At 38.7% G+C, this 144,179-nt stretch overlaps 1 protein-coding gene across 3 annotated transcripts; it reads left to right on the top strand.

Moving 5' to 3' along the window:
* The first annotated feature begins 43,399 nt into the window (after nucleotides 1-43,399).
* On the top strand, nucleotides 43,400-120,921 carry HECTD2 (HECT domain E3 ubiquitin protein ligase 2). Of its 3 annotated transcripts, XM_059899212.1 has the most exons (21): nucleotides 43,400-43,558; nucleotides 57,048-57,177; nucleotides 81,843-81,981; nucleotides 83,041-83,143; nucleotides 83,563-83,652; nucleotides 86,534-86,598; nucleotides 88,606-88,651; nucleotides 90,389-90,498; nucleotides 91,920-92,068; nucleotides 92,651-92,774; nucleotides 95,161-95,257; nucleotides 98,323-98,430; nucleotides 99,257-99,389; nucleotides 100,279-100,367; nucleotides 103,771-103,929; nucleotides 107,170-107,244; nucleotides 107,946-108,033; nucleotides 108,121-108,227; nucleotides 116,539-116,654; nucleotides 117,223-117,366; nucleotides 118,693-120,921. In XM_059899212.1, exons 1-21 carry the CDS (start codon nucleotides 43,421-43,423, stop codon nucleotides 118,811-118,813), a joined length of 2,331 nt encoding a protein of 776 aa, XP_059755195.1. In that variant the 5' UTR covers nucleotides 43,400-43,420; the 3' UTR covers nucleotides 118,814-120,921. The 3 variants fall into 3 exon arrangements, 2 of the variants coding, with proteins under 2 accessions (XP_059755195.1, XP_059755196.1); XM_059899213.1 differs by lacking the exons at nucleotides 107,170-107,244; nucleotides 107,946-108,033; nucleotides 108,121-108,227; ... (1 more) ...; nucleotides 117,223-117,366; nucleotides 118,693-120,921 and having other exon boundaries at nucleotides 103,762-103,844; XR_009497880.1 differs by lacking the exons at nucleotides 95,161-95,257; nucleotides 100,279-100,367; nucleotides 103,771-103,929; ... (4 more) ...; nucleotides 117,223-117,366; nucleotides 118,693-120,921 and having other exon boundaries at nucleotides 99,257-99,334.
* Nucleotides 120,922-144,179: the final 23,258 nt, after the last annotated feature.

Raw genomic sequence — 144,179 nt, 5'->3', positions numbered from 1 at the left:
ATGTCTGTATGCCAGTCTCCATCTCAGGGTCAGCTTCTTAGAAACATAAAACTGCAATAACCGGGCAAACCACATCTTATGCCATTAAATAGATGAAAATACTAGGATGTCTTGAGCTGCCACACAGGGCTGCCTTCTGCACTGTTTAGGCTGGAATTGGGAAATCTGGCTCAATAACATAAGTAGTCCAAACAGGCCCAGTCTTCCTTTGTCCCTAAGGGAGGTCCTAGAAGCTTAGCTTCTGAAACAGACAACAACAACAAAAAAAAAGGTGATCCATTTCATTCAGCAGACATTGGACAGAGTGACTTTAGGGCTTCTTTGAGCATATGTGATAGTTCAAAGTCTATCCCTCAAAGCAAAATTTGAACCATTTTATTTTCTCACATACTACTTTCCATTCACCCTCACTGACACTCAGCTGCTAATTTTCTGGTGAGCTCTCTATGATTATCTTTGCTGGTTTACGTTTCACTCCCTGAAACAATTTAATATCTCCTGTAAACTTAGGAACTTGACTACAGATGTCCTTTAGCCAGTATGTTCTTAGTCATGAGAAATCTAGTTCTGTTCTCATCCCTCTGGATTGCATTATTTAGACCTCTGTTAAGTACCCATATTCCTGTCTTTTCTTTCTTGCCTTTGATTTATATTATTTTGTCCTTTGCAAAATAATCCAACAAGTTCCATGATGATGCATGCTGGGGACTAAGACGATGTGGGGAAACCACAGGGCTACCCTAAGATATATACTGATCCAGACATTCCATGGAAATATACACTGGTCATTAGTGATTGATCCCTGGTCTGGAAGCAAAGAATCTGGGAAGGCTTGTCCATATTTCCTCTTAGTCAGTGCTGCAGTGGGCTCTGAATGCCTTCACTGGCCCTGAATCTGCTCTATTTTCTGGTTATGACCTGACCAGTTTCAGCATCCTGGCTATGACGCTTTAGCCTTCCTTGGTTTGAATTCACTCCCGACGGATTCCAGGTAGACTCAGAAGAAAAGCAGGCCACAAAGGTTCTTGTGAAATGATCACCTTTGGCATAATTATTATCCCAAGTTATCTTAGGAACAGTGAGATCAGTAACTTCCAACATAGACAGCAATGACACTGTGTAAAACATCACCATTGCATTCAAGATGTGATGCGTTGGCATATCCAGTGTTACTTTTCAAACATAAATACTTTAGAGAAAATCTTGGGATTCTGCTACTTATTAGAGACTGTGAGAAATAATGTGTGCATAATCTGTAATATCCCAAGGTACAAAAAAGCACCTATTCTCTCATAGTGACACATGAAGAGCTGGGAAAGGGGGAATTTTATAAGGTATGAATATAAAATCTCTATTCTTCCTGGCTGTGAATCATCTCTCTAAATATAGATTTGCGTGTGTGTGCATGCATACAATTGTGGCATCTTCCCTGTTGACTCAAAAGATTTTATTTCAACTTTTCATTTCTAAGAAGTCACTGTTCTCTCCTATTCCTGTATGCCTGAGTCACTCCCCTCCCCACATTTGCTCCCTGTAAGATAACGAGACAGATTTACACAACCAAAGTACAGGGTATTTTTAGGAACAAGCTGCTAATGTTATCCCTTTTCATGGGAATCAAAACCACCATATCGTATCTCCAGACAAATCTTCTTGTCTAATGACCACCAATAAGGCAGCGTGCAATTCATGCATCTTGAATCATAAGTATTGAAAACTTAACTGGGATTCAATGCTTTGTTCTTGTAAATTTCTAGATATACTATAAATCTACTCAGGTCACTGGTAACAATAGATAGATAGGTAGTTAAATACATAGATAGGTAGATAGATAGAGACAGGTTTAGTTTACATGTCTGGATGTTTTCCTCTTTAGTCACTCTAAATATTTGACTTGGTAATCTACCTGTGCTTAAAATAGACTGTCATCTATTTTTATTTCATTGCTAATATTATTCCACAGGACACTCAATGCTCCATCACTTAGCATATAGCAATATGTATGGTAGTACTACATCAGGAAAAGCAGACTATTTAAAAGAAGTGTTCAGTTAAAGTGCTGAATTTAAACAGGTCTACAGACAAGGAGTTTTCAGATCTATGAGTGACAAGGATATCCTCTTGGTCTATGAGATTACTCACTTCTAACTACTAAGCTTAAATCATGAATACGTGCAAGAACCATGCATTGACATAATTTTATAGATGGTAGCACTGAGACCTCCCTGCTCTAGGCAAATTCAATCCCTACTCTACCCCCATCCTGATAAAATAATGAGAAACCTGAACTCACAGGTTATATAGGTGAACTGTAGGATAAAGAACCTTAGGTCTGGGAATTCTTACTTTCTGTTAAAAGCACAAGCGTCATAATTTCTTCCTTGCTCTTTCCCAGGAAGTAAAATTCCAAAGAAATGCCAATGAACTAGGATTTATTCTATGATTATGCATTATCAATAAAATTAGAATGGGATTGAATAATTCATATTTCATTCCACTTCATGCCATTTAGAAGTTTTCAATGACCATTTCTGATATTTTCCAGTGTCATATATTAAAAGATGAGATTCCTTTTTTGTTTTTTTCTTCCTTTCCTTTCCTTCCTCCCTCCCTTTCTCCCTTCCTTCCTTCTTTTACTGAAACTTATATGATTTCCAATTGCTAATTCTATATAGGCAAAGATAGCTACAAAGAGAAAACTTTGTTTAGACATGAACATTTTTGGTTACACTCGGAGCCGTTTGTTCTGGCATTTTCTGAATACAGCTGAAGAGACAGTGCGTCTATCAGCATCTGGTCTATAGCAGACTGCCAGACTACAATGTTATTTCAAGGGTCTGGAGAGTGAACTAAAGAGTTTTCCCTTTCTAGTTTCATTTACTACCCTAATTATTTAGAAGGAATAAAGGGAGGGAGAATGCAGTTGCCATATGCCAGTCACTTTCATATGCAATAAAATTCTTTTTATTACCTTCGTTTGCTGCTTGGCTGCTTATTTGCTCTTGCTTTGAGGAATGAAAACTGATTTATAAAAGCCAAATATTATTAAGTTATCCCAGGCTCCCAAAGTTATTTTGCCTATTGAAACAATAATTTTCCTAAACATAGACAACAGAACCTTTTCTCTCTCACAATTTTTGAGATTCATCCTGCATATACAATTAACAACAACAATTCCCTAAATGTTGGCTTTAGGCATGGGGACATGTTTTAATTTGTAGGTATGGGTACACGTGTGCATACGTCAAGGAAGGAAGTCAGCTTGTGGAGATGCAAAGGACACAGACCAGTGGTCAACAGATCTGGGTTCTAGACTCGACTCTGCCATTCTCTTCCTGCCTGACTTTGGGCAAGCAAATTCACCTTGTCAAGTTTTAGTTGTCTCATATTTTAAATGCTTTATATCTACAATGATTTTCTACATTTCTCTGTGTATTCCTTCAATTTTTTATTGTAAATCTTCATTGAATGTCATTGGCTCATAAGGACCCATGACTATCTTTGCTGAGGAAACTATACTTCATCAAAATAAAAGTTTTTGGGTTTTTTTGTTTGTTTGTTTCATTTTTTTTTTACTATTTATTGCATTTTCTCTTGAATTCTACATTAATATTATAATGACTCTTCTTTTTTTAACCATTTTGACTGAGGTATATTGACTCATTGGGAGTATCAACATGGAACAGCTTTATTATACAAATAACTGTTATGAGCTGAATTGAATAGATTCTTTACAATATTTCAGTCTGATCTTATAACTTTCAGTCTCTATTAGGTTATTGAAGTTCCCCAGTCAAAATATTGATCTCTCCCCCTCCTCGGAGCACATGCTGGAGTTGTGCTTGCAGTAGCTTGATAGGAAAGAGTCGGTGAGGGTGGGTGAAGGAGGGGAGGTCAGCAAAACATGTGTTATGCTCTCTTGCCCTCTTCGTCATTTCTATGACTTGCTCTCCACTGGTAAAGGGGAAAACACTTTCTCTTATGTGACTGTGCAAGGGAAGTTACAGGACCTTTGATTTCTTGGCTGTAAATGTTATTCTCTTTTGTGAGCAACCACTAGTCAGAGGTGACAAGGCAGCTAACTCTTTATTGCTTTTCACCCTGGCTGAACCAGCTCACTATCTATAGACTTGGTGGGTGTAGGTAGGTGCCTACTGGTAAGAGTTTCAATCCCAAGAATCTCCCCTAGGCACAGGTAAGCCCTTGCAGATTCAAATGCATCCTCCCTTGATCCCCATATGGAACTCAGCAGTGTATGACATTCTTTTGATGTATGTTGACCCAAGCTATGTAGTCTCTAGCCAGCTCCACCTCCCAGCCTCATCTACAGTCTTTAACCCCAACTCTGGGGGGCTTGAACGGACTAAATGGATGTAGAGTCTGAATTCTCAGGAACTCAGAAGGGAGATCTCCCTGGAGAAGTCTCTTGTCCTCTCTCAGTTTGGCTCTTTCCTCACCTGGGGAAGCTCAGCAATCACTATAGCTTTCTGGACTTTCAATCAGAGAGCAAGGCATTAGTCTCCTTTTCATACAGAAGGGGGAAAAAAGCCCTCAAATTTTATAAATAATCCTATCTTTCTATCCTAGCTTTTCTTCTTTGCCTGTGGGAAGGAGAACTTGTCGAGTACTCCTGATCTTTACAAACAGGAGTATTTAGGAATACTTCTGGGTATTCCTAAAAGTAAACCTTCTAATCCCCCTCCTCCACCTTAAAGCCCTCTTCGTTGGAGGAAAGGAATGGGTAAGGCAGGAGTGTCAATTCTACTGAAATGGCATTTCTCAGCAAGCCTTGTGGGGAGATGGCTGGCACACCAGCTGGTGGTGCTCTTACAGCAGAATGAGGAGAGGTCAGTGCTAGACCCAATCACAAGGAAAATGGGAATTGTTTTAAAATCCACGTTTCTTTTCACCTCTCTCTTTAAATTTTGTTTTAGAACTGCCTCTAATAAATGCTCTACATATAGATTGTAATTAATCTGAGAGTCTTTGCCATTTAACAGGAGAATTTAACTTTATTACACTTATTGTCATCATTGGCATGCTCAGTCTCACTTTCATTGTCCTTTTATATATCTATAATAATAATTGTAATTACTGTTATAGTTAATAATATACATAATATATATACTTAACTAAAACAGTAATTACAATTATTATTATATATATTACATATATATTTAAAAGTTGCTAGGAGAGTAGATCTTAAAAGTTTTCATCACAAGAAAAAATTTAACTATGTATGGTGATGGATGTTAACTAGATCATTTTGCAATATATACAAATATTGACTCATGTTACACACCTGAAACTGGTTTTACATCAATTATATCTAAATTTTTAAAAATAACACAAGTATTTAAGCCTATATAAAATTTATAACTAGTAGTTGCAGACATCAGGACAAAAAGCATCAATTAATAGAAATATTTGGAAGAATCTAAGATAATTCTGATTTTTTACTTTTTTGTTGATAAAAATTTGTATAATTGTTGTTTTGCCTAGGGAAATACTGAATTCTTTCTTTATACTTAAAAATTTAAATGCCACCCGTCTTCAACAGGTGAACATTTAAACAAACTGTGGCACATACATACTGTTGAATATTCCTCAGCAACCAAAAGGAATGTACTATTGATACAAGCAAACACTTGGACAAATCTCCAAGAAATTATGCTGAGTAAAGCCACTCCCAAAAGGTCATATACTGTATATGATTCCATCTATACAACATTCTTAATGAAAAAATTTTAGAAATGGAGAATGCACTGGTGGTTGCCAGGAGTTAGGGATTGAAGGACACTGTGTAGAGGTGGGAGGAGGTTGGTGTGGTTATAATAGGTCAACACACAAAGGACCACTGTGGTGATGGAAATGTTCAGCATCTTTACTACGGTGGTGGATACACCAACCTACATATGTGGTAATATTGTACAAAATACACACATACAAATCAAATACATACACATACAAATGAGTACGAGTAAAACTGGAGGAATCTGAATAAGATTGGTGGATTGTTTCAATGTTAATATAGTGGTTGTGACATTATACTATAATTTGTGAACTGTTACCATTAGGGGGAACTGGGTAAAGGGTACATGGGATCTAAATTATTACAGCTGCAGATGAATTTACAATGATCTCAATATAAATTTCAGTTAAAAAAGATTCACCAGGATTTATATAGGTCTTGGTCCCTTTACATAAACATTTTCCTTTTACCACTATGAATCACTTTCATTTTCAAACTAACCTTTCATAAGTTCATATATGTTTGAAATTGTTGCTTCAATTCCACTAGTTCCAGCCTTTTTATCATGTCTGTATTTTCAGGTCTCTCCTCTTTACCCTCCACATCCATTATTCGCTTTTTTTTTTTTTAGGATGTTCTTCTCTTAGTCCTTTTCCTCTGTATCCTGGGAGACTTTTGACATTGATTTGATTTTCTATAGCATTAATTCTTTGCTGTTGATTCTGATTATTTTTTATTTTATGCTTACATTTTTACTTCCTTTGGACAGTTTTTATCCAAGTTATTTTCCACCCATCATTCAATCAGCTCCTTTCCCATTTCAATATTGTATTTTCTTATCTTTGTTCCTTTGCTTCATATAGTCCACATTTTCCACATTTTTAAGAGCACAATATAAATGATTTCTAAAATTAACTAGTTTCTTGAAGTAGGTCTTTATCAAAAGTTAGCTCTTTTTCACCCTCTAGAGTGTAATATTATCATCTTTCATGCTAGAGAGAAATTTTCTTTTGTTTTATGTTAAGTTTACTCAGCCCTAAGAAAGGAAAGTTGTATTGAGTTCCCAGCATTTGTCCATAAACAGAGTGTGTAATTTCTCTTTGTTCTCTTTTATTATTTGTCGAGCTACCATCAGAATTCTTCTCTTCATTCACAAGCTAAAAATCTACCTCCTAGGTAATTTTCTGGATTTTGTGCCTTTTACTTAGTATAAATTTGCAGTCCTTAGGAAATGTCTTTTGATCTTTTTGCCTGATTATCTTTCCATGAGGAGTGGAGTTTATTCCAGAATTCTTTGAAACTCTTAGTATTTCTTTCCCTTTCAGAAACACTTCTTTCAGACTCAGTCCCCTGACACAACCAAATTCACATCCCCAAATAAGTGTCCCAGCCATCTTATATTAACAGAAACTGCAGCTCTGAAGTAAGGAGAAGGGGGAATGTCCATGAGTCTGGCAACCCTGGGAAGCAGCTCTTGTATAATAAGGGGTCTCTGTCTCTCTCTCTCTCTCTGATGAGGTAGGGGGAGTAGCTCCATACTACTGACTCAGAGCTTCATTCTGAACATTAGTTGATAAATTAATGGTACTATTAATTTATCTGAATCACTTTCTATGGTTTTCAAAACAGTGGTGAATAATCCAGAAGCTCCCATTAAGCATTTCAAGCAGATTACAACCAGATTCATATTTTCATAAAATTCATATTTTCTCAAAATTCAAAAGGCTACTCACACAACAGTGTGGGAAGTGAACTTGAAATGGGTGGAGAGTGAAAAAGCAGGAAGTCAAATTAGGAGGATATTGTAAGAGTCCAAGAGGGCCATAGCAAGACTTGGACCAGGGAAGCAGCAGTGAAGATGGTGAGGAAGTGAGAGATTCACAAGAGGTTTATGAGGTAGAATTGACCTGAGTGACTCCCCCTGTGGTAAGCAAGTTAGTTCAAGGTAAACAACTGTAACTGTGCGAAATGGAGAAACTGGAAGCTTCTATGTGACTTCTAGTGAGTACATTGGAAGGCTGAGCTGTTTAATTTACTGGGGGAGGAATGTTAATGTAGTAGACAAATCCGAAATCCCTCCTAAATGTGTTTACATTTTTTTCTTTTGTTTGTTACCAACCCCGAATATCATGTTTATTTGACTTTCAGTCACAGCCAGGTAACTTTTTAAGGAAGTTTCTTTATTCTATGGTAACAAAGAGTGACTTTGTTATATCGTTAACTTGCCTTAAATGGGTAATCAAGACTGGAGAAATCACAGGATCAGGTGATGTTATTGTCTAGGTTGCCACCAAGTGACCAAAATTCTGCATAGCAGACAGGGAGTCCTGAGGATGTCATAACTGAGAGTGATCCTGCTACTTAAAATTATGTGTGTTGGTACCCTCACACTCCAGTACATAAGGTGAATGCCTGCCACATGCAATCCAATTACTAGTTGTGTGATTTTAGGTAAGTAACTTCATCTCAGTAGGCCTCAGTTTCCAAATTCATAAAATGTAAGACGTGTTAGCTTATTTTTAAGACACTGAAAATGCTTAATACTTCAGAGACTTGTCTTTTTTTTTTTTTTTTTTGCAAACAGGCCAAAACAACTATCCAGAATGTGACACATATATTTTTATTTTTTAATTTAGTCACCAAAATCACTTGTTGTAAAGCTAACCTAAGGTCCTCTGAGTGACCTCAAATTTTGAGAGCTTACATTTAGCAGTTCAATCTCATTCCAGGTTCTCCACTGCTTCAAGTAATTGTCCATATTGTTAACTCTAGTGATTTTTCTAAAAGCCAAATCAAATAATAATATTCTATCACTATTCTAAACATTCCAGTTGATCTTTATAAACCTAGCAGTCATCTCCAAGATTTTAATTATTCATTCTTATCTGAAAAAAATGAGTATGCAACTCCTATATATAATATACAATGTTAGTGATATATTTCATTATTTGATTACTATGCATGAACACTGCACTAATACGGTGATATATAAAACTAATATAAAAACAGAAATGTTTAAAGGGTGAGATAAAATCATGTTATTTTATTTACTGATTTCAGAAAAAAACATTTTTCTCTCGCTAAAATAATATTCAGGTCCTTTTAAAAGAGGTTTTAAAATAAGAAACAATAGTCTTTCGTATTAGCCTACATATTTATCACTTCAGGTGCTCTTGTTTTTTTGCATAGATCCAAATTTCTATCTGGTTTTATTTTCCTTCTACCTTAAATACTTCCTTTGAGATTTCTTGTATTTCTGGTCTGCTGTCAGTGAATTTTTTTCAGCTTTTATTGGGTTGGCCAGAAAGTTTGTTTGGATTTTTTCTGCAATATCTTACAGAAAAACCAGAATGAACTTTTTGGCCAACCCAATATATGCCTGAAAAAAATCTTTATGTGCTTTCATTCTCAAAGATATGTTTGCTGGTTATAGAATTCTAAGTTAACTGATTTTTTTTTTCTTTCAGTACTACAGAGATGTAGCTCTACTATCTCTTTTTTACTTGCATTTTTTCCAACAAGAAATCATTCTTATCTGTTTTTCTGTATGTAATTTGTGCTTTTACTCTCTTTTAAAAGAATTTTCTATTTATCACTTATTTTAATCTATTTGATTAGGATGTGCCTTGGTGTACTATTATTCTCCTTTCATCTGCTTGTCATTGAGATTCTTGAATCTGTGGATATATAGTTTTCATCAAATATTGGAACAATTTCAGCCATTATTTCTTAAAAAAATTTTGTCCCCAGTCCTTCCTCTCCCTTTGAAACTCTAATTATGTCTATATTAAGCCACTTGAAGCTGTTCCATGGCTTTCATGCTCTTTAGTGTTTTAGTGGAAGAATTTCCACGCTATGTTTTCCGGTTCACTATTTTTTTTCTCCTGAAGTATCTACTCTAGTGTTTATCCCGTTCAGTGTATTTTCATTTTAGACATTGTCTTTTCCATCTCTAGAAGTTCAATAAGGGCCTTTTTTCTATCACCTACATCTCTCCTAAAACTGCTCATGTTTCCCTTTACATACTTAACATATAGAGTATATTAATTGCAGCTATTTTAACATTCTTCTTCCTTAACCTATCATCTGTATTATTTCTGAATCTGTTACTAATTGATTGATTTTCCTCCTCATTGTGGTTTATTTTTCCTGTTTCTTTGCATGTCTGGAATTTTTTGGTTGGATGCTAGACACAGTGAATTTTGTATTTTGGCATGCTGGATTGTTTGTATTTTTTTCCAATACTCCTAAACTTCATTCTGGAATGCAGTGGCGTGCCTTAGAAATGGTTTAATCCTTTTGTAGCTTGATTTTAAGCTCCATTAGGCAGGACCAGAGCAGCCTTTAGTCTCAGCAACTAATCTCAACCAGGAACAATTTTGACCCTATGAGAAAGGGACATTTGGCAGTGTATGGAAACACTTTCAGTTGTCACAGCTACAGGAGTGGGAGTACTACTGGCATCTAGCAGGTAGAGACTTGGGATCCTGCTAAACATCCTATAATGCACAGGACATCCCCACACAACAAAGAATTACTTAGCTCGAAGTGTCAATAGAGCCAAGATTGAGAAACCATAGTCTAGGGCTATTCTGGCTCCATTACCAAAACAACACCCTTCTGAGTGCTCTCTACCTAGCACTCAGATGTCCTGTGTATTAAGAGATTTCTCTGCTCTGGCCAGAGCATGGGGAAGGTGAACAATTGCAAGCCCTGTGGGATATCCAAGAATTGTTTTCTTCACTCCTTTCTGGTGGCCTCAGGTAATTTCTTACACACTTGTGTGAATCAGTTTTCAGCTGAAGTGCAAAAGGACCCCTCTGCCAATTTCCAGAGCTCCGTCTCTGTGATGCACCTCCTCTCCAGTACTCTGCCCTAGCGGATTCTAGCCACTTGGCTTCTCTGAATTCTCAACTCCATCTCCTGAACACAGGGTGTCTGCCAGGCTCTGGGATTTCCCTCCCTGTGCTTTGGCCTGGAAACTCTCTCTGAGCAGTGAGGGTAAATGCAGGGCTCACTTCATTTGTTTCCCTTCTTGTAGGGATCACTGTTCTGCACTGTTTGTCATCCAACGTGTGAAAACCACTCTTTCATATATTTTGCCTGTTTTTTTGTTTTTACAGTCAAGTGATTTTAAAAACAGGTGGAAACAGAGGTTTTTGATCTTTGAGCAGTGGCTAATGTCCTAAGGCACAATATACAGTTAAATATATAAGGGTTCATCCTTAAACATACTTCAAATAGTCTTGGTAACTCAGAAGATTTTCCCCAACTTTGTGCCGGCTCTAGTTAGACTATCATTGTTTTTATCTCATTGGATGGCTGAAAAAAGACCCATACTAGGAGGAATGTGTTGGCTCTGCTATTTTCTTGTGGTTGGTATTTGCTTTATTATCTTCAATTTGTTTTATCTATAAAAATCTGTTTTTAATTATAGAAAAATTCAGTCATATACAAAGGTGAAGAGGATAGCATAATGAACCTTGGCCTGCCCTTCACTCAGCTTCAACAATTAACAACTTACAGGCAATCTCGTCTCATGTATATTCCCACCCACTTCTCCAGCATCTTCCCTGACCCTGGATTATTCAGAAATAGATCCCAAGTATTGTATCACTTCATCTATAATTATTTTAGTTGTGTATATCTAAAAAAAAACAATTCTATCCCCACCTAAAAACGTAACAATAACTTCTTAATATCATGAATATACAATCCAGCTTCAAACTTTCTTGATTATTTCAAACTTCTTGGTTTTTTTGTGTATTTATTTGAATCAGCATCCAAATACTATTCATATATTGTAAATGGTTAATATGTCTTTTAAGTCTCTTTTAATTTATAGGTTCCCTGCTCCATATTTTTTTTTTCTCCTCTCTCACTCACTGACTCTCTCTCTCTCTGCAACTTACATGTTAAAGAAACATATAAATTTGTCCTGTAAAGTTTCCCACCACCTGGATTTTGCTTAGGGGTTGGGTATCATTTTAACCTATTCCTCAGTTCCCTATATTTCCCATAAATTGGTAATTACATGTAGAGATTTGATCAAATTCAGGTTCAATTGTTTTGCCGAAACTACTTCATGGGTAGTGTATAATTCTATCAGGAGGCACATTTTGTGATGCTAGCAGCCCTGGATAATCGTTGCATAAATGATTGCATTAATTCATTAGGGCTATGGTATTACTCTAATTCTATCATTCTTTCTTCATTTATTAGCTGGAATACATGTGTAAAGGCAATCTTTTCTTCATGGTTATATTCTAATTCTCTCATGCCTTCTCTATTTAGTAAATTGAATATTTCTATAAAGTTAATACTTTTTAACTTCAACTGTTTTTCCCCAAGGGGTAGAAATTGTACAGGAAAAAGGGGATACATGCCTAATGCTTTCCATTTACCAGTTCTCAAAGTAACGATTGCTCCCTATCATCCTCCAAAAGTAACCCCAAGTTTTTTGTATCATTATGATCTCATGCATTTAAACATATTTAATGTGTTTCAATCCATTGCACTTATTCTTGTTAATGCTCAATTTGTCCCATCTTCGGCCAGTGGGAGGCTATTCAAGTTGACTCTTGCAACATTTTGATATGTCTCCAACCATCCTTGATAGCTTCCTTGTTATCTAGTTTGACAAAATATTTCAGGCTTCCGTGATTTTGCTAAATAGAACCAGATCCTCTTCATAGGGGTGGTACCATTTTGCACTACCCCACACCAGCACCACCACCCCCCCCCCCCGCCACTATATGAGTGCTGGTTTCCCCACAGTCTCACCAATAGAGTATTGAGTCAAATTTGGATTTTTACAGATCTGATAGGTGGGAAGTGGTATCTTGAAAAAATGGTAGTTTTAATTTGCATTTTTCACTGTAAGACTGATCTTCTTTTCATATGGTTAGAAGCCATTTGCTGTGAGCTGTCTGTATACCAGTCCATTTTGCAAAAAGCTTCTTAGTAATCTGTGGTTTCTTTGCGAGACTGTCTTAAGCCATGTGTCTATTTTGTAAAGTCAGGTGGAATCCAACTTAGAGTAGCCCAGGGCAGCAGAATTTCAATGTGATTCCAGAGGGGAAACTCTTCTGTCAGCACCTGTCCTCTTGGGGACTGTCCACCAGGTAGAGTCACCATTGTTTCGCATACTTCAGCCTCTTATCTCTTGATTCCTCTGGACCCACCCTCTGTTGTATCTGACCCCACACCCACTATCCATGCAGAAAGCCCTCCTTGTCAGGGCCTACCTTCCGTTTTCCAATCTCAGGGCAGGAAAGGTACCCAAATCGAAGTTCAAAGAGAGAGCTGGGAGGCCCCAGCCCATATGTCAACCTAAGCTGACCAAAGAGTGCTAAATAAAACCAATACCTAGATCACCATTTCACTTCTTATACTGATAGTTCAATGGATCAGAACCCAGAGAGGAGGATGAACTATTGGCTTCCTAGATGTCATCGATAGTAAGTTTAGTTGGGCAACTCTAATCAACCAAATGTGATTCACTTGAAGAAAGACTGAAAGGAAAGTGAATGGTCAGCCTAAAACTACACTTAGCCTTCATCAATCCTGTGGAGAACTTATTTAAAATGCAGGTTCCAGGGCCTCTCCATTGAGATTCTGATTCTGGAAAATCTGTGGTGACACCAGGGAATGTGAATATTTAAGTTCCCCAGTGAATTTAGATGCAGGTATTTTCAGACCAGACTTTGAGAAACAGTGACCTAGATGATTAAAAGGGGACATTTAGAGCACCTAAAGTTGCTGGGGTCATGTAAGCACTGCCCAGGGGATAGTCATTCTGTGTTGGCTACAGCCCTGCTGTGACTGATGTAGCAAACCACCCTTGTTCTGGCTGTGGGCTCATCTACAACCTTCAGGCCACAATTCGACTCCCCTTGTCACTTGCCTGCAGGGAGAGAACCTACGGATCTGCTGACATGAAGACTCTGCTCTGTCGACAGCTGTCTTTCTCATGATAAATCAGCATATCGGCATTCACTTATATTTTTATTTCTGTGGCTTTGGTCACTCCTGAAAGCAGAGCTTCTCCTCTCGTGGTGCGGAGGGAAACGGTTTTTTGGCATGACAGAAACGGAGCCTTACTGTCAGCTGAATCGATCTCCTCACGCACTGACACGTCCAGAAAAATGTTCAGAACAGTAAATTCCTGCTCCTACCATCTGCTCTAATCCCAGCAGCGTCTACACTGCGCAGAGCTCCGCCCCCTCCCGGCCTTTGTTCTCAACTTCCAGGGCCACCCACGCCGTCATCCTTTCCCAGGGCCCTGGGGAGTCCCTCCCTTTACCGAGTGCTTCTGACTCCCTACCACCTCTCGTCTTTCAAATGCCTCTGCTCCTCTCTCTGATCTCTCTTTCCCTCCTGGCTTTGGGTCTACGTTGTCAATCATTCTAATCTGGCTCTTTTCTGTTCTTTTCCCCCCTCGTGGGATGGAGCTGCTGAGTTTCCAGTTCCTGCTGGTGGCGGAATCTGGTGGACAAAAGACCCCTTTCTGTTATCCTTGTTTAGTGCCTGACCCAGAGGAGCTGGCTGCGTGCGGCGCCCAGGGAAAAGAGAAAGCGGGAGGGAAAAACTCATCCGCCCACAGGGTTAAAGCCAGCTGCTCCGCTGTGTTCAAAGCACTCCAGTGAGTGTCACCCTGCGCTGTGTCTTGGCAGCCGGCTGGCTTTCCTGGGCGATATGTCGCTGTGAATCCTCTGAACCACATGCATTAGCACTCACACTGCATCGCCAGTCAAGGAAAAAAGCAGAAGAAAGGCTAAACTAGATTAGAGCAATCTTCCTTCCCAGGCAGTCCTGGGCTCTTAATAGCAGCCATGACTGACAGGTTGCCCTTCAAGCTATTTACCTCAATAGGTTAGGGACAGCCCCCAAACAGCTTCTTTTCTTTAGTAACCTGTGATTTAAGCTTCTCCTTTATTCCCTCTATCAAACTGGTCATCATGTCCTGCCAATTTCTGTTCTAATTGTTCTAATCCTCATTATCTCACATCCTGGCTCTGAGAGGGTCTGATGTCTGTGCTGTCTTCCCTCAGCCCCACTAGAGCGCTTCTTGGTGGCTTTCTCCATCTCACTTGCTGGCTCAGAATCCTACAAGGACCATTAGATCCAGGCGCCCCTTTCCAGATCTCAACACCCTCGCTCCACCGGACCCCTCCCTTAGCGGTACACCCTTCTCTCTGTATTCTGGCCCAGCTTGGTCCAGTGTCCCAAGGCTTCACCCTCATACCTGCCTGCCGTGCCCTCACATGTACTCTTTTCAAAATTCGACCTCTTTTTAAAATGCCAACCTCAAACCTGGCTCTGTTTCAAGTGCGCAGCTGGGATACAGTGAGAAGGCACTAGGCGTGGTGTCACAGGTCCCAACTTTCCAGCTTGCAGACCACTTCCCAGCCGTGTGACCTTCGGCAGGTAACTTAACTTCTCTGAACTGCAGTGCTAGTAGACAATGATCATACTTCACAGGGTTTTCGTACTTTCAACCAGTTTGTTAACAACCTGAATTTGATGAGGGACAAACAGGAAACAGTTTTATTTTCCTCCAGCTCTTGCCTTCCACCATGTTATATCACCTCTCCCTTCCTGGCTCTTGAACAACAGATTTCTGGAAACTTCAGGTTACAAGGACAAGCCTCACTTCCAAATATTAAAAAGTACTGTCCGGGCTTCCCTGGTGGTGCAGTGGTTGGGAGTCTGCCTGCCAATGCAGGGGACACGGGTTCGGGCCCTGGTCTGGGAGGATCCCACATGCCGCGGAGTGACTGGGTCCATGAGCCGCAATTGCTGAGCCTGCGCGTCTGGAGCCTGTGCTCCGAAACGAGAGAGGCCGCGATGGTGAGAGGCCCGCGCACCGCGATGAAGAGTGGCCCCCACTTGCCGCGGCTGGAGAGGGTCCTCGCACAGAGACGAAGACCCAACACAGCCATAAATAAATAAATAAATAAAGACTTTCTATTTCACTGTCTTTATAAAAAAATAATAATAATAAAGTACAGTCCAATACAAATACAAACCTAAAAGCTTCTCCCCACCCCCATTCTTCCCACCAACTCAACTTGACTCGTGACTCAGGAACCCTTTCATTCCTTCTTGCTCTTCCCGCTCCTCTTTTACCTGATTCTGGGTCTTCCAGAGTCAGAGCAGGAGGAGAGAGAAATAGAAACAATGTGGCAAAGTCTTTTCACTTAGCTGGCGCTCTCTTAGACACTGATGCCTCTGCCGTGACAGAAGACTAAAGCCTGGCTCTCGTGTGGGGTGCAGACGTGTGGATTCTTTGGAGACCCCTCAAGGACCTCTGAACTGCACAGGCCCTTACGGCAGGTGATGCATTCCCCGCCGGCTTCTTGATCCTGTGCCCAGCAGCACACACCCCCTTGGCTTTTTATGTGGGTGTCTCTCCTTGGCAAGAAGGCCTTTTCACTTCAGTGGCGTCCCATTGAGATGGGAGGAGCCCACTTTTCTTCTCCAACATCTAATTGACCCTGAAAAACCTTGTGTATCTTCGCCCTACCCGTACTAGGCCCACACGCTGTGGCCTCCACACTCTCTTCTCCCCCTGCCCTTGCGGGCAGCTGCAGCCTAGCACCCACCTTCAGAATCTCCAAGCAAAAAGCAGCTCAGCCAGCATCCAGCTGAGGCAGGAGATCCAGTCTCCTCGTTGCAACACCCCAATCATTCTTGGCTCGCACTTCACCGACCTTAGGGGAAGGTGGAGCACAGAACTTAGCTCTAAGTCAACAAGTCAATACCTCTTCTGCCTCAATGACATTTTCAGCCTTCTCTCTCTTCCAGCCTTCTCTCTCTTCCAGCCTTCTCTTTACAAAGACTATGGATGGGTAACGGCAGCGAGGGATGAAAGACCAGTTTGTCAACGTCTCAGTTAGTCTTGCAGGGATGTGTCTAAAAACTCCAGTTAAAAATGTGGGGTTACGGCTTCCCTGGTGACGCAGTGGTTAAGAATCCGCCTGCCAATGCAGGGGACACGGGTTCGAGCCCTGGTCTGGGAAGATCCCACATGCCACGGAGCAACTAAGCCCGTGTGCCACAACTACTGAGCCTGTGCTCTAGAGCCTGCGAGCCACAACTACTGAGCCCACGTGCCACAACTACTGAAGCCCGTGCGCCTAGAGCCCGTGCTCCTCAACAAGAGAAGCCACCGCAGTGAGAAGCCCCCGCACAGCAACGAAGAGTAGCCCCCACTCACCGCAACTAGAGAAAGCCCACGCACAGCAACAAAGACCCAACACAGCCAAAATAAATAAATAAATAAATAAATCTATAAAAAAAAAAGTGGGGCTAATTAAATAAAGAATGAAATACTGCCATTTGCAGCAACATGGATGGACTTAGAGAATATTATGCTTAGTGAAAGAAGTCAGACAGAGAAAGAAATACTATATGATACCACTTACATGTGGAATCTAAAAATTGACACGAATGTATATGCAAAACAGAAACAAACTCACAGACATAGAAAACAAACTTGTGGTTAACAAAGGGGAGGGTGGGAGGGGGGACAATTTAGGGGGATGGGATTAACAGATACAGACTACTATATATAAAATAGATAAGCATCAAGGATTTACTGTATAGCACAGGGAATTATACCCATTATCTTGTAATAATATACAAGATATATGTATCTTATATAATGGAGTGTAACCTGCAAAAATACTGAACCACTATGCTGTGCACCTGAAACTAAGACAATATTGTAAATCAACTGTACTTCAATTTTTTTTTTTAATGTGGGGCTAATTATCATCCATTGTTCTCAGATTTGTAGGCCTTATCTAAAAGTCCAAGACCTTAGGAAAAGTCCCTTTCAATATTCATCCTATGTAGAACAAAGCAAATAACGTAATATTCTCTATACAGAGGCTGGCATAGTATATACTCAATAAATGGTCATTGTCATTGTGATGTGGCTATCCTCTAAGTATGGTAAAAATAGCATATACACATGAAGTAATCTGATGCTGGTGCTCTGTCAACTTTGTGTAATATTTGTTATCTCTGCACTGCAAAATGAATCTATTATATACTATCTATTCAATTATTCTTTCATAGATATATGCATTGGAGTTTTAATTAGAATGTAAACTTCTTGAAAGCAGTAGTTTTTTTCTCTATTCCCCATAACATCAGAAATGGGGAGGAGCATGTCATAATTGTTTAATATTGTTGATTAACTTACTCTCTCACTTTCCCTTGTTTGATCTTCAATGGTATTCAATTGAGAATTTTATTATATTTTTCTTTGGTGATTTTCTTATTGTTTTGTGGGTACATTTTGCTATACCAAGGAAGCTATAAATTTGCTGAGTGTACATGTCAACGTATTTGCTTCCTTGCCATCCCCTGTTCAATCTAATCTAAGAGCAAAGGTGAATAGAAAGGAATGATAGAGCACAGGTTGCAGGAAAAAGGTGAGGCCCTGTGAGTATTTTGGATTTAATATAGAGTTAGGTCATTAGTGACTTCTGAAGAATAGTTTAAGTCTTAGCGATTCCTACAGAGAAAATCAGACTAGTTGAGGCTGAGGATTGTAAGCCAAGGGCAGCAAGTCTACTTCAAACTTAAAGGAAGGAGAGAAAGAGAAGAGTGCCTGCCAAGAAAAATTGGGCCAAGGGAGGATAAGGGCTTGGAGCAAGTTGGTAGGTCAAAGGCAAGGAACTGATGTGGCCTGTCTCAGAGGCGGCAAGGGGACCAGCATTGAGAGCCTAAGCAGAGATTGGTCTAGAACAGATATTATCAGCTGGGGGTGATTTTGCCCCTCAGGGGACAGTCGACACTGTCTAGAGATATTTTTGATTGTCATGACGGGTGGAACTATTGGCATCTAGTAAGCAGAGTCCAGACAAGCTGCTAAGCATCCTACAATGCACAGGACAGCCCACACACCTTCCCTCCAACGGCAAAGAATTCTCTCACCCCAAATGTCCATAGCGCCAAGGATGAGAAACCTGGGCCTAGAAAGAGGCCAAATGTTAGCATGAAACGGACATCCACTAAAAGCAGCATAGGTAAAACTCAAGGGTTATTGATGGGATTCAAGGGAATTTCCCGGAACCTAAGTTTGGAGGTATAGCTTCATAGGAACTGGAAAGTGATTTGGAAGACGTTCTCTCCCTCTCGCTCTCTTTGGGGTCACAGCTCTCTGCTCACCTGCCTGACCGCCTCCTTCCACTCTCTGCTTCCTCCGCATGCAGTTTGTGGTTCAAGTCTGCATATAGGTGTGAGTTGCAATCTTTGTGCTTTTTAATTTTTCAAAGGGAGATCCAGATTGGCCAGTCCTGGCCTATGAAAGGTCTGCCTTTGAGTCAGACTGTAACCAACTATGGCCAGAGGGCAAGAGCCTATCCACTGTCTGCTCAGCAGGGCTATGCCGGGCAATGCAAGAAGTTATTTCCTCAAAGATGTAAAGAGAAAACAAAACAAAACACATTTGAGGCCGAGGGAAGAGAAATCTAAGGAGTTCAAATCATGTAGCCTGAAATCTTGATAAATAGATGGCCAGGTCACCTGCCATGAGCGGCCCTCTGAGAACAGCTTGGAAAAATGCTTCCCTTTTCTTGGGGGAAGGGGCGGTGTCCGTTATCAATTTATTGCCTCTCAGTTCCAAATACACTCTTCATTACCTGATCTGTGATAATGCAAATGGACCCTGAGTGTCTTTCCTTTGCCAAAAGGACAGTGTTAAGCTTTATCAGCATAGGACACTGGAGGGACTTTGTAGGAGGAAGAGGCTTCCCTTTCTAGTTCTAGTGTTTCCTTGTGCCTTTTTTTTTTTTTTTTTTTGTATTTGTCATAATACAAAGCTGTAGAGGCTGTGGAGTGTAGAGCATTACTGGCACTCCACCTCTAAGTGCCCAGAAATGCTGTCCCTTGGCAAACTTGCAGCCCAGGCCTGGTGACCACCTCATCGTTGCCCTCCTGATGTATGTAACTTGGCATATAATTTATTTATACAGACACACCCACCCAGCCATGTTGTTAGACACAAATAAATGACATCCATGTGATGTGCGTTAGCAATCATCATCTCTATGCTATGGGATTATGGGTAATTCTTATTATTACATCTATGTCAGGCATCGAGGCCAAAGATATGAATTCTCAAATTTTCAAAGATAATCTACTTTCTCCTGTCTCTTGGAAACAAAAATCCCCCAGGTTAAACTGGTATATGTCAGTAGACTAACTGCCCTCATATAAGTGCACAGAAATACTAAAATGAGCTCTTACATTGTTTTGGACTCCACGAAATACACAGAAATAGAGCAGGCACTTCAAGTCTGTTATTTACCTGCTACCAAGGACAATGACAACCCAACTAGGAGGATATTGTACATAGAAAAATACAACTTTTCTTTCTCAAAACTTGGGAGGTAGGAGGAGAAATTAAAAGGAATGCGGAATGCAAGAAAATACGGGTAATTATATGTGTGAATGTGTAGTTACTTATTCTTTGGGGGCATTTCATTTTGCCCTTGCAAATGTATATTCTGGAACCACACAGGATGATTGGTATATACCCTGAATCTCTACCTTAATTGCCATATTGATTTTGGTGTTCCACGAAGGAAAACCCCAGGAGAGAGAGGGGAGTGGTGTATTGGGGATGGGGGTTGCATTCGCAACAGTAATTCTCCTAAAATACTTGTTAAGCCCAAACTCTCTGCCCTCTTTCTGTGGGTTAGAAATGTTTGTCCTTAATGCCAAAGTAAATTTATTCTTTGGCATTTAAAAGAAACACCCAAGTAACTTAATCTCAATGTGTTAAATCAATTTCAGTTTCTGGGAAGTGAAGGAGTGTATGTACATGTGTGTATGTAAACCCTTTTCCAAGTCTCTTGGATTGTACTGACACCATTGTTATTTCTTGAGACTATATCCTTCCTAAGTCACCCACTCGTGTTTTGAAATTTGTCAGGATTTGAAATAATTTAATGCTAAAATTATCCTTGGAGGAAAAGTTCTACACACCAAACGTTCACCCCCAAAAAGGACTCTAAAAATGCAAGTGTTTGGTTGTTCATGCCAGGAATCAAGGCTGGAGAAGAAGTGAATTCATCCCTGCCCAAGTTAGGGAGGGAAAAAATCTGCTATGTCTCTTACAGCACAACTCCATCACCGTCGTGGCTTGGAAGCCTGTTCATCATACTGCTGTGGTGCTCATTTACCTCACAACTGGCACTCTAATTTTTGAGCGCTCCCTTTTCAGCTAAGCAAAAGGAGAAGTGAATCTAAGATGTCCACATCTGCTGAAGAGCTGGGTTACATGGATGGGATGGGCAAAGGCAGAGAGAATAAATAAGCCATATTGTTATCTAAGCAACTTTTGCCACTTTTTAAGGTAGTTTTTGTTATCTAGAAGATGCATGGGTTTCTTTAAGGAAAAATTCATCACAGGAATATCTGTGTATATAAAATAGTAATGGTACCATGACTCCATGGACAATTATCCCTACTCTGATTAGGGTTAGAGAGACTGGTGACTTAAATAGTTTTGTTTCATCTTTAATTGGAATATGGCTAAGTGATTTCAGAGAGGTAATGGTTTTTCTAAGAAACTTCAATTACCCGGGCTACACAGCCTATTCATCTCACAGTACCGCGTCCAATGTACACATAAGTAAATGACCAAAATATGACAACCTAGAAGATTTATTTTGACCACAAGTGTGGACTTCAGCTTCTAGCCTCAATAATTTGTGTTTTCTCTTCCTGGAAAAGTCCCCCTCCAGCACCCACCTCCACCACTTTCTCCCTCACCTTTGCACTTTCCCTTCCCCCCAACCCCCATGCATATTTTCTCTCATTATTCACAAGAGAAACTCTTATGTATTCTTCCTGATTCACTTTACCTGCCCACCTCACCCCAAGGATCAACTTAAATTAAGTGCCCTTCTGTGCTTCTTTAGCATCTTCCACCTATATCACAGCACCTATTAAACTGAATTGCAGCTGCTTTTCTCATCTGCCTCTTCCCACCTGACTGAGGGGGCTTCTGGAGGGCAGGGATTTAGTGCTTTACTCACAGCATTTTATTTGGCACAGAGTAGATTCTCAATCAATGGTGGTTGAGAGATGTTGAGATGCCCTCCCTCACAGGGTTGGCTGAGGATTCAATGAGATGAGGCATTTGAGATTGAGTTTCAAATGGTAAGGCCCTGTCAGGATGTTAGGTAGTTTTGGCAAAACGGAATACATGTAAAAGTTGTTCTACGGTGCTCATGTTTAAGCAGAAGTTTGGAACAGCTTATGCTTATTAAAGTGAATGAAGGGTGTTGGGAAGGGAATGAATCTCTACTGATCACTTTCTCTGTGCCAGGCACTTTTCATGTATTCTTATTAATCCCTCCAGTAATCCTGGAGGTAGATGTTAATATCTCAATTTTACAGATGAGGAAACTGGAGCTCAGAAAGACCAAGGTACTTGCCAATATCACACAGCTAGTAAATGGCAGAGCCGGGATTTGGTCCCAATCTGTCTGCCTTCAGAACCCAAGTTTGCCCCCTACAGGATGCTGCTTTTGCAAAGGAAAGAATCTTGGGTCATAGATTATAGATAATCACACCTCCATCCTTCCCCCATTCCACAGACCTGAGGAGCGGGGGCGGGGGCGGGGGGAAATGGGCACAAGAAGAAGCTGTCTAAGGCATGCATCTCAATGGTGGCAGAGCTGGGGACAGCCCAAGAATCTGCCCAAGTGTTGACTAGATGTCCAGAAGCCAGAAAGGTGCTCCATTTTCTGCACAGCAAAAGATATACCCACAAAGTCAGTCAGCAAATCCACAAAACACTGGAGTCTGATAGTTAAGTAATCGTATTTTTTCAAGCTCTGATTTTTTTCCCCACAAATTGAGGACATAGGAATTTTAAAAGGGATGGTAAAAGAAAGTATTATACATCCAGGAAGGGGAGGATGGGAACTATAGTGTGTATTAGAACAGTGATCTACATTATTAAGAAAACATCACTTATAATTTATTATAAAATTGTATTATATATGTGATATATTATTGTTAGAATCATGATAGGTATAATCATGGTAGAGCAAAATCTTGACTTTAATAAAGATGCCTATTTGATTTAGTTTATCCCAACCTCTCTAATATACAACCTGCAGGAAATTTGTGAAGTGTTTTGTGAGTATATGTGGGTATGCAGCATTATAACAACAGGATGAAGCACATTTGAATCTCACATGAAAGGCAGCTAGCTGTCACCTGAGCACATTATGCATTTTAATAGTTAATAAAGGACCAGCTTGCTTTATTCAGGCTGCTCCTTCAATCATGAAGCAACACACACACACACACAAACATACACACACACACACAGAGGTCTGGAAAACACCTATGCATTTTTCAAGGTGCTTCTTAAGTGTAATTTGTTTGAAAAGCCCGTCCAGACACACTTAAGGGGAATTGGTTACCTTCTCTGCACACTCATAGTCATTGTATGTACTTCTCCTGTAGTTCCTTTTCACACTATGCTATGGTTAAATACCTCTATTGCTAGACCAAGAGCTCAACAAGAGTAGCAACTGTGTCTTAACATCTCAGGATTCTCAGAGCCTACCTCAGTGCTAAGTATACAATAGATGCTCAATAAATGTTGAATAAGACTAAAAGGAAATGTTTATTGCACTTATACCCTCATGATACCACTAGAGGGCAATGTAATCAAGAGTACTAAACACCACTGACGCAGTTCCAAGATGAATAAGGAAAGTAGCTTTTAAAAAGTGTGTATTATTTCTCAGACGTTCTTTGTAATTTTTTGCCATGTCTTTTCATCAATTCTGTATTTAAGTTTGAGGAAGCATTCCACAAATGTAAAAAGAACCCTTGAAACGGGCTAAGTGCCAGAGTGCGGAGTCTAGGGATTAGTTCCCTGACCCAGGGAGAAGAAACTACCAGCTACAAGCGTGACTGGAGATGCTCTTACTTCCTCTCAGATATGAAGCAGCTATTTGATATTAGTGCTGTGTCTTTTCACATTTTAAAATGCTTGATCCTCCACATTAATCCCAGGGTAAAGTTAAGCATCACTGCATGTAAGAGAAAACTGAGGGACAGGGGAATAAGTGAGTGCTGAGAAAATACAAATCGAGTGCAACTTTCAGTCTAAAAAGTTCCCGCCTATTTATTTCTGAGGCATAGCAACTCTACAGCTGGTTTTCCTTCTGTTTACATATCAGGCCATAGATAAGGCAAGAACTCAAGGGGCAAGTTTCTAATGAGACATCTCTTCTGGAAGATGTAAATAAACTTTGGAGGAAACTCCACTCAGTGGTCGTTGTCATGGTACCAGATGAAGCTTCCTCCATGAAACATTTTTGCCCCTTCCAGCTTCAAGTGAGCCCTCCACCCACTTCCCTCCCACAGCTCTTTGTGACTCCCTGATAGCTCCCCTCACATTCTACCTCGTGTTGTTTGTATGTGGGTACAAGTCTTAGCTCCCCTCCTACACCACAATTCCTCCGGGATCAAAGCATGTTTGCTCATCCTCATGATCCAGAGTGTCTATTAATATCTTACATATAGTCGGTGTTCAGTAAATTTCATTTAATTAAATTGAATGGAATTGAGTTCGTGTTCCAATAACTGTGAATCTGAAGCTGCTTTTTTTAGTCTGTTTCCACTTTCCCTTCACACAGCTGATTTAGCAGTAGCACTTATCAGTTTTAAATTTGGAAAGATTTTTGTTTGATTAAAAAACTTCTTAGTATAAATATTTAGAGCCAGTACCACGATTTAGCGAACAGTTACAGACTCATTTAATCTAACTAATTCCCCTCATCTGTATGGTTAGAGGTGGGGTGTGGACAAACAACATGTTTTCTTGAAAACAGATTAATAACTGATTTTTTTTTTTTTTTTTTTACTACTTTCCCCTGCCCACGACGCCTATGATTTGAATCATCTGGCCAATCTAACTTCATTTACAACACAAATAAGTTTATTATTACCTCTCTAATGAGTTCAAAACAAGTAATTGGCAACAGTTGAATAATTGTTGTTATAATACTGACTTGATATAATCCTGGCCCAAGTCATTTATTTGTTTTTTCAAAAAATGTTTATTAAGTGCCCATTGGGTATCAGGTTCTGTTCTTAGGGATAATGGTGAACAAAAGAGAAAGCATCCCTGCCCAAGTGGTACTTGTATTCTAGTGGGGCTAGAAACAGAGAAACGATGGTTATCAAGATCAAGTAAATCTGTACAGCAGTATTTGATAATAAATGTATGACAATGTAGACTTCTAAATATTTGAAATAGCCTGTGGTTTTACACTGTTTCCTGTGTCTAGAGACCTCCTTTGTCCAGGAAACTAGGGCACTAGATGCATTCTGAGGTTCCTTCTACCTTAAATATTCTGGTCGCATTTTTCCTGACTATATCAGTTTTCTATTGCAATGTAAAAAAATAGAACAAATATAGGGGTGTAAGACAACACCCATTTATGAACTCACGGTTCTTTAGGTCAGAAGTCCAGGTGGGCTTGGCTGGGTTCTCTTCTTAGGGTCTCACAAGGCTGAGGTCGGGGTGTCGGCCTTGCGTGGAGGCTCTTCTCTGGAGGCTCTGGGACGATCTCACTTTTAAACTAATTCAAGCTGTTGGCAGAATTCAGTTCCTTGCAGTTGTAGGGCTGAGGTCACTGTTTCCTGGCTGGCAGTCACTGGGGCCCCCTCTCTTAGCTCCTTAAGGCTACACATTCCTTCTCATGGTCTCCTCCATAGTCAAAGCCAGCAATGGCACACGACATCGTACTCACACTTTGAATCTCTCCAACTTCTGCTGCCAGCCAGGGAAAGCACTCCGCTTTTCAAGACGCGTATGATTCGATGAGGTCTACCTGGAGAATCGCCCTATCTTAGGGTCAGCTGTGTCACATAACACAATCACAGGAGGGAGATAGCTTCACATTCACAGGGGCTGGGATTAGGGTGGGACATTTTGGGGGAGCATTTCAGAAATTCTGCCTACCATACTGACCAATGGAACTTCTGCCTCAAGTAATCAGCCTTTCAGAGACCTCAGTTGCCAGACAGAAAGATTTCAGACCTGTGCCACAGATAAGGTTTTTAGAATCATATAAGATTATTTTATTTAATCAAATAGAGGTCTTTTAATAGTGCATGTTGGAATTTTATAGAAAACTTTTTAAGATTGTTTTGGTCCCTTTTCCTTCAGGTCCTTTCCTTAGAAAATATCTTTTTGGGAAAGTAACGGGTTAATCACAGATACAATGAGTACCTTCAAGTAAAAAGAATATTAATATTAATGAGTTGTCATTTATGGAAATCTTTTTATACCTAATCCTCCAAGGTATGAGTTAATAATCAATACAATTTTCTTTTGTCCATTTTGATCTATGATTCATTAAATTTTAGTATTTCACTATCTCATCAACAGTGAGATATATTGTAATAGGGAAGAAACTTTGTATTCTATTACAAGTTAATCACTAAAGGGATGTTGCCTATAAGCTTAAATTATACATAAGGGCCCATCTCTGGGAACCCTGCCTCCCAGGTAATGGACGTTAAGCTAAAATACCTTTGCTTAGCTTACAGGAAACATCCTGACCAGGCCCACCTGTGAAGGCCTGCAGGGAGGAAGAAATTAACACATCCCCTCCTGAGGCTGACCAGAACCTGGAAATGTTTGACTTCATTCCCTCCACTTTTAGTATAAAAGAAGCCTGAATCCTAACTCAGGCAAGATGTTTCTTTGGGACACTGAATCCACCATCTTCTCAGTCTGCTGGCTTTCCGAATAAAGTTGCTACTCCTTGCCCCAGCAACTCGTCTCTCGATTTATTGGCCTGTCATGTGGTGAGCAGTTTGAGCTTGGACTGGTAACAATATCTGAAAGGGCAACATGGCAATAATGGTGCACAGCAATTTTATGCAGCATTTTTTACTTTAATGGAGTTGAAGAGTAAAGGAACTCTTAGCTTTGTTTAAATTTTCTGATCTGTTGACTATTTAAGGTGACAGTTCAATTTTCCCTAAGTAATGATTACTTAAAACTCATTTTCTCCAATTTACCACATGAGACATAACAATTGTAGTCATTGTGGTTGCAGTGAAATCATTTCTTATGCTAGCAGAGCAGAAAATGTATGATTTTAAGTTTCAAAAATCATTTATCCTTGATGGATGCATTATGGACAAATGAGTCAAAGCTTCAAAACACAACTCACTAAATATGATTTAGTTAAACATTTTTTATTAACCTACATATTTTCCTTAGTTTTCAAAAGTAAGCTTATGAGGCAGACACCTCTACTCTCTGAAAATATACCTACCCAAACGTATTAGACTCGGTTCATGGCCACCTACTTTAAAATCACCTGGAGTAGCTTGTTTACAATGAGGATTCCTGGGGCAACCTCACAGTTACCGCAACAGCTAGGACTTATTTCACTGCAAGTAATGACAACAACTGAACAACAAACAAACAAAAAACACCACAAACACACATACATACACACACATACACTGTTTCTCAAAAGAAACAGGAGTTAATGAGCCAAAGAAATTGAGTGGCTCGTCAATGTCATTAACTATTTGGTCCCTTTTTTCCTTCTCTGCCCTCCATGGGGTCAGCTTTATTCTGAAGAGCGGTATCCCTAACTCCCTGGGAACTCGCTTATTCTACCACATCTTGGAAGAGAGATGGTTGTTCCTGTAAATTGTCTATGTAAGAACACATCGTCCCCTAAAAGTTCCCATAAAACACTTCTTCACCTCTTATTGGGTCAGGTGCCCATTCCCAAGCCAAATACTGTGATGGAGAGATGGGATCGTGCTGAAGAACTCGGAGCAACGTGCCGGCCCATACAACCAGACATGGTGACGCGGTCTCCTGAAGCACACTGGGTGGGGATGGGGAATGCGTATATGAGGAATGCGTATTTACCAAAAGATGGGGAAATGGTTATTAGGAAGACTCTACAACACCCACTCTACTTCCAAGACTCTACAGGTACAAAGGTGGTACATTCACATTCTAGAGATTACCATTCTGTTGACTACAACATGAAGGCCTACCCTTCCCCCATTCCCACCTGAGGATTTTGGAATTTGACAGTCTTAATCTCTGGGTGAAGTCTGAAAGTCTGCATTTTAAAAAGCTACCAAGAGAGTCTGCTACACAAAAGTTTGGGGACCATGGCAGTACACTGTAAACTTCTGGGGATAGTTTCATAATCTTGTATCCTAAGCGCCCAGTCCAATATGTTGCCTGCTGTATAGTGAGTGATCAGTAATGTTGGCTAATTGGTGATTGAATTATCAATTTTATCAACCAGATAAAGGTGGTCATGTAACCAAGCAGGACCCTATGAGACCTTCCCAGAATAAGGCCCCATGCATGTCGTCTGGCTGCCTTTTGTCTGTAGAAAAACTTTAGTAAAAGAATATAATCAGAGAAGTGAGAAAATGCAGAAAGAAAGGAAGACAGTAAAGCAAGACAAAATAATAATACTTTAGCCATTAAACAAAGTCAAGGACCTTTAGTTCTTCCTCAAGGACTACAGATACCATTCTGAGCTGTGTCCTTTGAGCTGTTTTGCAGATACTGAAACCCCCCACCAGGTGGAAGAAGTTAACTGTATGCTACCCACAAGCACGTAGACCCCAGACCAGTTAGAACCAGAAGGTTGATGATGCTGATTCCCAATTACCTCACCACCAACCAATCAGAAGAATGCCCACGGGGCTTCTCTAGTGGCGCCGTGGTTAAGAATCTGCCTGCCAATGCAGGGGATGTGGGTTTGAGCCTTGGTCCGGGAAGATCCCACGTGCCACAGAGCAACTAAACCCGTGCACCACAACTACTGAGCCTGCGCTCTAGAGCCTGCGAGCCACAACTACTGATCCCATGTGCCACAACTACTGAAGCCTGCACACCTAGAGCCCGTGCTCCGCAACAACAGAAGCCACCACAATGAGAAGCCCTTGCACCGCAAGGAAGAGTAGAGCCCGCTCGCCGCAACTAGAGAAAGCCCACACGCAGCAACAAAGACACAACACAGCCAATAAATAAATAAATAAATAAAATAAAATAAAAGAATGCCCACGAGCTGATCACACACCCCACAAACCCCTTTCCTCACCCTGTCTTATAAACCTTTCCCTGAAAGCCTTCAGGAAGTTCGGGTCTTGGCACTAGTTGCCCTGGACTCCTTGCTTAGCACCCTGAAATAAAGCTATTCTTTTCTACCTCACCCAAAACTGTCTCCAAGATTTAATGCAGCACCGGGGTACAGAGGCCAAATTTTGGCAACAGTCAGGAAGGCCTTCTAAAATTAAAACTTTCAGTGGCACATTATCTACAGTGGGAGATAGCCGAGGGCATTGACATTCATCCTGGCTTTTCTGGGCTTATAGACTAGTGTCCCATCTGCAGCGATGGACAAAAGAAACTAACGCTATGACAGGGCCATCACGAAGAGTACAAATTTGTCGTTAGAAATGGGTTTCCAAAAGAGGTTTGTAATCAATATAATTATAAAAGCATTTGAGTATCAAGGTAGTCATGGAACTTCTTGATTTTCACCATGAGTTTTTTACCATGTATTAATACTTCTACGTTGACAGCACTTTTTTTTCAAGTAGATGTTTTAGTGCCATATAGCATTCTGTCACAAAGCAAAGCTCCTGCATGGTGAAAAGAAGTCTCAGAGATAAGAAACAATGGTCCATGATCATCAGAATGCATTAGCACAGACCCTTAAGCCAGGAACTCTTTGACATTCCGGAAGGTGTCCTCATGTTGGCAATCCTCACATCACAGGGTACCTTTATCCTGCCACTGATGAAGTGACTCAGGGCTTCAGCTTCCTATGAAGAAAAATGTGATAGAAATACAGTCATCCAGGAAGGTTTAATGCATCTCTTTTGTTTTTGGAGGAAATTTACCATGTGAGTGTATCCCCCAAGTGCTAATGCCTCCACCTAAACAGCGATACTGGGAATCCCAATTTCATATTAGCCTGCCCTTCAGAAATAAACTCTAATACCTAATATATTTAAATAATGTAAGATTTACTCAGATCTTTCCAGAATATCCTCTGTTGCTCTCCTGATCAAAACATGACTGTAACATAGTAACATTTGCAGAGCCTCCAAAAGCAGCATCTTGGTGAAACATTTAACATTCATCCATTCAAAAATGTTTGTTGAGCCTGTGGGCCAGGAGGTTGCAAAAGGCTGGAGATCCTCTGTATCTGTCCTCAAAAACGTCTAGAGGCAAGAGAAATTGTTAGCCAGAGATGCTGAACTTGGATTGCCTTAATAAAGGATGATTATTTCAGTATCTGTAGTAGAAAATGTTCCATTAGGAAGTCAGGCAAGAGGGAGGTGCTGGGTAAGCCTTCAGTAGCCATCCTTTATCATGGCCAAATCTATGAGTTTACAACATCCTAAATGGTATACAATTACAGGACCTCAAAAGGAATAAAATGCACATCTGTTCCTGCCAGAAGTTTTTTTTTTTTTTTTTTTTTTGAGCAACTATGCTGTGCTTTGTGGGAAGTAAAGAGATGAATCTGCACAGTCTACTAGATGATTCCTTAATTTCCGCATCTATAAAATGGGGATGAGTTCCTATTCTATGGCAATATTAAAAGTAGATTCCTAAGGAGAATACATGAACCTATCCTTGGAAAGTGCTTAGCAGATTCTCTATTACCTAGTAAGAGCTCATTAAGTTAGATTTATTAAAATGCACTGTAATTCAAAAGGCACTTTTGTTTTCTCATTTTGCTTCACAACATCCATGTAAGGATCAGGAAACTAACTCAAAGTTAGTTAGTTTAATTAGTTAAAAACTGGAAGAACCAAAACTAAAAGCCAGTTTTCATAACTCCTAATTTAACTCTTTCCAGTACCTTGAGTTGAAATATAGAGGCATCTTTTCTAACTCTGAACAATAAAGTTCATGCTTTTATAAAGGTTACTACAATTTCCAAAAATCTTAGAATTAAGATGAGACATTTTACTTGATTAGGGTTGTGTCTTTATAACTGAAACAACAGGTTAAACCAGTAGAAATTCAACCAATTAACTAGTTTTGGGATCAACTAAGAAAAAAAATTGTGGGTTCGTATGTGTGCAAGCTGAGTGTAAAAGAAATGTGTTTAGCTACAAATGACAGAAAAACCAAATATAGACAATCCAAGCTGGTATATCAGTTCCCCAATTTCATGAATGTTCCAGAATCCTTCTGTCTTCCCACTACACTGTCCTGAGTCCTTTGACATTCATCCTCATGCTTGCAGCCTCATGGTTATAAGACTGTAGCACCATATACACACATCATATCCTCATTTCAGGCAGGACAAAGGTAGCAAAAACTTCCCCTAAACCATTCAGCTTACACCTCATTGGTCAGAATTATGTCACGTGCCCACCTCTAGCTGCAAGGAATTCCAGAAAAGAAACCACTCTTAACTGGGCATATTGCCATGCCAAATTAAATCAGCGTTTTGCTAGCAACACAAAAAGAAAGAATGAATAATGGTGTCTGCCATTCTGACTTGTTTTGCCGTCTTCAGCAACCTTAGGACATACAGAGTTACTGTTAACTTAGACTCATGAAAATTTGAAATAGGTGCATCATGCATGGAATTATAAATTAATTAATTAATTAATTAAAATTATAAATAAATGCATGCTTTTATTGACATTTATTGTTTTATTTATTTTTGTCTCATGTGTAGAAAGCAAATGTAAAATTGGGATTAAGATTTAGATGAGGTATAAATATATGTAGATATATTTATCTCTTTGGATATTGTTATTTCTTTGGAAATGTCTAAAGAGGGCATCCAAAACCAACTTGAAAACATATACAGACATTTCAACTTTACTGCCATTAACACTTTCTTCTCCGTAGCACCAGATTAAGGTCATTTCTACATAGCACTGGGCTAAGACAAGATGTAGTTAATCTCATCCACTTCTGAAAATGCAAATTTCTGTGAAAATAGTAAAGAAAAGAACCCTCTCCCCCCAAAAAAGAAATAAGCTATTTAGTCTTTTAGGCTTAGCCATTTAGAGCTCGTTTAGACCTGCCCTCATCATTTGGGAAATGTTTGCTTGCATATATTCTGAAGCATGAAGTTAAGATACATTAAAGTTTATTAATAAGGGTGCCACTAATTTGGGGCTATTCTTTTCAAGTTCACACTCTAGAGCTGTGCTGTCCAATATGCTGGCCACTAGTCACATCCAGCTACTCAAATACAAGTTAACTAAAATTAACTACAATTTAAAATTCAGTTCCTCAGTCACGATAGTCACATTTCAAGTACTCAGTAGCCACATGTGGCTAGTGGCTACATATAGGACAGTACAGATAGAGAACATTTCCACCGTTGCAGAAAGTTCTATTGGACAGCACTGTGCTAGAAGATCAAGACTTTTTTAAGAGGCAATACCAGAACAAATCATCTAAATCAGTGCAGCTCAATAAAGAAGATGTGATATATATAGAGAGGTATGTATGTATATATATATATATAACAAAATATTACTCAGCCTTAAATAAGAATGAAATAATGTCATTTGCAGCAACAAGGATGGACCTAGAGATTATCATACTAAGTGAAGTAAGTCAGAAAGAGAAAGACAAATATCATATGATATCATTTATATGTGGAATCTAAAAAATATGATACAAATAAACTTATCTATAAAACAGAAATAGACTCATAGACATAGAAAACAAACTTATGGTTACCAAAGGGGAAAGGGGATGGGAGGGATAAATTAGGAATTTGGGATTAACAGATACACACTATCATATATAAAATAGATAAACAGGAAGGACCTCCTGTACATCACAGGGAACTATATTCAATATCTTGTAAAAACCTATTCTTTTCTAACGGAAAAGAATCTGAAAAAGAATATATATATATAAAACTGAATCATTTTGCTGTACACCTGAAACATTGTAAATCAACTTCAATTTAAAAAAAAAAGAAAAAAAAGAAATAAGTGCATCTCATCACTTGAAGGATTTTTGTCATTCCTCTTTGGAAACTGTTTTCAGAGCCCCTTAAAAGCCACATTAAGAAAACATCTTATTTTCCTTTACTCTGAGTTTACTGAGTGCCTTCTCAACAGCACACTCCAGATAGTGTGCTACATGTGGGGATTCAAGGTGCAATTAGACATGGCCTTTCCCCTCTCTGCTATGACCTACTGGGGGAACAAATAACTATAATGTAGTATAATAGGTGCATAAATATGTGTGTACAACACTCTGGGAGCAGAAAGAAAGAAACAATTGATTCTAGTTAGGACATTAAGAAAAGGAGCTCTTTATAAAGAATTCAGGTGAATGTTACACTAGGGGTTTCAGAGTTTTGCTTTGAGACATCATTGAAGTATTGTTAAAGAAAGGTCTGACAAGAAATTATGTATTTTGAAAAGGTCATTCTGGTAGCAATAGGAGCAGGTAAAACACTGAAGGCAAGACCTGTTGGAAAGCTACGGAAATAATTTGGGTTAGAGATGTTAAGGGATTGACTAGGTTAATGGCCATGGGAATCCACAGAGAAAGAACAGATTCAAGAGAGGTCTGATTCAAAATATAAAGTTTGATCATCATCCACTCTATTCCTCAGTCTTGGCCCTCCATAACATTGAGTAATTTTTAAAAATTCATCCTCTAAAGATAGATCTACTGCACCACTGGGGGTATTCTCAAGAATGAGTTGCACAGATACAAAACAGTATTTCAGGATGTTCTGTTTTTATAAAAACAAAGCAAGAAACACTATGTGTGTGTTTAGATAGATAAATAGACAGACAGACAGATGGGAGATTTTGTAAAGATATAGACCAAGGTCTTAGTGATTACCTGAAGTTGGGAAGGATCCAGAGTTTATTTTCTTCATTTTGCTAATCTGTATTTTATAACTTTTTCTGTAATGACAATGTATTGTTCATGTAATAAAGACAAGCTATCTTTTTTAATAGTAGTTTTTAAAAGCCACAGCAATTAAATCTAAGGAAGAGTTCTAACAATGTTTTTCAACAATGTCAACATGGCTAAAGTTCATTTCTCCAAGTTTACTACTTTAGAACAACACTCATTTGAAATGTGAAAAAGATGTTTTCTTTAAAAAAAAAAAGTTCACAGCCCTGAACCAAGATGGCGGAGTAGAAGGACGTGCTCTCACGCCCTCTTGCGAGAACACCAGAATCACAACTAACTGCTGAACAGTCATTGACAGGAAGACACTGGAACTCACCAAAAAAGATACCCCACATCCAAAGACAAAGGAGAAGCCACAATGAGACAGTAGGAGGGGTGCAATCACAATAAAATCAAATCCCAAAACTGCTGGGTGGGTGACTCACAAACTGGGGAACACTTATACCACAGAAGTCTACCCACTGGACTGAAGGTTTTGAGCCCCACGTCAGGCTTCCCAACCTGGGGGTCCAGGAATGGGAGGAGGAATTCCTAGAGAATCAGACTTTGAAGGCTAGTGGGATTTGATTGCAGGACTCTGACAGGACTGGGGGGAAAAGAGACTCCACTCTTGGAGGGCACAGACAAAGTAGTGTGCACATTGGGACCCAGGTGAAGGAGCAGTGACCCCAGGGGAGACTGAAAGAGAGCTACCTGCTAGTGTTGGAGGGTCTCCTGCAGAGGTGGGGGGCAGCGGTAGCTCACTGTGAGGACAAGGACACTGGCAGCAGAAGTTCTGGGAAGTACTCCTTGGTGTGAGCCCTCCCAGAGTCCACCATTAGCCCCACCAAAGAGCCCAGGCAGCCTCCAGTGTTGGGTTGCCTCAGGCCAAACTACCAACAGGGAGGGAACCCAGCACCACCCATCAGCAGTCAAGCGGATTAAAGTTTTACTGAGCTCTGCCCACCAGAGCAACACCCAGCTCTACCCACCACCAGTCCCTCCCATCAGAAAACTTGCACAAGCCCCTTAGATAGCCTCATCCACCAGAGGGCAGACAGCAGAAGCAAGAAGAACTACAATCCTGCAGCCTGTGGAACAAAAACCACATTCACAGAAAGATAGACAAGATGAAAAGGCAGAGGGCTATGTACCAGATGAAGGAACAAGATAAAACCCCAGATAAACAACTAAATGAAGTGGAGATAGGCAACCTTCCAGAAAAAGAATTCAGAATAATGATAGTGAAGATGATCCAGGACCTCGGAAAAACAATGGAGGCAAAGATCAAGAAGATGCAAGAAATGTTTAACAAAGACCTAGAAGAATTAAAGAACTAACAAACAGAGATGAAAAATACAATAACTGAAATGAAAACTACACTAGAAGGAATCAATAGCGAATAGCTGAGGCAGAAGAATGGATAAGTGACCTGGAAGACAGAATGGTGGAATTCATTGCTGCAGAACAGAATAAAGAAAAAAGAAAGAAAAGAAATGAAGACAACCTAAGAGACTTCTGGGACAACATTAAATGCAACAACATTTGCATTACAGGGGTCCCAGAAGGAGAAGAGAGAGAGAAAGGACCCAAGAAAATATTTAAAGAGACTATAGTCGAAAATTTCCCTAACATGGGAAAGGAAATAGCCACCCAAGTCCAGGAAGCACAGCAAGTCCCATACAGGATAAACCCAAGAAGAAACATGCCGAGACACATAGTAATCAAATTGGCAAAATTTAAAGACAAAGAAAAATTATTGAAAGCAGCAAGGGAAAAACGACAAATAACATACAAGGGAACTCCCATAAGGTTAACAGCTGATTTCTCAGCAGAAACTCTACAAGCCAGAAGGGAGTGGCATGATATACTTAAAGTGATGAAAGGGAAGAAACTACAACCAAGATTACTTTACCCAGCAAGGATCTCATTCAGATTCGATGGAGAAATCAAAAGCTTTACAGACAAGCAAAAGCTAAGAGAATTCAGCACCACCAAACCAGCTTTACAACAAATGCTAAAGGAACTTCTCTAAGTGGGAAACACAAGAGAAGAAAAGGACCTACAAAAACAAACCCTAAACAATTAAGAAAATGGTCATAGGAAAATACATATCGATAACTACCTTAAACGTGAATGGATTAAATGCTCCAACCAAAAGACACAGGCTTGCTGAATGGATACAAAAACAAGACCCACATATATGCTGTCTACAAGAGACCCATTTCAGACCTAGGGACACATACAGACTGAAAGTGTGGGGATGGAAAAAGATATTCCATGCAAATGGAAATCAAAAGAAAGCTGGAGTAGCAATACTCATATCAGATAAAATAGACTTTAAAATAAAGAATGTTACAAGAGACAAGGAAGGACACTAGATAATGATCAAGGGATCAATCCAAGAAGAAGATATAACAATTATAAATATATATGCACCCAACATAGGAGCACCTCAATACATAAGGCAACTGCTAACAGCTCTAAAAGAGGAAATCGACAGTAACACAATAATAGTGGGGGACTTTAACATCTCACTTACACCAATGGACAGATCATCCAAAAAGAAAATAAATAAGGAAACAGAAGGTTTAAATGACACAATAGACCAGATAGATTTAATTGATATTTATAGGACATTCCATCCAAAAACAGCAGATTACACTTTCTTCTCAAGTGGGCACGGAACATTCTCCAGGATAGATCACATCTTGGGTCACAAATCAAGCCTCAGTAAATTTAGGAAAATTGAAATCATATCAAGCACCTTTTATGACCACAACGCTATGAGATTAGAAATGAATTACAGGGGAAAAAAACGTAAAAAACACAAACACATGGAGGCTAAACAATACATTACTAAATAACCAAGAGATCACTGAAGAAATCAAAGAGGAAATCAAAAATACCTAGAGACAAATGACAATGAAAACACGATGATCCAAAACCTATGGGATGCAGCAAAAGCAGTTCTAAGAGGGAAGTTTATAGCTATACAAGCCTACCTAAAGAAACAAGAAAAATCTCAAATAAACAATCTAACCTTACAGCTAAAGGAACTCTAGAAAGAAGAACAAACAAAACCCAAAGTTAGCAGAAGGAAAGCAAACATAAAGATCAGAGCAGAAATAAATGAAATAGAAACAAAACAATAGCAAAGATCAATAAAACTAAAAGCTTGTTCTTTGAGAAGATAAACAAAATTGATAAAGTATTAGCCAGACTCATCAAGATAAAAGAGGGAGAGGACTCATATCAATAAAATTAGAAATGAAAAAGGAGAAGTTACAATAGACACTGCAGAAATACAAAGCATCCTAAGAGGCTACTACAAGCAACTCTATGCCAATAAAATGGACAACCTGGAAGAAATGGACAAATTCTTAAAAAAGTATAACCTTCCAAGACTGAACCAGGAAGAAATAGAAAATATGAACAGACCAACCACAAGTAATGAAATTGAAACTGTTTAAAAATCTTCCAACAAACAAAAGCCCGGGACCAGATGGCTTCAGAGGTGAATTTTATCAAACATTTAGAGAAGAGCTAACACCCTCCTTCTCAAATTCTTCCAAAAAATTGCGGATGAAGGAACACTCCCAAAGTCGTTCTATGAGGCCACCATCACCCTGATACCAAAACCAGACAAAGATACTACAAAAAAAAAATTACAGACCAATATCACTGATGAATATAGATGCAAAAATCCTCAACAAAATACTAGCAAACAGAATCTAACAACACATTAAAAGGATCATACACCATGATCAAGTGGGATTTATCCCAGGGATGCAAGGATTCTTCAATATATGCAAATCAATCAATGTGATACACCATATTAACAAACTGAAGAATAAAAACCATATGATCATCTCAATAGATGCAGAAAAGACTTTCAACAAAATTCAACCCCCATTTATGATAAAAACTCTCCAGAAAGTGGGCATAGAAGGAACCTACCTCAACATAATAAAGGCCATATATGACAAACCCACAGAAACACCATTCTCAATGGTGAAAAACTGAAAGCATTTCCTCTAAGATCAGGAACAAGACAAGGATGTCCACTCTCACTACTATTATTCAACATAGTTTTGGAAGTCCTAGCCACGGTAATCAGAGAAGAAAAAGAAATAAAAGGAATACAAATTGGAAAAGAGGAAGTAAAACTGCCACTGTTGGCAGATGACATGATACTATACATAGAGAATCTTAAAGATGCCAGCAGAAAATTACTACAGCTAATCAATGAATTTGGTAAAGTTGCTGGATACAAAATTAACGCACAGAAATCTCTTGCATTCCTATATACTAATGATGAAAAATTTGAAAGAGAAATGAAGGAAACACTCCCATTTACCATTGCAACAGAAAGAATAAAATACCTAAGAATAAACCTACCTAGGGAGACAGAAGACGTGTATGCAGAAAACTATAAGACACTGATGAAAGAAATTAAAGATGATACAAACAGATGGAGAGATATACCATGTTCTTGGATTGGAAGAATCAATATTGTGAAAATGACTATACTACCCAAAGCAATCTACAGATTCAATGCAATCCCTATCAAATTACCAATGGCATTTTTTTTACAGAACTCGAACAAAAAATCTTAAAATTTATATGGAGACACAAAAGACCCTGAATAGCCAAAGCAGTCCTGAGTGGAAAAAGAGGAGCTGGAGGAATCAGGCTCCCTGACTTCAGACTATACTACAAAGCTACAGTAATCAAGACAACATGGTACTGGCACAAAAGCAGAAATATAGATCAATGGAAATTGAAGATAGAAATCCCAGAGATAAACCCACGCACTTATGGTCAACTAATCTATGACAAAGGAGGCAAGGATATACAATGGAGAAAAGACAGTCTCTTCAATAAGTGGTGCTGGGAAAACTGGACAGCTACATGTAAAAGAATGAAATTAGAACACTCCCTAACACCATACACAAAAATAAACTCAAAATGGATTAGAGACCTAAATGTAAGACCAGACACTATAAAACTCTTAGAGGAAAACATAGGAAGAACACTCTTTGACATAAATCACAGCAAGATCTTTTTTGATCCACCTCCTGGAGTAATGGAAATAAAAACAAAAATAAACAAATGGGACCTAATGAAACTTCAAAGCTTTTGCACAGCAAAGGAAACTATAAACAAGATGAAAAGACAACCCTCAGAATGGGAGAAAATATTTGCAAACGAATCAATGGACAAAGGATTAATCGCCAAAATATATAAACAGCTCATACAGCTCAATATTAAAAAAACAAACAACCCAATCTAAAAATGGGCAGAAGACCTAAATAGACATTTCTCCAAAGAAGACATACAGATGGCCAAGAAGCACAGGAAAAGCTGCTCAACATCACTAATTATTAGAGAAATGCAAATCAAAAGTACAATTAGGCATCACTTCACACCAGTTAGAATGGGCATCATCAGAAGATCTACAAACAACAAATGGTGGAGAGAGTGTGGAGAAAAGGGAAACCTCTTGCACTGTTGGTGGGAATGTAAATTGATACAGCCACTATGGAGAACAGTATGGAGGTTCCTTAAAAAACTAAAAATAGAATTACCATACGACCTAGCAATCCCACTACTGGGCATATACCTAGAGAAACCCATAATTCAAAAAGACACATGCACTCCAATGTTCATTGCAGCAGTATTTATAATAAGCAGGTCATGGAAGCAACCTAAATGCCCAACGACAGACAAATGGATAAAGAGGATGTGGTACATATATACAATGGAATATTACTCAGCCATAAAAAGGAATTAAATTGGGTCATTTGTTGAGACGTGGATGGATCAAGAGACTGTCATACAGAGTGAAGTAAGTCAGAAAGAGAAAAACAAGTATCGTATATTAACGCATATATGTGAAACCTAGAAAAATGGTACAGATGAACCGGTTTGCAGGGTAGAAAATGAGACATAGATGTAGAGAACAAACGTATGGACACCAAGGGGGGAAAGCCGTTGGGGGGTGGGTGGGTGGGGGGTGGTGTGATGAATTGGGCGATTGGGATTGACATGTATACACTGATGTGTATAAAATGGATGACTAATAAGAACCTGCTGTATAAAAAAAAAATGTTCACTAATTCATAGCTTTACCTTATATAATTAGGGTGTTATTTATAAACCACTTTTAACCAACCTGTCAGACCTTACTTTGCTACCGTTCACTGTAGTATCACTGTATATAATTACAGTAGAATGTTATCTATAATTTATACCCTTCATTACCTTGTAATTTGGTCTTTGCTTTTCTTTCACGGAAACAACCAGATCTCTAGCTTCCCCACCCTGCCCCCAAACTCCTATACCCTATAGGCATATGAATGAGCTCACATTCTCCTCCTGGACTTAGGAAGGTGAAATGTTTCTCCTGCCTCACTCCCAGGTTTTCCTGGGCTAACGGGTTTGTACTTAAATGCCATCACTGTTGCACATTTTGCTGACACTTGGTAGAGCTGAAAGGCATCTTATGCACACCTCTGTACAGAATGACCAGAGCTCTCTGTATGTCCTGCACCACAACCCTCTCACTCCTACCTGGGCCTTCAGAAGCATGTTGGTGGCAGGTAGGAGTATGTTTCTCAAGCCCACTGGAGCCATCACTCTGCAGCTTTCCAGCAGCCCCTTTCCCACTCTCCAGCCTCCATCCTGGAGCCCATCAGGATGAAGAAGGGATGCGGTGGTGCATTGAGAGCAAGGTATTTAACAGGAAGTAAAAGAGAACATCAACGAATTATCATTTTTTTGTATGTAACTCACAGGTGAATTAATCAGTGGACTTGTGTAGAAGTGGATTATCTATTCTGGTGCAGTAGCAGAAATTAAAATTTCTGACTTGCCTTGTTTTGCCAGTATTAAAGCATTTTGTTCTATTGAATGTGACATGTACAAACTTTTATTTAGTCTCACACATGAAAAGGGAAAGCATAAGGCATGTAATTCACGTGGTTTCTCATCCAATCATTTTAATCACAGATTACTAAATCTAGTTGAAAACAATAGGAAAAAGGATACAGTTGTCCCTCCAACCAAGGGGGATTGTTTCCAGGGCCCCTGTGGATACCAAAATCCAAGGATGCTCAAGTCCCTTATAAAATGTTATAGTCTTTGCATATAACCTACACATATGGTCCCACATACTTTACTCATTTATTTTTTAATAAATTTATTTATTTTTGGCGGCATTGGGTCTTCATTGCTGCATGTGGGCTTTCCTCTAGTTGTGGCGAGCGGGGGCTACTCTTCGTTGCAGTGCATGGGCTTCTCATTGCGGTGGCTTCTCTTGTTGTGGAGCACAGGCTCTAGGTGCGCGGGCTTCAGTAGTTGTGGTGCGTGGGCTTCAGTAGTTTTGGTGCACAGTCTCAGCAGTTGTGGCTCGCAGGCTCTAGAACGCAGGCTCAGTAGTTGTGGCGCCCGGGGTTAGCTGCTCCGCGGCATGTGGGATCTTCCCGGACCAGGGCTCGAACCCGTGACCCCTGCATTGGCAGGCGGATTCTTAACCACTGTGCCACCAGGGAAGCCCCCCACATACTTTAAATCATCTCTAGATTACTTATAATTCCTAATACAATGTAAATGCTATACAAATAGTTGGTGGCAAATTCAAGTTTTGCTTTATGGAACTTCTGGAATTTTTTTTTCTAATATTTTCGATCGGTGGAGGCAGAGCCTGTGGGTGTGGAGGGCTGATTGTGCTATTTTCCCTACTATTTGTTCTATTAACCTAGCTTCACAGTATAGACTCTCTTGAACTGTAAAGTCCTCCGTTTATAAAATAACATTTCAGTTGTTGCTGTATCAAAAGATCAGCACACTGACCTGCTAAAAGTAGGAAATAACTGTATGTTCCTCCCTATAGAATGAGTATTTCAGAGGTCTAAGAAGGAAAGAAAATCCTGAATAAGAATTCAAGAAAAATAGAAAGGAGAATGCTTCAAAGTAATGTGTCCACATCATTTCCCTCCAAGGCTAATTAGCAATGAAATACTTTTTGCCGACTATATGGCACCTCAAACCTTTTCCTAATGAACGTTTAAATAGGTGATGACAGCAACTATAGTAAAACTAGAAAGCCTTTCTACAACTGAACGTCAGAATTTACAATTTAGAAGGTAATCTGGAATACTAATTATTATATTCATTACATGGTTTGCTTCAGATCTGCTTGTTACAAAGTCTGGGCTTGAAAAACATGCAACCTCATTTCACGATGCACTGTAACTAGTACTTAGTTATGCTAATAACTCTGAATTATGTAAAATAATAGATAACCCAAACATCGTCTCAAACATGTTTCAGAGATATTTTTGGTTATTTGGATCTGGGTATCCTTGATCTGAAAATTCACTCAATCTCAAGTAATATAACAAAGCCGCAACCGAAAAATCTGAAGATGTGAATGTCAAGAAATTCCCTATTTTTAATAGGCGATGCAGCGCATTCTTGCTCTCTCCCTTCCCTTAGATCAGCAGGTGTCTCCGCAGCTCCAGCAGACTGAGACAAGCAAAAGGAGGGGCGGAAAGGAAAGGAAATGTCTATGTGGCTTCATCGTGCGGGTGGGGATGGAGGCGGGGCTGGGGGTGGTTTAGTATCATGATTAAAAGCTTTCCTCCTCGGTTTTAAAGTTCGTTCCCATATTAATGATGACATTAAGGACTATGCGGCAGAGCTTGGGTCTGTCCATCTGTAACTTATAAAAGGAAGGGATCGGAGGCAGCAAAGGGATGCAGGGAGAGAGCGAGATGTAGGCGCGTGGGGACGGGAAGGGAGAGGCGGATTTGGCAGTCCAAGTGGGGACGAGAGGAACAGGAATGGAAAGTGTGGCCTGGCCGTCCCACCCAGCGGTGCGGAAGGTGGAGCCCATGACGTCTCACTTCCCTTCCCCCCACCCTAGGCTTTTCCTTTGTAGGTGGGGGATCTCTGGGCATCTAGAAAGGGTCAGTCGACTAAAAAAGGATGCGCAGGCTCGAGACCTCTCTCCTGGGGCAAGCGGGCGGGTGGGCGGCCAGGGGTGGCAGGGACAAGCAGCGGCCCCGAGGCGACGGCTTTGCGGGCGCTGGGGAGGAAAAGGCCACCAGCCTAGATCCCGCGGGTCTACGCGCCCCAAGTCAGGGCCGTCCGTGCAGAGGAGGCTGCCGCGCTCGCCCCGCCCCACAGGCGCCACTCGGGCACGCTCTATCCCTGCGCGACCCTTTGCAGGCCTCGCCTTGTCCCCCCAAGTCCCGAGCCTCTAGTCCGAAACCCCTCCTTGCCATCTCGGGCGACAGTCCGCAAACAACATGGCGGCGCAGCGGCGGCGGCGGCGCCTCCTCTCCTGGCCCCAGGGGTTAGCGAGGGCGGCCGCGGCCAGCGTCCCGGACGCGCGACCCGAGAGCCCAGCAGGAGGCAGGGCGGGGGCGATTGAGGCGAGCAGCTGTCGGGAGCGGCTGGCGGGTGGAGCGAGCGGGGGCGGGGGCGGGGCATCCGGGCGCGCGCGCGCGCGGAGCGGGTCCGCGGCACGGGCGCGGGCGGGGGCGGAGCGGCGGCTGAGGTTGGACGCGGCGGCGCAGAGCCCTCTCGCGGCCGCGGCGGCAGCAGCGCCAGCCCCAGCAGCAGCCCGGCCGCCGCCGCCGCCGCCGCTGCCGCCGCCGCCTAGCGCTCCCGCTGCTCAGCCTGACATGAGTGAGGTGGATCGGGTGCCCTCGCCCGCCGCGCCGCCGGCGGTGGCGGCGACTGCGCCCGAGGAGAAGAAAGGGAAGGAACCGGAGCGCGAGAAGCTGCCGCCCATCGTGTCGGCTGGCGCCGGTGCGACTGCGGTAGGTGCCGGGCGGGGGCCGCGGGGCGCCCCGACGGCAGGTCGGGACGGGGGGAGAGGGGTGCTCGGAGAGCCGCGTATCCTCCGGGGAGCCCCGGACCCGCCCGGGGAGAAGCGCTCAGGCTCCCCTTTCTCGGGCCGAAATCAAAGAGTTGTGCCTCGTGGGCAGCCGTGATCACTGCGCTATCTGCACCTTCCACCCTCGGGAAATGTCGGGGTGGCCGGATACGCTGGCTGTTTTCGGTTATTTTCTGGCTTGGGGGGTTCCCACTTTCTCTGCGGAAATGACCAGCATCTTGGAGTCGGCATCATCTATTGGATAAGGATAAGGTGTCAGGCAGGCGGGAGTGGGTTTTCCGCTGAGCTATCTGCCTGTCTTGGGAGAGCGAATATTTCCCCCTTTTCCTCGGTTTTCTTTCCGTTCCCCCTTCAGATTGAACAGGCTCTGCGGCGAGTTTCCACCTAATTGTGACCTTTCCGTTGCTGTCAGCCTCGATGGTGGTTTTATTTTTCATATGATACAGGCGTGTGACGTAAGGTGGGGAAGCTTTTTTAACCTTTTATTTAAACTCAAGTGATCTAAGCTTCACGGGGATGATTTCCCAGATGGATTTTTTTAAGGATTATTTGGAGAGCGCTCTCAGGCTTCAAACTACATATTGCCAGATGATGTAATGGGACAGCCTCCCTTCCCTGTTTCTACTGGTGGTTTTGACTGTTTACTTTGGAGCACACACACAAAATTAACCTGATTTTTGAGATTTTTATTTGACATCATATTTAAATACTTCTTGAAACTTTAGTACATTTAAAGCGCATGACTTGTCATGCAGCCGTGCGTGACAAAATAGTAAAAGTTTAGAGACCATGGTACATTTTGTTTATTCCTGCTTGCAATTCATTTCTTAAAACCTCCCTCTTAAATGACTAAGAACTTACTAAAATAGCTCACTCTAAAGTGTTATAGGAATAATGTTTTGATTTGGTAGGTTTTTCGAAAATGTCTAAGGACTGTGAACTGGAAATTGTTAGAACAAGCTCTTTACGTTAAATGAGCACAGCAGAGTGTAGACAGTGATAAAATGACACTTTAAAAAATTACTACAGTTGATTGATAAGTTGGAGTTGCAGGTAGAAATTACCTTGGGAAATGCTTTGAAGGAATTTGTCACCCAACTGCTTGTAGACCCAGTTCTTGCTGTTGGTTTCCTGGGCTTTCAGAGCCTATCTGGGAAGTTCTTAACTGGCAAATAGGCAGTGTTTCAACAGTTCATTTCTAAGTCAGTTTAAAACAGTGAATGCATACATGCTTATAGGAACAGTTATGTGAATGGGTTTAGGTCCTCAAGTAAGCACGCTCCCCCAAACTTATTTATTTCTGTGTAATTGAAAAATTGAAGACTTGAAATAAAAACTTTACAGTGTGGATGGATACAAGTCTACAGACTGTTATCTGAAACCTTGGGGCTTTGAAATTCAGAGTTCTTCGGATTTTAGAAAGGTAATTCAGTACATATATCATGTATAACATCCACAGTGGGGTCCTGGCCAGTTCCCCATAATCAAGCATATTAACAGCTCTGCAGTGAAATGTATGCGTTGATCACACCAAATGAGGTAAGGTCTATCAGTAGCTTCCTGTCAGTTCAGCTCAGGTTGGATTGTCAGAGAGTTCAGATCAGGTACATGTTTTATTACCAAATAAGCTCTTTCAGTTTTAAGAGCTTAGAGGATTTTGGAAGTGTAATAAAGGAATATGGACTTGTACTACTAGACAAACAGAAGAATAGAGTTCAAGAAGTTTTTTAAGATCTTGAATAAAACCTTGAAAAGACATAGGTTAAATCAGAAGAGGACACGAATGAATAGAAACACCTGAGATTTCTGAAGGCAGTTTCTGGTGCCTTACAAACAGGGTTGATAGCATTGTTTTTTTGTTTTTTTAAGTGACATTCAAAATTTAAGCCTCTTAGAAATGACAGAGGTTTATCATTAGCACTGATGTTCTGAGTCACATCAGGAGAGAAAAGGACTTAGGTTTTGCAGCAAGAGTTAGGAGAGCAAGGGAAAGATGAGCAACTTATCGATGATGATATGTGGTGTGTGTTTGTCAAAGAGATTTCTAGAGCTGGAATTCTGAGCTATAGCAATGTAAAGCCTTAGTCAAGAAAATCTGTGCTTGGTCCTCCAGAGGGCGAGAAAACCAGGGAGCTGGCACAATGTCCGAATTCATCTGTAGGTGGGGAATGCCTTGGTGTGGGGGGCAGGGAAAGACAGCTTGTGGCCGGCTTGGTTGTTTTCCAGCCTCCATGTGGATCAAATAGAGCTTCTGGAGGCTTGCTTAGGAACCTGATTGCCATCAGTAACTTATCTCTTTGAACCATTTTAGTGATTTTTCCTTTTTGCCCCAGGTTAACAGCTCTGCCTATGTAGATTGAGTTTATGACTCAATTACTGTAGCCCTACGGTACTAGCTTTTTCCAAAAATCATTGTATCACATTTCTGTGAGAGTTTGGAAATAGAGTGACGGTTCCCTGAAATAAGTAGAAGGTCAGGTTATGATGACCCTAATTAAGCTTAAAGAGTTGGGATTGTATCCCAAAAATTTTTTAAAAGGTGCAGGGGTGGGATTGAGGGTGCAGGAGAGAACAGGCCTAACATGATTAATCGATCCTAAGACCGCCTAAGTGTGCAGGAAATCCATTCTAGCCAGCAAGTGCCTAACACGGTGGTCTCAAACCTGGCCATCATTGCCCAGGCCCAAATGCAGGCCAGTTAAATCAATTTCTGGGAGTGGGGCTCAGGCATCTTTTATTTTTTTTAATTCTCAGTTGTAGCTAAGATTGAAAATTGACGCTCTGTGTAGTGAATTAAAAGCTCCTTGGGGGGGCTTCCCTGGTGGCGCAGTGGTTGGGAGTCTGCCTGCCAATGCAGAGGTCACGGGTTCGAGCCCTGGTCTGGGAAGATCCCACATGCTGCGGAGCAACTAGGCCCGTGAGCCACAATTACTGAGCCTGCGCGTCTGGAGCCTGTGCTCCGCAACAAGAGAGGCCGCGATAGTGAGAGGCCTGCGCACTGTGATGAAGAGTGGCCCCCACTTGCCAGAACTCTAGAAAGCCCTCGCACAGAAACGAAGACCCAACACAGCCATAAATAAATAAATAAATAAAAGGTTAAAAAAAAAAAAAGCTCCTTGGAGTCTGTATTTTAAGTACACTGCCCCAAGTCTGCTTAGTTAATAGAGCAGCATTTGAAATGGAGTAGTGAAAGGTATGGATTAAGTGAATGAGGCACAGCAGAAATCAGATGTAGTGGGGAATTGAAAGAAATGGCAGTAAAGGTGCTTCTAGTTAGAGATGCTCACAGGTGCAAGATAGAGCCCTCAGAGGCCTGTCAGCGTTTGGGGTTTGGCCTTGCTGCTGTGGAGAGGTGATATAGGCTTACAGAGCTAAGGGGAATAAGGAATATGAAGGGCTAACGATGTGAATATTTACTGAAGTTGACAGATTAGAGTGGAGAAGAATATTATTAATTAGTTGCTGCTGTAATACAGAAGTTAGAAAAAATTGGTGAATGGGGAAGAAGAAAAGGGTCAAAGGAGGAGCAGATAATAGTGATAAGTGAGGATGAGTTTGTCTACTTCATCATTTAAATCAGGTGAGAAGAGAAAGGGAGCTTCTCCATGGCATAGGGTTCAAGAAAGAGCTAGACTTTACTTAGGTCAGAGAGGTGAAAGGAAACGGAGGACATCATTTTAGGATGGTAAAGGGAAGTTTGCCCACAATGAAGATCAGGAGACTTGTCAAGCAGGGGGAGGGTGAGAGCAAGGCTTAAGGTATGTGGAGAGGATTTGGTAAGAAGTCGATAACAAGAGTGAGAAGTTTGTACATGTTGTGTCAGGAGTGTGTAAATGGGCTTGCTGGAACCTCTGGGCCAAAATGTAACTACCAGATATTGAACATCTATTATGTTGAGCTTTGGGCTAGATGCTACAGAAAACACAAAGTTTAAAAAAAAATAAAAAGATTCCTGCCTCAGGGTAGGCAGGGCTGACACATGAAAACACAGCAAAGCAAAGCAATGTGTAAAAGCCACCATGTGCCATAGAAACAATTTGCGCTATAGGAGATCAGAGAAAGGAAATCAGTGTGTGCAGAACTGCGAAGAAAGGCCTTAAAGTAAAGGTAATTATTTAGGTTGGCTGGCCATTGAAGGATGATAGGATTTGGATGGGCAAAAGCAAGTGGGAAAAGTAATCCAGTGGGGAAAACAATGTGAACGAGGCTTAAAGGGAAGAATTAGGGAGTTAATAAAGTAAGCCCAATGGGAACATGGTGGCAACTTGTGGGAGGTAAGTGAGATTGCATGGGGGCTGGACCAAATCAGCAGGTGGGGAAGTTGGGACTTTTTTTTTCCTGTTCTTAGCAGGAAACCATTGGAGTTTCTTAAATAGAGGAACAACATAATGAAATTAGTGGTAGTAATTAGAGGTAGTTAGACTGGAGGAGGAAGGAGAAAGAGGGCAAGGAAGGAGCTCTGCAGTTCATACTGGAGATGATGGGGCATCCGCTAGAGTTGTGGCCATGCGATAAGGTATAAGGGATGGAAGAATCCACACGAAGTGGAATCTAGTGGAACCTAGATAACAGGGATGAAAGAGAAGGAAGATTAATAAAGAAAAAGGATTCTAAAGTTTGCAGATAAGTTCTCTCAGAGAAAAACATTTACGTAAAAAGGCAATCCAGCCAACAGCATTCCAAATAAACGTGTATGTGTGAACTTCGATAAAACTTGCCCATCTAGGTGTTTGGAACAAACTTATTTTTGGAAAATTTTGTACCCTTTTTAAACGAGATGAGATGGGAAAGAATGAAGGCTATGGTGGTAAAAGTGTCTTAAGCAATTTAATAAACCACAGGTATTACAAAAATGCATCATTTATGCATATGTGTAATACATATAAATAATACAAGTAATTGCCACTATTTACTTCAGTACCTACTCTGTGCCAGGCATTTTCCATGTATCTTTCATCTAGTCAGTTAGTGCAACCAAAGCCAATCATCTAACTGCTGTGACCATGAGGAAGATATTGTTCCCACTTAACAGACAGGAATCTGGGAGTCAGGTTATGTGTAGTATACCTTGCCAGAGGGTAAAATGGCTAGTAAGGGGCAGAGCTCGGTTGCAGTTGAGACTTTTCTTGCTCAAAAAAATGCCATGCTCTTTGCCTTAGTCCATGTACTCTGTATCTGTGGTCAGGGACCATGTGGTTCAAAGAACCCGTACCTATAGCAGTATTTCCTAGTTTAGAAAAAAGGATGTGGTCCACTGACAAATTTGTTCAAAACTTTGTTACTAGAGATAGAACTGTTACGGGAAAGAAATATGTATTCTAGAATATCTGATAATATCAGTTTTAATTATGGTATGAATGTATCATTAAATTCTATGTAAAATAAAGCAATCTCATTAAAGAAGAGTGATCAGAGAGTCATAAGACACAAAAAGGGAGGGCTGTCGCTACATAAATACATAACCAAGGTGTGTCTAATTTTGAGTGGGTTGTAAAGTCGTCTGCCAACTTTTTTTTAATTGCAAAGCCATATTGTAGTTGCCTACTTATCCTCCCATTCAAAATTAACTCAGGATGTTAGGACGTGAATAATTTGACTATATTTACAGTTGAAGAAAAATGGTCATTATAAGTTACAAACCAGGGGCTTCCCTGGTGGCGCAGTGGTTGAGAATCTGCCTGCCAATGCAGGGGACACGGGTTCGAGCCCTGGTCTGGGAAGATCCCACAGGCCGCGGAGCAACTAGGCCCGTGAGCCACAGCTACTGAGCCTGCGCGTCTGGAGCTTGTGCTCCGCAACAAGAGAGGCCGTGACAGTGAGAGGCCCGCGCACCGCGATGAAGAGTGGCCCCCGCTCGCTGCAACTAGAGAAAGCCCTCGCACAGAAACGAAGACCCAACACAGCCAAAAATAAATAAATAAATTAATAAATTAATTAATTAATTAATTTTAAAAAAAAGAATCCGCCTGCCACTGCAGGGGACACGGGTTCGAGCCCTGGTCTGGGAAGATCCCACATGCCGCAGAGCCACTAAGCCTGTGCGCCACAACTACTGAGCCTGCGCTCTAGAGCCCGCAAGCCACAACTACTGAGCCCACATGCCACAGCTACTGAAGCCCGCGTGACTAGAGCCTGTGCTCCTCAACAAGAGAAGCCACCGCAATGAGAAGCCCGCACACAACAACGAAGACCCAACACAGCCAAAAATAAATAAATAAATTTATTTATTTATTTAAAAAAAAACATAAGTTATGAACCAGAGAACCTCTAGAAGTGTCCAGTATGATACTGCCTTGCTATTTGTAGCTCCCTTTCTATGAAATGGGGAAAACAGTAATAGAACTTACCTCACAGGGTAGATAAGAAGACTAAATTAGTTAATACACATAAAGTATTTAAGAAAGAGCCTTGACAAAGTAAGCATTCACGTAAGCCAGCCAGCCCTTTCCCATCCTGTCCTATGGCTTCAGTACTTTCCTTTACAAGCTTTCTTTTTTTCTTTTTTGGCTGCGACTTGCACGCATCTTGCGGGATCTTGGTTCCCTGACTAGGGGTCGGACCCGGGCACAGCAGTGAAAGCCCCGAATCCTAACCACTAGGCCACTAGGGAACTGCTTTACAACCTTCTATATCAAGCCTCAAGCTCTACAGATACTACCTTTATCAACCTGACTCCCTCCTCTTCCTGCACCACCCCCCTCCCCCCCACACACACACGAGCACTCTCTGAATTAAGGGGTGTCACGCACTCTCTGAACTCTTCAGGGCTGGGGTATGGTACATAAGAATTTTTCTGAAAGGGGAAAGTAATGGCTTCAGAAAGGGGTACTGCTCACTGTTCCAGTGTAGCAGCTTATTTTGGCATAGTGTTTGGAAATTAACTTGCTTATATTTACTTGAATTGAGGAAGAGAGAGTAGCGAAAGATCAACAGAAGATGAGTGAAGAAGTAGATGGAGCTGAGAAAGCTCTGGAAAGTTTGGATTTTTCTACTTTTTCTCCTGTGATAAGGATCCCTTCTTGCACTCTAAAAATGTTAGACTGCTAAGCCTTATATGAATAACTAGTTGTTCTTAAGTTGATATTTATAACTTGGTGACAGTTTAGTAAGCAGTCAAAAAACATTTTGCAGGGAATAATTATAATAAATGTCTGTGCCTTTTAAAAATAGAAATTATTAATATTTTACTAATTCAGCTTAATTCAAAAGTCATTGTGAAGTTTGAACCTAGTCATTAAAGAAAGCTGTGTTTCGAATTAACTTCGTTTTTGTTTTTGTTTTTTTAATTTTTATTTATTTATTTATTTATGGCTGTGTTGGGTCTTCGTTTCTGTGCGAGGGCTTTCTCTAGTTGCGGCAAGTGGGGGCCCCTCTTCATCGCGGTGCGCGGGCCTCTCACTATCGCGGCCTCTCTTGTTGCGGAGCACAGGCTCCAGACGCGCAGACTCAGTAATTGTGGCTCATGGGCCTAGTTGCTCCGCGGCCTGTGGGATCTTCCCAGATCAGGGCTCGAACACGTGTCCCCTGCATTGGCAGGCAGATTCTCAACCACTGCGCCACCAGGGAAGCCCTTAACTTGGTTTTGATCCAGACGTTTTTATTAAAGAACAGTAAATTGGTTGAGAATTGTGACTACCTCAAATCACACATTTTAAAAGTAGTATTTTATCCTATAATGGTAATCTGCTGATGCAATTTCTTTTTTTCCCATCTTGTCAACTAAGTGAATAAAATCTCCCAAGCCACTTTGCCTTTCTGATAAGCAAACACTGAAATTTCTGAGCATCAGGACTAACATTTCTTTTGTATTAAGTAGAGTTAGTTTTCAGTTATCTATAAGGTCAATAGCATTGTGATTTTTTTTTGAGTGTTAAAATTTTGTTTCAGAATCCACATCCTTCCTAGTCTCCTTTGAAAGATGTGGTTTATATCACTTAAAGAAAGCAATTTCACTTGGGCTGGTGCTATTTAGTTGGGGAGGGAGATTCTTCACACCTTGAAAGTAGCCAACTTTTCACATCTTAGTAGAAGGATATAGAGCACTGATTTTATAACCTAGTATCCTAATAAGGAACTGTGAAAAAACATACAAAAAAGAAGAACAAAATATCTTTACCCAGGAACAAGGACTAAAATAGTCTCCTTTGTAGACTCTAAATACAGTTAAGGCCTCTCATCTGGTGTGGCCCTAACTGGTAGTTTAGGTCAGTTTATTTTAAAAGTTGGTAAAGCAAAGTATATTCAGTGCTTTTTATTTTAACTTAAAATATATAAATGTACATTTGTTCACCAATCTTTTGACATAGTAACACTTGCTCAGTATCTCAGGAAGCCACTCAAGTCTTTTGTAGTTTTTCTATGCATCATAGGTATTCCCTGGACTCATTGAGACTGAAGGATCCCTGCTGTATATTAAGAGCACTTAATGTATTGCCGAACTATTCATCTTTGGGTTTGAAAAATAAATTTCATTGAGGGGTGACCAAAGTGTACAGATTGCCATTGTCCCTGTATACATATCTGAAATGACCAAAGCAAGAAACTCAGTTTTTATTACTTCAGATATCTTTGATTCTTCATCTATATTTTATACCGTATTTAAATTTGCTACCTGTCCAGCAAATCTTTTCTTCCAGAATGATGCAGGGAAATGATGAATCAGAATAATAATTCTGTCCTAATTACTAAGATTGTATGTTGGATTGGATCCAGTTTAGGAAAGTATGCTTTCATCTATATCAGCTCTGTCCAGTAGAAATAGAATGTGAACCACATACGTAATTTAAAGTTTTCTAATAGCCACATTAAAAAGAATAAAAATAAAGACGTAAAATAAATTTTAATAATGTACTTTATTTAATACAGTATATCAAGAAACTTACCATTTCAACACTTAATCAATATAGACGCTTAATGAGATATTTTCTCTCTTCTTCGTACTAAGTCTTTGAACACTGTGTATTTTACACTTACTAGCACATTTCAAGTGCTCAGTAGCAAATGGTTATATTAGTGCAGATTTAAATGTTGTCTTCTTGTTCTCCCAAGATTTCTTTTTTTTTATTTTTTTTATTTTTTTTTTAGTTTATTTATCTATTTAATTTTGGCTGTGTTGGGTCTTCATTTCTGTGCGAGAGCTTTCTCTAGTTGGGGCAAGCGGGGGCCACTCTTCATCGCGGTGCGCGGGCCTCTCATTGTCGCAGGCTCTCGTTGCGGAGCACAAGCTCCAGACGCGCAGGCTCAGTAGTTGTGGCTCACGGGCCTAGTTGCTCCGCGGCATGTGGGATCTTCCCAGACCAGGGCTTGAACCCGTGTCCCCTGCATTAGCAGGCAGATTCTCAACCACTGCGCCACCAGGGAAGCCCCCAAGATTTCTTAGATTCATTCTTCGTTCTAATTACTGTTTATTCCTACTGCAGCAGTCCTCAACATGTGGTCCTCAACATCCTTTTAGATGTCCATGAGGTCAAAACTACCTTTGTAACGATACTGGGATGTTATTTGTGTTGTCTTGTTCTCTCTCATTCTCTCGAGTGTATGGTGTAGTTTTCTGTGTGACACATGATATTGCAACAGATTGAATGCAGAAACAGATATAAAAATAGATTTGCAAAATGTAAACCATGCCACTCTTCTCACTGATTTTTGTTTGGGAAAATAGTTGTCCATAAATGGGTTTATTGCTATTTTAAAAGGAATTGTACATACATAACAATAATTTTTTAAAATGCAGAGAGGCCCTGAAACTAGAAAGTTTGAGAACCACTATGCTATTGTGTGTAGCATTTCCTTTGTATTATTATAATTAATGCTTTTTATTTGGTATTACTGATGACAGATATTCTACATAAGTGAATTTTCCAACTAGCCAAGCGTTGTTGGACATTTTAGAATACCCATCATTTATTGTATGGAACATTTTCTGAAATAACATTATGTACATCTCTTCTCAAATAGAAGATACTGGACATAATTTAACATATCCTGGTGACTGGATCCCCTATGACAACTTTGCACAGCCAACTAAACCAAAGAGCTCTATGTAGAATCCATCTACCTATGCATTTGTGTGTGTTGTCTCTATAGTAAATAAAACTTCTGCCAGTCTCACTTATCTAATAGCTAGAATGCAACATTAATTTGTACTTGATATGATTTAAAATGCTAGCATTTCCAGCTGTTTGCAAAGCTAGTAGTTTAAAATATGTTGTGAATAATGAATTTTGTAAACATTACAAAATAATGAATTTTGTAAACAGTTAAAAAAATTTTACTTCAGAGACTCTAATATAGTGAGATATTATGACTTGAAAAAGTACTTCATGATGGAACAGAGCCAGCAATTATTCTTTTATCAAAGATTGGTTTAGGGACTTCACTGGCATGCATTGGTTAGGACTCCACGGCTTCCACTGCAGGGGGCAGTTATAGCAAGGAATGATATACTTTTTCAAATGTATAGGTTATTTTAATTTTATTTTTCTAATTAGCTAGTTCTGTGAACTTGAGCATATTCTTTTAATTTACCAAGATTATGCAAATTATGTAATTTACAAAGACTTTTATAGAAAAGTATTGCATATCACTATTTTATTAATCTCTTTCTCCAATTTTCTCTGTCCTCCTTGGGAATCTACATTATAAATCTGTTAGGGATTAGAACTGATAGTTGTTAAATGGCTTTATTGGTTGAATCAGTTACTTGTGGGGTTTTTAAAAAATTATTTGAAGAGTCCACAAGTGAACAAAACAATGTTCTTTGAGATCTCCTTTTGTTAAGTAGGGGTAGAGGAAGGGGGAGAAAAATAAAATAAAATATTGAGTCTTTCCCAGATTGCTAGAATATCAAAGATTTTCCTAAAGTACAGTTAGTTTTTCTGCTTATGTTAATTTCCTCTGGTTAGGTGAGTTGCTCCTAAAGCTATTATATTTCATTCAGCATATATCTATAAAAGTAGAGAAGATAACATCAACCACAAGAGTTGTGAAAACAGGCTGATATATGTAACATACTTCCTATCGCATGATAAATCCTTAATAAGTGATAGCTACTGTAGTGAGAAACTCTGAGCTATAGTGGTTTAAGAATACAGACATTAAGGTTATTCAGACTAGAGTTTGAATTCCCATGTCCCAGCTCTGTGAACTTCGGCATGATACTTCAGTTTCCTCATTTGTAAAATGAAGTGTAAATATGCAACTCATAGGAATGTTGTATTAAAGCACCTAATATAATAGTAGGCATATACCTAGTACTCAATACATGACTTGTTTTAGTGTGTTATTATCATAGGAGTAACCATTTGTGGAACACTCAGCGTGTCATATGTTCTGTACAAGACCTTAGATGACGTTGTCTGTGATTCTGAAACTTCAGATTCATATCCTACATCTGTTAGAAGATGACTTTATTTCAGTTGGGCAATATGTTTAACTTTTTTTAGGCTGGATCATGTAGCCTAATCCTAACACAGAAATATTGATTCAGACTTCACTGAGCCTAAATCTAGCCAAGAAGCAAGCAAAAACAAATAAAGCAAACAAACAAACAAACAAAAAAACCCAAATTCTTTGAGCAGCCAAAGATGTCACACACACAAAATCGCATATGTACTTTCCTTATGGAAGCATTCCTCAAGTTCTCATTTAGTGCCCCTCACATCTCTGTTGCTTTGTTAGCTGAATGACTTTAGGTGAGTCTCAATCCATTTTCCTCATCTATGAAATAAAGGAGTTAAATAACTAATTTCTAAAAGTCTCTTAAGTCCAGAAACTTTTAAATTCTGTGTGTATAGTATCTGAATTTTTTTTCTGGGTTATTTTTCTATACTAATCTCTTAAAAAGAAAAACAGTAAATTTACTCTGAAGTGTAGGATCTATGCACAGGATTCCCTGGACGTCAAGCTCTGTGATGAATAAGGAATTTCTAGTCCAGCATGAAGGACCAGTATGAGACCAATTATAATTTCAGTGGAATAATTTAAGTAAATCACAAGTATACATAAGAGTGATTGAGTTTTGTGGAAATGATGACCACCAGAAAAAGCTTTGCAGAGAAGTTATGATAGAATGGGTTAGGCTGCATTTACAAGGTAGTCCCAAGTTTCAGTGTTTGAAAATTGTAAAGGCGCATTTATTGCTGATGGTATAATCTAATGTTGGTCAGCAGTGTCTCTGCTCCACATAGTGATTCGGGGACCCAAGCCAACGAATGCTCTAGCATCTCAGCTTGTAGCCTCTGGGATTATTACAGTGGAAGAAAAGAGAGAGGAACTGGAGATTGGCCCACCAGCCTTAAATGCATTAGTACTTTCTGGTCCACAAATGGCAGACATCACTTCCGCTTCTGGCCTATTAGAATGAATCAGATGGCTCCATTTAGCTGTAAGAGAGTGGGCGATGTGGGAGAGTGAATATTTGGTGAGTGTAAATGTTTTTGCAACATGGCATCTGAGTTGATTCTAAAAAGCTAAGTGGAAATCAGTCTGGGTAATGAGGAAGGAGGAAATGAAAAACTCTCTACTCTGAAAGCAAAGAAATTACGTACCTTTAGTGTAAAGAAGTGAATGTTAGGGAAGAAGTTAACTACTATATTCAATTAAGCATCTGGAAGCTGGAATATAGTGTAAGTTGGAAAGGGCCGAGAGCTGAGAATAAGCCCTGAGGTAGCTTTATAGCTGAGTATTAATGTGATTTTATTTATAATTATAAAGTGCAGATTAATTATATATTATGAATTTTATAGTTATTTTGTGGAAAGTGTGTTAATGGATAGATTCTATGCTATAGGAAGATTGCTCTGTTATCTGAGCAACTTAAGTGCCTAGCCATATTTTTCTTAAGTCCCCTTACACCCAAAGTCCAATCTCGTGTTTAGAGAAATAAATGAACTCTAAAAAGTTTATCTTTTGACCTGAGCTTTTGAAGTTGCATCAAGACAAGAAAACCTTTAATGAATCAACCTGCGAAGTATCATATGCATGTTAACCACTGAAAAAATATTTGTGGAGGTCACAAAAACAGTGTTACCTAAATACCAAGTTAAAATAGCAGTTAACATGAATGGAACATGTACTGTGGACAAGGAACTCTGCTCATTGTTTTACACGCATTATCTCAGTTAAACCTCACAGTAACCCTGTGAGGAAGGTACTGTTATTATCCCCATTTCCAAACTTTATCAGCCTGTAAGCAGTTAGATGGCATGACTGTTTTCCTTTTATACTTAAAACAATTTGGTCCTGGAAAAGGTAAGGCAATAATATATACAGGTTTTATCCATCTATCTATCGTGCATCTATCATCAGATTAAAATCTCTGTTTTAAATGTTTATTTAAACATTTTTGCAGTAAAATAATTTAAATAGAGTGACTAGGAATTATGCTGCAATGTTAACTTTTCTGTTTTTAGGGTTTGGACAGGGGATCCAAAGGCCAGATTTCTACTTTCAGCAGTTTTATTTCAACTGTTAACCAGAAGAAAGAAGCCGCTGAAAACAGAAGTTCACCTACACATCTTGTTTTCCCTAACATCAAGAATGGTAAAAAATTTTTAATTTTAAAAATTAATGTAGTTACAATTATTTAAAGTATATGTAGTATGTGTATCTTGGCGCAAGTATATTATTGAACTATTAAAAAGTAGATTTTAATTATTCAGTGTTGTTCTACTAGGTCTAGTTAGTTAATACAATAAAAAATAAGCTATAAATATTTACAGAAAGGAGCAAAATCATTATTTTTAAGTAATTGTTACCTAGAGTAAGAGAATGACATACAAAGCTCATGAATAAGAAAGTTTGGTTAGGGAGCCTGACACAATATAAACATACAAAAATTCAGTAGATTTCCTTTATTTGAGCAGTAATCAATCAGAAGAGTTGATGGAAAATATATGAAATATTTAGAAATAAACCAAGGAGAAAGTGAGCAAAACCTATACGAAGAAAAACTATGAAACTTTATCAAAAGACTAAAAGGTGGTTTGAATGGAAAAACTTAAATATCATAGAGATGTCAGATACACCAATTTACTCTCTAACATTTAATGAATTTTTCAACAGTTTTTTGGGGGGAAACTTAAGAAAATGATGCTCTATTTGATTTATAAGAATAAATGAGAGGATGCAAGAAAAAATAATGAGGGAACCCATTCCTTCTTATTACTATATATCATAAAGCTGTACCAATGATAGGACTACCACCAAGATAGCCAAATACATGGAGATGGATCAGTAAAACATATTGTATATAAATGATATTAAATTATTCAAAAGATGGAATTAGGCCAACTAGCCAACTTTTTGAAAATGGTAACTTTAGATTTTTAAAAACTACAAAAGTACCAGAAGAAAACACAGGAAATTGTTTTTATAATAAAATTCTTGGAGTGATAACAATGTGAACAGCCATAAAACAAAAAAAATTGAAAAGTTTGAAGACATAAGAAAATTTAAAACTTCTATAGGAATTTTAGAAGGTCATAAACAAAGTTAACGTAAGATGTCATAGTCAGTGAAAACAAATCCTTGAATCAGAGATCATTAATAAATCAGTAAAATGAACATTTCATTAGGAAAAAAAGACAAAGGGTATGAACAGACCAATCAAAAAAGGAAATATGAATAATTAATACACGTGAAAGGATGCTCAGTCTCACTAGTATTAAAGGAAGTACAGATTAAAACAAGGAGTTAACATTTCCCTACTCAGTGGCAGAGAATGAAGGCATGTGTATCTGTGGGGTTGTCTAGGGAGTGTGAAAATCGGCACTTTTATGAGTAGAGGGCTTGGAAATTGATACAACTTTTCTGGAGAGCAAATTATTTGACATACATTAATTTTTTAAAATGTTCATATACTCGCTGACCCAGTGTTACCTTTCTAGGAATTTATTCTAAGGAAATAACGTATGTTGAAAGACCTATGGAAAGAATGTACATTGTTTATAATAGTGGTATTTGAAACAATCTAAATGAATTGGTTGACTAAATTATGGTAAACCATATTGTAAATACCATGCTTTTATTAAGAGAAATGTGACAAGTATATAAATTTTCTAGGAGAAATACTTATAATACATTGTAAAATGAAAAATGCAAGTTACACAGTAATAGGCAGCATATGACTCCAATTTTTTTAAGTGTGGGGAAACCTTTTATACTTCTTTCAGCAGAATAAAGAAGTATGGAAGGATGCCCACCAGCCTGTTAATGGTTTCCTCAGGAAAGTAGGATTGGTTGGATATTATTAATATGCTCTATTTCTTTATACAACTCTATAGTGTTTTATCACAGGGAACATATACTACTTGCATAATTTTAAGTGCCCCTTGCCCTGTAATGAAACAAAACAAACCTGCAAAGGTTTAAATGTCCCTCACACCTGGACAAAAAAAAAAACAAACCTCAGAATGTTTAAGGACCTTGTTCCTGGTAAATTGCTGTGTCCATAAGCTGCATGTGGCATAAATTATTCTTGCACGTATTTTCTGTTGACACTCCAAAGAATTGCTAGACCTATTCTACACTCTTGCAAGTTAGTATGTATATTGTCTCATTTATCAACCTTTGCCTTTGGTAATTTCTTTCTTCTTTTATTTATTTTTCTTTTTTTTAGATTTTATTTTATTTTTTTATACAGCAGGTTCTTATTAGTTATCTGTTTTATACATATTAGTGTATATATGTCAACCCCGATCTCCCAAGTCATCCCACCACCACCACCACCCCCACCCCTGCCCCACTTTCCCCCCTTGGTGTCCATACGTTTGTTCTCTACATCTGTGTCTCTATTTCTGCCTTGCAAACCAGTTCATCTGTACCGTTTTTCTAGATTCCACATATATGTATTAATGTACGATATTTGTTTTTCTCTTTCGGACTTAATTCACTCTGTATGACAGTCTCTAGGTCCATCCACGTCTCTACAAATGACCCAGTTTCGTTTCTTTTAATGGCTGAGTAATATTCCATTGTATATATGTACCACATCTTCTTTATCCATTCGTCTGTCAATGGTCATTTAGGTTGCTTCCATGACCTGGCTGTTGTAAATAGTGCTGCAGTGAACATTGGAGTGCATGTGTCTTTTTGAATTATGGTTTTCTCTGGGTATATGCCCAGTAGTGGGATTGCTGGGTCATATGGTAATTCTATTTTTCGTTTTTAAGGAACCTCCATACTGTTCTCCATAATGGCTCTATCAATTTACATTCCCACCAACAGTGCAAGAGGGTTCCCTTTTCTCCACACCCTCTCCAGCATTTGTTGTTCATAGATTTTCTGATGATGCCCATTCTAACCTGTGTGAGGTGATACCTCATTGTAGTTTTGATTTGCATTTCTCTAATAATTAGTGATGTTGAGCATCTTTTCATGTACCTCTTGGCCATCTGTATGTCTTCTTTGGAGAAATGTCTATTTAGGTCTTCTGCCCATTTTTTGACTGGGTTGTTGGTTTTTTTAATACTGAGCTGCATGAGCTGTTTGTATATTTTGGAGATTAGTACTTTGTCCATTGATTCATTTGCAAATATTTTCTCCCATTCTAAGGGTTGTCTTTTCATCTTGTTTATAGTTTCCTTTGCTGTGCAAAAGCTTTGAAGTTTCTTTAGATCCCATTTGTTTATTTTTGTTTTTATTTCCATTACTCTAGGAGGTGGGTCAAAAATGATCTTGCTGTGATTTATGTCATGGAATGTTCTGCCTATGTTTTCCTCTAAGAGTTTTATAGTGTCTGGCCTTGCATTTAGGTCTTTAATCCATTTTGAGTTTATTTTTGTGTACGGTGTTAGGGAGCGTCCTAATTTCATTCTTTTACATGTAGCTGTCCAGTTTTCCAGCGCCACTTATTGAAGAGACTGTCTTTTCTCCATTGTATATCCTTGCCTCCTTTGTCATAGATTAGTCGACCATAGGTGTGTAGGTTTATCTGTGGGCTTTCTGTCCTGTTCCATTGATCTACATTTCTGTTTTTGTGCCAGTACCATATTGTCTTGATTACTGTAGCTTTGTAGTATAGTCTGAAGTCAGGGAGTCTGATTCCTCCAGGTCTGTTTTTTCCCTCAAGATTGCTTTGGCTATTCGGGGTCTTTCTTCTTTTATTTACATACACACATACAAGCATATTTCATTACCTCAGTCTTACTCTAAGGAGGCACCAGTGCCCGTATGTCACAGTCCTGCAACCCACAACAAAACAAACTTATAATTGTGATACCATTATACCATAAATAAATAAAATGAGCCTATTTGATGGGGGAGAGGAGTTGAGAGAGATGATTTCTATTTTAGACATTAACTAGATACTAACTGTAACCTTTATTTGTATAATATTTACAATTTAGGGAAGCCTTTCATGTAATTTTCTTTGAGCAATCACATAAAATAGAATAGGTATTAGAATCGTTGCCGTTTAGTTTTCTGTTGCTGCTTAACGAATTATCACAAACCTAATGTCTTAAAAACAACACCATTTATTAGCTCACAGCTCTTTAAGTCAGAGGTCTTGGTGGGTGTGGCTGGGTTTTCTACTTGGGGGTCTCTCAAGGTGGAAGCTGGGCTGGACTCTGGGGAAGAATCCTCCTCCGAGGTCCTCAGGTTGCTGGCGGAACTCACTGTTTGCAGTTGAGACTGAGGTCCCGTCTCCTCGCTGACTGTCAGCCAGGGCTGCTCTCAGCTTCCAGGGACCCTCACAGGTTGCCACGGGCTGCCCCCAGGCCCTTTGGCGGTATCCCAGCCTACTGTTTCAGGGCTGGCAGCAGGATCCCTTGTGTCCAATCCCCTTAGTGCTTCCAATGCCTCTGCCTTTGCCTTCTGCATCCAGTGGGAGAAAGCTCTCTACTTATAAAGGCCTCACGTTACAAGGTTTTGCCTACCTGGATAATCTCCCTATTTTAAGGTCAACCAGTTAGTAGCCTTAATTAGATCTGCACAACCCCTTTTGTCATGTTATACAAGGTGATCAGGATGGAACACCAGGAGGCTGAGAATTGTCCAGCCATCTTAAAATTCTGCTTCTCACACCCATAAGAAAATTGGGGCTCAGACGGGGTAAGTGACTTGGCCACAGTCATGCTGCTAAGTGACAGAAGCACAATTCAATCCCACATTTTCTGACAACAGAACTCTTGTTCTGAGAGACAGAGGAAACTCCTGATTGACTTGTTTCTCTTGCCTGATTAATCATATCACATTAATCACACAACTCTAATTACATCATCTCCATACTCCCTAGCTTCCAAAATTAAATAAAAATTTTTCACCTTGACACGCAAGGATATTCGTAATATGACAGCTTTTCAACTTTATCTCCTGTCTTTCTCCTACATACTTACATTTCAACTATTCTCCGGGATGCCTCACACCTTTTTACCACAGAGTTTTTGCAGTGTTTTCCCACTGCCTGGAACACTTTCTCCCCTCTTCTCTTCCTGTCAGATCCTGTCTGTTCTTCAAAGCTACCTTTTTACTAAACCTTTACTGATTCTCCCTAACCAGATGTAATTCTTCCCTTCTTACAATTTAGGGTTTTTTTTCTCACCTCTTTTAGTCTCTCAACCTTGTGTAGTATCATTTGTGTACTTTAATCTCCTAGACTGTATGTTTCAAGAGGGAATAAATACCTTTGTAACCCCTGCAGAGCCTAGGACAGTCCCCTTGTTCATCAGGGGATCTTAGCAAGTATTTATCGCATAGGGTGAAACAAGAGGGAACTCGGGACTGGAAAGAGCTGTGCGAGTGGACGCACCAGAGCAGTAACAACAGCAGCCACACCAGCGACTTCATATAGTGCCCACTGTGTGTCGGGCACAGTTCCAAGCACTGTACACATATAGACTCCAGTAGTCCCTACAGCAGCCTGAGATCGGAATTATTTTCCTAGTCCAAGGGTAAGGAAACTTAAGCCACAGAGAGTTGTTAAGTGCTTGCCCTGCATGAATTTATGTAGCTAATGAATGGCAGAGACAGAAAAAGGAAAAGAGAGTCAAAGGTAGTTTAAAAGAAGGAGAGTTGGTAAAAAGAAAAGGAAATGAGCCCTGAAGGAGCTAAGAGACCCAGGTTGTGCTATGACTTGGAAATTCAAGGGAAAAGAAAATTTAAAGAAGAGGATTTAGTCAATAATGCCATTGATAAGAGAGGACAAGATGAGTAAGCCCCGAGGCAGAGCCAAGGATTTGTTGGTTAATGTGTTTATTGGTGACTTTGAGAACAGTTTCAGTAGGATGGGATGAGGAGAATTCCAATTGTAAAAACTTAAGGGGTAGATCTAATTAAGGCTACTAATTGGTTGACCTTAAAATAGGGAGATTATCCAGGTAGGCAAAACCTTGTAACGTGAGGCCTTTACAAGCAGAGAGCTTTCTCCCACTGGTTGCAGAAGGCAAAGGCAGAGGCACTGGAAGCACTAAGGGGATTGGACACAAGGGATCCTGCTGCCAGCCCTGAAACAGTAGGCTGGGATACCGCCAAAGGGCCTGGGGGCAGCCCGTGGCAACCTGTGAGGGTCCCTGGAAGCTGAGAGCAGCCCTGGCTGACAGTCAGCGAGGAGACGGGACCTCAGTCTCAACTGCAAACAGTGAGTTCCGCCAGCAACCTGAGGACCTCGGAGGAGGATTCTTCCCCAGAGTCCAGCCCAGCTTCCACCTTGAGAGACCCCCAAGTAGAAAACCCAGCCACACCCACCAAGACCTCTGACTTAAAGAGCTGTGAGCTGATAAATGGTGTTACCACTAATCTGGTAAGAATCTAGGGCCAGTGTAGACAGCCTTTAGAGTAGCTTGAACTGGAAGGAAGAAAGAAAGAACAGTGGAATCTTTTTTTTTTTTTTTTTAAAGCCAAGTCAGATAAAATTTTTTTTAACATCTTTATTGGAGTATAATTGCTTTACAATGGTGTGTTATAAAGCAGAAACTAGAACAGTGGAATCTTGCAGGGTAGCGTGGTCAAGCGAAAAGATCTGACACAGGGAGAGGTTAAAGTTGCAGTAGGAACATAAAATAATAAAATGAACAGAGAGAATAGAGAAGTGGTATAAGAATAGGATCCAGGATGAAGACAGGCATAGGGGTTGAGGTGTTGGCTCCAGCAAGGAAAGAAGGGCACTTCTTGCTCAGACTATGGACTTGAGGGAAGAGAGCAAGTAGGAGAAGGAAATGGAAGTTTTTCTTGCCATGAGTTTAGTCATCTCCTTGGAGAATGTGTTAGTTTCCTAGGGCTTCTGCAACAAAACACCACAAACTTGGTGGCTTAAAACAATAGAAATTTGTTCTCTCCTGGTTCTGGAGGCTATAAGTCTAAAATCCAGGTGTTGGCCGGGTTGGTTCCTTTCGAAGCTTCTGAGGGAGAATCTGTTCCATGCCTCTCTCCTAGCTTCTGCTGGTTGCCAGCAATTCTTGGTGTCCCTTGGCTTGTAGATGCCTCACTGCAATCTCTGCCTCTATCTTTACATGGCCTTCTCTCCTGTATGTCTTTCTGTGCCCAAATTTCTCTCTTCTTGTAAGGACGCCAGTCCCTGGATTAGGGCCCATCCCAATCCAGTATGACCTCATCTTAATTCAGTTACAACTACAAAGACCTTATTTCCAAATAAAGTCACATTAACAGGTCCTGGGGGTTTAGGACTTCAACATATCTTTCTGGCTGACACAGCTCAGCCTACAGCAGAGGGTTAGAAACCTTATGAACACTGAATTGTCTGCTAAGGAGAATGACAGGGAGTCACAAGGAAAGGATGCATCGCCGTAACCTTCTTCGTTTGGGCTGTTTGTTCAAATTCCTTAGCTTTTGATTCCCACTGAGGCTATACTCCATTCCTTCTACACTGCTGCTATCTTGATCTCTGAGCCCAGCTCACCAGCGTGTTGCCCACCCCTGCCTGTCTCCTCCCTGGGTGCACGTATTGACTCAGAACGTGGTCCACCTACTTGGGCTCCCGCCACTTGTCTGCTTCCCTCTCATCTGTTCCATTATCGTGGAATCTGCACTCAGCCCGACCCTAAACTTGGAGTATTTGTATATATGTCACTCTATAGGAATAGGCCTTTTAGCAGACTTCCTTTACCATGTTGGAACTCCTAGTGCTGACTTCTCCTAGCTGTCCTGTCTGGATGCTGCTTGAATTCGGCATGGAGTTCATAATGTCAAGGCTGCTGCAAAAGAAGTCTTTTATTGAGTGGGAAGTTAGACAAAGTCTTCCAAATGTAAGCGTGTTTATAATTCCTTGTTCTTTTGCGAAGCCTCTCTTGCCAATAAGATTGTTTCCTCAAAGATGCCTCATTCTTGGCATTTCTTACAATTTCCCTCCCTCTAGCGGGACCTGTGCTGGGTATTCTCTAACAGCTTGTCTCCCCGTCTGATCTTCAAGTGGTATTAGAGAAGCTGCAAAAGCCCAGCGTGGGTTTACCTAACAGCTGAGGGATGCCTTTCCTCCCTGTAGATCACATGACTAGGTATGCCTCTCGAGTTGGCTGTCCTTTGAAAGATCAGAGAAATGTGGGAGTTTTACCTACTATAACAGCTGCTGGGGATGATACATCTTCAGAAAAACAATGTAAATGGTAAGTAATGGTGCGGGGTGGTAAGCACTACATCCTCTCTTACTCTTTTGTACCTTCCTTTCTACAGTGGTTACGCCCCTGTCAGATTATTTAAAACATCTTTAAACAGCACAGACCATCTCTAAAGGAAAGGAAATAATTCCTCTCCAAACCTTTTAAAATATCTTTGCGCTCTTGGTAATTCAGAAGGAGTTGACGTTAACTCTGACAGTGCTCCGGGGCACTGTTCCTCTCCCAGCTCAGTCTGTTTTATGAGTTTACTCTAGAAGAGCCCTGAGGTGACGTAATGAACCGTGCAGTTTTTACACACTCTGGAGAAATGCGTTCCATGCTCTTTGCTGCTCTGAAAGAGCCAAGAGAACAGAGTGGTCTTCAGCTCAGATGGTGCTGGATCTGTGTGTGGTGGGATGCTGTGATCTATTCGCAGGTGAAGTACCACAGAGTTTTCACAGTTTCTCCAAAAGCAGCTTTAGAGGCAGACAGGGAAACAAACTGTGAGAAGAAACCCAGCACAGGACTTGCCATCTGGGGAGAGAAAAGTACTCACAATAACTGTTGTAGGATTTCCATTTTAGAAAAAGTATCTCCAAGGCCTCAAATGACCCCATTTCCAGGATTCCTGGGAGAATGAATTGATTTTGGACTAAACCTCCAAGATCCTTTTGTAGGTCAGAGTCAGTAATCTTGGACTTAGCTTTTCTTAACCATGCCTATGGGAGCGATATATCTGTCAAGAGCTTAGAGTACCTTGCTGCATTGATTTGTTGATTCATCTGTCTCTTTACTAGTCTATAAACTCCTTAAGCTTCTTTTTGGAGAGGGAAAAGCCTAGTCTAATTTTTTTTTATATTAAAGTTAATTTTTTGAATGGATAGCACACTTCTGTGTTTCAAAAATCAAAACTATAAAATTAGGTGTGTTTCAGATGTCTCACTTTCACACTCTTCCCTGCTGTCTTCTGTATTCTTTCCTGTGTTTCTTTATGTAAATGAAAGCAAATATAAATATTCATGTTGATTTTCCACTTTATCTTAAAATAAAGTAACTACCTACACATTATCCAGGACCTTGTTTTTTTTCTTAATGTACCCTGGATATCTTTCTATGTCAGTACATAAAGAGCTTCCTTACTCTTTTTTTGTAATTATATTCCATTGTATTGGGCTTACTAAGATCCTATGAAAATAAATTAGTTGTTTTTTTTGTCTTTTGCTATTGTAAACAATGCCCCAATGAATGGCTCTGTACATATGTCATTTTGTTCCTATGCAAGTTTATCTGTAGGGTTTCTTAGAAGTGGAATTGTTGAGTCCAACAGTAAGTGCATATGCAATTTCTGTGTATCTCCAGGATCCAGTGTCCATGGTACACAGAGTCTTTACTCAGTAAATAATTTACTGAATGAGGAAATATATGGGAGGTACTTTTTCTGGGTTTCTGGCCAGTTCACCCTGTAACCTATCTCAAGGCTACAATAAATTCTCTAAGATACGTCCAGTATAGGGCATCTATTCTATTAGAGATAACCTTGTATAAAAAGGACTTTCGAATATTTTTATAACTAGACCCATAAAAGAACATTTTATGTATGCTTTCATTGTAGTTTTACAAACACACACACCATTGAACTTAGTAAAAAGTACATCTCCAAACACTAATGAATGTGTCACTTTATTTGGCTCTGATGGCTAAAGTCCTGTGAGTCAGAGTGGGGTTTTTTTCCCCTTCTTTCTTCCTTTCTCTCTCCCACCTTCAATTTTATTTTTTGCCAAATGTTCAGAAAAGTCATCCTATAGACAAGGATGTAAACACCACCTGTTATGAGTAATCCACTCTGGTCTCTCCCTGTTTCCACGGCTTGCCACTACTGAAGTAGTCAGAAGCAGTACAGAGTACTGAACTGCTAGAGGGATCCTTCAAATTGTAGCTCGCTTATTACCTGCCCAGCACTCGCAGGTTGTCAATTATGATACTAAATAAGAACTGCGTCTTTGAGTTTACTACTACTAGTAGCTGTCATTAGGACCTTAGACGTTAAACCTAGCCCTCAAGACCCTTCGTTTACTCACCTATAGACTGAGAAAATGGGGAATTATGAGTTGTAAAATATCTTCTACACCTGAGTTTTTTGATTTAAAGGGTTAATTTGCCAACATACTGATTTTGTTTGATCCTTGTTGAGTTTTGTTTGACATTTCATAGTTTACTAGCACCTACTTCCATGTAAATTTAGGATTCAGTTTTGCTACTTGTTTTTATACATGATAGAAAGTTCAGCTTTATTCTGTAATCTAGTCATACAGCATTCTGCCACATTTTTCATCCGCAGAGAACCACTGAAGCTGGCCCAGGTTCAATGGGAAAAGAATTAGACTCCATCTTTTGATGGGAGGAATATCAAAGAATTTATGGACATATTTTAAAACTACCACGTTATGTGAATTGTAAGATGCAGATCCAGAAAGAGAAGCCAGGTCTTTTGAGGCTTATTTCAGAACTTTTTCCTTTACCCTGTTGTAGGGCAGGAGGTTGTAACTAAAATCAGGTGTTTAAATGACATATTCATGTTAAGTTTCCAGGCTCCTTCCATTTTTCTATTATAGGTCATTATATTACATTGAATAATAGAGAATTTTTACCTTTTTTGGTCAGTTTATAAGTCCTGTCCATTTTGTTCTTAAAAGTTTTAGAGATGGAAGTTAGAAATTCTTGAACCAGTGGTTTTCAAACCTATTTTTGTTACTTTTATTTTCGGAGCAAAACACATTTTGAAAAACAATTTTTCTCAGACCATCAGTATATTAAGCAGAGAAAAGCTGAGCTTCCCTGAGTAGACACATCGACACAGCACCATTCCCCTGAGGTGGCCCTTGAAGTTCTTCTTAGGAGCCTTGGGAACAACAGACTTAGGCCATCTGTTTCATTTTATAATGTCACAGCTGAGGCCCAAGGAGTTTCATTGACTTGTCCACGGTTATGAAAGTTAGTATCCTAGCCAGCAACAGGACCTAGGGCCTTACTTCCAAGGCTGGTGCTTTCTCCATTACTTATTACTTATTTAATTACAAATTATTTGGGATGACACTTAGGGTATAGCATTTTGCAACAGTGTGTCACCAGCAGCAAACCTTTATATCAGTGTTTCCTCTCCAGCAGTAGGGGGTTAAGGAAGAGAGACCCAGGTTCCTCCTATTGAACACCTAACCTACATAGAGACTCTTGTTACCTTTGATGCTGCTCTAGCTACCTGTGATGGCCGACCAGGAACTGTCTTCAGTCTCCTAATCATATGACCAGTTTACAGTGTCAGTCTTCATCCTGGTGGTGCAGCTGTGGAAAGCTACATATTACTCGTCTCCAACCAGAGTCAACCTGCACTAGCTTCTTGAAAACAGTGAGCTGGTAAAATTTGGCTAATAATCTCACACCCATATATATCGTTATATTATGATCTTCACATTTTTAAAAATACACTACCAGCCCCCACCATAACCCTTATTTTTCTTGCATGGCATTAAGTGTTTTACTTAATGTTTCTAAGCAACCAACTAAAATTGGCAACACTACATTAAAAGAAAGGGAGAATGATTACCGTTTATCAGTTTAGCACAGAGTAGTCCCAAGTATTGGCTGAATGAAACCTAAATGACAGGTTCACTGGTAAATATATTTTGACTTTGTTCAGCGTATTACGATATTCTGTATTGCAGAGAAAGCTGCATATGATAGAACAAAGATTTGCCTGTTCTATTTATAATATCGGTTTGAGATTTAATTAATCCTTCATCACCACAGTTATTGATTTTCTCTTTTGAATTAGATTTTAATAACCATCTGCGAGAACAGGCTGAAAGCCTGTCTCTGGAAACAATGCCTTGATATTTGGGGACGTGAGAGCAGCTGTGGGCTGTTATTCTTCCTTTCTTAATAGCTGAATGTCACATCCTGTAGATTGGCTTTCATTCACTAATGTGAGCAAAGGATTCTGCCTTTCTTTCTGACTCAAGTCCTATTAACGTAGTACGTTAGCATTCTGCATTACTCTTCAGTCCAAGTTACCTTCCAAACTAAAAATAAATCCCATCTAGGCCTCTAATTCTAACCTCACCCTATAATCCTCTCGGCTTTGGCATTGCGATTTCTCTTATGTAAGAATCTCCCCACTCTCAGTCTTTGCCAAAATCCAGTTCTCTTACTAAATAAAATTTCACTCTTCCACCTCAGTATGGTATTAATAAAAATGAGTGGGTATAAAAATGTGTATATATGCTCTATGAGTGAATAAGTTAATTTATATATGAATGAGTTTGTTTGTTTCTAATAGTGGGTGTTTATAGCCAGGTTGAGAGAGGTGTGCAGGAAGGGATAGGAAAGGGTAAGCCTGGTGAAGAGGAAGAGAAACTGTAGAGGAGCCTCAAAATATAATAATAAAAGACTGGTGTTGGAGAGAGGTTCTTTTCTGCAACATTCTTTCCCTTTAATAATGATTGCCAAACATAACCCATAACAAATAATTTTCAGAGATACCAAATTTTACTCACTAATAAATTGAACTTCTGTCCAATTTGTGCTTAAAGTACAAATTGCTGGAAATTAGTTATTTCCATATTTAATAAAGGGTTTAAAACTCAGTTACAGAACTAAATTAAAGAAATTTAATCTTCTGTTTTATGTTGTCAGCTTCATTGTTCTCTCCTTAAACCACTGAACAACATTTCTCAGTGTGATCCTCAGACTTGCATGTTAGAAATGCAGATTCTTGGGCCCCACCCCAGACCTACTGAATCACAAACTTTGAGAGGGCCTAGTAGTCTTTTTTTAGTTCAACAAGGTCTTCAGGTGATTCTGACAAACAGTAAAATTTGAAAACCGTTGCTGTTGAGTATAAGAAATTGGCATCTCTGTACTATCTTCTAATGTGAAAGGTTATTTTAAAGATACTCTTGGAACTTCCCTGGTGGCACAGTGGTTAAGAATCCGCCTGCCAATGTAGGGAACATGGGTTTGATCCCTGGTCCGGGAAGATCCCACATGCCATGGAGGAACTAAGCCCATGCGCCACAACTACTGAGCCTGTGCTCTAGAGGCCATGAGCCACAACTACTGAGCCTGCATGGCACAACTACTGAAGCCCGCACACCTAGAACCCATGCTCCGCAACAAGAGAAGCCACCGTAATGAGAGGCCTGCGCACTGCAACAAAAGAGTAGCCCCCACTCGCCGCAACTAGAGAAAGCCCGCGCACAGCAACGAAGACCCAATGCAGCCAAAAATAAAATTAAATTTAAAAAAAAGATACTCTTAACACTAATAAAATTTGAAGTCAGTGATAGATCCAAAGTTAGCTGCTTGATTGGGAGAGTGAATAAGGAAGGAAGGAGGACCTTATAGCTGTGTTACTGCTGTGATGATTGATGATTCTGTTTGCTTAGTAGAAAATATATTCTGATTACATTAGAATGGAATTAATGGAATTACATTTCATTATTGTAGAATTTAGAATCTATAGAATATTAATCTATTCTATTGGTTTGGAAGTATTAATACTTGACAAAATACAGTAACCAAAGTAAAATGCTTAGTGGATAGGCTCAGCAGCAGAATGGAAGAAACAGGAATTAAAGAGCTGTAATATAGAACAATAGAAATTACCCAGTCTGAACAATAAAGAGAAAATAGACTGGAAAGAAAAAGAGAATCGATCGTTTCAGAGACCTGTGGGACTATAACAAAAGACATTACATTCTTTTTTTTTTTTATCATCTTTATTGGAATATAATTGCTTTACAATGGTGTGTTAGTTTCTGCTTTATAACAAAGTGAATCAGTTATACATATACATATATCCCCATATCTCCTCCCTCTTGTGTCTCCCTCCCACCCTCCCTATCCCACCCCTCTAGGTGGTCACAAACCACAGAGCTGATCTCCTTGTGCTATGCAGCTGCTTCCCACTAGCTATCTATTTTACATTCGGTAGTATATATAAAAGACATTACATTCTTGTCATTGGAGTCTTAGAAGGAGAGGAAGAAGACGGTAGGCTGAAAAAGTACTCAAAAAATAATTGAAAGCTTCCCATATTTGGCAGGAGACATGAACCTGTAAGTTCAAGAAGCTGAGCAAATCCCATACAGGCTAAACCCAAAGAAATCCTCATCAAGTCATATCATAATTAGACCTCTGAAAACTAAAGACAACAACAACAAAATGTTTAAAAGCAGCCAGAGAAACAGGATACCTTTACTGCTAGGGGAAAACCTTTCAAATAACAGCAGATTTCTTATCAGTAACCCTGGAGGCCAGAAGGAAGTGGCCGGGAGAACTGCCAGCCCAGAATCCTACACCTGGTGAAAGTGTTTTTAAGGAATGGAGAGGATATCAAGACATTCTCAGATGGAAGAAAACAAACAGAATTTGTTGCCAGTAGATGGTCTAAAAGAGTGCATTAAGAGGTTCCCTAAACAGAAAAGAAACAATAAAAGAAGGAACCTTGAACATCAAGAAAAAGAAATAACATGATAAGCAAAAACTAGGTAATACAATAGACTTTCCTTTTCCTTTTGTATTTTCTAAATTATGGTTGACAATGGAAACAAACATTATATAACACTGGTATGGTTCTAAATGTATGTAAGTAAATACTTAAGATAATTATAAACAGAGAAATGTAAAGAGATGTAAAAGCAGGTACAATTTCTACACTTTACTCCAACTGGTAAAATGATGACACCGTAGACTAAAATAAGTTATGTGTATATAATGTAACATCTAGAGCAACCTTTCGGTAACGCTACAGATAAGTCAAAATGGAATTCTAAAAAATGTTCAAGTAACTCACAGGGAGGCAGGAAAAATAAGAACAACCAAGTAGAAAACAAAAATATTAAATGGTAGAACTTAAGCCCTAACATATCAATAATTATATTAAATGCAAATGGTCTAAATACATCAATTAAAAGACAGAGATTGGCAGAGTAGGTTAAAGACATGCCCCAACTATATGCTGTCTACAAGAAACTCAATTCAAATATAGCAATATAGTCAGGTTGAAAGTGAAAGGATGTAAAAAGGTATACAGTAATGGCTATATTAATATCAGATAAAGTAGACTTAGAACAAAGAAAATTACTGGAGGCAGAGAGGGATATTATGTAATGATAAAAAGGATGATCATCAAGAAGATATAGCAATCATAAATGTGTACATACCAAACAATAGAGTTATAAAATATGTAGAGCAAAAACTGGTAGAAATGAAAGGAGAAACAGAAAAATTCACAATTGGGTGTTGAAGTCTCTAACTGTAACTGTGGATTTGATAGACCTAGACAGAAAAATCAGCAAAGATATAGAATATAGAAGAACTCAACAGCATCATCAACCAACAAAATCTAGTAGACATTTATGTTCCACCCAACAACAGTAGAATACACATGCCTTTCAAGTGCCCACAGAGCATGTACCAACACCAGATCCTGGACCATAAAACAAATCCCAATAATTTTTAAAAATTGAAATAATGCAGGATATGTTCTCTGACCACAGTTGCATCAAATTAGAAATCAATAACAGAAAATAAAAGGAAAATCTCCAAACACCTGGAAACCAAACAACATACTTCTAAATAACCCATGGGTTAAAGAGGAAGTCTCTAGGGAAATTTAAAAAATGAATGGAACTGAATGAAGATTAAAATACAGCATATCAAAATACTTCTAAAGCAATTTGGAAAGGGGAAATGTATAGCAATCAATGCATGCATTAGGTAAAAGAGAAAGTTTCAAAACCAACATCTAAGCTCCCACTTTAAGAACCTAGAAAAAGAAGATCAAAATAAACCCAAAGCAAACAGAAGGGAGGAAATATAAAGATAAGAACAAAAAATCAGTAGCAAAGACAAAAGAGAAAAATCAGTGAAACAAAGAGCTGGGGTTTTTTTTAACAAATGAATAAAATTGACAAACCTCTGTCATAAAATTGACAAAAAGAAGACATAGCTCATCAATATCACAAATGAAATGGGATATCACAACAGACCCTACAGGCAGTAAAATGGGTGGGCGGGGGATGCCACAAACAACTCTGCATAAATTTGACAACCTACATGAAATTGACCAATTCCTCAAAAAAATACAAACTACCACAACTCATCCAGTATGAAGTATATAGTTTGAATAGCCCATAAATATTAAAGAAATTGAATTCATAATTTTAAAACTCTTAAAAAAGAAATCCAGGTCCAGACAGTTTTACTGGAGAATCTACCAAATGTTCAGAAAAGAATTAACACCAATTTTATCCAATCTCTTCCCAAAGTAGATAAGGAGAGAACACTTCCCATTTCATTTTATGAAACTAATGTTACTCCAACACCAAAACCAAACAAACATAGTAAAAAAAAAAAAAAATTATAGACCAATCTTTAACAAAATATTAGCAAATAGAATTCAGCAATATATAAAAACAATTATACACCATGATCAAGTGGAGTTTATTCCAGAAATGCAAACTGTTTCCATATTTGAAAATCAATCAATGTAATTTACTATATTAACAGTCTAATAATACAAATCACGTGATTATATCAAAAGCATTTGACAAAATTCAACACCCATTCATGGTAAAAAAACAAAACAAAACAAAACAAAAAAAAACAAGAAAGTCTCAAAAAATAGGAATAGAGGAGATCTTCCTTAACTTGGTAAAGAGCATCTATAAAAAATGTACAGCTAACATTTTACTTAATGGTGAAAGACTAAATGCTTTCTCCTTTTAAGATTGGGAACAATGCAAAAAAATGTCTGTTCTCACCACCCTTATTCAACATAGCATTGGAAGTTCTAGTCAGCAAAATAAGGCAAGAAAAAGAAGAGACATCCAGATCAGAAAGTAAGAAATAAAACTGTCCCTATTTGCAGATGACATGATTATCTACATTAAAAAAATCCCAAGAAATCAACAACAAAACTCCTAGGACTAATAGATGAGTTTAGTAAGTTGAAGGATACAAAACCAATTGGATACAAAACCAAAAACCAATTGTGTTTATGTTAACAATAAATACATGTACAGTGAAATTTAAAATATATATCATTTATAATCACATTAAAAAATAAAATACTTAAGTATAAATCTAGCAAGCATTACAAGACTTATATGCTAAGAATTACACATTGCTAATGAAAGAAATTTTAAAAGACTTAAGTAAGTGGAGAGACATACTGTGTTCAGGGATGGGAAAACTCGATGTAGTAAAGATGCCAATTCTTCCCAAATTGATATACAAATTTAACATACTTTGTATCAAAATCCCGTAAACCTTTTCTTTTCTTTTTTTTTTTTTTAGCAGCTATAGACAAGATTATTCTCAAATTTATGTGGAAGGGCAGAGGAACTAGAAAAACAAAAACAATTTTGAAAAAGAATAAAGTGGGAGAAATCAGTCTACCTGATTTCAAGGTTTACTATATAGCTACAAGTAATCAAGACTGTGAGGTATTAGTGGAGGGATAAATACAGGGATCAGTGGAATAGAATAGAGAGCCCAGAAATAGACCCATGTAAATATGCCCAGTTACAATTTGACAAAGGAGCAAAAACAATTCAATAGAAGAAAGATAGCCTTTTCAACAATTGGTACTGGAGTAATTGGACATGTATAAATATCGACCCAGATCTCACACCTTATACAAATATTAACTGAAAATGGATAACTGACTTAAATGTAAAACTATAAAACACCTAGGGAAAAAAACCAAAACAATAGGAGACAATCTTCAGGATCTAGGGCTAGAAAAGAGTTCTTAGTCTTGACACCAAAAGCACAATTCATAAAAGGAAAAAATTGTAAAATCTGACTTTTTGGTGATGGCCATTCTGAGTGGTGTGAGGTGATACCTCATTGTGATTTTAATTTGCATTTCTCTAGTAATTAGTGATACTGAGCATCTTTTCATGTGTCTGTTGTCCATCTGTGTGGCTTCTTTGGAGAAATGTCTATTTAGGTCTTCTGCCCATTTTTTGATTGGGTTGTTTGTTTTTTTGATATTAAACTGTGTGAGCTGTTTGTATATTTTGGAAATTAATCCCTTGTCAGTCGCATTGCTTGCAAATATTTTCTCCCATTTCATAGATTGTCTTTTCATATTATGGTTTCCTTTGCTGTGCAAAAGTGTTTAAGCTTTTAGGTCCCATTTGTTTATTTTTGGTTTTATTTCCATTACTCTAGGAGACTGACCCAAAGAAATATTGCTGTGATTTATGTCAGAGAGTGTTCTGCCTATGTTCTCCTCTAGGAGTTTTACAGTATCCAGTCTTATACTTAGGTCTTTAATCCATTTTGAGTTTATTTTTGTATATGGTGTTAGAGAATGTTCCAATTTCATTCTTCTACATTTAGCTTTCCCAGTTTTCCCAGCACCACTTAGTGAAGAGACTGTCTTTTCTCCATTGTATATTCTTACCTCCTTTGTTGTAGATTAATTGACCATAAGTGTGTGGGTTTATTTCTGGGCTCTCTATCCTGTTCCATTGATCTATGTGTCTGTTTTTGTGCCAGTACCATACTGTTATTACTGTAACTTTGTAGTATAGTCTGAAGTCAGGGAACATGATTCCTCCAGCTCTTCTTAAAAAACTAAACATGCAATGACCATTTAACCCAGCAATTGCCCTCCTGGGCATTTATCTCAGAGAAATGAAAGTTCACCCAAGAACCTATACATGAATGTTTATAGCAGCTTTATTCATAGTAACTCCAAACAGATGTCCTTCAATGGGTGAATGGTTAAATAAGCTGTAGTACACCCATGCCATGGATTACTGCTCAGCAATGAAAAGGAATAAACTGTTCATACATGCAACAACCTGGATGAATCTCTGGAGAATTATGCTGAGTAAAAGAAAGCCAATCCCAAAAGGTTACATATATATGATTCTGTTTATATAGCACTTTTGAAATGACAACATTATAGAAATGAAAGAACAGATTAGTGGTTGCCAGGGATTAAGCAAGGTGGAGGCAGGGGGAAGTAGGTGTGGCTGTAAAGGGCACCATGAGGGCAACACGGTGATGAAATGTTCTATATCTGACTGTCTGTGTCAGGGGTACATGGGATATCTCTGTATTATTTCTTACAACTACATGGGATTCTACAGTTATCTCAAAATTTAAAAAGTTTAATTATAAAATTAAGTATGGTAACTCTAGAAGTTTAGGGAAAAACAGTTTTTTGATCCTCAGATGTACAGAATTTGATTAATCACAATTCTGGTTCATGACACTGACCTTGGTCCATGCAGAGCTCTATTGGTTGCTTTATTTTAATAATAGAGATATGAAATAGTATAATATAGTATAATATAACATATTACAGTGTCATAGTTTATTTCCACTGAATGCTTGTAAATACAGTGTTGTCTAAATATACCACAATGTATTCAATTCTCTGAGTAATGGATAATTGGATTATTTTCAGAATTTTTTTTCCTGAAACAATACTTTTGTGAATATTCTTGTATATGTCTTCTGATATACCTATGCAAAATTTCTCTTGGACATTTGTTTAGGAGTGAATTGCTGGAAATGGTTATCTTTATAAGATAATGCCAAACTGCTTTTCAGTTTTTTAAAGTGTTTGTGGAAGTTAATACTCCTACCAGCAATACGTGAAATATCAAATTAATCTACATCCTCTCTAACACTATCATACTTTTTAATTCTTGCCAGTTGAGTGGATATAAGATTGTGTCTCATGTTCTTTATTTGCATTTTCTTAATCACTAATGAGACTGAACGTCTTTTGTTGTGTGTATGGTATATGTGTTTCTTTCTCTAGAATGCCTGTTTGATTCTTCTGCACATTATTCTATTGGATTATTTCTCTTTTTCTCAATGATTTTTAGGAAATATCTCTCTATTCTTAGTGCTCATCCTTTGTTGTATGTGTTTCAGATTTTCCCTCCAACTTGTGACTTATATTTTTAATTCAAGATATCTTTGATGATCAGAAGTTTTTAATTTTAACATAGTCAAAAATGTCTGTTTTTTTATAGTTGCACTTTTTAGTTTCTCTTAAAGAAACTTTTCTCTGTCCCCAAGTCAGAAGGATTTTCCTATTCCTAGTTTTTAAGGTATGAGATAGGAATCCAACTTCATTTTTTCCCCATGTGGTTAACTATATTTTCAAATCCTTTCTTTCTTCCAGTGATCTGCCGTATATTTCATATATTGAACTTTCATGTGTGGATGGATATGATTCTAGGTTCTCTAGTCCACTGGTCAACTTATCTAATCCTGTGTCAATAAAACACTTCCTTAGTTACTATAAGCTCAAAATTTTTGATATCTGGTAGAGCAAGGTCCCCACTTCTTACTCGTGTTTCTTTAGAAATGCTTTAGCTATACTTGTGCACTTGGTCTTCCATATGACTTTTAGAATCAGTTCTATGACTTTTAGAATCAGCAAGTTCCAAAATATTGCTGGGATTTTTATTGAATTGCATTGAATCTGAAGAACAATTAAGAAAAATTGTCTTCTTTATGATGGTCAGCATTTCTAGCCATAAACATAGTATTGCTTTCTATTTGTTTAGATCTTTTTTTCAATCTCTCAACAAAGTTTTAGTATTTTCTCTACAGAGATTTACAACTTATTTATTAGTACTTAATTTTTAATAGTTCTACAAATTTTTAAAAATTGTATTTTCTAGTTGTTTGTTGCTGGTGTTTACAAATGCAGTTGACTTATATATTGATTTTTTTTAATCCATCCACCTTGCTAAACTCCTCTATTATTTCTAATTGTAGATTCTTTTGGATTTGTCTGTGTTTATAATCAAATCATTTGAAAACGACAGTGTTTTATCTTCCTTTCTAATCCTGAGTCTTTAAAATCTCTTTTCTGTCTTTATACACGCTAGGACCTCCAGCACAGTGTTGAATAAATGTGCTGATAGTACCTTTATTCCCATGTTATTCCAGTCCTTATTTAAAAGAGAATGTTTGTAATATTTCTCCATTAATTATGATGTTTGCTGTAGTTAACTCACTTTGTCCCCTTCAAATAGAATATAAATTTTTTAAAAAACAAAATTTCATAATATATGGACAGAGTTGTTTTCAATAAATTATTCATATGAGGAATTGTTAAGTTTATATTCCTTGACCGCAATGGCACAAAACTAGAATTAATAATAGAAATTTAAGCATACTGGCTGAAAAAATTTTTTAAATAGATTCTTTAATTTCTACATTAAAAAAATTAAAACTGAACTTATAGGTTTAGAAAATAGCAACTATGAGAATACTGCATGATGAATTATGAGATAAGGCTAGAGCTGTGTTCAAAATAAAAGTCAAGCCTTTAATATTTTCACTCTGAAATAAAAGAGGGAGAATTAATTAACTTCCAGTGTTGGATTGCGCCAGGGCTCAGTCCCCAGAACTCAGTTCTCAGGCTTCTTCTCTATTTACACTCTCCTTAGGAATCTCATTAATCGAGCATTTTAACTGTGAGCTATAAACCTTCACAACTCCCCTGAACTCAAGATTCATATCTACTCAACATCTGCATTTGGATGTCTCATGAGCATCTTACCTTTAATGGGACCAAAAGAAAACTTTTGACTCCTCCCCCAACCCCACTGCCCCCTGCCAAAAAAAAAACTTTCTCTAGTGTTCTAATGTTCTCCATTTCAGTAAATGGTCTCACCGTTCACCCAGTTGGTCAGGCTAAATTATCAGTCATCTTTGGCTTGTCTTTCTTTTAACAGATTCTGGCATTTCTACCTTTCTGCCAGTATACCTTCCAACAGCATATCCTATTAATTCTATATGCAGAATATGTCACAAATCCAACCATTTCTCATCAGTTCTACTACCACCGCTCTGGCCCCAGCCACCAACCATCTCTCACCAAGCCTACTGCCTTACCAAGTATTGATAGATATTATTAAACTATAGTAATTGAAATTGTTTGGTACAATAATAAACAGGTCAGTGGAATCATATGCATAGCCCAATAATAGACCCCAGTATATAAAAGAACTTAATATATGATAAGAGTATCAAAAAATATTGTGCAATGACATAACTTTTATAAACGATATTCTGAAATGGGCCATTTAGGAAAAAATACTTATATTTTATATTGTATGACCTCTTATATAATAAAATAAATTCTAGAAATGATAGAGAACATTTAGTGAGCATTTACTATTTGCCAGGCAATGTGGTAAGTGTATCCTTCACAAGTACTATAATGAAGAAAACAAATTAAAATAGATACATGGTTATCTGATCTCTAGAGAGGGAAGGCTTGGCTTACTAATCATAAAAAATACTAAAGGAATAGGTTGATAAAATTAACTAATACAAGTATTATTTAAATACTTTTCTGTTTTCAGAAATAAAAGGCAAAAAGATTTTGTGAAGGTAGCAGCAGAAGCAGCACTGTTTTTTAATCTCCCTGAATCCCCAGTGAAACATGCACACCACCTATTTAGCAGAATTAAACATCATGGTCATCATTTACCACAGAATTAGCTCATAAAATGTTCCCATAAGCCCCAAAAGAAAGCAGGACAGATCATCAAAATCAGAAGATCTCCATGGTGTAAGCAGAAGAAAGCATCTGGGCTGTTTGATGGACCCGAGAACAAGAGAGCTTAAGAATAAGCAACAGGTATTCATTGGAAAGCTCAGGAGCCCAGTTTGAGAACAAAAGCTGAAACTGGGAGGGGTTTTGTCAAGAGCAGGTGAATGCAGAGGGCCCATGCTGAGATCTGAAGGGAGCAGGTAACCCCTGTGAATTCTCCAAACTAGGGATCCCTTCCAGGCAGGGGGGCGGGGGGGGGGCACATTCTGAGATTAGAATCAAATTTGAGCAGCACTGGGAATAAAGATTAAGGACAGAGATCACCTGAATAAAAGTGGAGGAGGGAAACAGGGCCTGGAAAGCCCAGAAAGAAGCTACCATGTATTTGAGTTCTACATAAAAACAAAAAAAGGGGGAGCTACACCTCCTTCTGAAAGTTTGGGAAGATTAATTTCAAATAAAATTGGCTACAGAAAAGAAACAAGGTCAAATTCTATAATTTTTAATTACAAAATTGTATTGTAATAAAAAAGAATAAGAAGCAGAATAACAGCCACTTGAACAATGGGAGCACATCAGAAACACATGCCCACAAAAATAGATAAAATACTATGTCAAAATGAGCTAAAGTTCATTAAAATGATATGACACTTGAAAGAATGCCATAAATCAGAATTGCAAAAAATGAAAAATGAGGTGACAATAAAGGAAATAATTAGATTTTTTTTTAATTTTAGAAATAAACTAGAAGGAACACAAAAGCAAACAAACGTAACAGATAATGCCTTAAGAGAACTAGAAGATGAGAAGAAGGAAATATTTAAAATTTTAAAAAGAAATGAAGGAAGAGATAAAAAGAAACTGAGAGAAATTAAAATTCGAATAGGCAGAACAAGAAGGGGCTGGTAGCACTATTCCTTGACTGGTTAGTGGTTTCAGAGGTGTTTGCCTTACAGTAATTCATTAAGCCATACATTTGTTTTGTGAGATTTTTCTGTGTTTGTTTTATTTTACAATTATAAGGTTATAAAATGCAACAAAAAGGCAAACGATGAACTGGCGGATATTTGGAAAAAAAGAAAAATACATAAAATGTTCATGCAAATTGATGATAAAATGCTAAAACTCCAATAAAGAATTGCAGAGGGCTTCCCTGGTGACGCAGTGGTTGAGAATCTGCCTGCCAATGCAGGGGACACGGGTTCAAGCCCTGGTCTGGGAAGATCCCACATGCCACGGAGCAACTGGGCCCGTGAGCCACAATTACTGAGCCTGCGCGTCTGGAGCCTGTGCTCCGCAACAAGAGAGGCCCCGATGGTGAGAGGCCCGCGCACCGCGATGAAGAGTGGTCCCCACTTGCCGCAACTAGAGAAAGCCCTCGCACAGAAACGAAGACTCAACACAGTCATAAATAAATAAATAAAAGAACGTGAATTTCTTTAAAAAAAAAAAAAAAAGAATTGCAGAGAATGTAAATAAATGATTTACATACACAATTGACCCTTGAACAACATGGCTTTGAATTGGGTGGGTCCACTTACGTGCTGATTTTTTCAATAAATTTCAATAAATACATAGTATAGTACTACAGAATCTGTGTTTGGTTGAATCCACAGATGCTGAACCACAGATGTGGAGGGCCAACTGTAAAGTTACGTGGGGGATCGGTGCCCAAACTCCACATCATTCAAGGGGCAAGTGTATTCAAAAGCTAATAAACACTAAAGACATCTAGTCTCACTGAAATAATCCCTGAAAGAAAATTTATGGGAAGGGAGGAGATGAAAGAAAAACTCTGTATTGTATCTATAGATAACTTTTAATGTCAGATACTGCCTAATTTATCTGCTATGGGTGAAGTTGGGTAGGTGGCAACAGACCCTCCAGTAAGTGCCCTTCAGTGTGCTGGGTTTTTCTGTTATATGATCCCAAGGGAATGCAATACAAAATAATCCTTTGTTTTCTGTTCATGTTGAGTTAGCCTGGCACTTTATAATTTGGAAAAATTTTATGATTACTTACATTGAAAGCTTTTTTATCCTTCACAGTGAGAGACCTACCACCAATTTGCCTTGATGTTAGACAGAAACAGCGCATCTCTATAGATGCTTTATCATCTGAAATGAAGACCCCAGTTCTTCCAGAGCCCATCCTTCCCGTTCAGCCCAAAACTATGAAAGAATTTCTGTAAGTTTTGGCTCACTGTTACATGTAGGCACATAGTCATCTGCATGTCAGCACTTTACCTAATTTAATATTTTTGTGTGAGAAATTAATTGAACTTGTGGCTCATTATAAGGTATTAGCCAAGAGTGAAGACACAAAAGACTAGACGTCTCACGTTGAAGGTGAAAACAAACATATAATTAACCAGTAAGGGATAGATAATGTTGCAGCAAAAGACACTAAATAAGAGAAAATGAGTCAAAACAGGCAAGAGAGACTTCCCTGGTGGCGCAGTGGTTAAGAATCTGCCTGCCAATGCAGGGGACACGGGTTCGAGCCCTGGTCTGGGAAGATCACACATGCCGTGGAGCAACTAGGCCCGTGGGCCACAACTACTGAGCCTGCGCGTCTGGAGCCTGTGCCCCGCAACAAGAGAGGCCGCAACAGTGGAAGGCCCGTGCACCGCGATGAAGAGTGGCCCCCGCTTGCCACAACTAGAGAGTAGCCCCCGCTCACCGCAACTAGAGAAGGCCCATGTGCAGCAACAAAGACCCAACACAGCCAAAAATAAATTAATTAATTAATTTAAAAAAACAGGCAAGAGGAGGTAAAGGTGGTAATAAAATAATAGAACGTGTCCTTTTTAAAAAATGAGATTTCATCTACTATGTGACATATAAATCATAAAAACCATGTTAGTAGTAAAAACTACTAAAAAAACCCAAATGGACACTTGAAGGAGTAAGTGGGAATGAGAAAGTAGGGACAGAATGTAAACAAAATCTGTCAAGAAATTTGGCTATGAAGTGAAGGAAAGGAAGAGTGATAATTGTAAGGAGCATGTCAAAAATGAACTTTTTAAAAAGCAAATAAATGGGGAAGTTGAAGCTCGATTAATATCTTAATCCAATTAAGAATTATAAATTCATAAACTACCTTTACATTAACTGGAACGTATTTCTGTATTCAACTTCATTATTTCAAGTTGCATGTTGGGTGACATTTATCTATAAAGAATTAATGCTATTTTATCTGAATAACATTTTTATCTGTTATGGCTAATAGATGTTTTTATTTTAGGGAAGATGTAGAAAAAGCTAAGTCATCAGGAGATTGGAAAACAGTACATGATTTTTATCTCACAATGTTTGATTCTTTCCCAGAATTAAATGCTGCATTTAAGGTAATAATACATAAAGCACATTTTTCACTTTTAGTTTAAATTTTCCAAAAAAAGATACTATAAATTAACCTCTTTTTCTACCCAGTATTGGCTTAAGCAGCTGTTTAAACAAACATAAATAGGTATTAATTCTGAAGTTGTATGTATCACAAATAAATATTACTTAAGTGATATCTTAAAGATTGTTTTTATTTGTACTAATGTTAATGTTTGACTCCATTCTTTCAGTTTTAAAAAAGAAAATTATTAAAATAACCCTTATATATTTATTTTTATTTTTAGCAATTTTACCTGAACAGTCCTTTTTTATCATCATACTAAGAATATTAGAAATTATGAAGGAATAGTTATGGTTCAGATATTACTTAGATTAGTTCTTAAAATGTTATATACACTTGGTTCTTTAATTGAATTTGCAGAAAGATGCCTCTGCCTCGTTTAATACTATCGAAGACTCTGGGATTAATGCTAAATTTGTGAATGCTGTATATGATGCCTTACTTAATACTGTAAGTATTATTTATGAACACATGCAAATAGCATGATTGTTTGACTCTTCTGTATTTTAAAAGCAGCCACACAAATATTGTAAAACTCACCTTGTAACATAATTACATGAGAAACTCTGATATAATTTTTGGTAAATTTAGTTGAAATTCTCAGAGCGTTAGATTATTTTATTCTTATATTTTTCTAATTAAATGAAAATTCAGTAGAAAATACTTTTACGTTCAGTCCTTATTTAGAAAGGCTTGCTAAGATAAAAATCATGCTTTACTGACTCAGCAAAAGGAGGTAACTTATTTGGTTGTATTGGAATTACATTGAATCTGTAGATCAAATTTTAGCATGTATCAGAATCACAGAAAAGGCTTCTCAGTATTCAGTAGGTCTAGGATAGAGCCCCAAAATTTGTGTTTCTAACAAGCTCCAGGATATGTTGATTCTCCAGATCCGGGGGCTCTCTATGGCCATGTGAGTTTGAATTTCATTGTAATTGTAATCGAAAGTCATTGAAAGATTTTAAGCTGGGAACAGAGGGATGACGGACATGATTTATAGTTTAGAAAGATCTCTCTGGATGTTATGTGGAGGATGGTCTATAGTGGGGCAAGAGAAAGGAGTTAGGAAGGCATTGCCGAAACCTAAACGAGGGTCAGTGTTTGGCCTAGGGTTTTGGCAGTGGAACTAGTGAGACATATTCAGACTCTGAGTATATTATGGAACAGAGCTAAACATACTTCTGTAGATTGGATGTGGGACTTGAGGGAAGAAGGAAACCAAGTGGATGGTATTGCCATTTAATTAGATGGATAGGGCTCAGCCATCAGCAGAGAGAAAAAAGGTGTTTCAAGGAGGTAATAATTAATCTTGTCAAATGCTGCTGAGAGATTCAGTAAGATATGGACAGAGAATTGAGCACTGTCTTTGATAAGGTGAATAATTGATGACTGACTTTAATAAGAGCCGTTTCCGTGGAGCTGTGGAAACAAAGCCTACTTGGAATGGGTTGAAGGGACCATGAGAGGAGAGGAAGTAGAGATAGTGAATACAGACAGCTCTTGGAGAGTTTTGCTGTGAAGGGAAGCAGAGAAATGAAGGGTTAGCTGAAAGAGTACATGGGTCCACATGAAAGGTTTTTAACATGAGCAATATATTAGGCAGGGTCCTGGCAGGAAACAGATGACACACTCTAACTGGCAACCTGGAGAGGACTGTTTACAAAAGTGTTAGCAGAACAAGGGAGGCCCTCGGGAGTAGCACAGTAGAGTGAATCTGGAGGTGAGCTGTCAGAGAGAGGGCTGTCTTACAGGAGATGAGGGGCATAGCCAGCCCATGGTGACCTTGCAGAGAGGGTGTTGAGGGAATAAATATCCCAACTTTCCTCTCTTCCCTCTTCTGTCAGTGTTCCCTATGGCTGAATCCAACCAGAAGGCCAAAAAAGGCAAAGGAGTCTGGTTGATGTAGTCCTTAGTAGTCAGCCTCTTAGGGCATAGATCAGGGTGGAGAAGCATGAAAATGTAGAGACACATCCGTGCAGATGGTATTAGGATGTAGTGTTCTACTGATGGGAACGACCTAGTAGTGTGGAAGAAATGGATGATATGGGGGAGATAGAAGGAAACTGAATAACCAGGTCCTTGACAAGGTGAGAGAGGATGGAGCATAGGACTCAAGTGAGGGGGTTGGGCTTGGTCAGTTGTAGTGCAGGTAAATGATTAGAATAATAGTGGCAAGATGAATCTGTCCTCATTTGGGTGCATCTGTTTTCTCTCTAAAGTGTGTGGCAAGATCAGAGCTGAGAGTGATGATGGGAAGGAGGTGGTGGAAGTTTGAGGAATGAGAAAAAGGCTTGAAATAGTTGTCATGGAGAGCAGGGAAGTAGATGAACTAGGGAAATGTTGAAGGACTGTCAGTGGTGTTGAGTGTCCTTTTGAGATTTGTGACATAAACTCAGTGTGTCTAGTCAGCACATTTGTGTGATTTTTCTCCTGCAGCCTTCCATCGCTCTGGCGTGCTGTTTGCCTTCTGGGTGTGAAGGGTCACTGCAAGCAGAGGAGGAGAAAGGAATGATGTATTAAATAAGTATATTAAGAAAGGTGCTAGGCTGAATGAGTGCTGGCAGACATGTCTTAGAAGTGATGATTGTGTTTTTTTAAAAAATAAATCCATGATATATGCTTGTTTTCTTGACGTTTGCCCCTTTCATATAACAACATGACAGAGAAATTTTAATGACTGTTTGGAGCTTCTAGTTAATGAAGGTTTTAGTCATTACTTCTTATAAGCTAAAAGCACCATCTAGATGTGTTTTCATTCATTCTTATGCGACATGTTTGGTAGTAATTAAGTTTTTTTAGTATTTGAATTATTAAACTATAAAAAAATGTTATTTAGTACCTTTTTCAGATCCTATAACAAAAAATCTTTATCGTGTTATTTTTTTATTGAACATAATTTGGTTGTACTTAATAATGAATTGTGGGCTTAACTGCTAATTATAACATGGTATTGGTAGGACTAAATATGTCCAAAACGTATGCAGTCATTTTATATTGTTAAACATGCTATTCTTAGACTTATGTTCATGATTTTATCCTGTCAGTCCGGAGAAAGTGAAATTGTTTTTCTTTTTCTGTTTTCACTGTTATATAAAACTGATGGTAGTCATCAAACAGCCACCATGTATGTTTGTGCAGGTTGTACAGTGCGCCAGGGAGCATTCTCATTATAATCTCTCAGATGTGAAACTGAGACTACCGTTTAGTGGTAGTCCTTGGTCATCAAGTCTGGTTTTAACTATTGAAACAGATCTGTAAATATAATTAACATATAAAAGTCACCTAAATAGCTAATCCTAATTATTTCATGATTTTCTTTTGCCTACAGCCTCAAGACATTCAGAAGACAGTATTAAAGGGAATCATTAACAGCCTGTTACGCGAATGGAAAGGGTAAGTGCAACTAATATTTGGCTAATCAGTGTAGATGGTTAATATACACAGCTCATCCGTCTTTAATATATACGTATGTGTTTTACTCTCAGAAAAGATTTTGGTTGCTACAATAAAAACATAGATCAGAATGAAATTATAAACCATTTATAACAGAGCTTTTTAACTTGAGACTTATGACTTCTCAGGACAGTCCACAGGTGAGCTTCAGAGGATCTGTGAATTCTTTAAAGTTGTATATAAGATCTGTCATGTACAGATATATGTGCTTTACAAAAATAGGATGGGTAGTTAAATGAGTCACCTAGAATGAAATAATATAGGCGTTAAATTTAGCCTTGGGCTTTCTGGTAGCAGAGCAAAATTTTTCTTATTTCTAGTATAAGGAAACGTAAATTTAGCTACTGAAATATTTTTTTCCTGGAACTAAATATTGAATTGTTATGTGAGGAATGATGGACAGTGTAATTGATAATGTTTTGAACTGTGAATATGCAGAACACAAAAATATACTTTTAAAAGTTCATATGATTTAAATTGGTGTTACTTAACATTATAATTTAAATGATAGCTTCTATTAAAGCCAAATAATACCATTAAATTATAATTTAAATGTTTATATTAAGCCCAATTTGAAAATACCAAACTAGAGTTCTTAAATATAATGTTAAATGTAACCTGTATATTTTAATAACATTGTTCCAATTTTCAAAGAAACTTGTGGTTTTTATAGAAAATTGAGAAAAGTCAAGGTAGTATAAAAAAGTAAAAATGTAACATTTTGCGGTTTTTTTCTAGTCATCTTTTTAAAACAATTGAAAACATACTGTATTTTTCATGTGATTTTTAACTTAACAGTATTTTCCTAGTTTATCATTCTAGTAACACTTTTGCATTTTCCTTGAATTTTATGTTTCTGGTTGAATACATAATGCTTCACTGAAAATGAAGAGGAAAATTTGGAATGTAAAATGAACACTTAGGAGAGTGGGGAAGTCCAGTGGTCCAAAACTGCTGGGACCTCAATTCCCTCCAAGCATGCTCACACGGCTTTCTAACCCCTGCTCCTCAAATGTGTGCCGGAGACAGATTAAAAGAATTTGATGCGACTTACTTATCAAAGGATCATATGGTCTTTACCCCCAAAATCTTGTTTTATTTTGGATTTATAGTAACGACAACAAGATCTACAGTTTATTGACTATTTACTATGGGCTAGGCACCTTTCAAACGATTTTGCATGTATTTCTCATTGAATCTTCACTACAATCCTGTGAAATAGGTAATATGATTAGTTTCATTTCATACTTGAGGAAACTAATTTACAGAGAAGTAAATTGCCCAAGTTAACACAGTAAGTGCCTGAGTCAGAATTAGAACCCAGGCTGTCTGGCAAAAGAGCCTGTGATCTTAACTACAATTTCTGTACCCAGAACTGTATACTGTACTAAAATACTAGTACATAGAACAGGAAAATGGAAATTTTCATGGTACAGCTATAAAATGGGAAAAAAAAAAACGGACTCTCCTATCACCAGGAATTTTAATATTTATAAATTGCTTTGAGCTTTTTAAAATGTTTTCAAATATAATTTCTAAAACAAAATAGTAGTCCTATTGAGAAAATAATCTGACAATTATGTAGAATAGTATAGAAAGAAATAGTTTAGATTTTATTTAAACCTAAATAATTTAAACCATTATTCAGTCAAGATAATTCTTCCACAGAGAAATATTACTACTAATTTAAAAATTATATATATACATGTATATATATATCAATTTCAAAATGTAATACATATGTTATATATTTATATTTCAGATGATGTGGCTTTATATCTTGTAAAGATCATCTAGTACACTTTGGGCAATGATTTATGTTTTCAGGTTTAAGTCTAGTTTTTGGCTTTTATCAAGTCAATTCTCACAGAAACATTGATAATTTTTTATTAGATACTATAAGATTAAGCATTCATCTCTAATCAATTACAATTATTTCTGTTTCAGTCCACGAACAAAAGATGATCTTAGAGCATATTTTATACTTTTACAGGTAAGAAAGCAAAAACATAGTTGAAGTGTGTAATTCATATCTCAATCTATGCATGTGTAAGTGAAATGATATCAAATACTAAGTATTATTTTGAGCAACATTTTTGATACTTTTTTAGATTATAATTACTTGTAACCAGAGAATTAAAGCTATAACAAATAAACAGTGGAAGGCTAAATTATCTCCAGGATTAATATTTTAACTTGCCTTCCTGCTGTGGGATTCTGGAACAAACAGAATGGAAGCACTTTTCCTCCTCCAGTCAACTTCCTTTCTTGTAACTAGTTTTTTAAGGGACTCCAAAACTTTCTTTTATTTCCCAATTAGTGGGTTTCTAACTTTTCTGTGTATTTTCAATAAATGTTTAAACTAGAATTCTAATGGAAAAATCAAAGTGGTTGTTTATATTTGCTAAAGCAAAGATGATGAACTTTTTATTCTTGAGAGATACAGATTCATTGGTACAAAAAAAAAATAAGGTCCAAACAAATGAAAAGCAATTTTAGTTTTTATAATTTTTTGAGAAGTACGTTATTCCCATAGCTAGCATACTATGTTTGTATTATTCTTTACAATTTACCAAAGGTATTCATATAAATTATTATCCCATTTAAAGATAAGAAAAAATTATATTAAACAAGATAGGATGTTTAGTTCAATATTATGTCCAATAGAAGGAAATATGGAAGATAGGGGTAGAAGAAGGAAGAGAGAGGAAACAAAAAAAGGAGAAATAGATAAGAGGTAGTTGAGGGATGTAAGGAGAGGAAGGGAAGTAAAGAGGTAAGAGGAGAAAGACAAAACTAGAAAAAAGAGGAAATATACGTGGAGAATAGTAAAAGCTAGAAAGTGACAACGTGAAGCTCAAATTTTTAAGTGAGTGTATTGGTCAGCAGTAAGCTCTGCTCATGACATCTTGTTCTTATGAGCTATCACTTGATGAGTTTATCATCTGGGGTCACTCCCTCATTTTGAACCATCCTGACCATAAGTCAATTTTGAAAAACACATGGTGCTCTTTTATTTTTTTACAATTTTGGTTTATTGTTCAATAATACTCATTTTTCCCATGGAGCTCTGAAATGTACACTGTGATGGAGTTTTAGATTTGGGACATATAACTAGAGGTTTTGCTTGGTTTACAAGCTCTACTCTAACGCTTAAAAGTTCTCCGAAGCTATTATGTGGTTCTCCCCTTGTTCTTTGTGAAATACGCAAATAACTCATTTCACAATGGCAAAAGTTTCATTACCAGCTTTTATTTTTCTAGCATTCTCTCTCCTCTTTTTTTTTTAATCAAGGAAGGACCAGGTTTTTGTTTAATTGGATAGTAGTGATTGCCACCATTTATACCAGGCAGTGAGCTACGTGCTTTACATACAGTTTTTTTTCATACTCAAAACAACCTCCAAGATAGATATTATCATTCCCATTTTTCAGATGAGGAAGTTGAGAATCAAAGTTTAAGGAACATTCCTAAGGGCATATAGTAGTAAGTGGTAGAATTAGCCCTCAGACCCAGATCTGTCTTAATTCCAAAACCACTGGACCATAGTGGAAATCCAAGTCTCTGTTAAATAATTAAACAAATAGATTCTTGTTTTCAAGGATTTCACCTAGTATTTCATAATCTCAAATTTAGTTTTCTGAATTCGCCACTTAGCTCATTAAGCATAGTGTCTTTCCTTTTACATGTTAACAAAATTTTAACGCAATTATCTTTAATATCTTTTTCAGAATCCTCAATTTAATAACACATCTACATATGTCATCTATGCTCACTTGCTACGACAGATAGCTACCTTAGTGGAAGCTGACCATCATTTCCTAGTTCACTGGTTTAAAAAGTAAATTATTCTATGATATTAAGAACTTTTATAATCTTAAAGTTTTAAGTTTGTTAGTAACTTTATAAGAAAATATATTAAATGTTTTCAGGTCTTGAGAAATGATACTTATAATTCACAGTGCTTCAGAAGCCAATTATAAGCATATTCTTTAGTACTACATAGAGGATACATTAAAGATCTGTTTTGTATGTAAGTAACCGTTTTGCTTGTGCCAGCTGTTGTTGAATTTCTGTCCACTGCTTTTGCATTTTATACAGCACATTCCTATCATTGATTTTTCATATATCTCAAAGATGGTGACTGGATTTGCTCATACATTACTATTTTAATTTGTGTCTTTTTATTTCCTATCAATAAATTTTACCGTTATTTACACAATGCATTTTCCTTACCTAAAAAATCATTGTAAAACATACTAGCCATCAATATCAATTTATAAAAGTACAGTACTTTTTTTCCGCAGAACAATACTTACATTAACAATTACTTTTCCCCATGACTAATAAAAGTTAAAGAAGCTAAATATTCCCAAAATGAATTTTAAATATGGTCAATTCTTATTATTAACAATAGTTATGTTCTATAAAGCTACTGGGAACACTGAATTGGTGAACAGTGAAATACAGGGTTAGCTTCCTGCGAGCCTTTGGTCACAACATTTTTATCAACCAATCAGTACATAACCTTGCTTCATCTGTATTGCTATTTAAAGACACCTATTTGATATAAATTTTTGTTTTATTAACACTGAACTCACGGCCAACAGCACCATAACTCATGTCTGAGCAAATTTTGTCTGACATAAGTACCTTCTCCGTAAGGCACATTCACATCCTTCTTTACTTAGGAACACTAGACAGAACTTTAGCACTACAGTTAGGGGCCGTTTTAAAACAGCAGAATCGCTAACAAAAAGCACAAGAATTTGAAAAACATGACCCCCAAGTAGACTGCATAAAGGACACTTGTTTGCAGTATGAGAGCTAAAACAAGAAGGCAGAGCGTGGCCTTGTTCAGCCTCAGCATAAGCAACTCCCATTTTTTGCACTCTTTGCACAGCCATGAAATGACCATGAAAGCGCCACAATTATTGATTTGGGGATTAGAATTAAATTGTAGGGAATGGGTGAATTTGCAAATACAAAGTCTGCGAATGAGGATTGACTGAATACTAAAAGCCTTAATAGTGAAATGTTTAATGCTAACTTTATAGTAATTTTGGTGTTTGTTTCTTATTTAAGAAATGATATTTGAGGTAAGATTTTGCATCTTTTCAAATTTTTGGCAATTTAAGAAATAGAATTTGGAGGAATAGTCTAAAAGTTTATGTATAAAGGATGAACTTTGATCTCTAACAAATATATTGCCAAAGTAGAAAATGTGAATTTTGATTGGAATTATTTCAAAATCTTTACCAGATTATCCCAGAAGAGGTTCAAACAATTGGTAGAGAGATTGCTGCAGTTTATTTCTTTACGCCTGTTTCCTGCAAAGCCTGAAGAATTTCCACCTATATCAAAGTGTTCCTGGTGGATCCCATCAGCATCTAAAGTGTTGGCTTTACTTAGTAGGTTTTATTATTCAATCATCTTTACTTTTCTTTTGTTAAATATAAGGACATTTCCATAAGGATCTCAAAATACTGTAGAGGCATTCTTACATCTTAAACCATTCCTTTGAGGAGAAGAGTTGTAGTGATTTATTTTCTATTTTGCTAATGGATTTCACAATTAATATATAAGCATGAAAAAGCTTTATGCATTTTATTGGGCAATATTCTGTTTTATGGCTATCAACTGCATACGACCTGCTAAGTAGTGATTCCTAAGAATACAAGAACTTCCATTCATTCCTGCCGACCCCTAGAACACCCTGATGGGGAAATAGCATGCGTAGCTGGCCATCTGCATACTCCCTTTATTATACTATTATAATGCCCACCATTCAAGTTTTTTTTTTTAAAGCAAGAAATTATTGGCTGCATTTTGACCACAATTTTAAAACTACCTTTTCGTTTGGCACTGCAATTGCTTAAAATAGGAATTTCTAGATAAAGGCTTTCTGGTGGGCATTAAAATGTTCTTCCTATTATTAGAATGAATCATGCACATGTTAGGAAAGATCATTATGTTAGAATTTATCTTTACAGATACTGCAAACAATTTGGTTCATCCTCCCCTTATTCCTTATACTGATTTCTATAATTCTACATTGGATCATATTGATCTCATGGAAGAATACCACACCTGGCAGAGCTTTGGAAATTCTCACAGGTATGATCAAAAGCTCATCTGATTACTCACCTAAATAAAATACTATTCAAAATAATGACTGGCTTTTAAGTTTGTGTAAATAAATTTAAGTATACACATACCTTTGCGTATAAACTTATAAATGTAGTTTAGATATCCAGCCTTGAAATATCATTATATTTCTTAAAGCATTTTCTTTTTCTATTACATTTTGAATTTACAGTTATGTTAATATGGTTTTGGCTTGATTAGTAGCATCTTTTTAAGAAGGGAAAAGTTCTATCTTAGTATGCAGTTTCTTATATCTTCTTATTCTATGTGCCATCACCTAGCACAGAGGTCAACAAACTTTTTCTGCAAAGTACAGGATTATAAATGTTTCTGGCTCTTTGGGCTATACAGTCTCTGGTCTACCATTATAGCACGAAAAACAGCCTTAGAAAATATGTAATTGAAGGGGTGTGTCTGTGTCCCAAAAGCTTTATTCACAAGCCTAGGTTGTAGGCTGTATGGGCCATAGTGTGCCGGTGCCTGATCTATCACAGTGATCACACATGTGTGCACGTACACACATACATTCACTCTTTTTCTCCCTTTTTCTGTGGATGAAGTGTTTGTCCTTTATACACAGTATTAAAAGAATGGATGTTACAGAGAAATGGCTTTACCAGAAATGATTTATTACAGTAGTATAATAGATTTTGGAAACACTTGGCCGAATTCTTTATTACCCTGCACCTTATATTCACACTTACATTTTGGATTAAACCAGCAAGACTATCCCAGACTTAATTTATTCCCAGACCACAAGATATCCCGCAGAATGCATTATTCTAAAGGAGACTGACTAAGAAATAGGATGTAGATATAAGTAATCTAAAACCCCAGGTTACTTCATAAGTTGGTTCAAGCTCCCAGGGACCCTTTCTACCAGAATTGGCCTAAAACATAGACTAGCTTTCTGGACGTATCTCAGTCCACACCTGAACTAAGAATTCCGTTTCTGGGGACCTTGGTCGGTCTGATGGATGTTTTCTTGACAAAGTTTATTTTACACTTTGATGTAATTGTAATGTTGTAGACAAAACCACAGTACAATTCCGAGAGTTATTGTGCATATTTCAGTGACATCTTTCAATGCAGAGCTCCTCTAAACACTGTGCCATAGTGTTGTTGTACCAAAAATGAGTTAACAGAGGTTTGACTCTATGATCCCTTCAGCCCTTGGGAAGCCAGCCTGGACCTAGAGGGGGACCAGAGCCCCAGGGAAAGTCACATGTCTGGCCATGGGCAGCCTCATCTGTTTATCTCAGTGTGTCATACACATAGTATGGTTTGTCTACGTGCCGTGACTAGGGAAAGGCTGAGACGCACTGTTTTAAAGTACATAGGACCAACATTATCCTACTAAGTTCATTGCACTTCTTTTAATTTCCAAATTTCTAGTTAGCACTTAGTGATTCAAAATTATTGCACATTAATACTGAACAGTTTTCTTACTGCTTTTTAACAGTTTCATTCCAAGGGGAAAGCCATTTCATTTTCAGTTCACACTAGGGCTATTTCCTTTTTCCTCATAATCCCTGTATTGCACCAGTGGTCACAGATGCACTGCTTGACCGTCCTCAGCGCATTCCAGCTGTAACTGATGGGTTCATTACAGCCACTTCTGGTGGGAGTCTAACTCCTGAAGTGTCATTGCTACGACACTAGTTCTCTCTAAGTGCATTTCTCTGTGTGGTTTGTGGCTCTTTTATATAACATAGAATGAGCTCTGACCCAGGAAAGAAGTTATTTTCATAACTTTTGATCCTATGTTGTGTTTTTACAAATACATACCATTTCATATTACTACATCATTAAATATAGTGCTAAAGCAACACACCTTTTTCTAACTTTTATTTTATTACTGTTAAATTTACTACTTTTCCTACCATAGTTATTGCTAGATTTCCTCATTTCTGAAGCTCACGCATCAGAAATATCCATATAGTAATGGATTCTTACATTAATTTCTGCACATGAATTTTCTGTCCTAAATCCGTCCTCAACACTTCTGCCTCCTGGTTCTGCTGTTGCCCATATTTTTCCCAGGTAATGATATACAAGTGACTATCTAAACTGAAATTATTTGTACAAACAATATAAGTGGGTAGCACATATTTCAGAACATTAGGTGTAGCTTCCTCTAGAGAATAAAGGCACTCGCTGCACATCTAATAATGGAGCATACTTCACAGGGCTGTGGGGATTCAAAGAAATGATGCACATAAAATCATTTTGTGAATGGTAAAACACAATACAAAAGTAATGTTTAATATTGTTAGAAGGGGTAGCTTAGATTCCCTTAGTATAATTTTGCTAAAAATACACCATTTTGCTTTTTCTGTTTTCACTTGTTGAGCAGGTTTTCCTTCTGTCAGTACCCATTCGTTATTTCTATAGCTGCAAAAAAAATCATTATTCAGAGAGACTCAGAACAACAGATGATAAGCATCGCAAGGGTAAGCCAGCTATGAAAACATTTATGCTGACTATAATCAATATATAGTAAATAATTTAACAAATAAGTCAAATGTCTTGTGAATTGTTCTAGCATAATCAGGAAATGTTAAAAGTAAAATTCATATCATACTCCCTTAAAAAGTACTTAAACCTGTTCATGATATGGGGAAAAGATACCCCTCATCAACTTCTCATTATATTATAAATATAGCATGGAGATTAAATGCCTCTCACAGATCCAAAGTACTAGGAACTTGTTGGACATCATTTTGTAGATAACATCCTCCAGGGTCACTAGCAGTGAGGACAAGGAAAGGAGTGTCCTTAACAGCAAACCGCTCAAACCACTGACACATTTTCTAGATTTTATGAAAGTCAAATAGAAACAACTGAAAAATTAGAAAATGTGACAAAAAGTATAGTCTTGAAAAACTGAGAAAATGTGTCCAAAGAAGGTGAGAGATGTTTAATGATCCTTAGGGAACCAAAATGCATGGAGGCCCATTGAAACTGGGGTAGCAGTCAGGGTGGCTTTAGACAAATTAATGGAGCAGGATGAAGTTCATCTCTGGGCCTGTCCTGTCCACAGCCTACCATGCATGGTTTCAGCACAGCACAGTAAAGTTAAGTACTTTATCTAATATATATCAGATTGATTGAGCTTTTTTTTTTTTAGGTTAGAGCTCTAGACTATACATTTAAATGCTCATATATTTTGAGTATCTGCTTTTGTGACATGATGACTTGCAACTTTAAAACTTAGAGGGAAGGTTTGGCTGTAGTCTTCTTAAAATAAAGAGACCCAAGACAGACCCATAGAGTAAAAGGAAATGATTTCTGTGTCTTGTCCAAGAATATAAAAAGAATCCTAATGCATAAATTGTAATACTTCAAAATACCATAAAAATAAGAATTGTTTATTCTTCAGTAATTCACCAGAAGGTGAGTATTTTTTCCTGTCACAGAGCAGGACAAAAGATTCGAGTGACTAGTGACATCCCAGAGTCAGTTTACACTGAGTATTGGAATATTACAAGAAATGTTATTGCCTATGTGTACCAAAGGAGTAACATAGCCACATTACCCTGCTGAAAAGTAGATTTCAACAGGTATATTTAGCACCAGAATTATTACTTAATCTTGGGTAGATATTGGCTCAAAGATTAGTCTACATAGCTAGTCATTTTGACGTTTTCGGTTAGTTGCATTTATGCAATTTCATGTGCCTTTTTAGTGCTTTTTTTTTTTTAACCTTGGGCTATGATTTTTTTATATTTATATGGAAAAATTCCAAAGAGCTAGAAGTTTATCTAAGTTCCTCTGAGCAGTCTTCTGCTTCTGCTGTGTCACTCACACTTAAAATATTAAGTAATCTTCTTTTAACTTTTCTTCCAATTAAAAGGAGAGTGGCAGCTGTAGACTGTGTCCCAGGCTATCTTCCACAGGGCATGGGCACAAATGAGTAGCGATTGAAGAGTCAAGTGGCATTATCGGTTATGGGTGTTTCCCAGCACTTTAACTTGTAAACTGCCATACCACTTGGAATTAATGACTGGTAACTAGTTTGACACAAGGACAGCCTTATAAGTAGTTAATGCAAGCAAGAGCTTATATAGTATACTTTAAAGTTGCAAAAGAGATTCCCCAGCCTAAAAATAACTTCCTCATCAGACTATGTCTAAAATTCTACCATTGTTGGTTATTTCTTTCATTTGAAACACTTTCTATTCAGTATGAATTCCTGATGGGAGGAGTAGCCACTAAGCCTTGTCTTCCATTAGCATCCTAATTTAAATTTGTGTGTTGGATATTTCCAGTGTGACAGCTTCCCAGGAGCTAGACTGGGAACAGAAGATAGTACAGAGTTGGAAAACAGGTCCATGACACAGCATACTATCCCGGAAATATAGATCTCTTTGAACACAAAAGAGAGGACACAGAGAAGGAATAAAAACTACTAAAAGCCTTTAGAATTGAATATTGGAGAGATGAGGAAGGGCTCTGAATTAGTGTATTATTATAGTGATCTACAAAATCATGAAAGTAGCCTTATATAGATTTGGGGTATTAAAATTTTACCTAGTAAGCAAATTGCTGCATGTATTTAAAATGTCTGAAATGTTCATCTTTAATCTGTACAATAATTCATTTTCTTTGCTACCAAAGAGGATGAGGTAGTCTGAAAAAGATTTAGATAAATTAAATATACAAGCATGATATTTATATATTCCTTTTTTAAATCATCCATATTTCCATCACTCAAGCATAACTATTGTTAACATTTTAGGAAATTTTCTTTTGATAGTTTTTACCTATATTATCTTTAAAAGGCAGCAGAGTTGAAACAGTATTGTGTATACAATTTTGTTTCCCTGCTTTTTTTTTCAGTTGTATATTCCCTAAACATTTTCCATGTTATTTACATAGTTTTTATGACCATCATTTTTTGATAGCTGTATTATATTCCATTAGAGAGATACATACTTAAGATATTTCTAAAGTTTTGCTCTTATGGATAATGCTGTGATGAAAATCTCACTGTATAAAATATTTTCTGTGTTTAGAATTCCCAGAAGTGGAATTACTGGGACAAAGGATATGAACATTGTTAATGGTTTCTGAAATATGTTGAAAATTACTTTCTAAAAGTAGACTAATTGTGCTTTTAAAGTAAATCCAGCATCTAAAAAAGCTTAAGCTAAGTTTATCATCAGAAGTATATACCTTGTTTCCAATGTTCCCGCTTTGTTTGTATTTACTAAACAGAAAACTTTGCTATTTAAGAGATGAGACATACGGAAACAGTAATGTAACATTATTTTACTAAAGAAGATGAATTATTTTAGGTCCTCCATTTTGGATCCCCTTCGGTTATCATTGTCCCCAAATGAAATAATTGTAGGGCATTTTCATAAATCAAAATTTGTATAATCGAGTTTATGAAATTGTTTATGAGAGATGGCAAAGAGAAGAATATAAGTGATTTTTCCTGAAGTGTTTAAATGTTTTAAATGAGATTATAGTTTAAGTATAAATGAAAATGTTTGCTTTCTTTTTTAATTAGCAAAGTCTGGTGGATAAAGTGTCTCGAAGACAGAGACCTGATATGAATATGTTATTTCTAAATATGAAAGTAAGGCGGACACATCTGGTCAGCGATTCTCTTGATGAGGTATCGATCATTTATTCCAGAATAGTATTATTTGATTAAAGCTTTAAATAAATTTGATAATATGGCTTATTACTAAAATCTTAGTAAGCTATCTTTTGTTTCTGTATGCCAGTAGTGTGCTTGCTTATATTTTGATACCATAGTTAAAAACAGTTCTGTATTCACAATTAAGCCTTATGTTCATTTTTATATGTTTATTAGTGGCTTGTTGTTAAATCTTCAGAAAAGAATTTCATATAGAACACTTAAATGTATGTTTCTGAATATATAACTTAGATTCTAGACCACCTTTGTTAACTGGTTGGGTGTGTAACAAGTCATTTTAACTTCTCCAGACCTCAGATTACTCATCTAGAAGTCTGATCTACAAGGATATCTTGGGTCTATTTAGGGTCAAACATACTTTGATTGTATGTATATGTATTGTAGAGCTTCATGCATGTACAGTTCTTTAGCCAGATCTTCATGTGGCTATTATAAGATAATATTTGATTTAGTTATGTGATTTTTTTAAAGTTTGGCATTGAAGGCAAGTTCAAAGGAAATGAACTACTTTGTACTGTATTCTGCTAAATTAAAATCTTGGAGACAATATGGTGCTGGGAGACAGTAACCTTGGGCAAGCTACCTGACCTCTCTAATTCTGTTCCTTGATCTCTACAACAAACATTACCACACCTGGCTAATACAGTGTTGGGAGATGAATGAATGGATGGATGGAGTTTTGTGACATTGTAAATAAGATAATACATATTCCAAAATTTAAAAAGTTAATTTCCTTTTTACTGCCCTTTGTTCTCCTCTACTTTATAATTTCTTCAAATAGTTAACCCGGAAAAGAGCAGACTTGAAAAAGAAGTTGAAAGTTACGTTTGTAGGGGAAGCTGGTTTGGATATGGGCGGCTTGACTAAGGAATGGTTCCTTCTTCTAATTCGCCAAATTTTTCATCCAGATTATGGTGAGTAGTTAATTTTTATGAAAGTGTTTTCTCCCTAATTGTTAGATTCAAGTAGTCACTCTTATTTTTAATCTGCCCTATGATTTTACAGATTTTTTTGTCAACCATAAATGTTGAATGATTTTTTAAAGACTGTTAGTTACATTTTTTAAATTGACCAAATTTATGAACATAATATTCATTATCTATCTTACTGGGAATCCTACACAAAATGTATTTGCAAGGAAGCATCCACATGTTTTCTGACTAAGCCAAATGCATGAAAATTTGTCACTGAAATAAAAAGAACATTCAAAATTCAAAAACAGAACTATAGTTTGCTCTTCACTAATATTCGAAGTCTCTTTCATTAAAAAATGAGCCATTTTAATAAGTAAGAATCATTAAATAAACCTTTGAAATTTAATTAGATTTTATTTAGAGAAAACACCTATATAATCCTTAGTATCGTTAAATGTTTTTCTTCAAAAGAGAGTTTTAAGTGTTTTTCTTATTCTTTATTTTTCTTAATTTGGTATATATGTATATACAGCATCTCTCTGGTAATGGGAAATAGAGATGACAGAGATAAATTGAAATCTCCAGATAATCCTCAAAATTAATTTTGATCATAACTTATAAAGTATAAAACTATAGTTTTTATAAATCAACTGATTAGTTTCTGTCTTTTTACCCTGTTTCTACCCTTGGTTCAAGATACCAGTGAACAATAAAGTGCTCTTGCAAATTCTTTGGACATGTATTTGATACATTTTAACATGAAAGGTAGTTTGTAACAGAACTATTGCTGAAATGTTTTGGCTTCTAATAGATGAGATGCCATGTACATGTTTACTGCTCTGATTTTTTTAATCAATCATATTGATGAAATTATGCTTCTATTTTCCAGGCATGTTTATGTATCATAAGGATTCATACTGCCATTGGTTTAGCAGCTTTAAATGTGATAACTATTCTGAATTCCGATTGGTTGGAATTGTATCCTTTAAACTTTCCACTAGGAGGTGCTAGTAGACTAGAGATTTTTAAGAATTTTATCTGAATTTTGGAAAACTATTAATAAGCATTTTATTCAGATTAAACAGTCTTGTCAAATTACTAGTAGATTTTTCCGTAATCTTTATTATTTTGTAATATCACAGCTATGTAATATCATCAGATTTAGTTAATTGGAAGGAGTGACTGAATTATTCACACTGTTCTCTGAAAACCTTATCTCAAAATAAATATTATTTCCTATTTCATATATAACCTAAATTGTCAGAAATTTAAGACATTTTTTAAAAGTCATAGTATCTTTCCTATTCATAATGAACTATTTTTCTGTTAGTTCTTTCACTTTGTGCTTATTTCACCCAGTTTTCTAAATTGAAATCATGGAAATTAAGTCTAACACTTAACGTGGCCTCAAATCCTGGGACATCCATAAAAAATTAAAAGTTGAATGGAATGGGAACATTTAAAGCATCCGGCATTATTTTATAGTGTTTTTTAAAATTATATAAATGTCTATGCCATCCTCTGATCCCTATCAGGTGTGTTGGAGAGGGCACTCCTGCATTGGGTGGGAGATTGGACAGGATGCCTTCTGCATTCATTTTTAAATTCTAAAAAATATAATTGTGGAAGAAAGGAGGGAAGAATAAATAAATAAGCAAACACTGGGGATACATAGGTTAAAAGAAGGAAAAAAACTCTACCTTTAAGAAGCTTACCATCTAGACAGACAGATGACCACCAATGCAGGGTAGTCTGTTCTCAGAGTCAAATGACCATTTGGCATTAAGTGCTGAAGAGTTCTGAGAAGGAAACGATTCAGTGTATTCCTCCCAAACTTGAAAATGGAACCAGTATATTTGATTAACACAGGACTGGAGAGAGTAGGACATAGACTGGGAGAAAGGCTGGGAACAAGTCAGCATTGAGCTGGCCCTGTTACAGAGCAATGTGGAGGTCCACTTGATGGGAGCAGAGGGTACTCCGAGAGTTATGGAAGGTGCTGGCAAAAGAAGAATTAAGAGCCATCTGATGGAGGGCTTTGAATGTCTGTCTTTTGCATTTGTTGGAGTAAATCCTGAAGAATGTATATGAAAATCGAGAGGCTGGATGGAAGAAAAGGTGGTGAGGAAAACCACACATTGTGATGGTAAACTTAATCTGAAATTTTGTGTGTGTTGTCGTATCTAAAGGTCCAAAGTGCTAAGCCCACAGTAAGGAACGTTTAACAATTATTAGACTCCTGCTTTTACTCTCTTATCTACAGTAGTCACTTGTTGAATATTTCAACTTCATTGAAGGCCTGAGTCATTGATGCTTCTCACCACACTAGGAGCTATTTGAATTTCCTGATAAATATGTTTGTCATTACTTTACGTTCTTATCATGGCTTAGATTTGGCTGATATTTTGACTTTCTAATATTTGTAATAAAGTATTAGCTCTTATACCACATTTTTAGAGTGGTATATGTAATATTGTGAATTTGCTTTTTGTGTTTTTTTTTTTTTGCAGTAGGCATTAGTTTCTATTCAATCATTACCCAAAAGAGCATATTAAGTGTACTTACATGTTGTATATTACAAGTTAAACAATTAATCTAAAATTAAATTATAGCCACTGTTATCTCATTATTATGTGTATTTATCTCACACACACAAAAAAACTATAGAAAGTAAGATTGATGCCCTAAACAGCATGATAATATATACAAAAAATGTGGGATGACAGTGGATTGTGATCACGTAAGTGGTTGAGAGATCTGTCAAAGGTGAGGAGAACAAAAAATTGAGAAGTAACAGGTATGATGATTTAGAAAATATAGTTGGTTCCATACATAGTTCCAGTTTCTAAATTTCAGGACCAAAGATTTATTGTTCTAGTAGCTCTCACAGTATTGTATTTCTAATATAATTATTTTAAAATATTAAGGCCTTGGAGTTTACAAGAAGTGTTATAGTAAAACCTATAGAAATAATTATAAAATGTTTTGAAGATTGCACGAAGAGCCATAATCTAACAGTTTTTTAGGAGTAGAATTACCAAAGGGACACTGGAACTAAGGGTAGGGGTGACATAATATAGTGCAGGGTTTTCAAAGTCTGCTCTGTTTGCACCACATGACACTTAAGTGGCTCCAGCAGAATTCCCACATCCCCACCCCTGCTTCAACCAGAGCAACTTGATTTAGTGCGAAATGCAGCATGATTCTTCTGCGTATGGAAGTGCCCTGAAGCAGATCCTATGAACCTACTTCCTCATCTGTTAAAAACCTTCCTTCAAGGTTATAATTTTTTTTGTAATTTTTAATGAAAAATGCTTAGAACTTGTCACTATAGTAGATGATCATAAATGGTAACTACAGTAGTATCATGCTTATTACTGTTATTGCTATTATCACAATTACAGGCATATATTAGAACTTCATTTCAGTATCTTTACCCTAGAACACATTGCTCAGTCTCTGTTGATATGGTTACCTGTAAAATCACATATCTATTCCTTAAATTATTATTAGCCTTCATTCTGCCTTAGCAAATTAAAATATTGGCTGTCTTCTAATCTTTTAAATTGTTTTCAATAATTTATCCAGCCCATATATTTAGATTTCCTTTTAAGTCAATAAAATTTGACTTCCTTAAGAACTTGATATTATAATGTTTATTTGACAGTTGAAATATTATGAAATTTGATCTAAAACACCTTTTATAGCAAATGGATAAATTACATTCTGCTATATAACTGATAAACAAAATACAATTGGGCAAAGTTTATAAATATAACATCTGTAGCTTTTTAACTTTAACACTTTGAGTAAACTCCAAGTAATAAGTCTTTCAAGTATTACTGTGGCAGATTAATTGTCCTGTTAGCTTATCAGTAGTGCATGTGTATGTAGACGTCTGTGTGTGTGTATCCATAGGCCTACTCAATACAGCTCTCTCTACATAGCCTGTGTTTAGTTTTAAAATAGCCAAAATGATCACCAAAATCCATGGTGTTGTTCTGCAGTGAGTTCTGAATAAATTGCTGCTGCTTATGAAATCACCTACATCTTTGTTTAAATTTAGAAAGTTTTCTTATATGTTAAGTACTTTATAGAAATGTATGAAATTGCTATCTATTGTGACCTTAGATAAACTTTTCTAGGGAAATCATTAAATACTCTCGCCCGAACCTCTCCTTTTTACATGATTTTTGGTAATTATCAACATATTATGTAGAATAAAGGGAAAATAAATGAAAGGAAAGAGGAAGTATGTGGGATTAATTAGAAAGTCAGTGTTAGATCTGAAAGAAGTATGCAAGAAATAGACTGATGCATAATTCAAAACTCATTTGTTGTCATGGATTTTATGTTAATGCTTAACATTTAGTATGCATAGCTTATGGGACTAGCTGTTTATAACAGCATTACTTTGGATATTCGTTTCCCCCCCTGCTGCTACAAGAAATTATTGAGCCCTCCCATCGTTCCTAATGACCAAAGTATGCCAGTAGGCATCTGCAGTGTTACCACCGATGACCTGTGTCAAATTATGCCTGTAAGTATAAAGTCGTTTAGCATCTTATCCGTTAATTCTAGATCATCTCTCTTCTACTGTAGTCTCTCTCCTCCTAACGCTATTCTTATGTTTAAATATGGTTTCCCTCTACCTTTGTAACCCATCTCCTTTTTTGTCTAATTTTCTCCTTCCTTATAGAGACACATAACCCGCTTTGCAGCACTTCTAAGTTCCTCTAACATAGTAGAACAGGCTTTGAGTCAGGGGCAGAGATTTGAATCCAGCCTCTGCCACGTATTAGCTCTGTGAATTTGGATAAGTTGTTTATGTTTATGAGCTCTAGTTTCCTTATGTGAACAATGGGATAGTAAAACTTCCATACTGGGAAGATTACGTGAGATAATAAAGTACTTAGTACTTGATTGCTCCTGTGGATTCTTATTAACGTGTCACTATGCAATATCGTTAACAACATCTGCAACACCATCCCTGAATGAAATTAATGAATTTCACAGGCCTGTCTCTGATAACATTCCTCAATTCAGAAATTAGATTTCCAATCATCAAGTTTAATCCAGTGTTAAAATTTAGTAGAAGAATGGATAGTATACACATCATCCTGAAAATCCCCTACAGTAATAATGCTTTTTACAGCTGGGTTTTGATAGCCATTGGTCAGCAGAGAATTCTCCATAATATTCTTAGTAAGTACCTGGATGTGGATTAAGGACCTGTTTAAATATCTCTGTGTTTGAATGGTCAAATGAGTTTGGTGTAGGGTTGGAACCTTCCTATCAAAGTTGAGAAACCTCTCCAGAACATGTGACTAATTAGAAAACCATTCTTCATGTGATATCAGACACATTTTTGGAAGTTGGTTTGGATTCTTTCAGATTAAAAGCCTAAATCTATATTTTTATAAGACTCAGTAGTTGGAAAAAATTACAAAAGGTATAGAGCAGACTCTACTTAAGAAACTGAAAGATTTGCCCTTTATAGTCTTGTATTTTGGCCACACACTACCTGTGAGCCCTGGACGATTCAATTAATTTCCTTATTTGTGTAACAATGGGAGTTACTGTTATATCTATACACTGAAATATATACTAGTTAGTATATAATATATATATACTAATGGCTGAGCTACCTTCTCATTTAGATTTCTGTGATTTTTTTAGTCCCATATATGCAGTTTTTGTCAGATCTTTTACCAATAAATTTCCTAATTTTATTATTGGTTTTTACCAATAAATTGTCTAATTTTATAATTAAAGCTATTTGAATTTGACTCATTTAGATCCAGGTTTTTTAAATTAATAATAATGGATATTTTATGAATGACTATACCAATACGTTGTTTTATATTATGGAGCTGAAGGTGATGCTGAGTTAATTTCATATTCTTATATTGCCTCTTTAATAGTGAATCAAGATTGTGCATATTCTATGAGATCAACTGTAGAAAAAACTGAGTCTCTATGCATGCATGAATAAAGATTGAAAGGAAGCAAGAAAACTGCCGTGTTAGGATAGTGGAATGTGGGGAATTTATTTTAAAATTTAAAAATGGATTATTGATTTATTAATGGCATCTATTAAAAATTAACACCTAATTCCCATTTCATATATGGTAAAATATGTCTATAAAAAAGTTTTAAGTGCTTTTTTATTCAGTACTTTGTTTACCATTTGTATTTGTACACTATGTGTTTTAAGAAGAGTAAACAGGAAAGCAAAGGGAAACCTATAGTGATACATTTCTTAATTTAAACACAGTATCTGTGAATAAGGACAAAAAATACAGAAAGTAAGCAAAATATTCAATGATGGAGCCTTCAATAAATATAGTGTTAATAGGCCAGTGCTTTTCGATGACCATGTTAATGAAAACTCCATTGGCTCTATAGAGATGGATCCATGACTCAAAGCATCAGAACTGTCCAGCAGCAGCAACAAATCTTCCCCACACAGCCTTGTGAAAATTACCCTTGAGGATTTTAGTTGAGAATGGAGGAGAGGCTAAGTGTAACCTTGAATCAGGAACTGCAATAGCTCTTTTCTTTTTGCTTAAGTCACTCTCAAATATGCTCTATTAAATAATACCAGGGTATTCAAACAGTGTGTAAAACCAGTAGCCTGTATCTTCACACACTCTTAATTTTACATTTACAAAATTATGAAGATGTTGAACTATATGGGTAATTAATATTTTAGAGATAACATATTACAGTTAAGAGTCTAAGTACAGATAAACAACAACAACAACAAATCAACAGAAATTGGGTTTTGAAAATACAAAGGCTGGGAATAAAAGGCACTACAGTCCTGAATAAAGCAGATCTGAGTATATAACTTTACTACCTAATTGACTTTGTATTTTATCATTAAAAATTTAATCTTTGAAAGATGGTAAATACTTTCCATTAGATTCATCTACTAGTCCTTTGAATTGTTTAAAAAACTGCAAATCTCCCAATTATAATTTTCAGCATCCATAATTTTATTAATAATTGAAACAAATGATGAAAATCATATCGGAACCTATGCCAGCCTAGATTTGTTTTAAAATTTCTTATTTTAATGGAATGGAAATTTTAATATGTAAAGTGTATAAGATCATTCTAACCATGCTGTTCCTTATCTTTTCTACTAATATTTAAAATAAATTAAAAACCTTTTTTTCCTAAAACCTGAAATTGTAAAAAATACTGGCTTAGTTTTTCTATTTTTCAATCTCTGTTCAGGGAAATCATGAGTTACAATGTAGGAAAATATTTCCTCCAGTGTTCTCAAGTTGTTCTTGGGAGAGGAAGGCACCGTAACTGAAATGTAAAAACCACTTAACATGTATGAACTGTGTATTTTTATGTTTAAAAGCTGAATCCTAAAACATTAACAGAGTTTTTTAAGAATATAAACTGAAAGTGAGAAATACTGCAAATTCATAAACAGTGATGTTACAGATAGCAGTGAATTATGATGGAAACTGTACTCTTAGCTCACTGAATAAGAATAGACCCCAGAATTATGCCTCTGTGGGTATAACTGGGTATTTTCCTTTATGTGACCTTTTCCAATAAATTTTTCCAAGCCTTTTACATGGTAGAAATCATTAACCAGCATTTTGTGCCCTGGAAAAAAATATATCAGATATCATTATTTCAAAGTCTGAGTTTATCTACTCTGTCTCACATGTAACTGAACTGTAGTAGATCTGCTTAACTATTTTGGGTAGTACTATTTGATTTAAAAACACAGATAACAGATTTCTCATTATAGGAGTTGGCCCATGGATTAAGTGAACTCCTGTCATATGAAGGCAATGTTGAAGAAGATTTCTATTCAACATTTCAGGTATCCTTAAGGGCAAATAGCTTTCTGTTAACCAGGTATTTCATATGTGAAAAATACCCTTTGTTACCATACACCCATCATTAGAAAAGATGAACAAGGACTGATCAGTACATACCACCCCCTATCTTAAAGGATCTTAACCTGATAAAGTAGAGATAGAGAAGCAGACACATATAGGTGAGCAGTCAAGGAAAGTGCTTAAAGAACGTCAGCAAGGGTGAGCGTACTCTGCCACGCACCTGGCCTATGCCCTTGACTCAGTTACTTTCTCAGAGCTTTTCAGCTTCTAAAAACAAGCCTCTTCTGTCGCTTCAATGCAAGAAGTTAGAAGCAGAAGCTAATCGATCAGACCAAAACTCTCTCATTTCCACTCCCCTGACAATAATCAGGAGGTGGAAGTTATAGTAATCCACATGACTCCAAAGACCTGAGTGCTTCCCTAAATGGCCGTGCAAATTTTGTTAACATCAGTAAAGTATTTAACTGTATTCAAGAGGGTTAAGGCCCTACTCTTTTACCCTGAAATGCTTTCACGAGTCTATTCTTAATACAAATATCACAAAAGCCTAGCCATTCTGTAGTTTGTATATTTAGAAGAGGGGGGAAAATGTTTTCTTTTTAAATTTTACAAACCTGTTCACTGAAGTCTGTTAACATATCAGCCATACCAATAAATATGCTGTGTTGGAATCTCCCATCAGGTGTTTCAAGAAGAATTCGGCATAATTAAGTCCTATAATTTAAAGCCAGGTGGTGATAAAATTCCAGTTACCAATCAAAATAGGAAAGGTAAGTTAAAACACGATTTCTTAATTAAAGCGCATTAGTGTTTGCCATTTACTTTTACTATTTAACAGATATAAAATTGTTTTCCAGAATATGTACAGCTTTATATTGACTTTCTTCTCAACAAATCCATCTATAAGCAGTTTGCTGCATTTTATTATGGATTTCATAGTGTGTGTGCTTCAAATGCCCTAATGGTGAGTTTAAAACTTCATGCTTTCAGTTAGGTTTTGTAATACTATGATATTGACAAATAATTCCTTAAATATTTTAGTAGATAGGCTTTTAAAATTTAAAAAAAAAAGCTTTCTCTTTTTTTTTTTCTTGAGGAAAATAATAAAGATTTTTTTAACATCTTCATTGGAGTATAATTGCTTCACAAAGGTGTGTTAGTTTTTGCTTTATAACAAAGTGAATCAGCTACACATATACATATATCCCCATATCTCCTCCCTCTTGCGTCTCCCTCCCACCCTCCCTATCGCACCCCTCTAGGTGGTCACAAAGCACCAAGCTGATCTCCCTGTGCTGTGCGGCTGCTTCCCACTAGCTAGCTATTTTACGTTTGGTAGTGTGTATATGTCAATGCTACTCTCTCACTTCGTCCCAGCTTACCCTTCCCCCTCCCCGTGTCCTCAAGTCCATTCTCTACGTCTGCGTCTTTATTCCTGCCCTGCCTCTAGGTTCTTCAGAACCTTTTTTTTTTCTTTTTTTAGAATCCATATATATGTGTTAGCATACGGTATTTGTTTTTCTCCTTCTGACTTACTTCACTCTGTATGACAGTCTCTAGGTCCATCCACCTCACTACAAATAACTCAATTTCGTTTCGTTTTATGACTGAGTAATATTCCATTGTATATATGTGCCACATCTTCTTTATCCATTCATCTGTCAATGGACACTTAGGTTGCTTCCATGTCCTGACTATTGTAAATAGAACACTGCAATGAACGTTGTGGTAAATGACTCTTTTTGAATTATGGTTTTCTCAGGGTATATGCTCAGTAGTGGGATTGCTGGGTCATATGGTAGTTCTATTTTTAGTTTTTTAAGGAACCTCCATACTGTTCTCCATAGTGGCTGTATCACTTTACATTCCCACCAATAGTGCAAGAGTGTTCCCTTTTCTCCACACCCTCTCCAGCATTTATTGTTTGTAGATTTTTTGATGATGGCCATTTTGACTGGTGTGAGGTGATACTTCACTGTAGTTTTGATTTGCATTTCTCTAATGATTAGTGATGTTGAGCATCCTTTCATGTGTTTGTTGGCAATCTGTATATCTTCTTGGGAGAAATGTCTATTTAGGTCTCCTGCCCATTTTTGGACTGGGTTGTTTGTTTTTTTGATATTGAGCTGCATGAGCTGCTTGTATATTTTGGAGATTAATCCTTTGTCAGTTGCTTCATTTGCAAATATTTTCTCCCATTCTGAGGGTTGTCTTTTCATCTTGTTTATGGTTTCCTTTGCTGTGCAAAAGCTTTGAAGTTTCATTAGGTCCCATTTGTTTATTTTTGTTTTTATTTCCATTTCTGTAGGAGGTGGCTCAAAAAGGATCTTGCTGTGATTTATGTCATAGAGTGTTCTGTCTGTGTTTTCCTCTAAGAGTTTTATAGTGTCTGGCCTTACATTTAGGTCTTTAATCCCTTTTGAGTTTATTTTTGTGTATGGTGTTAGTGAGTGTTCTAATTTCATCCTTTTACATGTAGCTGTCCAGTTTTCCCAGCACCACTTATTGAAGAGGCTGTCTTTTCTCCATGGTATAGTCTTGCCTCCTTTATCAAAGATAAGGTGACCATATGTGCGTGGGTGTATCTCTGGTCTTTCTATCCTGTTCCATTGATCTATATTTCTGTTTTTGTGCCAGTGCCATACTGCCTTGATTACTGTAGCTTTGTAGTATAGTCTGAAGTCAGGGAGCCTGATTCCTCCAGCTCTGTTTTTCTTTCTCAAGATTACTTTGGCTATTCGGGGTCTTTTGTGTTTCCATACAAACTGTGAAATTTTTTGTTCTAGTTCTGTGAAAAAATGCCATTGGTAGTTTGATAGGGATTCCACTGAATCTGTAGATTGCTTTGGGTAGTATAGTCATTTTCACAATGTTGATTCTTCCAATCCAAGAACAAGGTATATCTCTCCATCTGTTTGTATCATCTTTAATTTCTTTCATCAGTGTCTTATAGTTTTCTGCATACAGGTCTTTTGTCTCCTTAGGTAGATTTATTCCTAGGTATTTTATTCTTTTTGTTGCAATGGTAAATGGGAGAGTTTCCTTAATTTCTCTTGCAGATTTTTCATCATTAGTGTATAGGAATGCAAGAGACTTCTGTGCATTAATTTTGTATCCTGCTACTTTACCAAATTCATTGATTAGCTCTAGTAGTTTTCTGGTAGCATCTTTAGGATTCTCTATGTATAGTATCATGTCATCTGCAAACAGTGACAGTTTTACATCTTCTTTTCCAATTTGTATTCCTTTTATTTCTTTTTCTTCCCTGATTGCTGTGGCTAAAACTTCCAAAACTATGTTGAATAATAGTGGTGAGAGTGGGCAACCTTGTCTTGTTCCTGATCTTAGTGGAAATGGTTTCAGTTTTTCACCATTGAGAACGATGTTGGCTGTGGGTTTGTCATATATGGCCTTTAGTATGTTGAGGTAAGTTCCCTCTATGCTTACTTTCTGGAGGGTTTTTATCATAAAGAGGTGTCGATTTAAATATGACAAAGGATCTGAATACACATTTTTCCAAGTAAAATACACAAATGTTCAAGGGCATATGAAAAGATTCTGGATATCATTAGTCATCAAGGAGATGCAAATCAAAACCACAGTGAGATTCCACTTGACAACAATTAGGATGGCTAAAATCAAAAAGTGAGGCAATAAGTTTTATCGAGGATACACGGAGAAATTTGAACTCTCATATGGGGTGGAATGAAGATAAAATGGCAAAGCTGCTCTGGATAAAGGTCTGGGAGATCCTCAAATATTAAACCTAGAATTATCATATGACCCATCAATCCCACCTAGGTACATGCTCAAGAAAATGAAAACACATGTTTGATCAAAACTTATATATGAATTTTATAGTAATGTGATTCATAGTAAGCAAAAGGGAGAAACATCCAAATGTCCATTAACAGGTGAATAAATAAACAACATGTTTTATCCAATCAGTAGAATATTATTCTGACATAAAACAAAGGAAATATTCACGCATAGTTGTCTCTTGAAGAAATTATGCTGAGTGAATGAAGTCCTTCAAAAGGCCATGTATAATTCTTTTAATATGAAAGAGCAGAATATGGAAATAGAAAGTAGAGGTAGTGGTTTTCTAGGCTGGGGGACTGGAGGAGGAGGACAAGAAGATTAGCAGTGATAGCTAAAGGGCAGAGGAGTTTCTTTTTGAAGTAACAAAAATCGTCACAAATTGTGGTGATAGTTGTGTGTATCTGCAAATATACTGAAACCATTAAAATGTACACTTAATGGATACCTTCTAAAGTAAGTGCATTATATCTCCATAAAGCTGTTCAAATAAATCAATGCATGAAGTATTTTGCAATGCAAAAAAAAAAAAAAAACAGAGGTGTTGAATTTTGTTGAAAGCTTTTTCCGCATCTATTGAGATGATCATATGGTTTTTGTCCTTCAGTTTGTTAATACGGTTTATCACATTGATTGATTTGCACATATTGAAGAATCCTTGTATTCCTGGAATAAACCCCACTTGATCATGGTGTATGATCCTATCAATGTGCTGTTGGATTCTGTTTGCTAGTATTTTGTTGAGGATTTTTGCATCTATGTTCATCAGTGATACTGGCCTGTAGTTTTCTTTTTTTGTGACATCTTTGTCTGGTTTTGGTATCAGGGTGATGGTGGCGTTGTAGTATGAGTTTGGGAGTGTTCCTTCCTCTGCCGTATCTTGGAAGAGTTTGAGAGGGATAGGTGTTAGCTCTTCTCTAAATGTTTGATAGAATTCACCTGTGAAGCCATCTGGTCCTGGGCTTTTGTTTGTTGGAAGATTTTTAATCACAGTTTCAATTTCAGTGCTTGTGATTGGTCTGTTTATATTTTCTATTTCTTCCTGGTTCAGTCTCAGAAGGTTGTGCTTTTCTCAGAATTTGTCCATTTCTTCCAGGTTGTCCATTGTATTGGCATATAGTTGCTTGTAGTAATCTCTCACGATCCTTTTATTTCTGCAGTGTCAGTTGTTACTTCTCCTTTTTCATTTCTAATTCTATTGATTTGAGTCTTCTCCCTTTTTTTCTTGATGAGTCTGGCTAGTGGTTTATCAATTTTGTTTATCTTCTCAAAGAACCAGCTTTTAGTTTTATTGATATTTGCTATCATTTCCTTCATTTCTTTTTCATTTATTTCTGATCTGACCTTTATGATTTCTTTCCTTCTGCTAACTTTGGGGTTTTTTTTTTGTTCTTCTTTCTCTAATTGCTTTAGGTGTAAGGTTAGGCTGTTTATTTGAGATGTTTCTTGTTTCTTGACGTAGGATTGTATTGCTATAAACTTCCCTCTTAGAACTGCTTTTGCTGCATCCCATACGTTTTGGGTCATCGTGTTTTCATTGTCATTTGTTTCTAGGTATTTTTTGATTTCCTCTTTGATTTCTTCAGTGATCTCTTGGTTATTTAGTAGTGTATTGTTTAGCCTCCATGTGTTTCTATTTTTTACAGTTTTTTTCCTGTAATTGACACAGGTAGCATTGTGGTCGGAAAAGATACTTGATACGATTTCAATTTTCTTAAATTTACCAAAGCTTGATTTGTGACCCAAGATATGATCTATCCTGGAGAATGTTCCATGAGCACTTGAGAAGAAAGTGTATTCTGTTGTTTTTGGATGGAATGTCCTATAAATATCAATTAAGTCCATCTTATTTAATGTATCATTTAAAGCTTGTGTTTCCTTATTTATTTTCATTTTGGATGATCTGTCCATTGTGAAAGTGGGGTGTTAAAGTTCCCTACTATTATTGTGTTACTGTCGATTTCCCCTTTTATGGCTGTTAACATTTGCCTTATGTATTGAGGTGCTCCTATGTTGGGTGCATAAATATTTACAAGTGTTATATCTTCTTGGATTCATCCCTTGATCATTAGGTAGTGTCCTTCTTTGTCTCTTGTAATAGTCTTTATTTTAATGTCTATTTTGTCTGATAGGAGAATTGCTACTCCAGCTTTCATTTGATTTCCATTTGCATGGAATATCTTTTTCCATCCCCTCACTTTCAGTCTGTATGTTTCCCTAGGTGTGGAGTAGGTCTCTTGTAGACAGCATATATACGGGTCTTGTTTTTGTATCCATTCAGCCAGTCTGTGTCTTTTGGTTGGAGCATTTAATCCATTTACATTTAAGGTAATTATCGATATGTATGTTCCTATTCCCATTTTCTTAATTGTCTTGGGTTTGTTATTGTAGGTCTTTTCCTTCTCTTGTGTTTCCTGCCTAGAGAAGTTCCTTTAGCATTTGTTGCAAAGCTGGTTTGGTGGTGCTGAATTCTCTTAGCTTTTGCTTGTCTGTAAAGGTTTTAATTTCTCTGTCGAATCTGAATGACATCCTTGCTGGATAGAGTAATCTTGGTTGTAGGATTTTCCCTTTCATCACTTTAAATATATCCTGCCACTCCCTTCTGGCTTGCAGAGTTTCTGCTGAAAGATGAGCTGTTAACCTTATGGGGATTCCCTTGTATGTTATTTGTTGCTTTTCCCTTGCTGCTTTTAATATTTTTTCTTTGTATTTAATTTTTGTTAGTTTGATTAATATGTGTCTTGGCATGTTTCTCCTTGGATTTATCCTATATGGGACTTTTTACACTTCCTGGATTTGATTGACTATTTCCTTTCCCATGTTAGGGAAGTTTTCAGCTATAATCTCTTCAAATAGTTTCTCAGACCCTTTCTTTTTCCCTTCTTCTTCTGGGGCCCCTATAATTCAAATGTTGGTGCGTTTAATGTTGTCCCAGAGGTCTCTGAGACTGTCCTCAATTCTTTTCATTCTTTTTTCTTTATTCTGCTCTGCAGTAGTTATTTCCACTATTTTATCTTCCAGGTCACTTATCCATTCTTCTGCCTCAGTTATTCTCCTGTTGCTTCCTTCTAGAGAATTTGTAATTTCATTTATTGTGTTGTTCATCGTTGTTTGTTTGCTCTTTAGTTCTTCTAGGTCCTTGTTAAACATTTCTTGTATTTTCTCCATTCTGTTTCCAAGATTTTGGATCATCTTTACTGTCATTACTCTGAATTCTTTTTCAGGTAGACTGCCTATTTTTTCTCTTCATTTAAACCCTCTTCTGGTGGGTTTTTACCTTTCTCCTTCATCTGCTGTGTATTTCTCTGTCTTCTCATTTTGCTTAACTTCCTGTGTTTGGCATCTCCTTTTCACAGGCTGCACGTTCATAGTTCCCATTGTTTTTGGTGTCTGCCCCCAGTGGCTGAGGTTGGTTCAGTGGGTTGTGTAGGCTTCCTGGTGGAGGGAACTGGTGCCTGTGTTCTGGTGGGTGAGGCTGGATCTTGTCTTTCTGGTGGGCAGGGCCACGTCCGGTGGTGTGTTTTGGGGTGTCTGTGACTTTATTATGATTTTAGGCAGCCTCTCTGCTAATGGATGGGGCTGTGTTCCTGTCTTGCTAGTTGTTTGGCATAGGGTGTCCAGCACTGTAGCTTGCTGGTCGTTGAGTGGAGCTGGGTCTTAGCATTGAGATGGAGATCTCTGGGAGAGCTTTCGCCATTTGATATTACGTGGAGCTGGGAGGTCTCTGGTGGACCAGTGTCCTGAACTCGGCTCTCCCACCTCAGAGACTCAGGCCTGATAACCCGGCCGGAGCACCAAGACCCTGTCAGCCGCACGGTTAAAAAGAGTTCCACAGATATGGCTTGAAGTCTATAGACAAATCATCGATCATCAACTTGTATTGTCCTCTTCCCTCACAGTCTGGATACAAACCTCCAAGCTCATGTAGATTGATGGCAGAATTCAGTCCCTTGTGGTTGTGGACTAAAGTTCCCATTTCCTTGAAGACTTGGATCGGGTGACTCCCAGCTCTCTCCGATTCTCTCACATGCTCCCCTCCATTTCAAAGCCAGCAGCAACATGTACTTGGAAACTCTCTGGCTTCCTCTTTGGCTACCAGCCTGTGAAGACTCTTTTCTTCTTTTCTTTTCCTTTGTGCTTAGTCTTGTTTCACTTGCTCACAGGGTGCCACGTGGGGAAGACTCGCACCAGGCACTTCACAGCAGGGTCCCTAGTCAGTTTTCTAGTTTTTAAAGGCAGAGCTAGAAATAAAAATAGTTCTCTCATTTCAGCCTTAATTTTCTAAAGGGAAAAAAGACCAGTCAACTCCATTCCCTCCCCACCCCACTCCACCTTACACTATGTCTTATACTATGTCTTTTAAGGCTTTAAAAAATTTCCCCAAGCAGAGTGGATGAAGAGAGCCCAAGGGCTGCAGGTCTTTAATACTGTGGGGCAAAGCACAGAAAATAGTCAACAATAAGCTCCAGGGCAAAAGCCACAACTTCTGACTGTTTAAGGAACAGGTTTATAACTGCTTCCTGCCTCTTCAGGGGTCCCCCCAGCAACTCTTGAGTTGCCTTTTACCTGCAGGATGTAGTTTGTCAACAGAGTCATGGTGGACTCCAGTTGGTTTGACTTTTTCTTAGCCGTGTGAGTATGGGTCAGTTGCTGTTGAGAACACTATGTCGGAAATGTCATAAGATAAAAGCGTAGTTTTCTCTTCACCACTGCTCCCCTGGGCACACTCCATCAAGCCATTTGTACCTCCATGCAGTTTTATGAGGGGGGTTGGGAGCAAGGTCTTCAATGTGAATTATTTTGCACAGGAGAGAGCTTGTTTTAGAGTGATCTTTGTCACATGTTTATTGAAAGTACCTTTGAAAATGGAGCACCTGTTGATTTCTAATTGAGTTTTGTCCGTGACGCCCTGTAGTTATGGGGGTGGAGGGAGGGAAAATAAATAAATAGCATAGCAGGTCTCTGTTTTTAAATTGTAATCTCTTTAGGTGGGAGACAACCTATGTAAGTGTAAAAAACAAGTGAACAACACAAGACAGACTAACCTACTACTGAAACTCTACAGTGTACACAGGAGGCTTTATGGATGTTGGAACCAGGCATGTCAATAGATGCTGGAGTATTGATAGCTGAAAGAGTTTCAGGCTGGGTTTCAGGGAAGAGTTGTAGTTTGGATTTATGCTTAGTCATCTGCTTGTTTTTCTGGCAAACTGCTAATTGCTATTATTTGCAAAAGGGGGAACCTAACAGTTTGACAAGATTTGTAAACTTTCAGAAGCAAAACTACCTTACCTTAGTAGGAAAAATATAAACGGAGATTTTTCTTTAACAAAAATGGTTTGATTTACTCTAAGAACGTCATGATTTTTGTTATTTGATTCAGTGAAAATAGTTACAATTTCACTTTTTTTAATCATCACTTTTTCTTATCATTTTTGATAAATAATTATTGGCAGCTGCTTCGTCCAGAAGAGGTTGAAATTCTGGTCTGTGGAAGTCCTGAACTGGATATGCACGCCCTACAGAGAAGTACGCAGTATGAGGGCTATGCGAAAACCGACTTGACTATACGGTGAGCTTTTTTTACTTCTGAGAGTGAGGGTGCTGAAGAGGGAATGAAAGAGAATGTGGTTCGTTTATTTGCATAACTTACAATCTTTGAATCAAGTTAAGTCAGCTGAAATACTGTACAGCCCACACTGCTTTATTTTATCTCTTGAAAATAATGTGAGAATATTAAATATGAAATCACTTAGCAGTCCCCTTAGGAGAAAGTAATATAAGTAAGTTTCTACAAAAGTATAGAGATTTGACATTTTTTTAAAAAATTACTTTGGTTCTAGAATTGCGGGGATGCCACGCTTTATAAATAGCCTTTTAATAGCACTGTGTTGAAAACTAAGGAAAATTATATAGGAGAAAAATGGCTTTTGTACTCTCTACTGTTGGACTATTTTTATAATGATGTTAGTCAAAAATCTAATTTATGTTAGAAGCCTGTCATTCCTCAATTTCACATTAAGGGTATTATGTACCTTTAAGGGAAGTTGTTTCTCTAGAGCTTACTTTATATTACTTTATTCTGAGCTGCAGGACTTTTGTCAAGACATTTTATATAAATATCCTTTGGTGTTCTCTAGATACTTTTGGGATGTTGTGCTTGGATTTCCTCTTGATCTTCAAAAGAAGTTGCTACATTTTACCACAGGAAGTGACAGAGTACCTGTAGGAGGAATGGCTGATTTGAACTTTAAAATCTCAAAGAATGAAACTTCTACTAACTGGTAAATTTCCAAATTGTAATTTTTTTTAATCTGTAGGTTTTGCTAATAATAATATGTTTGGAATTAGAGGATTCTTTGATTCTGAAGTTGTTTTCATAGAAAAATCTTGGGAGTAAACATGGCTTTGAAATAAGAGAGACTATGGCTTAAGGTTCTATATGAATTTTGAGAACTACCAATACAACTGATAATAATTCCTGTGCATCAGCTTTTTACTTTGCTAAGTCAACTGCTTTGTAGTTGCTTCCAGAATCTAGCTTGCTTTTCATAGTAGATAGTCTAACCTTCATTTTTACTTAAAGGTGTTTTTTATTTAAAGTACTAAGGTGAGTTTTTTGGCTATTATAATTAGTTCTTGTACTGGAATACCTCTAGTGCTAGTCTTTTTTTCTTTATCTAGTGCTCTTTGCATATGAAAGTGATGCCGATGATGACTTTAAATTATTTTCTATAGTGTTGATGGGTTAATGCTAATCTACTTACTTCTTTTCCCAATCTCCTTGTAATTTCTAAAGCTAATTTGAGTAGACACTACTTTGATTATAATCATTTTTTTCTCCTGCCCCATATATTCCCTGAGCTTTGTCAGTTCTTCCTTTGATAAATTAGAACTGAAATCTGTCCTTTCCTTTCTCACTGCCACCACTGATGCTGATGGAGTTCCTAAAGACTGAGGGAAAGGGTCTAAGAAATCTGTAGGAATTTTGAATAAAGATAACTGTGTCATCGGGTAGAGGGTTGGGAGAGCTGAACAAAAAGATTCAGAGGATGAATGTTGCTTGTACCTTGAGGGCAGCAACAGGAGAAGCATGGGTATCAAGTGTCCCAGAAATGTTCTTTTTATTATTTTTTGACAGTCAAGACTAAAAAAGTCGTAACAGTTATATTATCTACTATTCTGCTGGGTGTTTTACGTAGATAGCTCTTTTAATCTTCCCACCCATTCAAATAGTTTGCCTTATGATGGTGATGAGGCAACTGAGATTTGGAGACATGAAGCCGCTTGAACAAGGTCTCACAGCCAGAAAGTGCAGGAGATGGTATTCAAATTCAGATTTGTCTGACTCCAAAAATAATGCCTCTAGAATATAAGTTTTGTGAGAGCAGGGACATTGTCTTGTTGGTAAACCCAGCCCCAGTGTCTAGAATGGTGCCTAATACATAGCAGGTACTCCAAAATATTTGTTCAGTAAAGGAGTGGATGAGTTATCGCATTGTAGTAGAATAGATTTGAATGTGTGTATCCAGGTACCTTGAAAGTTGCTTACCAGTCATTCTGTGTTTGTTTTAGGACTTGCTATCTTTAAAAAAAATTTTTTTCTCTAGGTTGCCTGTGGCCCACACCTGCTTCAATCAACTTTGCCTTCCCCCCTACAAGAGCAAAAAGGACCTGAAACAGAAATTGATTATTGGAATTTCAAATTCAGAAGGTTTTGGACTTGAGTAACCTAGAAGACTTGAAATATATTTTATATGTAGCATTCACTCCCCTCTTATTGTGCCTTTAACCTTTTCATGTTTCTGTCTCAAAACACCTTGACAAAGCTCACCAACTTTAAAATACCGATTTTTTTAAAATCAAATATGAAGTATGTTCAGTAGAGGCATGGTTTTCTAAAAACCCAACACTGCTTGAGTGAGAACAAGACCAGATGGCAGAGACAGGTGTGGGTCCAGTTCCTCTTTTTTATAGCACTTTATCATTCTCCATAAGTAGTTTGTCACAGGTGTTCCACTGGGAAAGCATCGTGCAGTAAAGAATGCACAGATGACAGAGTGGAGACCAGTGGCAGCTTGTGTGCTGCTAGCACACAGTAGCAACATAGATAGCTACATTATCATTAATGTAAGGCATGTAGCCATATTTTCATATAGCGGTTAAACAACAGTATAATTGCAAATGCAATTTACAGGGTTTTTTGATATACTGGCTTTGGTCCTCTAAGATTCTTTTCAACTGTCGCTGAAAAGCATGTAAATAACTACATAATAGCCTGAGAATAATGGGATTTTGATAGTGCCATTTATTGCTAAAGATTTATTTTTACAAAGTAAATTCAGGGTTTTAGATGTGTATACAGCTTTTACAAATCAATAAAGATGATTGTACAAGAGTGTAACTATTTTCAGACTAATTGGATTCAAGGTTATATTCTTTTACATATTGTTAGTCTGCATGCATATGCTCAGTAAGCTAGTTACTTTGAGTACTCTGTAATATTTGTATAATCATTTCTTCTTAAGGGTCAGAATATTATATAGAAAGGAAATAGAACTGACTAGTCACTGATAAATTAAGTCAATTACAAGCACAAAAAAAAGAGAACTGTTTTTATATATACTTTGATTGATGTACAAGACTTATTTCTAATATTTTTTGATCACCAGTTGTACTGAAACACTAATTTTTGGGAAAAAGTAGGGTAAGATATTTGACAAAAGTGAATACAATAATAACATTTGTGTCAAAATGACGTAGCTTGGTGTAAAAATAAAGTTCAACATTTTGGCTGAAATGTTTGTTTTCCACTGGATTCTGAATATAGCAAATTCAAAAATACCCTTTTTGGAGTTTCTTAATAAAGTAGCATGTAAAAAGAAACTGCATTTTTTAAGTCAGACAGTAAATGGTTTTCTTTTTAATTTACAGCAAATGAAGCAGTTTTATTAGCACATTATAGATATTTCCAAATCAAGAATTCTCTATTATACTTTGATAGCTTTCCTTCAGAAAACTCTGAATATATATTTGCAATAATAATGAAGCCAGCACTTTGTACCAGCACATGGTTCACATGCAAATAATACTTTCCCAAAATTTTTTCTGAGTTACACTACTATCTTATTACTCTGCTTCCTACACCCCACCAGCAGAATTCTTTTAGGGTGGAGGAACTAATCAGCTTGTTCTGCATTTCTGAAGTCAACTTGTGAATCTTAGAGGAAAAGGAGTTAGTTAGTTTACTATTCTCTTGAGACAGAAGTGACTCCGCTTTTCCACTTGGACATACTATTTAAAGGATTTTTCTTCATACAATTTTTGGAACACCTAAGAGATTTAAAGCCATGTTGGTTTTGTTTTGTTTGCTCTGTTTTTAATCCATATGCAAATAAAACTGCTTCTCCCTTACACTGCTTGAACTAGAAAGTAAGATGTTTAACATAGGTTACTACTAACTAATAAGCACAAAAGAATCATGTGTAAGAAACCAGATTTAAGTGTTTTAAATAAGATGTAAACAAAGTTTTTATTTGGTAGAGACGGAAAAATTGTGTTGGTTTGGTCTGCATGTTTAATGATGTGCTTGTATATCAATAGCTATGTCATTTTTAAATAAGAAGTACACAAGCAAGCCAAATTTTTAAATGACAGAGTCCATAAATAACTGGAAAATTTTTGTTGTCTGTTGTTGAAATTTATAATCATTTATCACTAAATTGCACATTGCCTTTATTTATTTATGCTCTGGTTTTGGTTTACAGTGTAATTAATACCTCATTTTTTAAAAGAACCACTACTGTTACATTTCGTTAATTTAAACAGCTAGAAAATTCATGTAGTTGCTTTTTTTTATATATAATCTGTTAATGAATTCTTGATTTTTGTATCTGCCCCAGTAAATTAAAGCGTTGCACAGTATTTATCAGTATTTACAAAATGTCCTGTCCTTTCTTAATCTTTCCTTAATTAATCATATTTTTGTCTGTATGATTAGAAGTTTTAACAGTCCCTCTTTTTTGTACAAATGTGTATTGTATTACGTTGTTAATTTCTGGATAAATTTTTTTCAAATATTAAAGTTATATAATCAGCCAGGCTTCAGTTCATTTTTTGAACATGAGGCAATGAATTAAAACCACAAGTTTAAATATAAATGTAAACTACTCTCTTTGTTACACTGTCTCTTAAACTGGTGCTTAGGAAAATTGCTAATACATACACCTTCAAAAGATGTGTTGTTGACACCAAATATAACTAACTTCTAGCATTATTTTTCAGTACAAAACAATGTATAGCCAATGGCTGGATGATCACACAGATATTCCACCAAATGAACGTTACACCACCATCAAGGCCACCTAGAAATGAACTAAGTATGACATTTCATTGGCCATCGACAGACAACTTCAGATCTGAAGTATTCCCCTCCAAAACCATTAATTTGGCCCTTTTCCCCCACATTTTCTATGTTAATGGAAGAAAAGAGGAGATTATGAGAAAGTAGGAGAGAATGTCATGGGTGATGGATGGAAGAAGATAGGTAGCTGGATGGAAGACTAAGGTGAGTTTTCACAGGGGAGGGTACGAGATCAACTCACCCAGACCACACACAGCCTTGAGTCCAGTGAGTGGTTAAGAACTGTGCTTTGGAGCCAGAATACCTGGGTTTGAGTTTACTGTCCAATAGTTGTGTTTCCTTGGGCAGGTTACTTAATCTGCCCATGCCTCAATTATCAAGTGAAAATAATTTATAAAATGGAAATAATAAACCTATCTGTCTCGCTGATAGGGTTCTAGGGAAGAATAAATGAATTAAGATGTGTAAAGCACTTACACAGTGCCTGCCATATAGTAAACCATATAATGTGACGCCAGAGGAACCATGGTGCCAATGGGATTACATCTTACAAGCACTGCTTCTGAAGCCTTCTGGAGGTTTTTGACTCTCAGACATCAGGTGCGACCACAGATTAAAGAACACAAAGTGTTTCTGAGGCATTAAAATTGTGTTAGGAGAATATTCTTATTCTAGAAACAATGCTTTAGGATTTATCCTTATAGATGTCTCAGTCGGCAAGGGCTTTTAATACTGTTTTTCAGATGTGTAACAAGATGTCATTTTAAAATTCAAAAATAAATGAGCAGTTTATTTTATTTTTTTTTAGCATCTTTGAGTATAATTGCTTTACAATGTTGTGTTAGTTTCGAGCAGTTTATTTTTAATGAAACATTTCAAATATAGAGAAAAATGTCAGAGATTAACATAATAAAACACCACGTCCCCACACTCAGATCTAACAAATGTTGTTAACATTCTGCCAGATTGTTTTTAAAAAATTAAAAATTACAGATGGAGTGGAAGCCCCTTTTTGTGCTCCTCTCCAAACCCAATATACTCACTCTTTTCCCCATTAAACTGCAGTTGGTGTGAATCCTTCCCACACTGTCTGCCATTTGTACTATACGTGTGTCTTTCCCTAAACACAGTTGACCCTTGAACAATGCAGGGGTTGGGGTCACGACCATCGCACAGTCAAAAATCCAAAATCTGCATATAACTTACGTGGTTCCTCTGTATCCACAATTTGCCATCCTCAGATTCAACCAACTGCAGGTCCTGTAGTGCTGTAGTATTTACTGTTGAAAAAATCCATGTATAAGTGGACCCTCACAGTTCAAACCCATGTTGTTCAAGGGTCAACTATGTAGTATTGTTATAGTTGCATATACCAAATATCATACTCTCCCTATCTTCACACAACTTTTTACACTCGGTCTTGTCTTTTCTAGATTTATCCCTGATTATACATTAATTCACCCATTTTAATGCAGAATAGAATCCTGTTAAATGAATATACCACAGTTTGTTGATCCGTCCTCCTAAGAACTAACGTTTCCATGTTTTCTCCAGTGTGGCCCAGGCTGTGGTGAGCACCTTGCCTATACCAAGTATGCATGCACAGTCCCCCAAGGTTGCAGCCCAGGCGTGGAGAGGCTGGATCCCAGGCTGCGTATCTTCAGCTCTACCAGGTATCGTCCAGCTGCTCTCCAGAGCAGTGCTTCCAGCATGAATTTCCACATTATAGGAGTTGTAATTCTCCACGTTCTCCCAACACCAGGTTTTAGCAGATTTTTTTTTTTTGGCTAATCTGACCAATGTGTTTTAATTTGTCTTTCCAAAATTGATAATGATGTTGCACCTTTTTGTATGTTTACAGGCCATTCAGATGTCTTCTGTGAATGGCCAGTTCAGTATTTTTTGCCTAACTTCTATTCTTTTCCTCATTGATTTTCAGGCGTTATTTCTTTATTCTGGACGTTGATCCTTTGTTAACGGTTATGAGCTACATTGCTTCAGTTTGAATCCCAGATCTGTCAATGACTATGTGATTTTGGACAAATTACTTAACATCTCTTGACTTCAGTTTACCTGTCTGTAAAATAAAGAAAATAATAATACATAGCTCACAGAATTGTTAAATAAGCCTAAGTACAACAGAAGTATATATGTGTGTGTATATATATGTATATATCTTTTATATAAATATAAGTGATGTGTGCATATATATGAATTAGATATATAGATATATGCTTATACATAAAACATATATATACTTATATAAGATGTATTTAACATATAAATGTATATAAATAAATAAGTGCTTATATCATGCCTAATCTATAATAAGCATTATGCATTTGGTATTATTACTATTACCTTATTATTATAGCTCATGCATTGCAGAGATCTAGTTGTGGCCAGACTTTTATCTTTTATAATACGAATTTTTAATACACTCCGTAAAATATTATTCTATGTATTAACAGTTTGTTTAGATTTAACCACGTATTTATAGTTTCTTTGCACACCATTCCCTCTTCTATTGTTCTTCACAGCCACCTCTGGGATCAATTTTCTTCCTCCTAAATTACATCTATTAGAAACTGTTTTAATGACAGTTTGTTGGTAGTAAATTCTTTTTCCATTTGTCTGAAAATGACTTTATTTCACCTTTATTCATGAAAGATAGATTCATCAAGCGTGCATTTCTATTGTAGTACTTATTGTAGGACTTTTAATATATAATCCACTGTCTTTGAGTTTCATTGTTGATAGGAAGTTAGCTGTGAGTATAATTGTCATTCCTTGGTAGATAATCTCTTTTACTCTGGCTACCTTTAAGATATTTTTTTTCTCCTGAAACTGCAAAACATCAAAGACAATGTGTATACTGTGTATTTTTTTTATCCCTCTTAGGATTTGTTATGGTTCTTGAAACTAGGAATTTCTATCTTTCAATTTTAGAAAATTCTTCAGCCATTTCCTCTTTGAATATTGCTCTTCCCTCTTCTCTCTAATCTCTCCTGTTAAACATATCTTGGACCATCTCACTCAACCATTAAATCCCTCTCGGTGCCTAATCTGTTGTTTAGCCAATGTTTATTTCAGTGGTTGTATTTTTTATTTCTAGGAATTCTTTTGGTTCCTTTCCAAGTCCACCTGCTCTTTCTACATACTGTTCTTTCTTTCATATGGTTTTTTAAAAATAATTTTCAGCATAATTATTTGATACTCTCTTTTAGATTGTTTTACTCTTCTCAGTTCTCGAAGTACAAGTTCTTATTTTGTTCATCCACTGGCTCTCATAGTGATTTGGTTCCTTGAGTGATTTATAATTTTTTATTTTTGCATTTTTTATTTCATTTTGTGCCCTGAATAGCACAAGTGCCCCTAACAGAGTAGTTTCATGTTGTTCTCAACCAAGGCCCTATGGGTTTCCCACACCAATTTTTTTTCCTTGGATTAGGGTTCCTTCCCCACTTGTGTAAATTTGGACCCCCTCACCTAAGTGGTACAGGTTGGGATTTATGAGTAAAGTTTTTCTATCCCCTTTTCATAGTCATAGTAACCCTTTTAAATTCTAGGCTTTATGAAGTGGGATCAGCTATGGCTCCTCACCTTGAATAGGCTTAAGGCATGTCTGTTGAGTTCATGTGGGCATTAAAATCCATTAGAGAGTTCATGACCCCCATGAGTCACCTAATCCTACTTACTTCTGACTTTTCATTTCTTCCTCATTTCCTGTAACTGATGACTTCCCTTCTTCCCTTCCCTTTAATCTTGGACATTTATATTTTAAGATTTTGTAGCTATATGTTGCCCAAAATTTATAAAAGTTTATATTAGTAAATGGCCTCTTCCCTTTCATCTCAGCCTATACAGGCCTGCCCCTTGGTTATTTTTTACCCTATCCAATGCATACAACTTTTAAATACATTGTTCTCTGTAGATTATTTGCACCAATGTTTATTTATTTGTTAATTTGACATTTGTGTATTTAGTGCCTATTATATTTCAGCTGGAGGCTGATCTTCAGCTCCATATATCATTTGCTTATTCTTTACAAACATAAGAAGCAAATGTAGTTCTGAATACTTACCTTGTAAAGCATGTGTATCATAGCAAGAAAATTTCTCCAGGACTTTCATGACAATTATACAAATCAATGTTTTCCTGCCATTTAGATATTACAACTCTGATATGCATACCATAGAAGCATTAGTCACCACTGAGTTAAGCTGCTAGATTTTTTTGGCAACCCAACTTGACATTTTCTATGTACGCACACACATGCACACACACACACGCATTGTGATAGAAAAAAACATAGAATTATTTCAGTAGGGTTCCTCAAGGAGCATAATCTTGTGCTGTTTCCACCTGCAAATAGACCAGCTCTGCTTATAAGGCCTTCAATATGCCTTCCTTAGGTGTCTGTTTCTGTCACTGGCAATCTTATTCTCCTGATTCGCTTGGCTTGGAAACATTGGTCTCATTTTGACTTTTCATTCTCTTTAACCTCATGTCTGCAAGGCTCATCTTTATGCTGTTTCTCAGGTTTGACCCTTCTTTCTACTACATTCCTACAGACCCCTTCTTAGTTTAGACCCTCAATCCTTCATAGCCGACTGGCCTCTCTGCCTATAGGCTTACTCTTCCCCATTTATCCTAAGGTCCCTACTGTTAATCTTTATAAAATTCTGTTCTGACCACGTACCTTGGTATCAAGTGCTGATCTGACCTCCCAACTCCAAAGCCTAGCGTGTGCTCCACTTTCATTCTGCATATTCCCCAGTGCTGACTTCCAAAAGGATCGCTCCTTTACTGTCACCTGAGCACACCCTGCACTGTCACGTCGCTCCTCAGCCCCGGGCTTCTGAGGGGCTCTTCCTGCTCCTCGCCATCCAACCAACTCCTCCCTCAGCCCTAGCCCAGTCCAGCTCAGGTCTCCTGCACTCCAAACTTCCCCAGAATAGAATTTTCTCTCCCCTGCCAAACCTTGTCCTGAACTACCACCAACCCCCAAACAAAAAAGCTAGCTGGAAGGCATCTCTCCCTCTTTTTCACACCCATCCTACCCGTCTTCATTGCTCAGGTGGCTCTTAGTATTTTCAAACTTGCTATGGTTCATTGTGTGCATATCAGCAACTTGAGAACAGAGGCATTTCCTGTGTCCCCACCTAGCACAGAGTGGGATCAGTCAACTCAGATAAAATCCTACCTGACTTGTTGACTTGACTGGGCAGGTGAAACACTCATCAAATCAGTGAAGCAAACCGGAAACCCGCCTGGGTTTCATCTTTCATTTGTAGCCTCTTGCCCTGACTCTTACAAACCTGCTGTCATCCTGGGTGTCCAGGCTTCAGTGTGTCAGCCTCAGGGAAACGCCTTCTGAACCCCCATCTACCACCATGTTCCCATCAGTCTAGTCCAGCCTTTCCACTCCCAACACACAGAGCCTTAGCCTGCCCACCTCCAGTTACCAGGTGCTCGTTCACCAGACGAAACAAAACCAGTGAGCAGTGGTGCCATCGTGCATTAACTGTGTAAGGGGAAAAATGTGGTTGCAGAATAACTCTGAGGTATCATCCAACTTTTGAGGGTGTGTGTGTGTGACTGAGGGTGAATATATATGAATGTGTGTATGTTCTGAAAGATCATATCACACTTTGTTAATAGTAGCTATCACTGGGATTATACATGATTTTATTTTTGTCTTTTTGCTTTGTTTGTTGTGTGTTTTTTTTAATTTCTCTGCAATGAACACTTTGTAATAAGAAAAGAAACCATTTTGTTTAATTTTTTAAACCAGTTATCCAGTACCTCAAGCATCTATAGAATATTACTTGAAGTAGCAGAGATGGATGTTTATTGATCACCTGTGGTGTATGAGGTACACCATTTCACGTTTCATTTAATCTTTACAACAGCATAAAATTGATGTTATCATCACCATGCTATAGATAAGGAATTGAAACTCAGAGAGACCTAGAAGCTTGCCCAAGGTCACACAGGCGTCAAGGAGCCAAGGCAGAATTTGAACTCATGTCTCTCTGACTCTAAACATCACGATTTCCCATTTCATATGCTCCCTCAGCTAGTGAGGCTTTCCAGAAACTCCCAAGCTTGAAGTATTCTGCTAGGTATGGATAAAACACGTTCTCCCTGTTCGGACCAGGAGTCAGTCAATGTGAACTCTAGTCCTGAGTCTGACACTTAATGGCTGTGTAAACTTAGATGATTTTTTTTGCTTCCCTTTTTGTCTTCCAAAAAAGTGATAGATATCCTTAGAATTTTAAAATATAGTACAGATTACAATTTGCTCTGGGTCAAGGAAGAAATTAAGTCTATAATAAGGACTACTTAGAAAACCACGGCAGTGACAACACTGTATATTTGATCACCTGGGATATAGGCAAAGGGTATTCGTGAGGAAATTTATAGCTCTAAATATTTTTATTACTAAAAGATAAAATTAATAAATTCAACAAATAAACTTTCAGGGAAGGGGGCAATGGAGAGGGAACCACGAAAAACAAAGAGAAAAAGATAAAAGCATCAATAAATAATTCAATTAGAAAACATAAAAACAGTATAATTGCGGCATAAACTCAAAAGGAGACGTGAGCTTGAAAAAGCTGATAAAATCCATAAACTTCTAGCAAATATTAATCAGGTAAAAAGGAAACACACACTAGATTAGAAACAATCAGCAGCTGCAAATAAGCAGGGGTGTGCATTGGAGCACGTCGATCCTGCCCAGCAGACATTCGTCCCACTCAGGGTCTCCCTCCAGGTCTGCTCTGTCCCTCAGCCACCCTCTCCTCTGACCTCCGCTCTGCTCACGCCACCCTGGAGAACACTCGCTCACACACAGTCGCAGGCTGGATTCTCCGGACGCAGGTGCTGACATGAAGTTTGGGGGCACAGGAAGGTTATTGGGAATCAATAGCTGTGAGAGGAAAAGGAGAGGACGCAGAATTGGGCAGTGCGAGAGGTCAAGCTGTAACACAGCCCTGACAAAGCAATGGAGCCAACGATGCTGGTCAGAGTTGTCCTCTCTTGGGCCGAAATGGCCAGCCTTTCTGTCAGGCCTCAGGCAATCAGGCAGCCCCTTGGAAGGGTTTGGCATGGGGCGAGGCAGCTCTCTGCAGCTGAAGCCGACCCCGAAGGAGCTGACAGCCAGGACTCTCTGCTGACCGTACTTCCTGGCCCTGGGCAGCAAGGCCTTCCTTGGGGGCGTGGTTCCGGAGGCCTGCAGTCTACCTCTCATGGCCACACCTGACTGCCAGTGAGTTGGAGAAATGTGGTCCCGCTGCCTAAGAAGAGGGAGAGCCGAGTGTGGTGGCATCTGGCAACCAGACAAGATCTCAGCACGTTCTCCAAACCAACTTTCCAAAGGAGCCTGTGCTTGGGAGTTACCTGATAACAACAGGCGGTATGATCTCCATTTAGTCGCTGGTTTACCCCACCTGCTAGGACCCTAAGGGGAGCGGGGTGGCAGGCACGGGACCTAACCCTAGCAACAATGTCTGTAAAGTGCCTGGACAGGAGGTGCCCGATCAACGCGGCTTCCGTCTCCAGCTTTCACGGCTGATGGGCATCTTCGAGAGCATGACCAGCCCCACTGGAGCCCCGTTCATCACTGCTCGGAGTGATTTATTAAGTAAAAGGGGGAGATGAAAATGGCCTCTGGGTTACACAACTGCCCTTGTTTATGTGTGGGCCTGTCAGCCTTGACCTCCGAGATACTGAGGACCTACAATCACTTTCAGGTCCAAGAGAAAAATCTGGAGACCTAGAAATAAATCCCCCACTTTGTACCAAGTGACCTACTTTTCCCTTTTGACTGTCACTTCTGAGGTTCCCGTGGTCAGAGGAAAAGTTGGGCAGTTCTCTGTGCAGGTCACAGATGGCAAGCACTCCTCTTTGACCCCTCACATGAGAACATTAGGAAATTCCAGCCCAACACAAGTCCTGACCAGCCGAGGAGGCTGCGGGTTAGCTCCTGGTCATCTGGAACCAGGATTGGGTACCACGGCACCTCCCCAAGCAGGAAACCTGGCTGGCTACCAGCTGAGGTGGGTGAGCTTGGGCCTGGCTGGATGGGCAAATGTGGGCCCTCCCCTCCTCCTGCCACCCCTCAGTGGTGCCCAAAGCTGTCATTCCCTTTAGGGAGCCCAGGAACCATCACAGATCCAGGTGGAAGAGACCATCTCAGCCCTGCTCAGGCCCTAGCCCACTCCGTGACCTTGGGCAAGTGACCTCACAGAGCCTCCATGATCCAACCATTAAATGGAGCCAGAATACTAAGTCCCCCTACCTCTCTGGTGGTCTTGTAAACCAGGAGGTCCATGTGCATTCTCTGGAGGCCAGTGGGCTCTCCTCTGTCATTTTTCTTTCGTATCTTGATAACCTAAAACGATTCCCACAAGCCAACACTGGTTAGTTCCTGGTCATCTGGAACCACAGATGCGTCATGATTTAAGTAAGACACAGCATTTGTGTTTGGATCCAAGGGAGGACCAGATGTCAGCATGCTAGAGACAAACTAATGAATGGAGGTGTCCTCATTTCCTATTGCTACTGTAACAAATTTCCACAAACTTAGAGGCTCAAAACAATACATATTTATCTTACAGTTCTGGAGATCAGACGTGTGAAATGGATCTTACTAGGCTAAAGCCAAGGTGTCAAAAGGGCTGCATTCCTTCTGGAGGCTCTAGGGGAGAATTTGTTTCCTTACCTTGTTAAGCTCCTAGAGGCTGCCCGCATTCCTTGGCTCATGGCCCCTTCCTTCTTCATCCTCAAAGCCAGCAGTGTAGCACTCTGACCCTCCTGCTTCCTCTTTCACTTATGAGAGCCCCTGTGATTACATTAGGCCCACCCAGATAATCCAGGATCATCTGCCCATCTCAAGATCCCTAATTTAATCATATCTGCAAAGTCCTACTTGCTACGTTATGTGACGTAACATATTCACAGGTTCCTGGGATTAAGACATGGACATCTTTGGAAGCCACTATTCTGCCTACCACAGAAAGTTTTCCATTGTCCAAACAGTCCAGTTGAAGGCAAAATGGACAAAAGCAAAATAATAAGGAATGCTTAGAATAGGGAAGTGCGTCTTCCATTTATTCACTGATTTCCTACAGCAATCCCTATCGTTCCTTAAGATCCTATCCCTAAGATCCTATCGTGATCTTTTTTTTTAACTATATCTGAAGTATTTAAAAACTAATTTCAGATATTCTCCATTTCCTAAATACAGCAGAAACAATACTGAAAATGAAAGAAAAACAACAACAACAAAAAAAACAAGCTTTATATACTTCATGGTTACCTCCTTTTTCTAGATTCCCTAATGCATTAAGAAGACCTCTTCCTGTTAAAAGGAATGAAACAAATCAACATGTGTTAACATGGACAGATATCCAAAACAGGTGGTTAAGTATGAAAAACAGCCTTCAGAGCAGCATGTTTAATGTGATCCAATTTCCATAAAAGTCATAGATTTATTTTTGTTTTTACATAGAAAATACCCACAAGAATATAAACCAAACTGTTAACTGTGTGTGTTCGCCCGGGGGCTGGGGCCAGCAGGAAGGAGGCAACCATAGAACTCCAGGAGATTTTCACTTTCTAAATCATCATGTCTGTAACGTTTAATTATAGTTATATGTATTATATATATTATAGTGTTGTACTTAAAATCGTAAGTTTACATATATAATATATAGTTACTGTATATTATATCAATATAACAATATGACATAATACATATAACATATCATAAATAATATAATTACATAATATGATGGATATAATAAACTCATCTTACTTTTTGTAACTATGAAAAAACAGAACAGTGCTTATTTGTGTTTAAAGACTAAGGGGCGCTTCTAAAATACAGCTTTTTCTGGAGAACAGCATCAACCGGAATTTCAGGATTCTGCCCAATTGATGTGAGCCTCAGCCTCACCTCTGAGTGCTGTCTATTCCCTCCTTTCCAATTCTTCCTTAGAAATCTTAGCTCTGCCCCCTGCCATTGCAATCACAGGGCATGTAGGTCAGGTAATTAGTAACCAGGGTTTATTTCCTTTGGAAAACAGTACATTTGGGCAAAATAGGCCAGTTCCCATTCCTGATGGCAGAATCCTAGAGCTTTCTCGAGGGGAGGGGCGCTGAGGTCACTGAAAACCAGGGCCCCCCGTTGTACCCTGGGGCCCACAGCTAGGTCACCAGCTAGTAAGCGGTAGTGCTGGGATGCAAGCCAGGTCCATGGGACTCCTGAAGCCATGTTCTTGCCACTTGACTGCCCCTGGTCAACCACTGAACATGGTCCTCCCTGGGATTCCAACGTGGGCCTCCAGAGACTGGCAGAGCCCAGACGTGCAGTAATGGCTCCACTCATGCCCACTTCACCTTGGGCTGGGACACTGGTGACCATGGGGAGTGACTGGGAGCATTTGCCACCCAAACAGCCCAGAGATGCACATGTCACAAATGGCCGGGCTGCTGCTGCTGCAATCCAGCACCACCTGGGTTAACACTGCAGTCTTGACGATCTCTCGGGTAGCTTTTGGCTCCTTAAACGTGGAGTTTTACAACCAGGCCACTTTCCCGACTGAACTAAATATGATATGACTCATGGATCCCAGGATGGTTCTGGCTAGTGAGACTATCAATGCAGACAAGTGGGAGCAGCTTCCAAAAATCACTGGGGTGGGGGAGGGGGGTGTTTATATCACCTACCAAGCATCAAGTGAGCTGGAAGACTCACACACAGAAAAGCCTGAGATCCACCCGGAGGGTCAGGACAGGAGGTCCTGGGACACGGCGGCAATCGCCCCAGGGATCGCAAGTGGGCAGGAATCTAGACAGAAAGGTAGCCCAGCTGGTAACCAGCTTGGAAATGCTGTCGGGCATTTTCTTCCCAGACTCTTTGCTGGTAGTGATGTGGCCACCATCCCCTCCCCCAACCAGGACAGGGCAAGCAGTGGTGGATGCTGGGGACACATAACGTTGGTGAGCAGGGTAGAGCTGCTTGTGTGTGACACCCCCAGGGTGTCACCACCTGTGAGCAAAGCCTGACCCCAGGAAATCACCAAGCTTTGTCTCCAAGGAACTTGGATCCCAGCCCCACACCACATGGGTCCAGCTACTGCCCTGCTCCATCCCTTGAAAGCTGGAAACACATGCTTTGTTCTGTGGGGATGAGATGAATAAGAACTGGAGCGTCCACCCCAAATCAGCATTCTTTTACCACTGAAGCGTCTCCTCCAGAGCCGCCTACAGTTTCGTTCTCATTGATCCCAATTTTCAAGGACTCACCAGTGGGGGAAGACAAGCAGCTGTTCTCTGTGCCAGAGGGGTGGTCCTTCTATCCCACCCAAGAGCACAGAGAGGGCCCTGGAAAAGGAGCCATTCTCCCTCCCACTGCCACCCCCAACACACACACACAGCTTATAAGCCTGTGTCGATAAGCAGGGAGCACCCCGTCCCTAGGTCTTCCACCTAGAATCCTGCTCAGGACAGCAGGTTTGGGCGTGTAGGGCAGATGTGAGACCAGATCTCAGACATCAGGGAGCTCTGTCTCCCGATGGAGGCATTTTGTTCCTTCTGAGTTCCTCTGTGCAAATGCCTGGGGACCATGGTGAAGTCCTTTCTGTATCACTATGGGTTGATTTGTTGAAAGCCTCTTTCTTGCCTCCTTACCGTGGCCAGTATGGCAGCCTGACCTTAAGGGAGGTCGGAGCCCACAGGACCAGAAACCTCCTAGGCTGGGTCAGAACTCAGAGACCACCTAGGAGGGAACAGAGTCACAGCATTGGGAACTTTGTACACAAGTTCGCAAAGGAGATGGATGATCTTACGGCAAATAAGGCCCCCAGAGCTCTGGGAATCACCTCAGGAGAGTAACCACCTTTGCACATCAGATTTTCAGTTTCACTCTCCAGGCTCTGCCAGAAAGCAAGAAAGGGCAGGTGGCTTCCCTCGCACCCCGCTGGGCCCCCCGACCACCTTGGCAGTCTTCCCTCCCTCCTCCACTCCCAGGAGTCGAATGACTCATCACAGCATCGCCTTCCCTTCCCGAGGCTTCAAGACTTCCCTGTCTAGGGGAGTGGGCTACACTCCCCTAGAAGGAGCCAGGGTCCGGGGTAGGAGGAGAGAAGGGTGCTGAGCAGAGATGAGGGGGCCCGGGGAACCTGCTCTGCCGGCTCCCTTGGGCAGGCAGAGAGCCCCGCACGGATGGAGCAGCGCTAAGGGGAGGCTACCTCCTCACCCCCTTCTGTATTCTGAATTTTGAATGTGTCACTGTGAACGTGCAGTAAGGAACCAAGTGGAATTTCTTCATGCCTTGTGCGTGCGTATGTGCACATGGGCTCTTCAGCAGAAGCGGGGGAGGAAGGCAGAGCGCTGGACAGCACAGGCTGGAGGAGGGAGAGACGCTTGCAGCCAAGCACGGAAACCAAAGAGAGGAGCGGCTTCATGTAACGTGGGGGTGAGGGACTCAGGCCTCCGGCCACCTGGCCTCTGTCTTGCAGCTCCCGCGAGGCCTCTTTGCAGAACCTCAGGGCTTCCAAAACCCAAAGTAGAAAATCTCACCCATCCGATCCAGCCCCTCAGGGTGCAGCTGCAGGAGGGAAAACCTGCCCCATCACCTCACAGCCCTGGCAGGGCTCTGCCCTTGGTCCCCTGGTGGCTCGGCCTTTACTGAGCCACTCTTCCTCTTTCCAAGATTTCTTGGAGCTCTGACAGCCACGTCAACTTGCAGCAAGGCCCGCGGTTGCATCATTCCTTGCCCCAGACAGTATGCAAGAGGCTTTGGTAACCCTGGCTCCTCAGTTCTGGTTGGCCCAGAGCTGAGACACATGGCGGGGATGGAGGCCGCCCTCATCGTCTCCCTGTCCCCAGTCCGTCTCTGCTCCCTGTGCCTGATGTCTCTAAACAAGCGACTGTAGGACACTGATGAAGCACTGTGTGGACAGAGGGGTGACAGCAGGGGCGACACAATGGTCTCTCTGGCATCTTTTAAAGTGCAGTCCAAACAACAAGGATGCGGGGTGGGCTGGGGGGAACGTGTGTCTATAAAGCCCTGGGGACTGGCCTGTTGGCTGGCATCAGCTCTCAGAGCCTCTTGTATCTCTTACCCCCTCGCTGACCTCCCCACTCCTCCCTAAGTCCTTGTGCAGGTGTTTAATCCCCAAAGAACTTAGGATCTCCACCCCTCTGCCCTCCATTAATGGGACCTTTGTCCCAACTTACTACTCCCTGCCTATAAGATCTCAGGATCCTTCCTGCTAGTCTCAGCCCCCAAAACTCTGCCCAAGGACTCTACAACCAAGCTTCTATATAGTCCTGCTCTGGACCGCCTTCTCTGCTCCCTTGGCATCAGGGCACAGAAAACAGAGATGAAGTAAGACCCAGCCCCGCCCTGGCAGAGCTCTCCACCTGGTAGAGATGGGATCTCTATGCACTGGTCCCATAGAGCTCATGGCGGGGTGTGCTGTGGGAGAGAATCATCACAGAGCCGTGGAATCCCAAGAAGGGAGCAATCATTTCTGTGAGCAGATCCGGGATGGCTCAGGGAGGGTCAGGAGCATGGAAGGATGAAGAGCAAGGACTCCTGGGTTGGGCAGATCAGGTGTAAACCTTCCACTTCTTGCTGTATCTCTTTGTCCATGTTAACGTCTCTGTGCACAGTCTCATCTATAAAGTGGGGATAACACCCCCCTTACAGGGCTATTGAAGACTTATTGAAGATTGTGTACTTGGTGCTTCCCCCCTTGTGGATGCTCAATAGGCATTTTTTTCCCCCTTCAAGGAGCAAATAGTGTAAACTCTCTGAAGCCAAGGGCCAGAGCAGGATTTGGACATGCCTGTGGAATTAGAAGACCTGCGTTTGAATCCTGGTAAAGGATGTGGCCTTCCTAAACTTCAGTTTCCTCATCCATAAAATGGGAATGATAACAGGACCCAACTCAGAGGGTTGTTGGGACGACTAAATGCAACAAGCTTGTAAGACGATTAGCTCAGGCCCTAGCATTTATTAAACGCTTATTAAATGTTGGCTACTGTCACAGCTTGTGGGCTCATACAGCCTAGGCTGACTGGTACATGTCACTCCCCGACCCAAATCCCAGATGGCCTATAATGACACAGGGCAAAGGTCTCTCAGGGGCCACAGTGAGAGCAACCACAACCACAAGCTTCTGATGGGTCCTTCCACCAGAATGGGTCCTTTCTGCCCAAAGTCGCAAAGGCTTTGTGGAAACTTGTGTTTGCTCAACTGGTTTCGACACCCCGCCTGTTCGCCCCACCTCTATCCCATGAATTCTAACCTGTTTGTCTGAAACTTTCTTCCTGATGAATGGTTTACAGGTTCAGCTTCAAGTAATCAATGGTATGTATCATCCACCCAATCCTCAGTTTGGTCACTCTAAAGACGAGTCAGGTCGGACCTTGATCTCGCCCCTGAGCTGTTATGATAAATCTTATTTACAATGGTGAATAACATCTGTCCAGTATATGCAGCATCTTTGCTACACACTATCACTCAAATCTCACAACAACTCCATGAGGCTGATGGGGCAAGTCTGCCCCAGCAGGTTAAGAGTAGATGGACCTTTGGCATCTGCTCTAGGTTTTCTAAATTGTCATTTCTTTGGGTCAGCAACCTGAAAAGGGGATTATCTTGCAATTTGGTGTGCACGGAACACACTGTTGTGGGTTGATTTGGGGGTGGCTTGGGGAACGGATAGCTGCCCCTGGGGACCACCAGACCTTCATTATCATGTAATTTAACTTTCTCATTCTACAAATGGAATAAGTTGAGGCCTACAAAAGGGAAGCAACTTCCCCAGGGTCATGAGACAGTCAGTGCAGAGCCTGGGATAAGACTCTGGTCTCCCGAAATTAACATTTTGTTGGCCACCTAATAGGTGCCCAAATTGAAATTTAAAAGGTTTCTTTATGGCAGGGCTTCTCAGTCTTTAATGTGCATTAATTTCTAAGAGTAAAATCATTTTTAAACTTCTTCCAAACTTTAAGTCCTTTTTTCACAACAAACACTTGTCAATGTCGTGGTAAAGAACACAGTTGAGAACAGTTGGTTTCATCTTGCCTGTTTATTTACATCTAAAAAAAAATCATTTCGTAAGCCAAGAATCAATCCTGATTAAGAAGATAAAGATAGGGACCTCTTCTTGAAAAGAAAAAAAGAAAAGTCCCAAGAAAGATTTGGTATGAACATGAGATTACCTTGGCTGCAGGTCCTTCTGCCAATACCCAATGCCTGGAAGTTGGTTCCCCAACTCTCAGCAGGGAAAGCTTGGGGGAGTGTACCAGATTGAATCTTTCAAAGATGGCTGCAAAAATCTCTCCTGTCCCACATTCTTTTCTACAATGCAGGCTTGCTAAGATGCTATTAGGAGGCAGAATCAGTTTCCCTTCCCCTTGAGTGGCAGGAAAGTAATGCTGTGTGACTTCTGGGACTGAGTCATAAGAAGTGATGCAGCTTCTGCCTTGTTCACTGGAAATTCATAGCCATGTAAGAAGTCCAACTACGCTGAGGCTGCCATGCTGTGAGGAAGCCCAAGCCCCATGGAGATGCCACATGTAGGTGCTTCAGTCACTAGTCCTGGCCTTGAAGTCAAATCAGCCCAGTACCAGACATGTAAGTGAAGGAACCGGCAGATGATTCCAGCCCTGTGAATGAAGAATGTCACCTGCCTTTCAGTAAACAAAGGATGTTGTGGCCATCGAGTCATCAGTCACTATAGCCGTCCCAGACTATGCACCCTCAGGGGATTCAGGATGGAGAAAAGCAGGATACTGGCCCTAGATAGCTAAGGTACATAACAAAGGAATGATTTCAATGAGCCCAGACTATTGCATCTTCCCATACATAGAAAAGCACTAAATTTATTAACTTGATTTAAATTTATTAATTAACAAATTTATTAATTTATTAATATCTGTTTTTCCTTAATTTACAGTAATCTTTCGATGTTCCAACTACCTGGGGTTTTGTTGCAAAAACTCCTATGTATCCTGGCTCCTCCCTTACCTCTTCAAAGCAGTCCCTCATAGTTATCTGAGAGGCTGTCTTCTGGGCTTAAGTCCTCAGTATGTCCACCAAATAAAATATAATTCTCTGCTTTTAGGTTGTGCATTTTTTCAGTCGACAGCTCCCTGTTGAGTCACCCCCAGGCTTTGAGTCTTCCCAGCTGAGGTCCCAGATGTCGTGGAGTAGTGACAAGCCACCCCCTTTGTGCTCTGTCTAAATTCTTGACCCAAAGAACCTGTGGGCATAGTAAAAATGGTTGTTGTTTTGAGCCAGTAAGTTTTGGGATAATTTGGTATACAGCAATAGGAACTGGACTGTGCATAACACAGGCATGAGTAAGCGTGTTTAAGTTGAGGGTTTAGATTGGTATCGATGTTCTCTTTTATATCGATAGGTGATTCTCTTCCATATGCTTTTTTGTTTGGCACTCAACCTTTTGATGGAGGACTCATTTACTCAACAATACATGTTAAGATATAGCTATATGCAGGATCAAAGAGACAAAACACTAATATGGTACCATCTGCATGGAGTTTCTATTCTATGTGGACACTTAGACAAATGCTAGTATCACACAACTGGAAACACTCAACAAGAAGGACTGACCAGGGCAGGAAAAAGGCAGAGAGACCCTCTGGGTAACCGGGAAATAAATAAAGCTCTGGGAGCTTCAAGTCATGGAGACAGTAAGTCAATGGCTTGAAGCCGGAAATGGTTTTCCAACCAGCTGTGACTCTGAAAATCCCATATGTGGCACAACATTAAGCTGCTATTTTGGATATTCTTTCATCTTTTTCAGAGACATCTCAGGGGCCCTTCTTTCCTCTTGGAAGTCAGCCAGTTCTCTGCAGAAATCACTTCATCAGCAGGAGCTGAGGCATTTCACATGCAACTGTATAATTCTGGAAACGTGGCTTGAAAAATATTCTCCCCTGGGTGAAGAAAGAAAACTTGCAGAGCAATGTTTCTGTAAGCACCAGCTAGGCAGCTTTGGATGCACTTTCTTTTTTTTCTTTTTCCCTTTCGAAATGGCAGAATCTTGGCACCTGCATATGAGCATAATGCAGCCTTGTTGATTTTCCATTATCACCAGTGTCCATGGCACCAGTGGTATCCTCTTAGATGTTCAATTGAATTTATAATAATTCGTTGAGTATCTGTGCCTAACACTGTGTTAGGAGTGGGTGGTGGAGTAATGAGCAAGACAGTCAGAGTTCCTGCCTTTACATAATTCACACTCTAGGAGGGACAGCAAGCGTTAAACAATTCTAAGGGTATAAGTATGACAAAGGGAGAGTAAGTTGCAGGTGCAACTCAAGGCCAGGGAAGTTCTCTCCAAGCAGATACTCAAAGGAGGAGTGGGAGGTACCAGATGAAAAGAGGGAGTAGAGCAGAGCTGGTGGAGGAAAAAAGCATGACCAAGGTCTGGCCACTAGAGACAACTGCAGGTGTTTGAGGAACTGAAGGAAAACCAGCGGATGGAGAAAGTGGGAGGAAGAGTGGCCTGAGGTGAGCGCGGGGAGGGGGCAGGGCTGGACTCAGGCAGAGACTGCGAGCACGCAGAGGATTTGGATGTTGTCTGAAGCACAATGGGACACCACTGACGTATGTTAAGCACGGCAGCCATGTGAGCACATTAGTGTCTTGGAAAGATGACTCTAGCTTTAGTATAAAGTACGCATCGGAGAGAGCCAAGAATGATGTCACAGAGGCCACGTAAAAGGCTACTGCGATGGTCCACGTGAACAACTGTACTAGCCTGAACTAGCACAGTGCCAGAGGCTTCAGAGGATGTAGGGACGGGAGTTGGGAAGCTGAGAACTCTGACTTTTGTTTAACACAACACTCTGATGGGCCTTTTCATTGTAGTAAAAAGTCCTAGGGCTTGTCCAGAGGCAGAGGAGTTAGACCGAGGGAACTTGGTGCCTGGCCTGATAATGTGAGAAGAAGCTGAGGTCACTATGGGCAATCCCAAAGGAAGCACAGGGATGGAGAGACATTGCGGCAATCGCAATGGAGAGGGGACCCAGCAAGACGGGCAGAGGCCAGGATTCCGGAGAGAAGCAAAGACCAGGGAGAAGTCTCAGGTGACAGGGGTAGCAAAGGGACATTTAAGAACCAGGATGTGGGTTTTGTGCTGTGTGTTGCTATCATTGAACGAGTTCTCCTCCCATACCATTGCTGTTTCCAATCCTCCCACCCCCGCCGAATCCCCTGAGAGCTATATGCAAGTAGTGTTTTGAGAAAATGAAGGGAAATGGGCCACCATCCATGTCTGCGTGGGTGCTGGAAGGAGAAAAGCAAGAAACCTTGAAAAGTGTCTACTGAGCCTTCACAAAACGGAAAATTGGAACAAGAGGCGCCCAGCAGTACTGTCCAGGGAAAGGCACAGGACACGGTGTGTGGAAGGGGTTTGAGGCATTTGTAGCCAGATACCACAGGTCAGGTAAAATATCGAATGAATGCTATCTGTGAACTGTGTTTAGATTCTGATTTGAAAACCATCTACAAAAAGTACGAGCTCTCCTGCAGGAAAAACCTTCCTATGAGAACACGCCTCTCAAAGGATCTCCTTCACCTCTTCATCCCTCTCCAGAAGAGGGGAGGAAACACAAGAAGTGCCTGGGTCAGAGCCTCAAACCCTACTTCATGGATTCAAAATGCCCAGATGCTATCGAATCGCCATGGCCTGTAGCCAAGCACAGATGGTACTTCTGTGTGTTGGCTACCGCACTGTCCCTGCCAGCCTGCAGGAGGTGAAGCAAGGCTTACAGAAGGATGTTCCCTCAGACGGAAGCAGCCCTAAAAGCACCAGGATGAGGGGGAAACCATCCTAATAAACACATTTTGGATAATACAAAAAGAAAAAAGAAGTAATTGAGACAATCAGAGCAATTTTAATGTGAACTGGATCTTAGGAATTATTAACTATGTTCATGTGATAATGGCATTGTATACGGGTGGGTTGTCATTGTTGTTTGTTTTTTGCTTTAGTCCTTTTCTGTTACAGGCACATACAATATTTATGGGTGAAATAATATGCTGTCTGGGATTTGCTTTCATAATGTCTGGGAAAACAAACACACACACAGAAAAGCCCCATCCAGACAACTTTCCAAGAGAATTCTACCAACCCTTCAGGAACAGATCATTACGAGGCTGTCTAAACTGTTCAGAGTACTAAAAATGTATTCATGCATTTATCCTCACAACACCCCTTGAGGTAGATGGTATCCTTAGTTTACATGAGGTCACTAAGTCACAGAGATGTGAAGAATCTACCCAAGATCACACAGCTGGAGGTGATATAGACAGATTTGAAACCAGGTGATGCAATCCAATGCAACTGCCCCTAACCTAGGGTTGCCATATATGATCCTTGTGAATAGTGCCCCCTGGAGTTGTGCAGAACATAGCACAACATTTAAGAAGGTTCATGTGGGGCTACATTTACCACTATGCTACTCAGCCTTTCATAAATGAATAAATGAGTGAATAAATACATGATAAATGAATGAATGAATTCTCTTCATTTCTTCTTACTAGTTTCACCCTCAGCAGATGGGTTCCCTAAATTCTACCTTGTTCTCAAGAAGGCTGATTGCAGAGATATCCATGCCAAGACTGCACTGATGGAGTTCCAGCAACCTCTTTGCTAATTCGGCTTTCCTGCTTGGGAACAAATCAATTGTCAAACTTGCCTGTTGGGAGATGAAGTGATGTTGGCCTGGCTCCTTTTGGCTACCCTGGCTTCCTCCAACTGCGAGGGACAGCAGTCAGTCCCCTGTCAGAAATCCTAGCCTGAGATGAAGGAAAAAGCCACCCACGCAGTGGGGTGCAAAAGAAGCCAGAGGCCCACCTGCCCCAAATTACTTATCTCCCTGGACTGCTTCTGTGCTTGAAACTCCTGCCATTAGCTCCTCTTGCCTGGATTAAGTAAGGCCCAGTCAAAAATGTGAATCTGGGGGCTTCCCTGGTGGCACAGTGGTTGAGAATCTGCCTGCCAATGCAGGGGACATGGGCTCGAGCCCTGGTCTGGGAAGATCCCACATGTCACGGAGCAACTGGGCCCGTGAGCCACAACTACTGAGCCTGCGCATCTGGAGCCTGTGCTCCGCAACGAGAGAGGCCGCGATGGTGAGAGGCCCGCGCACCGCGATGAAGAGTGGCCTCCGCTCGCCGCAACTGCAGAAAGCCCTCGCACAGAAACGAAGACCCAACACAGCCATAAATAAAAATTAATTAATTAATTAATTAATTAATTTTTTTTAAAAAAAGTGAATCTGTAAGCTGAGAGTAAGAGCACACAGCTAATCCTTGGTAACACGTTTACATGAACACAGATTCCTTTATCTTCGAACTAAGAGAAAGCAGCACCAAGAGGAATGGGATCCAGATAGATGTGATGAGAGGAGAGAGGAATCCCCAAAAGCCCTAAGTGTGGACCTTTTTGTTGAGAGGAATCTGCCATTTTGGCGGGAGGCATGGTCTGGAAAGATGGAGCCATGTGCACACGTGGACATCAGGAGACCATCAAAAGAGGATCTGGGAGGCTGGGAGCTGTGAGAAGAGAGAAGACTGAGAGAGAGTTGTGATGGATATGATGGTTTTCATTTTTGTGCATCCAGCATTCCTTCCCATGCTCTTTCCTTTGGATTCTTTGAGGAATTCTTCCCATTTCATAAGGTCCCTGGCGTGGCTGTCAGCCACAGTGTCTGACCCTCATGAAATGAGTATGTGACACAGGCTAATCAATTAGACTCTCCTATGAGATTGATACATGGACTTTGAGGGATAGAGGTCTGCCATTACAACATTTTTTGTTAATTTTTAAATTTAAATTTTCAAAAAATTCAAACTTCCAGAAAAGTAGCAAGAATAGTACAATGAAATTAGTTTGTCCTTCACCTAGATTAACATTTTGCCAAAATTGCTTTATCATTCTCTTTCTCTCTTCCCCTTCCCTGCATACCCTATTCTAGTCTAGTCTAGTCTAGTCTAGTCTAGTCTATTCTGATATTATATTGTTGTTATTGTTGTAATTATTACTGTATTTGAGAGTACGTTGCAGACGTCGTGCTCCTTTATCCCTAAATACTTTGCATTTATCTCTTAAGAAAAAGGATATTCTTTTATATAATCACAATACAAAGATCAAATTCAGAATATTTAACATTGAAACAATACTACTGCTTAATATACAGTACATTTCTTTATAACAATTTTTTCCAAGATCCAATCCAGGATCCAGGTTGGTGCATTGCATTTAATTTTCATAAATGAAAGTGAGACTCCTTAGTCTCATTTAGTTTGAAGAGCTCCTTAGCCTTTCTTTGTCTTTCATGATGTTGGATTTTTTAAAAATATAGGCTAGTTGCTTTGTAGAATGTTCCTGAATTTAGGTTTGTCTGATTATCTCCTCATGATTGGATTCACTTTTGGCAGGAGTGCCAGCAGCTTCCTTGACAGTCATGTACAGAGAACCAGTCGGAGGAATGAAGCATCACAGAAACTAGATGAACAGGGAGATGGAGAAAGAAAACCCTCATGAGCCCCTTGATCCAGCTGAAGCCACTTGCAGCTCTTGCAACCCTCCAGTTACATATGCTAATAAAGTCCTCTTTTTTGCTTAAGTTAATCTGAGTTGGGTTTGTGGCTACTCTGACTCACTCATACCTTAGCCAATAATCTTGGGCCACACAGTATCCTCAGAAGGCCCTATATCAGTAGGATCAAATGAATTCTGACTAGAAGAACATATCCCAGGCATCCCTCACTAAATTGACCATCTTTCCTAGTAACAAGCCAGAGACCACACAGAGGTAACTACTTTCTTTCACTTGATTCCCACCTGAGAGTCCTTGTCTCTGGAGAAAGCCCATAACCAGCTACGGTCTGTCCAAGACCTAGTGGCACAAGAGGAATCTTTCTTTTCTCTCTGCTTCAGGACCTCCCCATGGAGACCTCCCCTCACTGTGCCAAAACTGTGTGTGAAAATAATATGGTTTATGTTGAACACCTGCTTTCCTTCTGGGAGTCTGGAATATTGGTACCTGCTAGGCAGAGCGCCTATATGACCAGTCTCCTGTACAAACCTGGGCACTGAGTCTCTAATGAGCTTCACTGGTAGAAAACATTTCACATGTATTGTCATAACTTGCTGGATGAATTAAGCATGTCCTATGTGACCCCACTGGGAGAAGATCTTGGATGCTTGTGCCTGGGTTTCTCTGGACTTTACTCCATGTACCTTTTCCCTTTGTGATTTGGCTTTGTATCCTTTCCCTGTAATAAACTTTAGTCGTGTGTACAACTATGCACTAAGTCCTGTGAGTCCTCCTAGCAAATCACAGGAAATGGGGGTGGTCTTGGGACCCCCGACACAGATACCTTCCAGAATCTTAGATTTATCCCCTGGGGCTGGTCACACTGGGGCTTTGTCAGTGGAGAAGATGAGTGGAATGGCTGTGGGGAATGTCAAAACTCCACCGGCCATATTGATACTTCGTTGACAGTATCAGTTAATCATTCCAACAGTTAATGGAATGCCATGGACACCAGAAAACATCTGTAGGGTTTTTGTCACTTGCAACCAGAGATTCCTGACTCATTACAGAGGTAATAAAGATGTGTATCATAATTGGAACAGAAATCTAAATTGTAAGGAACCTTACTGA

The sequence above is a fragment of the Balaenoptera ricei genome, chromosome 16, assembly GCF_028023285.1.
Source record: "Balaenoptera ricei isolate mBalRic1 chromosome 16, mBalRic1.hap2, whole genome shotgun sequence".
In the NCBI taxonomy this organism is placed as follows: domain Eukaryota; kingdom Metazoa; phylum Chordata; class Mammalia; order Artiodactyla; family Balaenopteridae; genus Balaenoptera; species Balaenoptera ricei.
Note: the sequence above shows the minus strand (reverse complement) of the source record. Positions and strands in the feature narration are given on the sequence as shown.

Excerpts from the sequence above, each read along its gene's own strand:
- HECTD2 (XM_059899212.1), top strand. The coding sequence starts at position 43,421 with ATGAGTGAGGTGGATCGGGTGCCCTCGCCCGCCGCGCCGCCGGCGGTG. Across the intron at positions 90,499-91,919 it reads CTAGTTCACTGGTTTAAAAA|ATTATCCCAGAAGAGGTTCA; the intron begins GTAAATTATTCT and ends AATCTTTACCAG. Across the intron at positions 92,775-95,160 it reads AGCTTTGGAAATTCTCACAG|GTTTTCCTTCTGTCAGTACC; the intron begins GTATGATCAAAA and ends CTTGTTGAGCAG.